We start from the raw sequence: 144,179 nt of genomic DNA, 5'->3' as shown, positions 1-144,179 counted from the left end.
TATAATTTATTACATATTATAGAAAATATAAAGGAACAGTTACGCTCAAGACAGAATGTTGGCATACAACATTGTGTGCTGTCAGGACAACACACAATCTCAAGAGTAATCAGCGCCTGGGTCGCACAGCACAACTCTAAACGTCACTGCATTCAATTCCCAATGAGGCTGCATACTTTATTACATATTATAGAAAATATAAAGGAACAGTTACGCTCAAGACAGAATGTTGGCATACAAAAAAACAAAGATATCATAAACCAAACCACTGGCTTAACAAAAAACATTACATGTAGAAAGAAACAGCACAAACAGAAATAGTGTGCCCTTCAAACAAATTATAATACAAAAAAACAAGAGCCACCCATATGTCCTTGCAAACTGGGTAAGTACAGTTGTACTGAAAAACAATGTTCACAAGGAACTCATTTAAACATTTCAATAACACATTTGTGGCAATTAGATAGTTTGCCCAACCTGATAGAAAAAAACAATTATACTGGTTTTATCTTATTTATGTATACTCTGACAAGCTCACTAGACATCCAATTGATTCTAGCCTATTTCACTAAAGTAGGCACTTTATTCCAACCAAGTAAACAGTTTATATACAATGCACATAAACATTTAAAAAGATGATTCCCCAAGTGTAGTGACCGTAACCATATTTACAGTGAAAATTGTGACATATTCAAAAAAAGGGGTTATCAGTACAAAAAATAAAGAACAACAAAGAACACATATAAAATGAGACAATTCTTATTTTTTGTGTGTGTCTCTTTATTCTAATTCGTCGACGGCGTTTCGACCCTCTCTAGGTACCGGGTCTCATCAGGACAGTTTATCTGGGGACGTATTGGTATGTGAAGCGATGTAAATCCAACGTTTTGGTGACTCGTCTTTATTTCAAGCCAGTGGGTATATTTACATCCACTTATACGATTGTTCAGCTTGAAAATGAAGTTTTGCGGCGTGAATCTTTTACTCGTGATGGTTTACGGGTGGGGCAGACAATGCTCGAAAACAAATCCCCTCGCCAAACAGCGTTGCAGCAACCGTGCTGATCGCGAGGGGCTTTGTTTTCCTGACTTGGTCCATTATCAAGTGGTCGAGTGTTACATTAATTTAACCGGCGAGATCGAGCATTGTCTGCCCCACCCGTAAACCATTACGAGTAAAAGATTCACGCCGCAAAACTTCATTTTCAAGCTGAACAATCGTATAAGTGGATGTAAATATACCCACTGGCTCGAAATAAAGACGAGTCACCAAAACGTTGGATTTCCATCGCTTCACACACCAATACGTCCCCAGATAAACTGTCCTGATGAGACCTGGTACCTAGAGAGGGTCGAAACGCCGTCGACGAATTAGAATAAAGAGACACACACAAAAAATAAGAATTGTCTAATTTTATATGTGTTCTTTGTTGTTCTTTATTTTTTGTACTGATAACCCCTTTTTTGAATATGTCACAATTTTCACTGTAAATATGGTTACGGTCACTACACTTGGGGAATCATCTTTTTAAATGTTTATGTGCATTGTATATAAACTGTTTACTTGGTTGGAATAAAGTGCCTACTTTAGTGAAATAGGCTAGAATCAATTGGATGTCTAGTGAGCTTGTCAGAGTATACATAACTAAGATAAAACCAGTATAATAGTTTTTTTCTATCAGGCTGGGCAAACTATCTAATTGCCACAAATGTGTTATTGAAATGTTTAAATGAGTTCCTTGTGAACATTGTTTTCCAGTACAACTTCAAACAAATTATGGCCACAAAAAGCGTTGACGGCGTTTCGACCGCTGTATTAATGTACGGTCATCATCAGGACTTGAATTTGCTTGAGCGTTAAAACACGGCTTGGACAACATAAAAGCAGAATTCGTTGCCAGACAGAAAACGCACCCTTGGTGGCACATTATCGAGAATTTAATCACGGCCCCGCTGACATGCGGTGGCAGGTCATTGAAGCAGTACAAGTTTCGGCACGAGGTGGTAGTATCTCTAACATTCTAAACAAAAGCGAATGTTGCTGGATGCTTCGTTGTGATGGCATCAACCTTGGGCTTAACTCCATGGAAGAATGCCACTCTATTATAACTAGCTGATTCAAAAATAAATATTTTTTGTCTATATACTACTCTATAGCATGCTACATTTGGTGTTTACATCTGAATTATTGAGATTGTACCATTAGAAATGGTCTTCACGTCTGAAATTGCCAATACTGTATTGTGGACTATGCTTAGTGTATATGATTCTATACTCTGTATACACTTTCTGAACCTTTGGCAATTTATGCATTGAATACACTGTACCATAACGTTCTCATTTATTTTGGTCCATTATATACTTGTGAATATTTATGCCTGTAACCAATCTTTGTGATTAGACTTGCTCAAAGGAAAATGCTTGTCTTCTGGAAATTCTTTGGTTTGGTTTATGATATCTTTGTTTTTTTGTATGCCAACATTCTGTCTTGAGCGAAACTGTTCCTTTATATTTTCTATAATATGTAATAAATTATAATGTTTTTTGAAATCTGTATAAATTTATTTTGAATACTAGCAGCCCGTCCCGACGGGACAATGAGGCTTCCAGGTAGCAGGAACTCCCTAACCTCGCGTCATCCTACTGTGTGCTTGTCGGCTCATAGACAACACGAACGGAAGGCCAAATATTTGTTCCTCACTCTCTCTGACACCACGATACGAGTTACCAATCCCCAATGAGGCTGCATCCTCCACTCTGGCCTGCAGCAGACGGCGACTTGGAGTATTAATAAACGTGCACCACACACAACAAACTGCCCTCGAATATGTGTACTCGGTTATTTATGGTCTCTGCTGTCGGGTTTGTGTAGCTCGGTCAAAATAGCCTTTTTACACGAGGGGCGTCGCTTACCTCGTGTCTTCCTCGGGGGCCGCTCTCTTCTGCGCTCCTCTCGCTGAACGCCGCGTTACTTTTCCTCCCCGAAATTTTTTTTAGCCCCCACCCGAAATTTGGCTCTAGTTGCGCCTCTGGATGGCAGCCTTTGAACCATCAACAGAAAGCAATGTGCACAGCATAACTGTCCCAAACAATGAAAAATACCAGAAACTGTAAATTATTACGCAGACGGAGCCCATGTTTTCACCTGGCGCACGTGAGTATTTCGGTCATTTTGTTAAAAGTTGTATTATGGGGGTTGTAGTTCCCATTCCCGTTTTACATTAGGACATGAAAAACCACAACTATAAGAGAGCCGGGAAACAAACAGAAATGGTAATCTACTCACCCCTGCCATGATACGGTACTGACACAACCAACAGAGCGGCATTTACGGACGCACGAGGTCACCGCTACTTCAGAGACAAACTATAACTTTCCACCTTGTAACAAAGGCAGCGGGACTGCTCTGCGTTAGCACTTCCTCTGTTCGGAAGGTTGGAAAGTTGCTCTTTCTTGCAAACATGTTTTCAAGGGAGCAACAGAACATCATGCTCCGAGCCCTGACTGCAGCCCGTGGGCTGTCATGGAAGACGTAAATAATAACCCCAGTCCTGTTAAGTATCACGCAACAGGTGTGACACGCACGCATTTCAGTGCGGTGATCCGCATCACCGCACTGAAATGCATTGTCACGCATTTTGCCACTGGCCAGCGCGCGCCACCAGCGGCACCTGTGCACCGGCTCTAGTGCTCAGAGAGACGTGCTGCCAGCAGCTTGCTTGCTGGGCTGCGTTAAATAAATAGTTAAAGATCCTTCTGCGCTCAGCTCTGGAGAGCGCTATAAAGTAACAAATCTTCCCAACCTGTGCGTGAGCCTGGCTGGCGCCGCTTTCCTTTGACTCACACTGCTGCCAATTACCGACAGGGGTGGGGGGGAGGCGGGTCCTGCCCTCTCAGTCCACGATGCTACTGGTTGTCAATCATTATGGCCTACCAGGGCGCCCAGGTTTATTAAATCCGGATGTGACCCCCAGTGCCCTCACGTCTGAGGAAGAGGAAGTGAGGCAGAACGGCAGGGGATTCAATCTGAATCAGTCGAATCCTCCTCGCCGAGTGTAAGAGCGACTGACCGACCGGACCCAGTGAAAAAGTGAATTAATTTCACTCACCGCCGACACAGGACAGTGAGTGACTCTCGTCATGGCCGCCCGCCATGCAAGAGGCATCGGTGATCATGGGTGGCGCAAATTACTGCGGCCAAGCGGGGGACGAGTGAGTCAGCAGCCTGCAGTGTCTGGGGGGAGAAAGAAAATGAAGACTGCAAGTGCGGCTGCAGAGTGCATCATGCAGCAGTGCAGTCACAGTGCTGCAGCGCTGTGCGGCAGGTCCCCGAGTCTCTGAACTCGTCTAGTAAGTGTTTTATTATACTACGATGAGTCATATGAAAAAAATGATTTAACACACAATAGCATCTGCAGGGCTGATCTGTCTCATTATCCTTCCTGAGTCAGCGAGCCTCCTGGTTTATCTGCAGTCTGATCACTGTGATTTATCACAGTAAATGCAGGCGGGCCGCAGGGCTACTCTGTCTGACTCACATCATTGATCTTAGGGCAGTAGTAAGGTATTATATTAAAGGCCGGGTCACTGCGTGGTCAGGGCTCTCTCTGCTCTGGGCACTGGGTGTAAAGTGTGTGCGGGCGTAAGTGATTATTTGTGGGTCAGGGTGTGGCTGCCCTTAAAGAACATTCTGCACCAAATGCTCAGTTTCACGTCCGAGCAGGAACTTAAACGCCGTTTTTAAGGGGGTTGTGCGTAAACAGAAACACGAATATGACAGTGGACGCCTACCGTAAAACTTTCCATCCAGTCAGGGGATCCAAGTCAGAGAGTACATCCATTGTAAAGCGCCGAGGGGGGTCAGCAAGCAGCGCCCAGCGCCCAGAGGAAACACAAAACAACAGCAATGGTAGTATCCTCCTCGCGCTCCTGATGATGTCAGCACGTTAGCGCACGCGGCCGGCGCTACTTCCAAGGGACTACTTTTTTTGTAAGGTATATTTTTTAACCAAACGTATATTTTTTGGGGGTATATAGCCTATGTCACTCTGCAGACACTGCCAATTCCAATGATGTATTGGGTGTTTGGATTGGCGCTGTGGTTCCCGAGTTTACCCGCCTCAAAGGTTCCCAGTTCTTACTTTATAATAGTAGTATAGATTAACATAACATAACATAACATCTGAGTCACACAGGGGTATGTGTTCAGAGAGTCAGAGTTGGGGAGTGATATCTGTTCAGGCAGGATGAGTCAGTTTCACATATCTGTTTATTCAGGATGAGTCGGGTAGAAGATATCACAGAAACAGAGTTGGCAGTGATATTTGTTCACACAGGATACGTTGGGTGCAGGTGTGTGTTCATGGAGCCGTAGTCTGTTAGAGATATCTGCTCATTGCACCTGGGTTGGGTAGTGATATCTATTCTCACAAGATGAGGCCGGTAAAGATATCCTTCACAGAGGATGGGTCGGGTACATGGATCTGTTCACAAAGGCTGACTGAGGTAGAGATATTTTTTCACAGAGGCTGAGTTGGGAGATGAGTAGCAATTCACTGAGTCGGGTAGAGATATCTATTCACATATGATGAGTCGGTACAGGTATCGGTTCAAAGAGCCAGAGTCGGGTAGAGATATCTATTCACATATGATGAGTCGGGTACAGGTATCTGTTCAAGAGCCAGAGTCGGGTAGAGATATCTATTCACATATGATGAGTCGGTACAGGTATCGGTTCAAAGAGCCAGAGTCGGGTAGAGATATCTGTTCACATATGATGAGTCGGGTACAGGTATCGGTTCAAAGAGCCAGAGTCGGGTAGAGATATCTATTCACATATGATGAGTCGGGTACAGGTATCTGTTCAAGAGCCAGAGTCGGGTAGAGATATCTATTCACATATGATGAGTCGGGTACAGGTATCTGTTCAAAGAGCCAGAGTCGGGTAGAGATGTCTATTCACATATGATGAGTCGGGTACAGGTATCTGTTCAAAGAGCCAGAGTCAGATAGAGATATCTATTCACATATGATGAGTCGGGTACAGGTATCGGTTCAAAGAGCCAGAGTCGGGTAGAGATATCTATTCACATATGATGAGTCGGGTACAGGTATCTGTTCAAGAGCCAGAGTCGGGTAGAGATATCTATTCACATATGATGAGTCGGGTACAGGTATCTGTTCAAAGAGCCAGAGTCAGGTAGAGATATCTATTCACATATGATGAGTCGGGTACAGGTATCTGTTCAAGAGCCAGAGCCGGGTAGAGATATCTATTCACATATGATGAGTCGGGTACAGGTATCTGTTCAAAGAGCCAGAGTCGGGTAGAGATATCTATTCACATATGATGAGTCGGGTACAGGTATCAGTTCAAAGAGCCAGAGTCGGGTAGAGATATCTATTCACATATGATGAGTCGGTACAGGTATCGGTTCAAAGAACCAGAGTCGGGTAGAGATATCTATTCACATATGATGAGTCGGGTACAGGTATCGGTTCAAAGAGCCAGAGTCGGGTAGAGATGTCTATTCACATATGATGAGTCGGGTACAGGTATCTGTTCAAGAGCCAGAGTCGGGTAGAGATATCTATTCACATATGATGAGTTGGTACAGGTATCGGTTCAAAGAGCCGGAGTCGGGTAGAGATATCTATTCACATATGATGAGTCGGGTACAGGTATCTGTTCAAAGAGCCAGAGTCGGGTAGAGATATCTATTCACATATGATGAGTCGGTACAGGTATCGGTTCAAAGAGCCAGAGTCGGGTAGAGATATCTGTTCACCCAGGCGGAGTCAGTAGAGGCATCTGTTCAAATAGGCAGTGTTGGGGAAAGGTATCTTTTCACAGAGCCAGAGTTGGGTGGTGATATCTGTTCACAAACGAGGAGTTATGGAGAAGTATCAGTTCGCTGTGTCGGGTAGCAGTTTCTGGTCACAGAGGTTGCATCAGGTGGCGGGATCTGTTCACAGGGTCTGTATTGTGTAGAGGCATCCGCCCATAGAGAGTGAATCGGGTAGCGGTATCTGTTCACTTAGGCTGAGTCTGTTGGAGATATCCATTCACACAGGTAGTTTTGGGTACGTAGGGCTAGTGGTAAACTCCGCTGCGCCGGCTGAGTTCACAGAGTTTTGCCACTCCGCACTCTGCTTGGAACGCGGAGTTCGGCAAAAACTTAAGCAACTTCAGCAAAGCGGAGTTTACAGGTGTGATCCACTCAAACATATGATATGGGTCTGGCTGCCTCCTGCTGTTTTCGTTCAGGTGAAGGTGCCATTCGTGGAAGAATATAATGGTTATCGTGAGCACATATGCGACTCACCTCAGTCTGTACCGTGGCCTCATGATGTTTACTGGCCATAGATGTCAAAGCCGGACTATCTGGAAATGCCCATAAACATAAATGAAAGACTAATCCCAGAGGCGAGCGAAAGCCCTGGCAGCAGAGATTGAATACAGACTTCAGTTATGAGAACAGAGGCGGAGGAGAGAGAGCGGCCCGATGCACAGTCACACCAGTCAAGAGACAGCAGGAAGTGGAGCAAGGATGCTGAGGAAGGCAGATTTATTTTTTCAATTTAGAAAGCGTGGACATTGCCCGAAGGCATCAGAGCTCTTTACAACATCCGAAGAAAGTCACTGGGACAAAGACCGAGCGGCCCAACAACGAGACAGAGAGAAAGCAGAGCTGAGGTCTCAGATGGCCACACCCGTCGCCTTGCCATGTCCCAGGAGGAGCAGGGCTGAGCCAGCCAGGTGCAGGGTCGATTCGATTGTAGTTTAGGTGAGGGAAGGGTGGGGAGGTATCAAGAGGGGAATATCCGGCCATTTCTATAAATTAGCAATCTGCTTTGCTGGAAGTTGACATCAACATGAAGCAAAACATCATATCATGCTCTGAGCTGGACTTTGTGGAACGTGCACCAAAGGGTGTTCGGTGTGTGTTAATTGCAGTGCCGCTCGCGCGGGAAAACTAGTAACATAACTAATGTAGAAGACAGTCCTGAAGTGTTAAGTGCGATATTTAACCACGGATTGTGTGATCATTTCAATGAAACTGGCAGAGTCTATACCAATTCTGTCTCTAATTGTTAGCTCACCCAATTGCATACATGTGCACAAAATTACTATAGTTCGCACAACGTTGTGCAGTGTGAGAAATAACTGTTGCGTTTTAAAATAGTAGAAAGCAGCACAGCACCATAGATTTACCTGCCTATGATGTCATCGGCTGCACTTGTAGTAAACGAGGGGGCAGATTTACAAGAAAGGGACTCAGTGCGTTCCGCGAGCCATTTGGCTGCGCCGCGCTGAGTCACTTTTAAAGCACAGGGATGCGACACATTTACCACAATATGTCGCATCGCTGTGCTTCCCCCTGCGCTGGCGCACAAACTGCTGCCATGCGCCGGGACGGGCACACTTGCACCATGGTGCAAGGATGCCTGCGTCGTGGGGAGATTGTTACTGTTCAGGAAGGGTTCCCTTCCTGCACAAAAACAATCTGGAAAATGCCTCTTTTCAACTTCTATGTGTGCTGCATTAGCACACATAAAAGTTGGAAAACGTCATTGTTTCAATGATTGTTTTTGTTCAGGAAGGGAACCCTTCCTGATCAAAAACAATCATTAGAGATGATTTCCTTTTTCATGTGAAAGAGGAAAAGAAAACAAGGAGAAATAAACACATTTCTCCTCTTTGCGCCTCCCTACGGCTCCCCTGGGGATGCGTAGCATTCACACGGACTTCCAGATTTAGGATTAATCATAAATCTGGAAATGTGTCCGGTTACATGGGTGTTGCGTGGGAACACCCACAGCAACGCCCATGGAACACCCCTTTCACGCAAAGTGCTGCGTGCAAAGGGGCCATATTTACAAGGACAGGAAAAGTCACGCAGTGTGGCTTTTCCTGTCCTTGTAAATATGGAGCAGTTAAATGCGCCACCGGTACGACTCAAAAAGTGACGCACCGGTGGCGCAAGGGGCTTGTAAATCTGCCCCATGGATGTTAGCCATAGAGTGCAGCCTAACACCATTGTGTAAAGTAGAGTCTTTTCAGTCTAAAACTCCAGAGGTATATGCTCCAGTACAAACTCATGTGAAGCCTACATAAGAAGGGTCATAAGTGTAAGATATATGCTTTGCTTCCAGCACACATGCTACATATTATGATTTTTTTTTCTTCTCATTCAAAACCAAGAGATCTGCTTCAAACCTGCCGGGCTATAGATAGATAAAGCTAAACCTGCCCTTTGCTGCAAATGTCGTGTACTGAAGAACTGGGGCTAAGCATAAAGCGAGTAAGGTATCTCTATACCTTACTCGCTGTTTATGATGTAATCAGAGGACACAGTTCAGCCGCCAGGTGTCTCAGCGATTCCAACGGGCCACATTTTCATTCGCTCCACTTTTCATTTCAAGTTCGGCCTAATGGAGAACTCTTGTGAACCGTCGCCTCAAGGTTGATGTAGATGGTTCGGTTCAGTATTTACATATCATAGTCCTGGCGTAAACCAGTAAAACAGCAAGCCTCTGTCCACTCTAGGGGTGGCCAAGCGATACTCGGCGCGGAACTCAGCGGAATGTGGCTGAGTTTTTTGGCAACTCCACTGAATTCTGCAGAGTAAAGCTCTGCCCGTCCCTTGTGATAGTTCACATAGGACGACTCAGGTAGAGATATCAATTCAATTCAATTCAATTCAATATTTGATTACTTTCAGGATAATCATAAAAGCAAATGATATCACACATTATCACAGTCAGGACAGCTTCAAGAACATCATTTAAAAATACAATGAAAACTTTGAATTAAAACACCGCCCTGTGGCTACCTATTATTAGTAAATAAGATGAAATTTCATATTATAAAAAACTCATAATAAAATAGTTTTCCTACATTTGACAACCAATTTTAAAAATGCAGATAGTGACCTTGTAAAATGTTTGTTCTCTAGAAATTGCAATGATAAAAATGCCGGTCGACAATGTCTGAGGCCGAGTAACTTTAGGATTTGTAAGATCCACCTTTTTCTTTGTACATGATACAATTTATAGAATAAAAGAACGTGTATTGTTGATTGTTAAGAAACATCGTCACATGGACACCGGCACATGTCTCTGGACCAGTCATTGGTAATAAGGAAGCTTGTTAATCTGTGGAAGATCCCAAATCTAAATCTGGTCAGTAAGAATATGTTGTATCCGCTGTGAGTATTCTTAAAATACGGCTGGATACTATAGGTGGTTTGGCACTCACATACCGTTGACTATTTTCCATATTCTAGAGGTATTAGACCAAATTACAACAATGTTTTATCCTGTATGTTCTTCTATGAAACTAAGAATGTTGTTATTTCTATGTCTTAAGTAATGGGTTATAACTGTACTGTTATTACGAGACACTGAATACCTAGAGCGGTCACATGAAATGAAATGATTACAAATCACAGTAAAGACAGATAGATAATACCATGCAATATATTATAACGTGAATACTGAAATTATAGACATGTGTCTGATTGTTATGAGTGATGTATTTAAAAGGTGGAACGTGTTAACCCCATGTGGACAATAGAAATGATTAGATTATTATAATGATTTAGCAACTTGAAGCATGTGCATGTGTTAGAATAATAATGTTGAGTTCTAGTTTATTGGCTTAAAGTTAGCATTAGCGATGGTTATTACAAATTAGTGAGCTAATTTATGTTTAGTAGCCCGTTCCAAGATGGCCGCCATCAAAAATTCGGCGATAATTACATAGACGAATACAGACATTGTTGTAAACTTAAGACATGGCGAAGATCCCGCTTTTCTAAATACACATAGAAAAAAGAAGGCGGCTCAATGTCTTACAAGAATAGGAAAATAATTGAGATTTTGCGGTGACCGAGGTCTTTGACTTCCGGGTCGATCATGCCCGGTTTTTTTCGAAACGAGATGAGAATCGCATTATATCAACGTACATTCACATCGAATAAAAGGGCAATATCAAAAATACGAATTGAATGATTAATTTGTAAGTATCAAACTGCGGCATTATAAATAACCGAATCTCTTCCGGGTCACCATGGGTTCTTGACACATAAAAATGCCGGTTTCGAGCATTTTCGGTACTCTTCGAATTTCCAGGAAGATGATAGCACGGAGGAGCAGGGAGGCCGAAATCCGAACACAAGGTGAGGTTTGGTCCCAGGACCTGCGCGTAATTACAAGACAAAACCCACTTTTGGTTGTTGTCGCTTACATGTCTTTAGTGTTTAAATTTTAATTTTTAAACTAAACGCCAACAAAATCCATTCGATAAAAATTGTGAGGTCAGCCCATTTTTCGAGGAGAACAGGTATAAAATGCTCAGGATTAATCCAGAGGATGATGTAGAAACCAGTGGTCATCATAATTTGTGTAACCGCTTTAAATCTCCGTTTATCTATACATTGAGAGTGACCCCTTCTTTTGAATTTTCCCATATGGCATATATATATTAAGGACATGCTCTAGCAGTACCATAGAATCCATCAACAAACCCCTTGTGGCATTTTCTGTCGTAGATTGATAGATCCCGGTTTTCACCTAACAAGGAGAACATTTGGACAAAGGGCAAGAGGCATACAAACTAACATGAATAGTGTCCATTAAAGAATTGGCCAAAATCTGAAACAGGTCAGTATACTGCATCCCTGGGATAATAAGATAATACATGCAAAGGCTGGATAGATGTTAGTATATATAAAAGATTTTTTATAAAGGTTTTTATATCCAGGCTTAAAGACTATAAGAAGTTCCTTTCATCACCGACGGTGGCTCCTCCGTGCAGTTAGAAGACCATATCTCTATAATGAGAGGTAAATCGATACTGCTTATAATTCTAAAAATGTAGAATATATCTGGACGGGTTACTGAATCGAGGTTTTGTGTTTATGATTTATATAGCTCAAGGATACATGAAATACCTGAGCAGCTCATAGTACGTGTAGCAACCATTTGAAACGAATCAATTTCAAAACACAGGTACGATTTATAAGCTGCATCCAAAATTTAACAAGCATTAGAAATGCAATCGGGCTCGGATTTATTTGAGTTTGAGCTAATGGCATTGTAAATGCCAATGTCTTTTTGCCATGTGTTATGGAGTGTGTGCATGTGGTGTGTAGTGGAATTATGTGGGTTAGATTGTAATTTTACCAATGGTTGCATGCTGTGCTTTAGATGAATATGTTTAAAAGTAAAGGGTATCATACAGCGATTGCTACAATAGTTAATTGTGGATGCGTTAACAATTGATGCGTGGACTGATGGCTGTTGGTGTGTGTGTTTGGTGGAAGAGTGCACTGGCGCCTGGAGGTGTGTGTGCCTGGTGGAAGGGTGCACTGACGGCTGGTGGGTGTGTGTTTGGTAAAAGCGTGCAGAGATGGCTGATGGTGTGTGTTTGGTGAAAGCGTGCACCGACGGTTGCTGCTGAGTGCGCCTTGTAAAAGCATGCACTGACGGCTGCCTGGTGTTGTACGCCTGATGGTGTTTGTGTTTGGTGAAAAAGTGCATTGATGCCTGGTGGTGTTTGGCCCTGGTGAAAGCATGTACTGACGGCTGGTGTTGTTGTGTGTGTGGTTGTGTTTGTAGTGGTGAGTCTGTGGGGGTGAGTCTGTGGGGGTGAGTGGTGATGAGTGTGGTGTGTATGAGTGGTGATGAGTGTGGTGTGTATGTGTGGTATGTGTGTGTCGTGTATGTGTGTGTGGTGTGTATATGGTGTGTGTGTGGTGTATGTGTGTGTGTGTGTGTGGTATGTGTGTGTGTGGTATGTGTGTGTGGTGTATGTGTGTGTATGGTGTGTGTGTCTTCTTGTGTGTGGTGGTATGTATGTGTGTGGTGGACTTACTTTGAGTGTTTGTTTCCTGCACACTCACACACTGCCCCTACACATTCACACACTGCTGACACTGCACACTCACACTGTTCACCCTGCATAGTCACACAATGTTCATCCTGCAGACTCATCTTGCACACTCACACAATGTGCACCCTGCACACTTACACACTGTTCACACTACTCACACTCTGCAATCAGTGTCACTCTGCTGTCACTCTGCAATCAGTGTCACTCTGCTGTCACTCTGCAATCAGTGTCACTCTGCTGTCACTCTGCAGTCAGTGTCACTCTAGTGTCACTCTGCAATCAGTGTCACTCTAGTGTCACTCTGCAATCAGTGTCACTCTAGTGTCACTCTGCAATCAGTGTCACTCTAGTGTCACTCTGCAATCAGTGTCACTCTAGTGTCACTCTGCAATCAGTGTCACTAGTGTCACTCTGCAATCAGTGTCACTCTAGTGTCACTCTGCAATCAGTGTCACTCTGCAATCAGTGTCACTCTGCTGTCACTCTGCAATCAGTGTCACTCTGCTGTCACTCTGCAATCAGTGTCACTCTGCTGTCACTCTGCAATCAGTGTCACTCTAGTGTCACTCTGCAATCAGTGTCACTCTAGTGTCACTCTGCAATCAGTGTCACTCTAGTGTCACTCTGCAATCAGTGTCACTCTGCAATCAGTGTCACTCTGTTGTCACTCTGCAATCAGTGTCACTCTGCTGTCACTCTGCAATCAGTGTCACTCTGCAATCACTGTCACTCTGCAATCACTGTCACTCTGCACTCACTGTCACTCTGCACTCACTGTCACTCTGCACTCACTGTCACTCACTGTCACTCTGCACTCACTGTCACTCTGCACTCACTGTCACTCTGCACTCACTGTCACTCTGCACTCACTGTCACTCTGCCCTCACTGTCACTCTGCCCTCACTGTCACTCAGCCCTCACTGTCACTCAGCCCTCACTGTCACTCAGCCCTCACTGTCACTCTGCACTCAGTCTGCAGTCACTGTCACTCTGCACTCAGTTTGCAGTCACTGTCACTCTGCTCTCACTGTCAATTGCTGTCACTCTGCACTCACTGTCACTTGCTGTCACTCTGCATTCACTGTCACTTGCTGTCACTCTGCATTCACTGTCACTTGCTGTCACTTTGCATTCATTGTCACTTGCTGTCACTCTGCACTCACTGTCAAAAGCCCTCCTACCCCAAATAAAGATCAAAAACTGATTTTAACAGTGGGTCAAATATGTGCAGCAGTGGCGTTCAGCATTTGTCCATAAGCCGGATTCATGGAAGTTTGTTAGTTTAACTGCTAACCAGGTAAAAGAGTTCGATTCTGATCAATTGCATATAAAATCATTTTACCTTTGTTGCCTTAAAATCTGGCGCGGTTTTGCCTCTTGGGCCTACTTTGGACACCCATGTTTAGAACGTGCTGCACAACTCGCACTCGTCGTGCACGGCTCGAAATTAAAATTAGGAACATAGAATAATTAGCCCAGAAGCCATGCCCACTACTCTAGTTAATCAACTTCTCGGTTTGGCACAAATGGCCATCTTTGCCTCCTTGCAAGGCATAAACTTAAGAATGTAAATGCTGCGTTTATGTAAATTTGTTTTTTTCTTCAACATTACTAATCCTTTCCCAGCCTTCACAAATAAATACGTCTAAAATGCCGTGGAATTATGTTGGTTTTAAGTACATTGTATGAGAGCAGGAGTTGTTCGTGTAGGTATTATAAATACAGAGCTGGGTGCCTGCCAGAACGTGTTGAAAAAGAACAGCTGAATTTAACCCTCAAACTGCCTGGATTGCGCCCAGAATAAGACAGTTCTGTATTTCAAAGGCAGCTGAAAGTTATTAATGCTCCTCCCTTCCAATAACACCATGGTGTGGATGGCTTCCAACTTGGGTATGGGGGGGGGTAGGGGCGGGGCACTTGGTATTTTCTCTTTGATGGTACGCAGAAACTGGTGGTTCTGTCTTTCGAGAGTGACCTGAGGCGCCCTTTTCAAAGTGAAGCTGGACTGCGCGTGCAGTAAATGGGGAATGTATACAGAATACCGGCCTGCTTCAAGGCGCTACAATAAAATGCCGCTGCCTGGAGGGAGGGTGGGGAGTCTCGCGGCGGCGGTTGCTCTCATCTGCGGGTGTGACAGCGGGTGGACAGGGGGCGGGTGGTCGGTGGAGGGCAGCGCCCAACTTTTGGCGGGAGAGGCTCAAGCGAGGGCGCTATACTCACCCTCAGGGGGGGAGGTCTAGGGCCCCTCGGCAGCCTTATCCTATAGACATATGTCCTGGGCCCTGGAAGCTCCTATATGAGGATGGCGAGGGGCTTCGAGGCGCTTAAACGTAGTCACTCGCGCATCCCACCATCAACGGGGCTCCTACTTCGTGGCGTCGAGGACGCATGGCGAGCCTCTGGTAGCCTCGGCCACACGTTGTGATCTTGGGCAAACCCCCGTCCGTTTATTTCAATTTGTAAAGGTGCGGAGAGAGCTTTAAAACCCCCCAGGATGCAAACTCGGGCCACAACATGACAAAATGTCGTCGCTTTCACATTGTCACGCAGCCGTGCTTTGTGTTCGCCGGTGCCCTTTGAGGTTTAAACGCACCCAGCCCAAATTAGGCGCTTTGTGTTTGTTTTTGGCTTCATACACGACGAGAAAACTTTAATTGTGCCCGAAGGCTGAGGTGCAGCTGCTCTGTTTGACACCAGTCAGTCAAAACTCTCACCCATTGGAAAAGAGGTAGGTGCTTGTGGGCTCAGTGCGCCTCAGACCACACAGTGGAGCCGCTGTACTCCGTGCCTTCAGCCGCTGCCACCTCTCATTGAGTACGTGACCTTTGCCCTCCTCGAATCTACACGACCCGCAGTCACTACATTCCTGACAGACATTCAGTCAAGGATTTGTAGTGGCACCACTCACCGGTGAGGATTTCTACGCGCTGACACAGTGTAGATGGAAATTGGTGAACGTGCACCACGCGTCATCAGCTACTCACAGTTTCACTAATATCTGCCAGTAGGGAGCGCAGCTGCGCTGTTCACCAGCGGCGTGGTCAGCTCCAGTCACAAGCGACAGAACGAATGAACAAACCATGCCAACTAACCACCAGGTGATTGTACGCCATGGAGCACACGAGGGGGCAGCTGCGCTGGTCGCCACAGCTGTAGCAAAGTTTCACTATTGCACAGTTCACGAGGGCGCAGTCTCACTAGTACCCAGCTCACGAGGGGGCAGCTGCGCTGTTCTGTCGCCATCAACTGCACCAAAGTAACGTCTGTATTTCGATAGCGCCCAGAAGCAGGAGGGTTGTCGTTCGATACTGGTGCTTTTCGTTTGCATGGCAAGTGGTAGGCAGGGTGGGCCGAGCTTCGCCGATACCGAGGAGGGAGGGGGGCGTGGGCCCCCGTGTCTTGCTGTCTCAGCGCCGGATGAGTGAGGCTAATGAAGCCCTTTCCCGGCCTGGCATGCAGCAGCAGCGCGCGGAGCGCTGCTGAATGGTGAACGCGCCCGGCCATCTGGATTCACTTACGGAGGCACCCTGACAGCTCCTAATTATAATTAATGTACTTCTTTGCGCGAGCACGCACGAAAAATGCCCAACATGGCGTCCGAAAACTACATTTACCCTATCACTTCAAGCCTATTAAAACGACACCACAACGAAGACGAATCACTGGCCAGATGACAGAACACGCTAAGGAATGTGTGGAATTTGTCTCGCCAAAGCCCTAGGAGAGACTTTTTTTTTCTCTTCTTTAACATTAGGATCTCGAAACTCCTCCCACTTACGTGGGCGGAGGCCTCGCCCTAAAAAGTGATGCATTGAGTAAAATAAAACAACGTACGTTTTTTTTACTTAAAATGAGAACCTCATGAAGGACCTCTATACTTGTTATTTGTTAATTGGTTTTCATGTACAAAAAAAGCTCTGGTCTTCCAGGCAAGTGGTCTAGCACGATTAAATATGCATAAGTAACAAGTAGTGTAAAACTAGGCAAATGAGATGAACCTACACAATAAATATAAATACTAAAATGCTCTCATTTACTTTTAGAGATATTGGAGTCAAATGTTTTAAGGTCCTGAAGAAGGTGTCAAAAGAAAAAAAGCACCAAAACGCTGCGTCGACTGTTTTTGTAACTTTGACTTGTTTATGGCATTTTCATTGTATGACCACGTTAGGTGGTGTTTTTAATTATATGTGTGTTATTCTTTTAGATTGTAACCCAATTGGGAGGTAAACAATAAATTTCATGATCATTTTTAACATGACAAAAATCGCTTGACTGTTATATTCAGCTGTGTGTTTAATTTAATTAAGTTGTGGTTCAGCAGTTTACTTTGCCTAGTGTGTATTTTAGTCCTTTGTATGATGATATAGGGAATTATCTCCCTGAAGCTAGACCATGTCTACAAATATTAAGTTAGCTATTTCCAATCTGCTACTCTAAGAGTCAGGGACGTTTAACTTTTTCTGCTGTAAACCTGGAGTAAACCAGTAAAACAGCAAGCCTCTGTCCACTCTAGGGGTGGCCAAGCGATACTTGGTGCGGAACTCAGCGGAATGTGGCTGAGTTTTTTGGCAACTCCACTGAATTCTGCAGAGTAAAGCTCTGCCCTTCCCTTTTGCTAGTTCACACAGGACGACTCAGGTAGAGATAGCCATTCAATTCAATTCAATTCAATTCAATAAAGCTTTATTCGATTACTTTCAGGATAATCATAAATGCAAATGATATCACACATTATCACAGTCAGGACAGCTTCAAGAACATCATTTAAAAATACAATGAAAACTTTGAATTAAAACACCGCCCTGTGGCTACCTATTATTAGTAAATAAGATGAAATTTCATATTATAAAAAACTCATAATAAAATAGTTTTCCTACATTTGACAACCAATTTTAAAAATGCAGATAGTGACCTTGTAAAATGTTGGTTATCTAGAAATTGCAATGATAAAAATGCCGGTCGACAATGTCTGAGGCCGAGTAACTTTAGGATTTGTAAGATCCACCTTTTTCTTTGTACATGATACAATTTATAGAATAAAAGAACGTGTAGTGTTGATTGTTAAGAAACATCGTCACATGGACACCGGCACATGTCTCTGGACCAGTCATTGGTAATAGGGAAACTTGTTAATCTGTGGAAGATCCCAAATCTAAATCTGGTCAGTAAGAATATGTTGTATCCGCTGTGAGTATTCTTAAAATACGGCTGGATACTATAGGTGGTTAATATCATTTGATTCGCCAATACCGTTGGCTTCACTTTTTCTGTGGGAAATCTAATTGTGTCCAAAAGCGCCATTCAGTTTCCTTCAAGAACTTTTCTAGAGACAGTAATCATGGTGCTGGGGTCATCATAATATTCAGGATGTCCAAGATCGTTCATAAAGTTTTTCACATATTTTAACAGTGGTATGATAGAGACCCGCGCTAGCTTAAGACTATCAGTGAAAATTTCCAGATTAAAAGTGGATTTTGTTGTGGTCCAAATCCTGTGCCACAGTAAAACAGGTTCTGTTTTTATAAGATCGGATATATGCGGCATCACTAGCTCAGAATGACAAATATAAAAAGATGTACTGCTTGGGGCTGCCAGGAGAAATTTTAAAAAGGCGCTCTCGACTAGCTGTAGGGGCTGTGAATCGGCATAGCCCCAGACGCCTGCACCGTACATAGCAGTAGAGATACATTTTGCCTGGTAAATGTATAATAACTCTAATGGAGGTCGTCTACCAAGCTTTCTAGAGAAACTAGCTAATGCAGAAGTGGCTTTCATAAATATTATTTTCCTAGCTTGGACCGCCTGGTACCATTTCCCCTTCTGATCAAAGAGAATGTCTGAATAAGAAAATATTTTTGTAAATTCAACTTTTTTATTGTCAATGCAAATATCTCTAGATTGTTTACTACCTCCCCGCATTTCATGATAAACGTTTTTGAGGTATTCACTCTGAGACCCACATTTTGCATAAACGTAGAAAAGCTGGTCAGTACCCTTTGAAGCCCCAATTGCGTACGTGACATTAATACAGCGCTGTCCGCGTACAGCAGGGCAGGTATAGGATGTTTGCTAATTTATAGCAAGTCCTGACACTGATTTACCAGGACTTGACCTAATTCATTAATATAAAGTGTAAATAAAAAGGGAGCCAAGACACAGCCTTGTCCTACACCTCTCTGTATTTTAAGCGTGCCGGTGCACTCCCTGCTAATCCTATGGCGCGTCCTTGCCTTTGCATTGCTGTATAATTGCCTCATAAAAAGTATACGTGAGGTTTCCACACCCAGGTCCTCCAAAATCTTCCATAACTTACTGTGTATGACACAAAGGCTGACGTAAGATCTACGAGTGCTAGGTATATCCTACCCTGTTTAGCGAAGGTGTACTTCCCTAGTAAAATGCTTAGGTTTAGACCCTGCTCGACTGTGCTTAGGCCCTGGCGGAAACCATATTGCAATTCTGATATAATACTATTATCTTCGGCCCAGTCCTGTAGCCTATTAAGTAAAACGCGCCCCACCACCTTGACCAGGGAGTCTGGCAATGATATGGGCCGGTAGCATGCAGGGTTCTGACAGTCACCTTGTTTGAAAATTGGGACCAGTATTGAATCAGACTAAGTTGTATTAAAATGAGAAGAGCAGCATGCTGTTATTACTTGTGTTAGAAGCAGGCCTCATAATAGCAGATAAGATTCATAAAGATCTACAGGGACACCGTCAGGCCCAGGGGCTTTCCCACCCATGCTTGCCATAATAGCGCAAGCAACCTCTTCTAATGTAAACGAAGCGTCTAATGGGCAGTTTACAGCTGGCAGTATTTTGTGTTGTGGTTGTTGTTTTTCCATGGATTACTCATGCGTGGTACAGTTATACATGTTAGTGTAATGCTCCACCGCTTGGTCTTCAGCAATGGTTATCTCAATAGTGGGTATGTCTTGAGTAACAAGGAAAGGGATATCCGTTCAAATAGGCAGAGTCGTGCAGAGGATTCTGTTCACAGAGGCTGAGTCTGGCAGAGGTATCTGTTCACCCAGTACAAGTCGGTAGAGGATTCTGTTCACAGAGGCGGGTAGAGGTATTTTTTCTTTATTTTCTTTATTTTAGGAGTTTTGTATAGCGCTTGCTGGACCCGAGGGTATCAGAGCGCTTCACAACAAGTAACTTATGTGCAAATGGGTAGTACAGAGAATACAGGGGAACATAGCGAAACGGACATATAAGTAGTAGCAGGTATCTAGGCATGGAGACAGCGAATACATAATACGTTCCTTTACAGAGACATAGAGCAATTGTCACCATACCGCTGTCGTAATGCACAGGAAGATAAAAGCCTAGTTTCAGCAAGGGTGACTTAGTAATGCACCCTTGTAAACCAGTCTTTGGGTGGAGAGTCTAGAGGGTTTATTGACACAACAATATGAGTCGCTGGGAGGTTTTCTAGATCGGCCTCAGTGACGTTGGTCACCTAGTTAGGGTTGGCGGGGGTGCCTGTTAAAGTACTTCCTCGTCTCCTTTCTGCTCGCTTGAGAACGATCCAGAAAGAGGATTTTGAGCAGGCTTTTGAATTTTGGAAACGAGGGTATCGTTCTGATGTGTGGGGGGATGGAGTTCCAGATTTTGGGAGCGTTTCCAGCAAACGATCTGGTCACTGGTTTTTGTTTGCGAGTTTTTAACAGGATGAGTAGAAGAGTATTGGTGCTTCTGAGGTTCCTAGACTGGCCGGCACTTTTGAGTTTGGTGGCTAGGTATTCTGGTTTGCCTGTGTGGACGGCTTTGTGCATGAGGCAGGCGGTTCTAAAGCTGACTCGTAACTCAATTGGGAGCCATTTGAGTTCTCTGAGTGCAGGGGAGATGTGTTCGAATTTGTTAGTTCCGGTAAACAATCTGGCTGCTGCATTCAATATTGTTGTCAAGGGGGCGAGGTGGGATTTTGCAGTGCCAGTCAGGGCTGCGATCCCGTAGTCGATTCTGGAGAGCACCAGTGCTTGGGTGGCTTGTTGAAGGTCCTTGGGAGGGAGGAAGGGTTTTATTTTGTACAGTAGTCTCAAGTTGAGAAAGGCGCTTGTAGCGGATCTAGAAATTTGATTTTTCATATCCAGTTTTGGGTCAAGGGTGATACCTAGAGATTTTACCGAGTACTCCAGTGAGATGTTGCCATTGAGGGCGTCGATAGCTTTGAGCCATTCTGCAATTTGGGGGTTTTCATGTTTGTTGGAGATGAGGAGTATTTCCGTTTTCTCTTGATTGAGTTTCAGGTGGTTACTTGAGAGACACTGTTGTACCTCTCTGAGCGTGGCGTTGAGTCTCTGGATGTCCTCAGTGGAGGTGGTTTCTAGATACAACTGTGTGTCCTCAGCATATAGGTGGAAAGGGATGTTGGATTTCCTGAGTAGAGAGGTGAGGGGTTCGATGTAAATGTTGAAAAGCTGAGGGGAGAGCACTGACCCTTGTGGAACACCCCTGGTAATGGGGTGGTGGTCGGATTCGAAATTTTTAAATTTTATTCTTTGTGATTGGTTGTGGAGGAAGGAGGAGAACCAGAGGAGGACTGTCTCTTCAATACCAGCCCTTTCTTGAAGAATCTAGAGGAGAAGCTTGTGATTGACTGTATTGAATGCAGCCGATAGGTCCAGGAGGATGAGAAGGCAGCATTGGTCCGAGTCAAGTGACTTGTGTAGGTCATCTATGACATTGAGGATTGCAGTTTCGGTGCTGCAGCCTTTGATGGGGATCTAGAAGGTTAATGTTGTCCAGTTGTTGGGTCACTTGGGGGAGCACACATCTTTCCATGAATTTGGACAGAGAGGTAAGTTCGAGATGGATCTGAAGTGGTTCAAATCCTCCGTATCGAATCCTGGATTTTTCAGCAGAGGTGTGACTTGACCAACTTTGAGGCAATCTGGTACGACCCCTGATCTCAGTGAGCTGTTAATGATCTTGCACCAAACTGGAGCTAGGACGAGCTTCAAGTCTTTGGTTAGTTGAGGGGGTAGGTGATCAAGGGCGTGGGATGAGGGTTTTGCGTTGGAGATTAGTTAAACTATCTCTTCTTCTTGAATGGGAGTGAAGGAAGACCAGTGTTTGGGGGGATTCAAGGGAGCGCTATTGATGGTTCCGGCTGCCTGGATTTCGGTGGAGGGAGTGAGGTTGGAGCCAGGTGAGAGATGGATCTTTGCGATTTTGTCGTTGAAAAAAGTGGCGAAGTTGTCACATCGTTCTTTGGATGCCTGAGTTGAGGCGGTCATTGGTTGAGAGGTTTGTTTCCTGATGATGTTGAAAAGCTCTTTGGGTCTGTTTTTAGCGTTGTCCAGCGCCAAGCTGAAGAAAGAAGTATTTTTGTTCTTAATGTGTTTTTTGTAGTTCCTGCGGGCTGTTTGGAGTTGCTCGCGGTGCAGGGTGGTGGGATTGTTCCTCCAGATTCTTTCTGAGGTATCTCTTCAGTGAATTAGATGCAGGATTCTGTTCACAGAGGTTGAGTCCCAAAATCCTTCTTTGAGGGCCTGACCTCTGGAGATGGATGAATTGAAGACCGGGAGAAAGTGGGGTTCAGGGGTCCAGGTCTTGTTGAAGTGGGTTGGGAGCCGCCTCTCCGGTGTAGAGTGAATACTGCCTGGAGTTCTCATTTGTTTGTCTTTGGACAGTAAATTTCCATGTTTTGTATCTGCTCCTTCTCTTTACTTGTTCCCAGTTCTTTGGTCCTATTACCCTTCTCACAAATGTTGGTTGCATGTTGAATATCGATATGTAATTTACTTGTGTGACATATTTTATTTGTGTCTCCATCAGAATTCACCAGGAGTAATATGATAATATCCTGTGGAATTCTTCGAAGACTTCTTAAGACTTGACTATTTACTCAAGCTTACAACTAATTCCTAGCTCATGACAGATCAATAAGGCTCCAGTATTTCTTAGAATAAGTGCCAATAAACCAATCGGTATGCGTGCGCTATACAAGTAATTTTAACATAACATAACAATTCAGGAAGGTCTCAGAGGTAAAAATCTGTTGAGAAGTGGTGTGGATTAAAGACCCTAGGTTGTGCCATGAAGGCCAGAAAGCCAGGTCCTGCTCCTGAGATTTCCAATTTCAAGTGTGCAGGTGTATTAGTTGCCCAGGGTCACAGGGTCCAGTATTAGAAATGTGGTTATTGCACCTGTAGCTGAGTAAACATTTCAACCACAGAATAATGCAATTGAAATGAGGATCCTTGTAATCTGAGTAACTTGTCTAAAGTTGCCCCTAATACCACGGATGCCGGTACTGGACCTGAGCCCGGATGTAGTGACGTCATGAGCACGGCGTTGTGTTGTAAGAGTATTTTAATCTATCCAAGAAATCTATTTAGAAATCCAAGCCATGAAGCAAAAAGGAAAAAAGAGGCATTGGTATACATGCCAACAGCCCCTATTCACGCAAGAGACTGCCAATTTTTGAGGCCTAAATGGCCTTATTTTAGGTTTCTTCCACCTAAAATCGCATCATCTTCAATGTACGTAAATGGGAAAAATCATTTCCCCCAAGTTTATTGTCAAATCTTCCCTTACCAGGTTCAAACTTTGGCATGTACGCATTTGCTTAGCACTTACAAAATTAGTATGGGATCGAAGCAACGTTACCATAGAGATGAGTGACCATTTAGGAGGAGCTTGAACCGCAGGTGTCCTGTGGAGAGGCTCGTGCAGACTGAGCTAGATTATCTACCGCCCTGTCAGAAATCTATTGTTCAAATCTGAACATCAAGACCACCGCTCCAATCTCAGTGTAAATACCAATAAATACCAATATGGATGAAACCCAGGGCCCTCCAATAGCACTGGACTGGGCCTTATGAGATAGTGGAGAGGATGGGGAGGCCACCTACCTGGTGGATATCAAGGCCCCCCAGACACCCCTTGAGTTCCTCCATATTAACAGTCTCAAGCCACCGAATGAGAGGTCTGAGGTCATTATGCTGTTGGTAACGGGTGATGGGGAGGAGGAGGAGAGTGACTGTCTCCCTGGCCTCCTGTCATCAAAACAGAAAGATGGGACAGTGGAGGGTGGCAACCTCTCCCCTACGCTAACCCGGGAGCAGCAGCGGGAATCTTGCCAGTTACTGGGAAGGGTCGCCTCTCTGTTTTCAATCACTTCTGTGCTCACACATCTGTGTACCCATGACATTGATACAAGAAACAGCCCCCCGTCAAAAACAAAATATACAGGCTGTCCGACAAAGTTAGGCCCAGCATCAAGGAGGAGGTCTCCAAGATGTTGGAGCTAGCCGTGATTGGGCACTCCAGTAGCCCCAGGTCCAGCCTAGTGGTACTGGTACCAAAGGCTGCCCACCGGGCACACCCCAGAATTCAGGTTCTGTGTGGACTACAGGGGGATCAAGTCAGTTATTAAAACTGATGCTCACCCAATCCCCAGAACTCATCTTATCAATACGATGGGGCAGCCAAGTTCCTGAGTACCTTTGACTTTACTTAAGGGAACTGTCAGATTGCTCTAACTAAAGGTGCTAAAAAAGTCAGCCTTTTCCACACCAGAGGGCCACTTTCAGTGTAAGGTGAGAGGATGTAGCCGTACGGCTAGAGCGGTCGATGTTGAAGCTGTAGACCCAGGTACGAGTCTCGGCAATGACGCCCAACATTCTGTGATTCTGGGCAAATCGCTTAATCTCCCCGTAAAAAATTAATGTGTCCTTGTGTAATGAAACTGGTGCTATGTAAAGTGCTCTGATACCCGATATCTTTGGGTCTAGTTTGCGCTATATAAAACTCTAAAAAATGTTTTTTTTCAAAGGTGTTGCCCTTTGGTCTGAGAAATGCAGCTGCCACCTTCCATAAGCTGGTGAACCAGGTCCTTGCTGGTATGGAGGCCTTCAATGCTGCTTACTTGGATGGCATAGCTGTCTTTAGTAGCATCTGGAAGGACAACCTCTTTCACCTGCAGGAAGTGCTTCAGGCCCTGTAAAATGCAGGCCTGACTATCAAAGCCAGTAAGTGGCAGATAGGGCCGGGGTCTGTTGTGTACTTGGGACACCTTGTGGGCGGGGGTAAGATGCATCCCCTCCAGGCCTAAATAGAGACCATTCTGGTCTGGGTGCGCACCCAAAACTCAAACTGAGGTAAGGTCCTTCCTGGGCCTCACAGGATATTGCAGGAGTGTTGTCAAAGGGTATGGCACCATTATTGCCCCCTTGAATTATCTGAGTTCCATGAAGCAGCCAAGGAAGGTGATCTGGACAGAGGCTTGTCAGAAAGCCTTTGAATTCCTCAACAAGGCCATGTGCACAGCCCCTGTGCTCAATGCCCCAGACTTTTCAAAAGAATTTATAGTTCAAACAGGTGCCTGAGAGCATGGCATAGAGGCAGTCTTATCACAGCGCAATGATGAAAGCCTAGACCAAGCTGTTGCTTTCACCTGTAGGTGACTTCCCAGGGATCAGATGTGAAGTACTATTGAAAGAGAAGTCTTTGCTGTGGTCTGGGCACTGAAGGCAATACGACCATATTTGTTTGGGACTCACTTTTGCGTTCAGACAGGCAACCAGCCCCTCAGGTGGCTAATGCAAATGAGGGTTGAACATCCAAAATTGTTGCGGTAGTCCATCTCCCTACAGGAAAAAGACTTTATGGTGAAACACAGACCTGAGTTAGACCACTCCATTGCTGATGCTGTCACCAGGTTCTTCCACCTCAGTGATTAGAACTCCCAGAAGGTTGGGTAGTTCTCTCCAATTTCAGCTGCGGGGGCCATGTGTTAGACCTGTCAGCCTCAGGGGGGTCTTCCCCAAAAACCTTTTGCCTACTTCCTTCCAATTTATACTAGACTAGCAGCCGTCCCGCCGTTGTCCGGGTATGAATTGCTGATGGCCAGTAGTATATTGTTTTGTAGGATTTCGTTTTGATAGCATTTCTTCTCTGTGACAGGCCTGTGAAACGCTCCGATTCACAGTGCACTGCTGATGCACTTAAGAGTGTGCGTTCAGTAATGTGTGAACTCGAGTTTCCCAACTTTATTTTCCCTTGCAATATTATATAGCGCGAACTCGACAACATGGCATGAGCACAATTTACATTACCGAGGAGGAGGGGAGATACCTAACTTACCGCCGCCACAGCCGAGAGTCTGCAGCAGGCACCAGCCGCCACCGCCAAGAGTCACCTTATCCACAAGGACCGCGCCGCCGCTCCGGGGACTACAATACCCAGCAGGCCACGCGGCGGCGCACAGCACGTGACCAAGGAGGCGGGGAGAACGCGCCAGGAGGCGCTACAAATCCCCGACACCCCGGCAGAGCGGGGGAGATACCTAACTTACCGCCGCCACCGCCGAGAGTCTGCAGCAGGCACCAGCCGCCACCGCCAAGAGTCACCTTATCCACAAGGACCGCGCCGCCGCTCCGGGGACTACAATACCCGGCAGGCCACGCGGCGGCGCACAGCACGTGACCAAGGAGGCGGGGAGAACGCGCCAGGAGGCGCTACAAATCCCTGACACCCCGGCAGAGCGGGGGAGATACCTAACTTACCGCCGCCACCGCCGAGAGTCTGCAGCAGGCACCAGCCGCCACCGCCAAGAGTCACCTTATCCACAAGGACCGCGCCTCCGCTCCGGGGACTACAATACCCGGCAGGCCACGCGGCGGCGCACAGCACGTGACCAAGGAGGCGGGGAGAACGCGCCAGGAGGCGCTACAAATCCCCGACACCCCGGCAGAGCGGGGGAGATACCTAACTTACCGCCGCCACCGCCGAGAGTCTGCAGCAGGCACCAGCCGCCACCGCCAAGAGTCACCTTATCCACAAGGACCGCGCCGCCGCTCCGGGGACTACAATACCCGGCAGGCCACGCGGCGGCGCACAGCACGTGACCACAGCACGTGACCAAGGAGGCGGGGAGAACGCGCCAGGAGGCGCTACAAATCCCCGACACCCCGGCAGAGCGGGGGAGATACCTAACTTACCGCCGCCACCGCCGAGAGTCTGCAGCAGGCACCAGCCGCCACCGCCAAGAGTCACATTATCCACAAGGACCGCGCCGCCGCTCCGGGGACTACAATACCCGGCAGGCCACGCGGCGGCGCACAGCACGTGACCAAGGAGGCGGGGAGAACGCGCCGGGAGGCGCTACAAATCCCTGACACCCCGGCAGAGCGGGGGAGATACCTAACTTACCGCCGCCACCACCGAGAGTCTGCAGCAGGCACCAGCCGCCACCGCCAAGAGTCACCTTATCCACAAGGACCGCGCCGCCACTCCGGGGACTACAATACCCGGCAGGCCACGCGGCGGCGCACAGCACGTGACCAAGGAGGCGGGGAGAACGCGCCAGGAGGCGCTACAAATCCCCGACACCCCGGCAGAGCGGGGGAGATACCTAACTTACCGCCGCCACCGCCGAGAGTCTGCAGCAGGCACCAGCCGCCACCACCAAGAGTCACCTTATCCACAAGGACCGCGCCGCCGCTCCGGGGACTACAATACCCGGCAGGCCACGCGGCGGCGCACAGCACGTGACCAAGGAGGCGGGGAGAACGCGCCAGGAGGCGCTACAAATCCCCGACACCCCGGCAGAGCGGGGGAGATACCTAACTTACCGCCGCCACCGCCGAGAGTCTGCAGCAGGCACCAGCCGCCACCGCCAAGAGTCACCTTATCCACAAGGACCGCGCCGCCGCTCCGGGGACTACAATACCCGGCAGGCCACGCGGCGGCGCACAGCACGTGACCAAGGAGGCGGGGAGAAAGCGCCAGGAGGCGCTACAAATCCCCGACACCCCGGCAGAGCGGGGGAGATACCTAACTTACCGCCGCCACCGCCGAGAGTCTGCAGCAGGCACCAGCCGCCACCGCCAAGAGTCACCTTATCCACAAGGACCGCGCCGCCGCTCCGGGGACTACAATACCCGGCAGGCCACGCGGCGGCGCACAGCACGTGACCAAGGAGGCGGGGAGAACGCGCCAGGAGGCGCTACAAATCCCCGACACCCCGGCAGAGCGGGGGAGATACCTAACTTACCGCCGCCACCGCCGAGAGTCTGCAGCAGGCACCAGCCGCCACCGCCAAGAGTCACCTTATCCACAAGGACCGCGCCGCCGCTCCGGGGACTACAATACCCGGCAGGCCACGCAGCGGCGCACAGCACGTGACCAAGGAGGCGGGGAGAACGCGCCAGGAGGCGCTACAAATCCCCGACACCCCGGCAGAGCGGGGGAGATACCTAACTTACCGCCGCCACCGCCGAGAGTCTGCAGCAGGCACCAGCCGCCACCGCCAAGAGTCACCTTATCCACAAGGACCGCGCCGCCGCTCCGGGGACTACAATACCCGGCAGGCCACGCGGCGGCGCACAGCACATGACCAAGGAGGCGGGGAGAACGCGCCAGGAGGCGCTACAAATCCCCGACACCCCAGCAGAGCGGGGGAGATACCTAACTTACCGCCGCCACCGCCGAGAGTCTGCAGCAGGCACCAGTCGCCACCGCCAAGAGTCACCTTATCCACAAGGACCGCGCCGCCGCTCCGGGGACTACAATACCCGGCAGGCCACGCGGCGGCGCACAGCACGTGACCAAGGAGGCGGGGAGAACGCGCCAGGAGGCGCTACAAATCCCCGACACCCCCGCGTCGCGGGACGCCCGGGGCGAAGCCCGGGCAAAGGGCGGGCCCTCTACGGCCCTCATCGGCACGAGGAGGCAGGGGCAGGGCCCAGAACCCTGCACAAATACCTAAAGTAAGTCTGATCCCACCACGTATAATCGTAAGAGTAAAAGATACCTCCATAGACTGCCAAAACTAAGTACCTGCTCCTACAGCATTCAAAAAACTAATTAACATGTCTAAATCGAAAGTGACTGTTCCCGTCAATACCATAGACAATTACATGGTACAAAAAGTTGTCCAAATTAATCATGACAGGCGATCATCTCTGGGGTTGAGCCATTCACCTGATTTGCACTTTGATAATACGCTACCACCCATCCCTACCCTTGATATCAGCAACGAGGTGTTCCAGACCCAGGATGACATCCCATTGACCCAACTCCCATTGACCCAACTCTTGGTGGTCATAGATGAACCAGCCTACGAGAGTATACAAGATCAAGAAATAATCTCCATAGAAGAGGAGGCCCCCGCACCTGTCCCAGCACCGAGAATAGTAAAGGGGGGGGGAGAAGAATATGCCCAAACGGGGTGGCCTACGGTCAAGTAAAAAACGCCCCAATGGGTCCCCTGAGAAAAATAGTGTAGAAGATAAAAGTGCTTTGATAGAAGGAAGGCACATATGGATGATGAGCAATTTAAAAAGTTATTAAATGCTATAGACTATAAAATTAAATCAATAACCAAACCACTCTTAAACAAAATTGACCATCTAACTGAAGAGGTGAATAGACTAGGGGACCTCTTGCAAAAATCAATAGAGGAGAACACAAAACACCCGCTATCGAAAGCACCTGCAGTTGATTCCAAATCTACCCAAACTGCCCCCAGACAAGAAGTATTAGTAGATATTCCCACAATCAATTTGGAGAGCTCTGATCATGGGAGGGGGGGGGTTAAGAGACTTGGACCCAGATACCAACATAGGAACAACGCAGGGTCAAGCCATACACATAGCATAGAAGATGCCAAGCTAGACAAAGGGGCTGTAGAATTAGTTGTGAGGCCTCTCCACTAATACTAGTCCTCGCAAACGTCCCTCAACTGGAGCGAGGGCAAGTAGAGAACATTCCCTCCCTAATAAATAAATCTCTTCACTGGTTATCAGGGATTATGGCTTTTTCGCAAGGAGGCAGGGACCAGTTGGCACAAGAAATAACTAAAGCTAGAAGAGTTGAATGGATTGGGGGCGGCACCAAAAAATTTAAGGGGGATTGTGTGGTGCTGCATCTCACCGATCCAGAAGTTCTGCCAAACATACTAGCTAATATATACCCCCCCCAGCGCAGAACAACGGAAATTGTGCCATTAACGTTGGACTTTTTCTATTCAAAGAAAAGCAACACCCTAAACCCAACCATGTTGAAAACCAAATGGAACCCTGTACTAAGGAAAGCCAAAATTAGTGGAAAAATAAATAATTGGGGAATACCGTTGGAAAACAAGTTCTCGTCCCTTTCTGGTCTAAGCGAATGTGATTGACTGAAAGAAAGGTCAAGCACAGAAGTGGTCAAGGCTATTGAATCCTATGAAGGAAAATACTGTATTTTAAATAACATAGAACTAAATTGCAGTGAGAGAACAACATCCATCCACAGGGAAGACACCCTTAGCATAGCTGAGCAAATCCCGCTAAATTCCCATACTAATACAAATGAAGTGGAAATTAATCCTTCACACCTTCTGTCCCCCCCTAACCAGTGTCCTTTGGTACAAAGGGGCATTGCTCAGACAGAAGGTAGCACAAAATTTATCTCCTGGAATATAGCAGGTATCTACCACAAATTGGAGACCCCGGAATGGTGCGAGTTTATCGATAGCTATGATATTATCATGATGCAGGAAACCTGGGCAGTGGCACCAGTCTTTCGCCAGGGGTATTTAAATTATCATATACCTGCGAAAAAGAACATTAAGGGACGGCCCTCAGGGGGTTTAATCATTTGGGTACGACAATCCTTACAATGCACCATCAAAAAGAGACCCATCAACAATAGTGACCTACTCTCGCTAGTGCTCACTAGGGCGGATGGCCAAAATATGGCTCTATATAACATTTATGCCAGGGGAATGCAAGGGGGCGTTGCCTCTGATGTGATAGGTGCATTAGATAATGATTTAGAGATCCTACCCGCAAATTATACTATTTGCGTGGGGGGAGATCTGAATACAACATTTGAACCGTTAGGTTGTGAGGATAATGATTTGACCCAAGAAGAAGATTCTAAATGGGGTATTCCGCAATTGGATCTGCCACTGGTAAAGAAGTGGACAGAAGTAGCTATACAGGTTAAGAGCTTATGCCTGTCCAGAGGTCTGAGGGCAGTAAATGGTCGCACCCCTTCTGACCCCCAGGGTAAACACACCTTTGACAATGGGAGGTCAAGCAGTAGGATAGATTACATTCTCATAGATGTTAGAGACTGTCCCAAAGTGGTAGACATGCAAGTGGTACCGAGATTGGAGAGCGACCACAATCCCTTGTGCTTGCTCATTAATTTGGTACCAGGTGAAAACACAACTAACCAGAAAAAGGGTGTTGCAACATTAGATGTTGTTTCATCCAATAATCTCCGTCATATTAAATGGGCAACATTGATGGATAATTTAGGAGACATGCAGGTCTTAGAGGAAATAGTTAATGTAGAGGTTACCAGATTACAATCTCTTACCAACGAGCTGAATTTTAACCAATTGATTGAAGAGTCACAGCAAAAGCTGTTTGCTAATATCCAGAAGTTATTCTTCAAAAAAACTAAACAGAAGAAAGGTTCTAGAATACCAATAAAAGGAGCATGGTATGATAACTCGTGTAGAGAAGCGCGACAGAAACTCAGTATAGCGCTGAGGACAAAAACTGATGTATTAAAAGCCAGGAATGACTATAGAAAAGCACAAAATAGGGCAAAAAGATTGTGGGATGAGAACACATGGCTAGATTTGAAGAAAGCTTGTGCTGCTAAGCATCAGAAGGAGTTCTGGGCTATATTAAAGTGGGGTAAAGGGGGAAATGCAGATTGCCCAAAAAACCATGTAGCGAAGAAGGACTGGGTGGAATTCTTCAAACCGCAATACGCAGACAATTTATCTCCCCCAACTGAAACTCCCCTACAAAGGGTATTTTATACCCAAGAACTATTTTCATTGAAAGATGCACAAGTGGCAATGGATGGAGTAACCAGAGGTAGGGCGCCAGGCATTGATGGAATACCAGCGGATGTGTTCCTAGCGGACAGGACTAACTGGTGTAAATACTTTGTATGGCTTGCTAACGCTATTGCACAAGGAGCCACGATCCCAGCAACATGGAAGGGCGCGGAGATAATACCGGTCTTTAAAAAAGGGGATAAGGCTTTACCAAGCAATTACAGGCCCATCAGCCTTATCGATGCTGTGCAAAAACTGATGGGCAGGATGTTACAAAACAAAATACAAGCCTGGATTGATGATAAGGACATCCTCTCCCCGTACCAAGCAGGCTTCCGCCCCCTAACTAGCTCTGTCGATCAGGTATTCCACTTTTTGACAATGTTCTGGAAAAATGTAACCCTGACAAACGGTCCATTATATGCTGTCTTCGTGGACCTGAAGTCAGCGTTTGACTTAGTACCCCGACACAAACTTTGGATTGTCTTGAGGGATCTTGGAATATGCCCAGAAATGTTGACCCTGCTTGTGAGATTGCACGAAGACAACTACGCCGGATTAGGTGAGGTGCCCAGGGAGATGTCACAGAATCCTTCCCGGTGGAGCGGGGGGTAAGGCAAGGCTGTGTCCTGGCCCCCACCTTATTCTCACTGTATATTAATGGTATAGTTGATTTCTTGAAACAATCCACGACAGATGCCCCAATATTAGGTGGGGAGCGAGTACCAGTATTGATGTTTGGCGATGATACCCTGCTGGTCTCGCAGACCCCCAGCGGGTTACAAAAGACACTCAACGCTTTTGGTGACTTCTGCCGGATCCGGGGCTTAGAACTAAATACAACAAAGACAAAGTTCATGAACTTGTGCCCGGTTAAGAAATTCAAGGGGAAAATGTATTTTAATGGCTCTGTATTGGAGGAAGTGAATGCTTTTACCTATCTAGGTATTTCATTACAGTCAAACATGAATTGGAAATCCCATATGGATAATGTGGTGCTAAAGTTTAATCAATTGGCAGGTTCAATAGCGCTAAAACATAAATCTTCATTTACAAAACCCACCCAGCCAATTATGGAGATTTACAGCATGAAAGTTCTGGGAGCCTGTTTGTATGGATCAGAGCTATGGGGCTTTTCAAACTTGAGTTCACTAGTCGTCGCAGAAAATAAGTTTCTTCGACGAACGATTGGTGTACCCCAGAGCACACCTACGATCCCGCTACAATACGACCTCGGGAGGAAAAAGATAGAGGACATGGCAAGACTGCGTCCCCTCCTATATTGGAGACGTGTAAAAACTACTCCCGAATTGAATCATTACGCAGCTGCCCTTATGGATGTTGCAAGCTCCGATCACTTTCATAAGATACTATGGCTCAATGAAGTAAGAACCTTGCTTCAAAAACTGCACCTAGATTACTTGTGGACAGCAGTAGATCCACAAGTTTTTCCATCCAAGACATGTTTGAAAAAAATTTACTGGGATATGATATTTAACATGGCATTGATCTCTAACCAACCATCGATGTTGACATCCCAGTTCTTGGATTTTAAACCCATACCTAAATATGAACAGTATTGGGACCTGATTTCCAAACCCCTAGATAGAAAGTTATATTTCCAGTTTAGTATTTGGTTCCCTACCCCTTAATGCTTTCACTGTCAAATGGTCCTCTGGTAGTGTGAATACTTGCTCTCATTGCAAAGTACATGTAGAAGACATCCCACATTTTTTGTTCGTTTGCCCACTATATGCTGCCCCAAGAAGTAGATGGCTAAAACCGGCATGCAGGAATTTGGGGACTAGGAATTACTCAGAGGCACTGAGAATACTAAGATCTAACTGTGTCCCGCAGCTTGCTATTGCTGTAGCCAAATATATGGGGTGGGCCTGGCTAATACGCACGCGCACTTTAAAACTGCAACTATAATTGTATATGTATGCAAGGCTTTATGCCGTGACTTGGATTTTATAACGCTTGACTTTTTATGAACTGAAATATTCGCCAGCACTATACATTATGTACGGTTTAATCTGCATTTTATCTTGTTCTTAAATTTTAGAATAGTATTTATTGTTATAGCTTAGGGAAACATACTTTTATGACAGTGTTGTCGAATAAAGTATTTAAACTTGAAAGATTACCGAAGAACACATTCATTTGTGGTAGGCACGGGGAGACAAAGCGATTTGCCTGGAATCACAGGATGTTGAGCTGATGCCGAGATTCGAACGTAGCTCCCCAGCTCTAAAGTTCGCAATTCTAGAACTTGTGGCGGGAGGTGTGTCTAAAAGTGTATGTCGGTGCTGGCCATCAATGAGAGAGACCTGTGCATTTTTCAAATCGGTGGTGAAAAAATATGAGTATGTTGCTGGAAATGTGGGCCGCCGTGCCACCAATGTACTTACCGGTGGAGGGTAAACACCCATTATTCTGCAACTTTCTTTCCGCATACCATCACTCCGCATACTTTCATTACGAAAGTACCATGACTCCGCAATGCCAATATAACGCATGGCATTACATTTTATATGCTTTTACCATGCATACATTTACAACGAAATTCGTTGTAAATGCATGAATGGTAAAAACATATATTTTTTTAATGTTTGGATAAGGTAAGTATGGGTATAGGGGTATATGTTTTGGGGTACTGAGGTATATGTTTTGAGGTGTTTGGGTATTTCAAGGGTTCAGATATAGTTTTGGGTTATGGGGTACAGGGGTAGTTTTAGGGTTTAGGGATAGGTATGGGTTTTGGGGTACAGGGGTATTTTTAGGGTTCAGGGCTAGCTTTGGGTTTTGGGGTTTAGGGGTATTTTTAGGGTTCAGGGGTAGGTTTGGGTTTTGGGGTGCATGGGTATTTTAGGGTTCAGGGGTAGGTTTGGGTTTTGGGGTACAGGGTTATTTTTATGGTTCAGGGCTAGGTTTAGGTTTTGGGGTACAGGGGTATTTTTAGGGTTCAGGGGTAGGTGTGGGTTTTGGGGTACAGGGGTATTTTAAGGGTTCAGGGCTAGGTTTGGGGTACAGGGGTATTTTTAGGGTTCAGGACTAGGTTTGGGTTTTGGGGTACAGGGGTATTTCTAGGGTTCAGTGGTAGGTTTGGGGTTTGAGGTACAGGGGTATTTATAGGGTTCAGGGCTAGGTTTGGGTTTTGGGGTACAGGGGTATTTTTAGGGTTTAGGGATAGGTTTGGGTTTTGGGGTACAGGGGTATTTCTAGGGTTCAGTGGTAGGTTTGGGGTACAGGGGTATTTTTAGGGTTCAGGACTAGGTTTGGGTTTTGGGGTACAGGGGTATTTCTAGGTTTCAGTGGTAGGTTTGGGGTTTGAGGTACAGGGGTATTTATAGGGTTCAGGGCTAGGTTTGGGTTTTGGGGTACAGGGGTATTTTTAGGGTTTAGGGATAGGTTTGGGCTTTGGGGTACAGGGTATATTTATAGGGTTAAGATGGGTTAGTGTTTTAGGGTGTTGTGGTATTTTAAGGAGTACGGGTGGGTTATGATTATGGGGTGCAGGGGTATTTAAAGGGAGCAGGTTGGACACCCGGAGCTGGAATGTACAGAACCTGGGAAGAAAAAACAATGAAATATTGGGCACAACGCTCGCTTTTTTTTCCGTAATCCCGCGCCCCGCACACGCCCACGTACCCAGCACACTCCCACAGCACACGATATGAGACATGGCATGAAGGGCGGAACGTACCACACGCCCCCAGCGTTTGTCACACCCCTCAGCACACGCCCACAGCACGGCGCAGACACGCCCACAAGGGACTACTTTGCTGGCACGGTTCTTTTACCTTTTAAATGTATATGGTGGGCGTTTGCATAGCCTATGTCCTTCTGCTTCAACTGCCCTTTCCAACGCTGTATTGGGTGTTGTGATTGGTGCTGTGGTTCCTGAGATTACCCGCCTCAAAGGTTTGAGCTCTCTCTTTATTATATTAGTATAGATAGATTTCGTTTTTGTTGGCCTTAGGACTGCTAACCAGTACTAAATTGCTTGTGCTCACTCCCCTAAACATGGTTTGATTGGCAGATACCTAATTGGCATATTTAATTTACTTATAGGTTCCTGATAGAGTGGTGTACCATATACCTAGGGCCTGTAAATTAAATGCTACCAGTGGGCCTGCAGCACTTAAGTAGCCCTCCAAAACATGTCCCAGGCCTGCCATTGGAGCTGAATGCAGTATCGTACTGCCATTTCTACTTATCATTTAAACCCCCTTGCTAAGCCTTAAACTCCCCTGTTATTACAATTATAACCCCAAAGGTAGACTCTAGGTAGTCCATAGGACAATGTGCTGTGTAAATAAAAGGTTGGATATGTAGTTTTAAAATGTCCATGTCTTGGTAATGAAAAACTCCCAAATTTGATTTTACACTACTGTGAGGCCTATTCTCCACTCATACAATAACATTGGGAATTCCTTATTACATTTAATAGGCAGATATTCTTAATTGGGAGCAGGTAGATATTTCATGTCTGGTAGCTATGACATTTTAATGCTAAACCTTCTTTAATGACAAAGTCGGATGTTTCATTACAATTTTTTAAATGCCATTTTTAGAAAGTTAAACGGAGAAATGGGCAACCCAATAAACCCTTGGAGGCTTAGATAACACAAATTCAATATCGAGTAACAGTGCCTGCAAGGGATTTTTTTTTATGTAGAAGTCATAGGTAGTCTCAGAAACAAATTAACTTAAGCCCTAATTAGTGGCATATTGCAAATGAATTTCAAAATTAAATATTTTACTTCAAAGCAAATCTATCGCAAAACAGAAAGAAGCACAACAGAAATAAACAATACCAAACAGGTGTATACTTTTAGAGTACACATTTATGTAAAAAAAACAGTGTTATACAAAAGGGTACAAAATACAATTCACATATAAACAAAAGCGACTGAGATGGGCATTCTTGACTGCAACTATTTTCTCATGAGCACTTTTGCCAAAACCCATTTCACATATTAAAAAAAAACAGGTAAATCATCATTGAGCCTTGTAGGCACTGTTACCCGACCTTTAGAAAGCTGGCATTTTCCTACCCTTTTGTGTCTGAAGCCTGACCTGGGTTACATGATTGGATGTAACTGACAGTTAGACTTTGTGAATTCCTCCCAAAAAGTCACACAATAGAGCAATTAGGTGTGCTTGAATGGGTTATCTGCTGGCAGGATGGGGGGCTGAGCACAGCCCAATTTACATCTGAATAGCCTCTGCTCTGCCTTCACATAAAGGCCTTAATGACCCTGTATTGTCGCTACAGCCAGCTTGGAGCCAGAGGAGTCAGGAAATTTCATGCACTAGAAAGAACCTTTTCAGAAACGTTTCCCACCATTCAGAAGATGGGCACCAGGGTATAACAAGCATTTGCAATGCAATAGGTCTTGCATTTACACAAGTTTAAGCTATTGGCATTGTAAATGACAATGCATTTTATTTTTATTTTAAAAACCATAACATACATAAAAGGCATTGTCATTTACAATGCCAATAGCTTAAATTCGCTTAAATGCGAGACCTATTGCATTGTAATGCAAGGCAACATGGACAACGGACGGGCGGAAGAAGGGCAGGCGGGGTGACGAGGAGGGAGAAGGCACAGACGACGGGAGAGGGCCACTTGGTAAACAAGGCACTTCAATGGGAGTGAGGGGGGAGGTAAAGAAGGCACCCTAAGTCGGCAGGGTATGCTCAGACGTGGGTCCTTTGCTCACTTTGCCACTGGATTCAAGCTAGCCTGGCTAATGAAGGGTGTTACTCAGAAACCGGTCCCAGAATGGTTGTTTCCAGTTCAGGGAACACCTGGCTTGGCAGTTCGGGCTGGACTGTTCCCATGAGGCACAGGGTCAAGACTGATTTTCAAATAGCTGGGTCTGAACTGAGGTGGCAAAGTGAGCTAAAGAATGATGATGGATTCAACTCAGATCTGTGACTGGGGGTGAGTGTTTGTATTGTTTCAGCGCTCCGTCGGTCATCTCCTTGTGTTTGCTTTGTTCACTCTAAATTGGCAGGGTATGCCCAGACATGGGCCCCTTGCTCACTTTGCCACTGGATTCAAGCTAGCCTGGCTGATGAAGGGTGTTACCCAGAAACCGGTCCCAGGATGATTGTTTCTGGTTCACGGAAGACCTGGCTTGGCAGTTCGGGCTGGACTGTTCCCTTGAGGCACAGGGTCAAGACTGATTTGCATATAGCTGGGTCTGAACTGAGGTGGCGAAATGAGCTAAGTAATGATGATGGATTAAACCCAGATCTGTGACTGGGTGTGAGTGTCTGCATTGTTTCAGCGCTCCGTCCATCATCTCCTTGTGTTTACAAAAGCACGTTGTGCCTGCAGTAAAAGAAACTGAATAAAGGAAATAGCGCTCACAGTCTAAATAACACATACCATGTAACAACTGAAGTAAAGGGGCCAGTCGCCATGGGAGGTGACAAATGAAACGGAGGAGGGACTAACAAACCTATTTTCAAATTAGAATCCAGCATTTAGGATAGATAATGACCCAAGCCAATGGCAAATAAGGGTGGAGAGTGGGCGGGGCTTCTATTCGCTACTCCACCACAACAAGCCTCACAGAGCATCGCTTGCGCGCCGGCTCAGGCTCGACCTAAAAAGCAGTAGTCACATAAACGAAAGGGCCGCTGCACCACTGCAAGGGCATAAATCAAACTTAGAACATGCATTTCTAGTCCTTCTGAAACTGTGGCTCGAAATAAAGGCAGAGCAAGAAAGTGGTATGTCTACAGACCGCAGCATATCTAAATGTGTCAGATTTGTCCAATCAGAAGTCAGGAATGAGAGAAGTATCCAAGTCACACACAATCAACGAGGCAGAGTTTTCAGATAATAGAGGGTACTCGGTGAGGTAAAACAAGCCAATGTATATGTATTGAACTGAAATAAATATCGGAAAAATATTTTCACATTTCATCTGTTGTGCACTTAACAAAATTGTGTCTCAATAGCTTGGCTTGACGCACGGACCGAGCTCGGATCTTTCTCTGACTTTAGACTACTCAATGTAAACGTCTCACTCTCCAGCCAATGGCATATGAAGCTGTAACTACAACTTAGGGATAAAGCAGTTTGTCCTTCTCGCTCCATGCCACCTCATCGGAGGATCACCAATACCTCACATCACCCTAAGACACACGTCATCAAGATAAGGGTGTATATTACCTGCCCCAAAGTGTCTAGCGATGGGGCACTCTGCATCCACAAGTAACCGACGAAGACACCTTCATCCATCTCCCCACAAACTTCTCTCTTCTATGGACCAATGAGAGTGAAAAGCAAGAGACTTCCTGGAGCCGTGGTGGGATGGGATCGCAACCATCCACTGGGGTAGTTTATTCCTAACGTCACTTTCAAGGGGCAGTAGTTCTTATTTTCCACTGTCCACACCGGCCTCTTGATATTTGAAAATAGTAAAAAGACTTTACAGATTTTTTAATTTTTGTAGTTTTATATAGCGCTAGCCTGACCCGAGGGTATCGGAGCGCTTTACAGAGGATACATTGCAAAGAATAACAAAGTAGACGGGAGAAAGAGACAAAAGAATGCATGGCGAAGTTGAGGGGTCAGCTTCGTAGTCGAGGGAACATCTGTTTCGAAGTCTCCCTGGCATGATGATGGAGCGGAAATGAAGAGTCTGTTCCCCACTCTGAGAGCTCCTACGACTCCCTGGAGCCCAGAAGCCACAGAATCCTACTGGTTATTTAGGAGAACTACTGCAGAATCCTGCTGTCCACTTGTATTCATTTTCAGAGTGGATTAGTGATCTAGGCTTCTAGATCCGAAATGAAAACCCTGCCAAAAATCCCAGTCATGGAGGTCTCTCGAAAACCCTACTCAGTTCCCTTTAAAGTGTCGCCCACTTCATCAAAGCTGCAGCTCTGAGGCAGACATTGCTCTGGCTCTGGAGGTCACCCTCAAGCTACTGATGCTTGGCCTTTCTGCTTGCCTCACAAGGGCAGCCATCTTTGTGCACAGGGGTCACTCGCCCTGTTGTATGTGAGCTGTACATATGAACATGAATCACACGTGTAGGACAAGCGCTTCAACTATTCACTCATGGAAAGCTGCACCGGGTTCCTTCAGTACCACTGATTTCACAACCTCAATGGTCAGTGAACGCTCATTATAAACATCTTGGGGCTTATTTACAATCCCCTTGCGCCACTTTTGCGTCACTTTTCCCATGTTAAAAGTGACGCAAAAGTGGTGCAAGGGGCTTGTAAATCTGCCCCCTTGAAAATAGTGACAAGCTACTACAATGCACCAGTCAGAGCTTCCCAAGATTGGTGCGACAAACAAGGAGGGTACATTTCGAGCCCTACGCACCCGCACAGTAGGTGGATGACGCGCTCATGTATATAAAGTGCATACACACCCCCTGCACACAGCAGTCTGCACTGAACCGGTCCACGCATCCTTCCAATGTCCACTCCTGACCACTGCTGCTGCCCCTAGCATTGCCATAATGCACCGCAGACTAGTCTAGATCCCTACCGGGAGGGCAAAGGTCGAGACGAGCCCCCTTCACATAGGACTGACAGCTCTCTCCTGAGGTTCGAGGTCGCCCCCGGTCTGGGATACCTCTGTATTCAAGTTGGAGAGGGAGGTCTGTAGTGGCAGCTTTTACAGTCCCTTGTCTCCACCCAACGGATCTCATTAGTAGGCACTAGGGGTTCACAGGGACAGAGATGAGCCCAACAGCCAGACTTCATTGGGGCCTCTGCTGTTTAGAAGGGACTGCTGCTTTTGGAAAAGTAAAATAAACTTAGTTTATTCTAGAGCCTCTACCTCTACCGGTGGGCGTTTTACATTGCGCATAGTCATTGATTTGATGTGTTCACAGCCCATTAAGACTGCTCAATAACAGAAGTCTTCCTTCCTAGGAAAGACTTTGAGAGGGAGGAAACCAAGTATCAGGACGAAGGTGAAGAGTCGGGCTCTGGAGGAAGATCTAAAGCCTGCTGAGCTAACAAGTGATGGAGCAGGGTTTTCACTAAATTAAACCTGCTCGGATTGAACACCTTATTGTGTGAATCATTAATCTAATGGTGCGACAATGAACAGGGAAAAACTAAAAAGGGGAAAGATAAAAACGGCACAAGCGTGTGCTGGGGGAGTTAGTATAGGCCGCATATGCACACGATTAATGCAGAAAATAACAGCCAAAGGCTGCAAGTTTCTTTTCATTAACTGTTTGAAAATAATGTGCAGTGCGTAATAAAATGCAAAAAACATTCATAGGGCATTTAATTGTGGAGCCTTATAAAATATCAATGATAATCATGCTTGTATTTGGGTTTTTAGAGCGTGTTTTTCTACTTTGCAGAGAAGGCCTCAAGAGTCTTTTTAGATTTCATTTGCTTATTAGAACGTAGAGAGGGGAAATGTGTAAACTGTCCTTCACAAGTTCCTGATGAATGGCCAAGGCTGTGTAGAGGAGACAATGATTATGAATGGAACATCCTTGCCGAGCGGAATATGTGGACACATGTGTAACAATATGGATACATTTGCGGGATGGAGAAATGTACAAGCCGCGCAAGAGTGGTATCACAATTTCCTCTGCTGAAGGTTGATGACATGAGCTGTTAGAAACCAAGGAATTGTTGACAAGTTAGACATGTCAAGAGTGGAGTGATTAGACACCTCTTTTTTTGAACCAATGAGAGTTAAGAATTCTATGTGTAATGATACATGAGGGTTGGACTTTTAGTAAATTCAGGGTATAACTATTAGTAGTAAGAGGGTGAGGGCTAGGCTCGTTTTCCTTACTTTGCGAGAGGAGAGAGCTGTGTTGCTGTTTCCTAATTCTATGGGCTGGCTGTTGTGATGATCCTGAGTCTTTTGACTTTGCTTCTCAATTCTTTTTGGGGCGCCCCACCTTCCTCTCATGGCCAGAGGGTAGCTTTTCAGATTCCTAGGCCCCTGAGAGAGGGTTGACGAGCTTTTCGGGCTGCTTCCTGGACAGGTGTCCTTGCCACTTAATTGATTTCCTCACCATCTCTTCACTCCACTCCTCGCGGCCCCCGCTGCGCGGGCGCCGCTCGAGGCCACGTCATCAGGGATCCACCACCAGCGTGAGGAGTTGCTGAAGACGCCCTCCGCCCTTGCGGGACTGCGAGGACCAGCGGGCGTAGCGTCTCTTGACTCGCCGCAGCTGGTCCTGTTCCCGCCCCCTGCTGTTATAATCAGGCAGTGTCTACCGCACACGCGGGACGCGCGCGGGGCCAAGCGCGGGGCTAAGCCCGGGCAAAGGGCGGGCCGTTTGAGGCCGTTCGAGGACGGCAGAGACCAGGACCGGGCCACCCCCCTTGGATTCCCACATTGCCGGCTCCAGTACACGGGATTCAAAATGTGCACCAGAGAAACAAGGAGCAAATCGACATTGGCAGCAGGCGGAGCACCTAAAGGTACACTTGATCAATATTTTGTTAAAGCGGGATCACTCCTGATAGAGGAAATTGCAGGGCTTGAAAGACGAATTTCCCAGGAAATTGATTGGGTACGGAGATCATCGTTAGGCCCACTGGCACTGGCCAAAACACCAGAGGGAGGGCCCCTGGCCAATGACCTTAATAATGGGGCTTCAGGGGCCAACCACTCAAACGCGAATTCTGACCTTGATGACATGAGCTTGCTAACCCTCCCAACGGGCCAAACAGCACATGTTGCAATCCCAACCCCCTGCCTCGAATCCGTTCCAATCACCATCGACACGATTGCCCCTGGCTCCACAAGGGGGGTAAAGGAAGGAGCCATCCAAAAAAGGAAGAGAGGAGAGTCTACTAAGGGAACCAAAGGAGGGAGAAACGCAAAAACCCCAAAAACTAATCGCGCAAGGAATACTCCAAGGGTAGGGGATGGGAGTGTGAGCAACCTATGTGATGTTAGATCAGAGGTTCCACCCAATGACATTGCTCATCCAGACCAATCACCAAATTTCAACATCACACTGCAATCCTCTTCTGAGGATATTACATTGGCAGATATAGGTGCACTCATGAGGTCTCTTCTAAGCCCCCTAGAAGCCCGCCTGATCAAAATCGAAGCCAGGCTGGTTAATATCGAAAAATCGACAGTGCAGTTGGCAGATAGTTTAAAACTCGAAACAAAGAGAGTTAATGGGGGGTCAAAACTAATTTTGAATCATCACCAGGGCAGAATACCCGCAAACACTACAAACGAAAAAGGCACGTTGACTAGCCAAAACATGAAACAAAAACCTAGTGAAACTAAGACTCCTCAGCCTCAGCTCAATGGAAAATCAACTAGCCAGCCTACACATACTCAATCGTCCCCACCCCCTGCACCAGATACAACCAACCATCCCAAAAATAATTCTAACCCCCCAAAAAAAAACCAGAGTGACCAGCAACCCCCAGGCAACAAGAAAAATAACATACATAGAACTGTGAACCTACCACCAGAGGCGTCCCTTTACACAGTAATTCTTGCGGGGGTACCTGAGTTAAAACCCACTATCATTGAGACGATGCCCTCTCTCAAAAACAAGGTTATTGATTGGCTATCCAAACATAGACCTTTGCCGCTTGGTACAACTAGTGACATACTTACGGTGAGAAGGGCCACCTGGGTTGGTAACATGAGGAAAACGATTGGCGGGGACTGTGTTCTGGTCAGCTTTCGAGATCCCTCGACAGTCTCATATATCTGTAGCTGGCCTCACCATGAACAAGGAAATAGCATCCAGCCCCTCTCCCTGTCATTTTTCTATCCCTCAAGCGCATACGCAATTGATGAACAGAGATGGGGGCACCACCAGGAAATAGGGGGGGAATGGGAGATCAAAAACGGAGGCAGGAGGGACCCCTATTATAACAGGAGAAGGGGGCAGGAATTTCCACCCACATACGATGAAGAAGAAGGCTGGGAATTTCCTAATAGGAGGGGGAGTAGATGGAGGGGAGAATTGAGAGAAGTCCCCAGGCCATATCGAAACTACCAGCCAGTCTATTTCCCCACTTTTAATAGGTATAGTAGCCTTGAGGCAGTCGATTGACAATCCAGGATGAATATCATAGAGCATGCTGAACTAGAATCTCTAGAGGGCAATGACAAGGAAAATAATATCCCTGGACACACTACGCTCCTGCGGGAAAATCCACCCCCAATGAAGGATCCCGCATATCCACAAGACCAAGTAGATCCTATAGCAGCCAGGTCCGATAGCAGTATGATTGCTGAGACAGGCGAGGGGGAAGCACCAGACCACTCTATGGTAAATTTGGCAACGAACGAGATGAACCATACCATCCAACAACCTATAATGCCACCCTCATTGACCTTGATCTCATGGACTGCGATGAGTGGGTCTCCTTTATTAATTCAAAAAACATCTGCCTGTTCCAGGAAACTTGGGCCAGAGAGGAGCACACTTGCCAGGGCTTCGCAGTATTCTCAAAACCTGCAAAATGGGGTGGCCGGGGCCGACCATCTGGAGGACTGTCTACTTGGGTAGCTTCCCATTTGGGTTGTAAGGCCAGCTCTCTAATTGTGGACTCGGATGATATACTGGCGGTTTTGTTGGAATGGCCAAACTCTAACAAAATGGTAATAATAAATGTTTATTCGAGACCAGTACCTATAACGAGGGAATCCACCACGATCGAGGAACTCTCCACTTTTATAAGCCAAATACCAAGGGAGTCCCACTATTTGGTTGGTGGGGATTTGAACTCACACTACGAGCCGCTGCCTGGGCTACTAGATGGACCCTCCCTAGAGGAGGACACAAGATGGTTGGTACCGGTTCTGGAGTCACCCCCACCTAGGGCATGGACTCCCCCTTGCCTTACAGATAACCGCCCTCACACTCAATCATGGCCTTAGGGCGTGTAATGGGTGCACCAAATCAGACAAACCAAGTAAATGCACCTTTAACAAGGTACGAAGCAAATCTCGACTGGACTATGTTCTAGTTCAATTGTCATCTTGGGCACGAATCATCGATTTTAAGATAATAGATAGAATGGACAGTGACCACAATGCCCTGGAGTTAGAATATGCCATGCCAGGCAATGTGGACATGGGACGGGAGGTACGAGGGACAAAATCAGGGCTACTTCTTGAGAATAACCGAAGGAGAGTGAAGTGGGGAAATTTTGTCTCAAGTGGTGATAAGTTACCTAGGCTCTATGCTAAAATAATCCCAGTCTTGGAAAAGGCCTTTGCCCTTGGAGAAGAAGCTAGCAATGGAGAAAATAGAAAACAGCTAGGACAAATACATGATGACCTAATTAACACTCTGGAATCGGATCTCTTCTCCAATGGAAATGGCAGAAACAACAGGACATGCAAAAAGACCTGGTATAATGCCACATGTCGAAATTCTAAACGAAATCTCTTGCTCGCTGTCAAGGCGGGCCGAAGCAAGGAGGAAATTCACGCCAGGAGAGGGGCATACAAGAAACTCCTGGTAAACGCCAAGGCTGAATGGGACCAACACTATTGGGAGAAACTCATGGGTGCACTAGCAACCAAAGACTCCCGCAAATTCTGGCGCATAGTTAACCATGGTTCGGAAGATCTTCCCTCGGCAATTGAGCCTAACATTGCCCCGAGCGTGTGGCAAAACCACTTTCAATCCTTATATGCACCTGAGGATGAGACCCCGGGATATATCCCCTTTGCCCTACCGAATGCCCTGAAGGCCGAACCCTTCACTGAAAAAGAAGTCCGGGCTGCCATTGGAGGGTTGGCAACGGGCAAAGCTCCTGGCCTCGACGGGGTACCAGGTGATCTTTATAAGCAGGAGCCAGGGATATGGGCCCCTTATCTCATGCTGGTATTCAATGCGGTTCTGGGTGGTATGGAGGTCCCGGGTACTTGGCTGGGGGCAGAGGTGGTCCCAATATTCAAAAAGGGATCCCCTCTGCTCCCAGCCAACTATCGTCCCATCAGCCTTATCAACGTTTCCCAGAAGCTCTTCGGTAGGCTGATGTTGGACCGGCTTCAGAATTGGCTAGAGGACAGGGATACCCTGAGCCCGTACCAGGCGGGATTCAGGAGGGGGGTCGCCACAGTGGATCAGATATTTAGACTGAACCTTATGTACTGGAGGACCGCACTGATCGTGGGCGGCGCGCTGTACACGGTTTTCGGAGTTGGGCGTCCCAGAGGACATTCTGGTAGTCCTGATGAAATTACATCACAACAATTTCGCACGTGTCAGGTGCGGGAGAAGTAGCCAATTAACCGAAAGATTCCCCGTTCGCAGGGGGGTTAGGCAGGGTTGTGTGCTCGCACCGACCCTGTTCTGCCTCTTCGTGAACGGGGTGATCGAGCACCTGACAAGGATAGCCAACATCGATGCCCCGAAGCTGCGCGGCAGCAGGGTGCCAGCAATAATGTTTGCAGATGACACCCTGCTGTTGTCCAGATCGCCAATGAGCATGCAGCGAGTATTAGATGGCTTTCTGGACTTCTGCGCAGCAAGGGGTCTTGAGGTAAACCCCCAGAAAACCAAATTTATGATTTTAAACCCCCTGCCCTCCAATCGCCCTAATCCCATGCTAGGTTCGACAACCTTGGAAAGGGTGTACACATTCGAGTACCTGGGGATGACACTGAATCAACATCTGACTTGGGGGGCACACCAAACAAAAGCTAACATAAAACTATCCCAGAAGGCGGGTTGCATTCTAAGAATGGCAAGCAAATCATTCTATCGTCCACTAGGCCCTGCATTACAGATTTATAAAGCCTAGGCAAGGGGGGCAGTAACCTATGGGGGTGAGCTCTGGGGCCACATACAATCACAAAACCTCCAAATTACAGAAAATAAATTCCTCAGGCAATTGACAGCTCTACCTCCAGGCACGCCATTACTACCCCTGAGACTGGACCTGGGCGTGAGGCCTATTACCGAGGAGCTTGGCCTCAAACCCCTAACCTTTTGGCGCCGCCTCTGGAGTAGTCAAGATCTTACCACTTATAGAACTGAGCTGCAGGAATTTTTAACATTACCCAATGCAGCCAATTTGCCCTGGCTAACTTTCATCAGGAGGATCTGTGAATCTCTTAGAATGCCAGAACTGTGGCTAGACCCGGAAAATGCCTGCACCAGAATCTCAAGGAAAACGCTGTCCAGCGCATACTATGACTATATGCTTGCACGGGCTCTGGAGGGCACTCGTGAGGGATCCTTATCATCTCAGTTCATTAAAAATAAGGATTCCTACAATCTGGAAGCTGTGTTGAATGATATAACTCCGCCCCTTACAAGAAAGTTATTCCTACAGTGGAGGTACGGGACTCTCCCCTTCAGGTCCTTTACAAAATCATGGTCCGGCGAGTCCGGAAAAAGGACATGCCCGGTATGTGCCCAGTCTGAGGAGAATGAGGTTCACGTAGTATTCATATGCGCTTACAGAAAAAGCTGAAAATACTGGCTTGTTCCTGTTCTTAAAAACTTGGGATTCAGAACATTGCTACCCGCATATAGAGTTTTAAAAACTGACTTATCCCCCTTGATTGTCTTTTCTATGGCTAAATTCTTAACTGGAATGTGGTATGTTCGTACTAGATTGGTAAAGGAAGGTGGAGTCCCCTAACTATATTTTCTCCCCTTGATTAATTGAAATTGTTCTTAAGGTTTGATTTTAACCATCAATGTATATTAGAATAATGATATGTTTATTACTGGGTTTTAATGGATGTGAGATAATTTGTACTTCTTTTATGATCAATCGATCGAAATAAAGATTTGAAACTGGAAACTGGAATCCTAGAACTTTGCGAGATTGGTTAGTATGATATTCTGAATTTGCATAAATCTTATTTGCAAATGACTTTATCCTTTTGTCTCTACGCCTATGCACTCTCTCATTGCGCTGATATTTGAGATGTGTAATATTGAGATGCTTTGCTATTGTTCTCCTGTGTGATGATCTATGATTCAAGCTGTATTGTACTTGCTGAGCAATCACATTATTTTAGATAAAGCATATTGATACATAAACAGAGTTCGTCTTTATTAGTGTTATTTGGTTATATCGAGTTAATATTCTTTCAAATTATACTTCTTTTAGATTTCTGATATTACTTTGCCAATCCCTGTCTACTAAATAAAGATTCATCACAAAAGGAGGAGAATAAATAAAATGATAAGCAAATTGGTAAGATTGGTTCAAACTCAGACAGCGTGAAAGAAACTGTTGGGTCCAGGTGATGAAAAATGTGCAAGTTTCCACAAGGCTGGATCACAAGTGAGCAGTGGAAAGCCACAACCTGGACAAGACAAGCCACGGATAAGAAGCGGGCAAATGAGCGACAGTGAAGCCAATCCATAGCAAACAGTAAGGAAGGTTGCAAGCCATTGGCTTCCAGGTAAACCACAATGCCTTTTGCAACCAGATCGCTGTGCTGTCCGGCAATCTCGATCTAAAATAAAAAAACTTAGATGAAATGTCTGAATTAATCTCAGCCTAGTAATTACTGTAGGCATCATTCTAGGGCATTGTTTTCTTAAAAAAAAAAAAAAAAACAATACAAAAAACCCCAAACACTACACCACTCCAGATGTGGAAATGGAAATCAGCCCTGGTCTGCTGATCAGCCATGCCACCTCCCTGCCGACCAGTAAAATAAACAACCCCAGACCAGCGGCACAATGAGATAAGATACAATGGCTGGCAACACTAGTAACACGCAGAAAACACAAGTAATGGCTGGAGCGTCTGCACTAGTCTTAGCCCCTGGTAACTACTCTGGGCTGCATTGAGGCAGGAGCACTACTCTAGGCTACTTTGACATCACTTTAAGTACAGGTGGGCAGCCGATAAATGGGCAGGGAGAGCAGAGCCAGAACCGAGCCAAGGGCCTGCCTCGGATCTTAGAGCCAATGTACGAGCCGAGCCCTGAAACTGTTTGCGATGTAAATCATGTAACACATCATGTAAAATATAATAAAGTCACTTCAAAATTCTAAGATATGTATTGCTATAGCAGTGAAGCTTTGGCATTAATAAGTCACATTATAGCAGTGCACAGAGTAGTACTTACAACAAGGGCACAAGCCAACCTAGCCTTCAGATACAGGGGCGCACGTAGACTTTGACTTCGGAGCAGAGTGCTCTGAGACCCGCCAAGAGACTGCTCAACTCGACAGCACACCGAGACTCCAGTACAGACATACACCTGGGGCCCGGGTCACTACACGTGTAACAGGCGGCAGAACCTCAGGCCAGAGCCGATCCTTCCATGGAGGCAGTCACCTACCTCTGCAGAGACCACCAGCTGTCCTCCCTCGGACCCTAGGCCATGCTTTGCCCGAACAGTGGCAACTCTCCTGCCCCGTCCCTCACCCTGCCCGCCGTCTGCTCACCTCTCCTGCACACAATAACCAGGAAAAACATGACCCTCTGCGGTGGGTTTGAGCGAAGGAAGAGGCCAGGCTGTGACGGGGGCAGAGGGAACCCCCAGCCGGGGCCGGACGGGCGCCATCACAGCCCAGTTCACAGAGGTAGAGAGAGGCGAGGCCATGGAGGACAGACAGGATAACTGGATAGGAGGAGGGAGGGACAACGGAAAGGGGCAGTCACACAGAGGGCACCAAGAACCAAACGATAAGAGGGATAGAGGAGGGCCAAGGGAGTGGAGGGTGGAGCAAGGAACCTTCAAGTGTGCGTGCGGTAAAAGTGGCTCAATGAAGAAATAGTTCACATACTGTGTAACAACCAAGTAAAGGGGCCAGTAACCATGGGAGTATACAAATGACGACATGGCTCTACTAAGGAGGGACTAACAAGCCTATTAAGGAATCAAACGCCAGCATTTACGAAGGACAAAGAAACAAGCCAATGAAAAATTTGGGCGGTGCTTCTCCTCGGCACAGTACCAACAACAGATCCCCAGAGCAGCGCTTGTGCATTAGCTCAGGCTCGACCTAAAAATAGGACCTTCAGACCCACTCTTCAGTTCACTACTGGATCTGCGCGAGGACTCTCCGAGGACTGCCTGCTACTGTGCACTATGCCAGACTGCTGCTGTAGCTGAAAAGACTGCTTGGCTGCCTGGAGCCTGCGTCAAAAACTCACAGGTCAGTCCTGTTGGTCAGCCCTGCATCTTCACTTGCACCCAGGACTATGAGAAGTGACTCCAAGGGCTAGTTTACTAATCTCCTGTTCAGAGCCACAGGGACATAAAAGGCACCCACCATCTTTAACCTGCACCTGGGCCCAGCCTAAGTGAGCCCTAAACCCCCAAGTGGTGTCCCACCAGTCCTGGGCCCTTGGTTATGGTGTGAAAGGTGCCCAGAAAGCCAATCGTCAAAACTGAGGACTTGTACAAAATGTGGCCAAAGAGTGATCTGACAACTAGGAGGAGACCGGGACCAAACTGCTTGCCTATCCACCGAGGTGCATCGCCGGTCGGATATACTTAGCGGCTTCTCCCACTGCCTTCTTCTCCGCAGCAGCAAATTCATGTCAGCGATCTGGCTCCACAGGGGTATCCATGTAACTGCCTTTGGCTGCGGCCATTCGTCACACTAGAAATGTTTCACTTCCATTTCGGCGACCAAGTCCGAATGTAGACATTTTCATTGCAGCCTCAACCTAAGGCTATCTGACGATGACGCTTCCTCCTCAAACACCTCCTGCAGCCTTGCCCTGCTGAAATGTACCTTCTCAGGCATTTTTCTTCAAGAAGTTTTTAAAGTCAAAAGGTAAGCACTGACCAGGCCAATCCAATTGTTTTATCTGAGCAACACTGCATCACAGTCGGCCTTAACTTTCGACTTTGATTCGGTCTCGCGCGGCTGTAAGTCCACAGTTGGCCCTTTGATCTTTTAGGCGCTATTTTGAACCTTAAACATTAAAAATTAATAGCTCTGGTTCCACGGACTGGATTTTGTCATTTTGGTGTCAAATCATTTTTTTAAATATTTTCTATGTTAATAAACTGGTTTAGGACTTTTCTTCGGTTGGGTTTTCACTTTAATATTGTTTGTGTGCAACATAAATATTTTCCACATTGCCTCTAAGTAAAGCCTGACTGCTTTTTGTGCCAAGCTACCCAGAGTTAAGCACAGCTTACTTTAGTGACTTTTTGTGCTTCACCCAGCAAGGGACTGTGGCTATTGCTTGACCAGGGCTCCCACCCCAGTCAACCAACATCCACGTTTCTCAACAAGGAGGTTTTCACTGTTGTTGCCCCATCTTATAAATACCAGGATATGTTGAATGCCCTTGCCTAACATGCTCCAATCAGCCAGAGCCTTTTATATGACCCTCGGCAAAACTATCTGTGGGGCCGTGACCCAGAGACAATGGCTTAAATCACATCTTCCCAGCTTGGCCAAACTTTGTGACCTTGAGTAATTACTTTTCTTCCATCTGCCTCCTTTTGAATGATCATATTCTTAAGAGCACCTTGAAATAATTCAGTACAAGAACTGCACTGTACTAAATCCTTTCTCATATATGGTTTATCAGACAATAAAGTTGCTCCGTATATAGCAGTAATAAAGGCCTTTCATAGGAGACATAAGACAACAGATTTGTTTCCGCGAGTCACTGATAAAATCAGTATTCCGAAAGTGTAATGGGTTTGTGCCAGAGGTAAGTACTTGAAATGGTAAGGCAAGGAAATCCCAAATTCTGGATTGGCGTTGTGGATACAGGAAATGGAGTACTGTGTTTATAGTATTATCTTCTTTATTCAAATGCAAGTTAACACAAGAACAGCCGATATGTGTTTCCCCCAAAAGGCCAGCGGGCCAAGGGCTTTTTCAAGGCAAGCTACGACACTGTAATACAGTACTCCATTTCCTGTATCCACGCCAATCCAGAATTTAGGATTTTCTTACCCTAGGATTTTAAGTACTTGCCTCTGGCACAAACCTATTAGACTTTCAGAATACTTATCTTACACCAGGTGGCCCCTGGGTGAAACCATCTGATGGGTATGTGCTATACAAATGATTGGGTCCGGTCCCATAGTGTGTGAACCCTGGCAGCACCCACAACCTGAATGCCCTAACTAATACAATCAGGGCTGAAGGGGAAAGAAGTTGATATCCACCCAGAATATGGATTGCACATTGTCTTATCAGGAAACCTGAGGCCATATCATCCTGGGGCCAGATTATCGACATCAAACCTGGGCTTCTATTGGAATTCTATAGGGTATATTATCAAGCCCCTTATTGCCGCTTTAACGGCAGTTTCCTGCAACTAAAGCGGCGATAATGTTATCGCCCGTTCTTGATAATATGGCCCTAGTTTCAATCCCAGCTTCCCAGCTTAACCAAACAGTGTGTTGCTGGCAATTACTTTTCTTCACAGTGCCTCCTTTTGATTGAACGGTCTTTAAGCATCTCTCGTTCCCTCTTTAATGTGTTAGATGTCTGTGTTGTGCTTGTCCTGTATGGGTGACAGATTCATGTGATGTTCCTTCTCCTACTGCCTCTTGCCTGTAACGTATTATTTGTGTTTTGCGAAGGTTGTGCTGTGACTGTCTATGTTGTACCTTTCTTGTGAAGTGAAGCTCGGCATTGAACCTTCAACTTAATATAGGAGAAAACATTGCACATTACTAATGCTTGTTTTAGTGTATGATGTGAGTGAAACATTGAACATATATGTGCAGTGTTTACTTTTGGTTTTAGATATAAAGCAGTGATTTTTAAAAAGGACTGCATGACTTTGTAAAGTTTTAAAACATAGTTGACATATAGCCAATTCTGTCATTTTAGCCAACAGCACCCTGAGTGCGGGGTTTGAGTCCATAATGAAACTTCTAAAAGCAAAACTACAAGACCCACAATGCAACATTCTGTTGACTAAAAAGCCAGGGATGGCATCATGTTTCTTAGTGCCACTTGGTAGACTTGTGAAATGCAAAATAAGCCTTAACTCCTTCCTGTCTGCCTTTCTTCCTGCAGGCAATAATGGGTTAACCAGCCCAGAGATTGAGAGGGCACAGACCTCTTTTACATGTAAACAGCACCACCACCTCCGGCTAATGGGCAAACATTACTCCTCCTTGGGAAATAGACAGGAGACCTCGTTTGCCAGAACCAAGCGAGAAGCAGCAGTTAGAAGTGTCTGTGACACAGAGAGAAACAGTAATGGCCTCTCACTGCCCCTTCATGGGCCCTCTTCGGGGGTTCGTGTTTTTAAGGGGGTGTGCACTGAAAACAGCCTTGTGATGTGCCCTGTGTTGAACAGGTGCAGCACGTGCTGTCCCGCGAGAGCCGCTGGTGGTAGTAAGTATATTGTGAGTGGTGAGGAAAGTGACACACCGCACTCTATCCTAACTTGGTCAACCCAAACAACTCTGGCCCCTTCTTTTTAAGAACTCCCCCTCTTTGTGCAGCACGTGGCCCAGTCCACTTCCAGTCTAACTTCGGTCTGCTTTAGTGCCTCGCTGGCTGTCCGAAGCGCTATATTAATGCAATCTGAATACAATGTACTGTTTGGCAGTGACCATTCCTTGCAGAAAAGACTGGCCTAGTGCCGGAACTCTCTCTCGTCCACGCCCAGCACCTCGCCAGCTGCGTTAGTGGGTATTGTGCTGTGGCATTGATACCAAGGAGAAAGAGGGCAAAGCACTGGCTTTCTACCTCTGTGTTTACTTCTCTGCAGCTAATCTTAAAGCTGCAACGCTGTAGAGGCAGGCACTTCTGTTCATTTGTTTCAAGTTGACCTGGAGATGGAGTCCACTCAAGCTTTTTGTGTCCTGTCTTGGCTTTTCCAATGCTTGTTTTGCTAATGTTGTCTTCATACTCTGGAGGCCAAAACAGATTTTTCACGCTTAACTATGGGACATTTTATACCTTTTTCCTGTTCTTCCTCCTTCCCTTTAATGTTTCCATCTTTTAGTCTTTCTTTCTTTTGTTTATTCCCCATTTTGAATGAGTTTCTCCTTGTATAACTGGCGCAGATACACCTCCTTCTCCTCACTCTTTCTCTCATTACTTCTCACCCTGTTTTGGTCTCCGTTCCTCTCCCCCCCCCTTAATTGCTGTTCTGCTCCCATTGTGGGTGTGCAATGCATATAGTTCACGCCTCTGTCCTCTGCCTGGGGTGTCCATGTTTGTTGTTTCTGTTGAGACCTTATTATTTGGCACCGACCCTACAGGCCTTTGATCACCAGCTTTCTTCTTCTATCGCAAGACGCTGCCTCTTTCGATTAAATCCGATCCATCCGGATCCCCTCTGGATCCCCTCTGGATCCCCTCTGGACCCCCTCCGGATCCCCTCTGGATCCCCTCTTGATCCCCTCCAGATCCCCTCCGGATCCCCTCGCCTCCTTCATTTTGTTGTCAAGAGAACAAGTAATCACCGGCAGTGGTTACAATCTTCCCTCAAACATAAAACAGTTCCTGTAAAGGCCTCGGCAAGTGAACCTTTACACGGCCAGGTCATTGACTGGCCTGGCTAGTATTTGTTTGCAGGGCTGGAACACATGTTAGAAATGCAGCAATAAAAGGTATTTGACAGGCTTTGAAACATACACCTAAAATAGCAAATGCAGTGAGAAATTGCCCAAAACGTTTAAAGCTGTCTGTGCAATTCTTAAACAATTATTATAATCAACATTTTTAGGTCTCGCCTAGACGAAAGCAAAAAGCAAAGCTTTTTGCTGTCTAGGGAGACTACTTATGTCGCCACTTTCCAGGGATTCCGGGGAATGTGGACAGCATGTGGAGATTCGACCTCGTGAGCGCGCACGTCGTCACTCACGCATGCGCACAAACAAAGGCATCCACACACTGCATATACACACATGCACCCCCCCTTAAACATACACACGCGCACACAGACAGACAGACGCACGCACAAACACACTCAAACAGACACACACACACGCACGCGTACACCCCACCCCCACTCACCCCTCCTCTCACTCAACTTACCTGTTCTGGCGGTGCACGGCGGCGGCTCCTTCTCCCGGGTGGCGGTAGCGCTTTGCGGGGCTCTCTGACCACATGAGAGCCCCGCCTTCCCCATGCGCCCGGCCGCTCTTCACCCGGTCCCCCATCTCGGGACCGGGACTCAATGCGGAGCCTTCGTGGCTCCTCGGGCAGCTCTCTCTGTCTGTCGGCGCGATGGGGCGGGACTTCCGGTTGGGGCCGCGCTGGCATTGGCCGGCTTCCCAACCGCTTCCGGGTCGTCGCGGGCAGCGCGGCGGCCCGGCACAGCCATGATGCGTATTGTTTTCGAGCCCTACCCTTAACATTTATTTCTTTTTTCCTATGTCGTAGTTGCGGCTCCGCCATATTGTTACTGGCCAGAGGCTTTGAGCCGTGCTGCACAAATGACGTGTTAATACTGCGCTGTCATTTTTCTCACTTTCGGTTCAGTGTGGGCAGAGTGTTTGCCATGTGGTCGGTAGCTGCCCATTCCCGGTCCTTTTTGCCCTAACTGGCTGCCACCTCGCCTGCCGTAGCAGGTCCGCTGAAGCCGCTGGTCACCGGAGTTCCGGTGGTGGCTGAGAAGTTGTATTTCCTGGAAGCGAGGAAGTTCTGCCTGACCCGCGATTCGCTTCTCGGGCGGGCCCCGGCTAGTGGGCCTAAGGCTATCGTAGGCATCAACGGTGAGAGGATTATACTGTTAGAGAGTGTGCTACAAATGGGACCCGAAGCAATCGAGAGACAGTAGAGGAGAGGAAATGATAAAAAATAAAACAAGCATTAAAAATGCCATAGGTCTGACCTTTTATTAACTTAAAGCCATTTGCGAAATAGACCGATTATCCTTTTAGGGCCCAACATTTGTGAGAGGGTGACGCGTAAGCCGGTTTTCTTCGTGACTGAAGCATGGGAGCTATCTTTGATTTAATATGTTTGGCTCTATGACGTCCATGAGGGTCATTGAGGGGAAGGTCACGGTTGTGTTACTTGAGCCTTTAGCTCCTGGTCTCAGCGGGGACTCCATGTAGTATATCTATGTTCTACAAATCACCACAGTCTGGTGCAGTGCTCTGTTATGACTATTCGAGTAGCTCTGTAATCCATCTCAGGCAGTTTTTGTGGGGTTTTATTCATTCTCCTCCTTGTGTTTTTTAAAGTTTGCCCGATACATAACTGCCAGGTGCACGCGTGTCTTGTCCGTGAGACAAAAAGTGAAGAATAAGAATGATTGACTTACTCGTAACCACTGGAAATTGTTCGGGGAGCATTCAATTCCATCTGCTTTTTTGCTCACTGTGCCACCCAGGGATAGTCTTCTTGCCTGAGCGGCGGGATTGTGTCCCTCTTCTTACGCATGTGTTCGTGATGCATTTAATAACGGATGTGAAATATGTGAGAAGCTTATTTAGAAGGCTGTCTATAATGCATGGCCTGTGGAAGGCGGCGATCCTCAAGGTTTTACAAACAGGCATGCTCTTTTTCATATGAAACAAGCACTTGCAATGCAATAGGTCCCGCATTACTGAATGTTTGAGCTATTGGTGTTGCATTATTAGTAGCAATGCCAATAGCTCAAACTTTAATAATGCGAGACCTATTGCATTGCAAATGCTTGTTTAAAAAGGATTTTACAGAAAATCGTATTTAGGTGACAGCTTATGGCACTTACAGAATCCCAAAACAAAGCAAAGTTGACTTTATTTTAGCTGAGAAAGTGTCGAACCTTTAAATAAAGCACAGGCAGCAGAGGAGTCAGTTCTCTGCCATGTGACTGTAACATGAACCCGGAAGTCCCAGCGCAGCCAGAGAGGGGCAGACGCACAGACAAACCCACTGCACACAGAGAGGGACAGACGCACAGACACACCCTCTGCACACAGAGAGGGGCAGACGCACAGACACACCCACTGCACACGGAGAGGGGCAGGCGCACAGACACACCCACTGCACGCAGAGAGGGACAGACGCACAGACACACCCACTGCACACAGAGAGGGACAGACGCACAGACACACCCACTGCACACAGAGAGGGACAGACGCACAGACACACCCACTGCACACAGAGAGGGGCAGACGCACAGACACACCCACTGCACACAGAGAGGGACAGACGCACAGACACACCCACTGCACACAGAGAGGGGCAGGCGCACAGACACACCCACTGCACACAGAGAGAGACAGACGCACAGACACACCCACTGCACACAGAGAGAAACTGAAACTTACCTTCACTTCCTGCATTTCTGCATCATGGCGGCAGCAGCTCAGCTCGGGAACCTCCAGGAAGAGGCCACTTGTTCCATCTGTTTGGAATATTTTAAGGATCCGGTGATGATCGATTGTGGACACAACTTCTGCCGCTCCTGCATCACTCAGAGCTGGGAGGGAAGGGATGGAAACTTCCCCTGTCCTCAGTGCAGGGAAATATCTTCAGGGAAAAGCCTCCGACCCAACAGGCAGCTGGGGAACGTGGCGGAAATGTTAAAACAGCTTCATCTGCCCCCCGTGAAGCCCCCGGAGGAGAATCTGTGTGAGAAACATGAAGAGAAGCTGAGGCTGTTCTGTGCAGAGGATCAGAGGATGATATGTTTGGTGTGCCAGGACTCAAACGACCATAAAACTCACCCAGCAAGTCCTATAGAGGAGGCTGCACAGGAGCACAAGGTATGTGTGTGGTTTGTTTGCAACTACAAGTGAAGATCACAGGGTTTGTCTGTGGAAAGTCAGGGATCACAAAGCCCTCTGTGAACCCCCTCAAGGAGGCAGCCTGAGAGCACGAGCTATGTGTGCACGTAAATGTGGCGGCAGTGGTATATTTAAGATGGCCAGCACCTCAGCTATGTTTGCAAGGGAGTCAATTCGAATCTCTTCTCTTTGTCTGTGTGCTCAATGTCTTTATACTGTGCCACCCAACAGTAATCACTTATATATAGCGAGAACACCCCTATATATTAATCAATTTTAACATTTAGACAGAGCACAACAACAGATGTTTTAAAGACTGGTTGAGCCCAACCAGTTAAAGTTTTTAATACAAAAATTCTTCCAGTGAAATCTGTTCAGCCAACAATGTTCTTGACAGATGTTTCTTAGTCCCAATATTGACGCAGCCACAGCCGACACGTGTTTCGTCGCGTCCAAACGGCGGGACAAAATTTCAGTTCCGGCCCATGTTTCAAGTTCAGTCCTGGGCTCCAGTGTTAGTGGTAGTTCGGTCCACGCTGGTTCCCTTTCTGCTAGTAGCAGTCCCGCCGTTTGGACATCGATATAACGTTGAGCAAAACCTGTGTAGATTCCCTTCGACTTATTAAGGAGCATAACCGAAGATATACGCTGTGACATTGTATTTGTTATACTCTCCCCTGAGGCGGAAAGCCGGGGGTTCTTCTCTATCACTGATTTGGAAAAAGCGCGCAGACACAGTCTGCTAATTTTAACAACTGTAAATATTTTAGCCTGTTATTTTTTAAATCACTGTGTCATAACTGCTGCCTCGCGTGCAAGACTTACTTTGCACCGAGGCGTGCTTTACCTACCCCTTATCCCGGCGGGGCCGATTGCGGGCTCACGACGCGGGTGCCATCTTGGAGGGAGGAAGGGTTGGCGGTCCAGTGGCAGGACGCCTCCCGCCCTCCAGGGTACTTAAGGAGCTCAAAAAAAGGGCTCGCTGTATTTGTTATACTCTCCCCTGAGGCGGAAAGCCGGGGGTTCTTCTCTATCACTGATTTGGAAAAAGCGCGCAGACACAGTCTGCTAATTTTAACAACTGTAAATATTTTAGCCTGTTATTTTTTAAATCACTGTGTCATAACTGCTGCCTCGCGTGCAAGACTTACTTTGCACCGAGGCGTGCTTTACCTACCCCTTATCCCGGCGGGGCCGATTGCGGGCTCACGACGCGGGCGCCATCTTGGAGGGAGGAAGGGTTGGCGGTCCAGTGGCAGGACGCCTCCCGCCCTCCAGGGTACTTAAGGAGCTCAAAAAAAGGGCTCGCTGTATTTGTTATACTCTCCCCTGAGGCGGAAAGCCGGGGGTTCTTCTCTATCACTGATTTGGAAAAAGCGCGCAGACACAGTCTGCTAATTTTAACAACTGTAAATATTTTAGCCTGTTATTTTTTAAATCACTGTGTCATAACTGCTGCCTCGCGTGCAAGACTTACTTTGCACCGAGGCGTGCTTTACCTACCCCTTATCCCGGCGGGGCCGATTGCGGGCTCACGACGCGGGCGCCATCTTGGAGGGAGGAAGGGTTGGCGGTCCAGTGGCAGGACGCCTCCCACCCTCCTCCTCGGGATATAAAATGAAGGGACTATTCCGTCCGCGCAGCGGGCGGGCGCAGCGGGCGCGCCGGCGGCGCGCCAAAGGCGCGCCCGTCTGCGCCCGTCCGCGCCAGTCACGGGCCTAGGGCCATTCCCCCTGGCCAAAATGACTACACAAGCCCTATCTCTTACCCACGATCGGCTTTGATAGATCTATGTCCGCAAATTGTGCAACATTGTACAAGGTACAGCCTTGATTCCCTGTCAACGGAGACCGATCTGTACTGCACACACTGTCAAGCGTCAACTCCTCTACTAAATACAAAAGTAGGTGGCGAAAACGGGAACAAAACAAATCAAAGATTTAAATTAGCCTTGATTAATGTCCGCTCTCTACCCAAACACAGGCAAGAGGTAGCTGATTTACTTACTGATAGAAACATAGATATTATGTTCCTGACAGAGACCTGGCTGGATAAAGCCTCGGATCCAGACCTAGTGATAGCCGTCCCATCTGGATACAAATGTTACAGACAAGATAGAATTGGCAAACGAGGTGGTGGGGTTGCAATAATTGCCCGTGACTATATTAAAATCCGCACCACCGCCCCACCTCTGAAGGCATGTGAGGCACTTCAATTTGATATTTACCTTTCCCCGTCATATAACTTCAAAGGTACTTTACTGTACAGAAGACCAGAAACGAGGGCAGACTTCTTGACAGAAATACTTACCATTTTAGAAACCTCTGGCACAGATAATTCGACAACCCTGTTAGGTGACTTTAATTTCCACTTGGAATGTGCCGAAGACAAGGACACCATGTCACTGCAATCTGAAATGGAGGTCTTTGGTCTATCTCAGCTGGTGGAAGGACCTACTCATAATGCAGGCCATACCTTAGATGGTATTTTTACTAATTTGGAAAATATATCAGTGTCTGATATTTTACCTATGACGTGGTCTGATCATCATTTGGTTTTAGCAACCATTCAAATTAACAAAGTCACAACGCCCGTTACAAATTCTCCGCAAGAACTGTTTAAGGTCTGGAAGGACATCAACATCCCCGCCTTTAAGGAAGCGTTATTGAATTCCACCCCCAAATGGGCGGATGACCCAGATACCGCGGTTGAACAATATCATGTTTGGGTAGGCCAGGCGGCCAACAAATTGGTACCGGAGAAAAAAATGTCCAGAAATAGAAGCACTCCTTCAGCCCCTTGGTATACTGAAGAGCTTAAAAAATTGAAACAGCACTGCCGAAATAAAGAAAGAAAATGGAGGAAAAAATATGATTGTCAGGATAAGATAGCCTACAAAGAACTCTTAACTCAATATAAACATCTAATAATAGAGACCAAAAAGAAGTATTACACAGAGCAAATCGAAAGCGCAAAAAACTCGAACAAAAAGTTGTTCGAAATAACTAAACATCTAGCGGGATGCGCCCCAGATCTTAATCCTCCTTGCTCGCAAGAGTTCTGTGATTCATTAGCAACATTTTTCTTCACCAAAGTAAATGACATATTTTCAGTATTTAACCAAGGTGAAGATCAATGGATCAGGAAAATAAAAACCTCTCTTCCAAGCAATACCCTTTCTTGCTTCACAGAGGTAACAGAGGCCAATATCCAAGACATTGTGAAATCAATTAAATCTGGATCAGCCTTGGATCCCTGCCCCTTAAACACTTTAAGGTCATTAATAGACACCATAATCCCAGTCATCACCCAAATAACCAACCTCATGTTCCGCACAGGAATCTTTCCTAACCAGTTGAAAAAAACTCTTCTTAAACCACTCCTGAAGAAACCTGGCTTGGACAAAACAGAACTAAAAAACTATAGGCCTATAGCTAACCTGCCCTTGATTGCTAAGGTCGTGGAAAAAGCCATGAATATTCAACTTGCGGGATTCATCGAGCAATACCATCTGCTTGATGAAACACAATTTGGGTTCCGTAGGTATCATGGGACGGAAACAGCCCTTATAAAGGCAGCTGACGACATCCGCTTAATTAGAGACCAAGGTGGAACTGCCTTGCTGGTGCTATTAGACTTATCGGCTGCCTTCGACACGGTTGACCACAAGATTCTAGTCAACCGTGTCGAAAGGATGGGAGTGCAAGGCCTAGCAAAAGACTTAATATCGTCTTTTCTAGCAGAAAGATCCCAGGCAGTCATACTGGGCCAGTATGAATCGGCTGAACTGTCACTGCCGTGTGGGGTACCACAAGGTTCATCCCTTAGTCCGACACTTTTTAACATCTATGTGTCGGACCTCGCTAATACCATCAAAGCGCATGGGATGAACCTTACCTCATATGCAGATGACACTCAGCTGATATTGGCTGTCAGAAATGACGGGGAAACAGTGGCGGAAAATTTCAAGACAGGTATGCTGGCCATCGGTAAATGGATGTCGGATAACTGCTTGAAATTAAATTCCGATAAAACTGAGGTGGTCACGTTCGGCCACCTCAGCCCAAGCTGGTCCCCCACTTGGTGGCCATCATCTTTCGGAGCTGTACCTGAACCAGTCACGAAAGTGAGAAATTTGGGTGTCATCTTTGATGATAACCTAAACTTCATGGCTCATGCCAACCAGACAGCCTCCAATGCCTTCTACAAGTTACGATTGGTGAGGAAGATTCTTCCGTTTCTCCCTACCAATGTGGGAAAGACATTGGTTAGCGCAATGGTCCTTTCAGCGCTGGATTATTGTAATGGCTTGTTTGCAAACGCCCAAGTTAAGACAATCAAAAAATTGCAAACAATCCAAAATGCAGCAGCAAGACTTCTCCTCAACATCCCTAAATTCAAACCTATATCGGAATCATTGAGGAGTCTTCACTGGCTACCTGTTAGGAACCGAATTAAGTTTAAGACACTATGTATCGTCTATAAGGCACTACATCATCAAGCGCCTCAGTTCCTCTGTGATCATCTTGTTCTGTACATTCCCACTCGAATGTTACGGTCGGCAGGACAAAATGACCTGATAGTGCCTCGAACCAGACGGGTCAACTGGGGAGACAGACGTTTTTTAGCTGCCGCCCCAAGATTATGGAACACACTCCCACAAAATATAAGAACGAGTTCAAATCTACTGTCCTTCAGGAAGAAACTCAAAACGTGGCTATTTAACCTCTGAATAACAGTTTAGATCTTACAGGAGGTATAACAGTACAGCGCCGAGACGCCTGCGGGCAATTGTTCGCGCTTAATAAATGCCAAAAAATAAATAAATAAATTGTATTAAAATCTGAGTTCCTCGTACCTGGAACCAGTAACTACTTCATTTTTTCGAACTTCATCAAAGATTTAAGAGTAATCCTTCACGGACGTGAAAACACCAGATCGGTTCGTCTGGACTATTATATCCAGCTACATCGTGTTGGACGAAACATTCTGGACACATGATTTTGACATTAAAATTACAGATTTCTTTTGAAGCCTTTAGAAAGTTGCGGAGCGCGACGAAACACGTGTCGGCTGTGGCTGCGTCAATATTGGAACTATGTGTGCACGTGTTCAAAGGTGACAAGTCATTCTGTGTAGAGGAGGAGGAGCCTGCAGAAGAGCTCAAGGTATGTGGGTGGGAGTTCAGAGTTCACTAATGAAGACACAATGAGTCCCACAAGGGAATGAAAGGTATTCAAGTCGGATTTTAGGGATTACCGGTTGTTCAAGCCTCATAGAAGGGGCTGGAAAAGAGGACAAAGTGTGTCTGTGGGCATTCAGGGTTCACAAACTCACACAGTGAGCACCACTGAGAAACCTGCAGAGGAGCACATGGTGGGTGGGTGGGTGTTCTGGAACCGCAAGCGAAGTGCACAAGGTATGTCTGTGAAAATGGAGACATTTCAAATTCACTTGATGAGCCACATCATAGGGCAGTGGAAGGGTACACGCTATGTTCGTGAGGGTTTAGGCATCACAAGTCACCCTTTTTATATGGTGACAAGATCGCTCCATGTCACTGGGAGACCGCTTTTCCATTCCCGGACTTTGCCTTCACATATCACAGGTGACCACAACTCCCAGAATGCACTGATATGTTAAATCAAAAGCAGAGAATTGGAATAGTTGTGTCCACGTGGCATGGAGTCAGTCATCTGGTCACCCTACCTGTGTCAGGAGGCTGCAGAAGAGAACAGGGTGTGTCTGTGGATGTTCAGGGAATCAAAAGGCAAACCACGGAGAGTCCATAGACGCGGCTGATAATGAGTTCCAGGTATGTGTGAGGCCTTTATAAGGAGTGTATGTGTGCAGGTTCCACAGAGGAAGAATCCACAGAGGGGCGTTTCGGGACCACACGTGAATTCCTTTGTGAAATCTTTAGGAGGATACAAACTATGCTTTTGGGCGTTATGGGATCAAACGTCACCCTGTGCATCCCATAGAGAAGCGTGCCCAAGAGCACATGGTGTTTATGTGGGTGTCCAGGGTTTTCAAGAAAAGATACTCTGTGAGTCTCACAGAGGAATACAAGGTACATATGTCCACTTTCAGGGATCACAGGTTGCGCACTATGGGCCTCATGGAAGAGGCTGCAGAAGAGCACAAGATATGTCTGTGGGTATTCAGGGATCACAATGTAAACTGTGGACCCACAAGATATGTGTGCGGGAGACCACTATGCAACCTGTGGATCCAACCCAAAAATAACAAGGTAAGTTTCTGGATGTTTAGGGATTAGAAGGACTTTTAAATCTCCTGAGGCGGAAGCCGGGAGAAACTTTGATTGTTTTAAACTTTGTGTGTAATATCGTGTGCTTTTAAACCTACCTGCCACTCTCCCCGTGCACTCCCATGCAGCGGACTCTAGCGCTGACGTGGGCTACTATCTTCAATTGCCGCCATTTCCTCGGAAGACTGAGGCCACGCCCACTACCCTCATGCCACGCCCCCCGCATCAAAGTACTTAAGGCGCGCTGACTGCGAGCGCGACCAGAGGACTTTTAAATCTCCTGAGGCGGAAGCCGGGAGAAACGCTGATTGTTTTAAACTTTGTGTGTAATATCGTGTGCTTTTAAACCTACCTGCCACTCTCCCCGTGCACTCCCGCGCATCGGACTCTAGCGCTGACGTGGGCTACTATCTTCAATTGCCGCCATTTCCTCGGAAGACTGAGGCCACGCCCACTACCCTCAGGCCACACCCCCCATACACTATAAAAATGTGTATCTCCCAGATGCGCAGCAAGCCTGTCTGCGCCCGTCCACGACCGACCGGGGCCAGGGGCACGCCATTATGCACAATCCCTCACTTACTCTCCCGCACAACTCCTCGCCCTTAACAACCATTGGCCACTAAATCCCGTGACACTCTCCTATGCCCAACATCTTAGCATTGCCTCATCTAAGCCCGCCACACCGGTCCCTCCTCCCCCTCCCATTACCGCCCTCCTCCTGAACACGAGGTCAGCTGTTAAGCATCAGATTGAAATATTTGATCTCCTGGACTCCAAATCTCCGGATTTATTGTTTTTAACTGAAACCTGGTACAGACCCGATTCCATTCCAAGCATCCTGGCAGCCCTCCCCCCCCTTTACTCTATGCTCCACGTAGACCGACCGGAGGAGAGAGTGGGCGGCGGGGTAGCCCTGATTGCCCGTAAGGGACTCCATTTCCAGACACTCATGTCGCCCATGATACCCGCAGCGTATAGGACCCAGGCGAAGGCAGCAGCCACCTACGGCAGTGAGCTGTGGGGACATAAAGCTGGGAAGGTCATGGCAGGGGTGGAAAATTGTTTTCTCAGACGCTTACTTGCCCTCCCGCAAGGCACACCACTCCTCCCCCTAAGACTCGACCTGGGCCTTCCGTCAATTGCAGAGGACCTACGGTCGAAACCTGTGAAGTTCTGGCACCGGATATGGACCACCGAGGAACTGTATCACTATAGGCAGGACCTTATACACGTCATGAGGCTGGATGTTAACGGCAAGATCCCTTGGCTGGCATTTATTAGGTCGGAACTGTCTAGCCTGAATTTGCCGGATTTATGGGATGATCCAGCTCAGGGCTGCCGAAAGATTTCGCGTAAAACCCTCGCACAGCTCTATAAGAACAAAAGCCTTGCTGATATGGACAATGCTTATGATAGTGGCACCTTGACGGGACGTTTCATAGTATCCAAAAATTCCTATGTGTTCGAACCTTTTATGGATTTTATTTATCCTCTTTTGGCGAGGAAACTGTTCCTGCAATGGAGGTTTGGCACGCTCCCTACTAAAGTTTTTACCTATAAATGGTCGCTAGGGGGTGACAAGCTCTGCCCATGCTGTAAAGCTAATGATGAAGACGATTTGCACATAATGTTCTGTTGCCATGCCTATCGGAGCCCGAGGAGGCGCTGGTTAGCTCCTCTATGTCGGAACCTGGGCTTCAGGAAGTATTTACAGGCCTACAGGGTTATGAAAACCAACACCCTGGGCCACATTGTGTTTGCGGTTTCCAAATTCTTAATGGCAGCATGGTTAATAAGGAAGAAAATGTCTGGTTAATTCATATTACCTTGTATTTTCTAACACTGCAGGTCCAGTAGGATTTTATTGTATATATTGTGTTTTATTTATATGTATTTTTATTGCATCTTTTATGGCCCATGTGGCCGAAATAAAGAATTTTTGGAATTGGAATTGGATACCCGCAGCCGATTGCCTTGTAGTTCGCTCCACCTCTTTTAACATCCCAATTACTTGTGTATTAATTTATCGGCCGCCTCAATCATCCTCAGGCTTCCTCTCTGCCCATTCAGGACTCACTCGCCACCCTTGTAGTTAATAGCGCCTCTGTTCTCGTGCTGGGAGACTTCAATTTCTGGCCCACCGACCCCGCCGAGGACATGAAATCCAAGGACTTCACGCAATTGTTACTTGGCCTCAATTTTACCCAGCATGTTCAAGGTCCCACCCATATCCGGGGCCATATTCTTGACCAGATCTGGACTTTAAACATCCCGATTTCCACTCCAACCATCTCCCCCTGTTCATGGTCCGATCACTCCATCCTCGCCTTTTCCTTCGATCGGAATACAAAAATTACAGTCTCTTGCCCTAAGAACACCCGGGCAAGAAATTGGAACCGAGTCGATATTCCATCCCTATGCAACTCGTTCGCTGCCACCTCCCCGGATCTATCGGGGCTGACCCCACACTCCCAGGCTGCTACCCTAGATCGCTGGCTTACCAAAGCCTGCGACCCAGTGGCTCCCCTGAAGCGGATCACCATCAACCGCACTCATAATGCCAACAAGTGGTTCAGCCCTGCTCTCAAAGCTAAGAAACTGGAACTACGGCAAGCTGAGCGAGCGTGGCGAAGAGCCTATTGCCCAACCCGGAAACAACACTATATCTCCACCCTTAGCGAATATAAACAAGCCATCCTGGTAACTAAGACAGATTACTTTTCGTAGCGCATTCTGGCCGCAGAAAGTCAGCCGCGCGAGATCTTTGCCACCGTCCATGAACTGGCATCCTCGGACAGAACTCAGCCTAAGATCCCCCCCTCTCAGGCTTTATGCGACTCACTCAATGAATTTTTCACTGACAAAATAGCTTGTATCAAAGCTAACATTCCCCCTCCTTCGCTCACCTTTTCCTACCCCCAGCCTCCCGTTAATAATGCGTCCCTCACTTCCATCCCTGCACTCACTAGGGAATCCTTGCCCCCTTTACTTAGTCGCGTCAAGTCGGGCTCCCCAGCTGACATCTGCCCGGCACGCATTCTTCGTCAGATCTTTCTTGAATGTCTACCCCCTGCTCTCACCCTTCTCAATGATTGTTTTACACACAGCTCTGTCCCTGTCACTTTTAAGACTGCCATAATTCTCCCCATTCTAAAAAAACCGGGGGTTGATTCCTCCTCCCCGGCAAACTATTGCCCGATCTCCCTTCTTCCCTACCTGGGTAAGGTAGCTGAGTCTCATGCCACTCAGGCACTCAACGCCTTTATTGAGGACAGCAACTACCTTGCGCCCTGCCAGGCGAGCTTTCGCCCCCGCCACTCCACCGAGAAGGTGGTCATTTCGGTCATGGACCAACTTAGAGAGGGGCTCGATACTAATACCCCCCAGGCCCTTGTCCTCCTAGACTTGTCCGTCGCTTTTGACACGGTGGACCATTCCATCCTTTTGTCCCGTGTGAAGGCGGCGGGCATAGGAGGGCAAGCATTGACCTGGATAGGCTCCTTCGTAGCAGACCGCACCCAGGCTGTCCATCTGCCCGAATTTACTGCCCCGCCGCGCAGGGTGCAATGCGGTGTTCCCCAGGGCTCCTCTCTTTCCCCCCTTTTATTCAACCTTTATATCTTCCCTCTTATTTTCGCTCTACAGCAAATGGAGGTCACAGTCTATAATTATGCTGATGACCTCCAACTAATCTTTAATTTCTCCTCCCCCTCATCCGGTGTCACTGCCTTCCAGTCGGTCATGCTGTTTATCCGGGATTGGATGAATGCCAACCATCTGAAAGTCAACGCGGATAAAACTGAGCTGATTTTGACTGGAGGCAGTGGCAACCCCTGGTCCCCCTCATTCTGCCCCCCCCCCCTGGCCTACCTCCCACCCCATCCTACTCCGTCAAGACCCTTGGCATCACACTCAATCACCACTTGACTCTGCACTCCCACATTAGTTCTGTAGTATCTTCCTGCTTCTTTACCCTTCGCACCATTAGGAAAGTATCTCGGTTTTTCTCCCCTTCTGCACTTAAATTAATTGTTATGGCCATGGTCTTATCGAAAATCGACTACGGGAACATTATTTATAATGGCGCCCCCGCCTATGCACTCCAACGCCTCCAGCTAGTGCAGAACGAGGCTGCCCGCCTGGTACACGGCCTTTCCAAATTTCATCACTCGTCACCCCTCCTCATCTCCCTCCATTGGCTTCCCATCAAGCAACGGGCCATTTTCAAACTTGGCTGCCTCACTTTTCAAGCCCGGATGGGCACGGCCCCCGCATTTATCAATTCTGCCATCATTAACTATTGCCCTTCTAGACATCTTCGCTCCTCTACCAAATCCCTACTTGTCATTCCCCGTTTCAAGAAATCCAGATCGGGTGGCCAGAAATTCATGGTCCTCGCGCCCACTTTCTGGAACACCCTCCCGCTCCATATTAGACTCTCTTCCTCCTACATGGAGTTTCGTAGGGCCCTCAAGACTTTCTTGTTCCAGCAGGCGTTCGGCCTATAACCCTCCCCTCTCTTCATGCCCAGGATTTTTTCTTCCTCTAGCGCCATGAAACTGCACTGTGAACGTGCTCTTTATAAATTTTTAAAAATTCAAATTCAAATTCAAGTGAATACACTCTGTGAGACCTATATAAGTATCTGCAAAAGAGCACAACGTGTGTCTGTCAGAGCGCTGAGATCACAAGCCACATGATCCTGTTACACCACAGAAGAGGTGCATTAATGAAGGGTGCAGCACACGGGCTCATCAGACACAAAAGGAGACTTGTAGCAATGCAGGATGTAGCCCACGGGATAAGACGGTCCTCTGATGCAAAAAAAAAGCGGTGCAGTAATGCAGGGTGTAGCACACAGGCTCACATGGTCATCAAACACAGCAGAGGAGGTGCAGCAATGCAGGGTGTAGCACACAGGCTCACATGCTCTTCAACACAGCAGACGCGGTGCAGTAATGCAGGGTGTAGCACACAGGCTCACATGCTCTTCAACACAGCAGACGCAGTGCAGTAATGCAGGGTGTAGCACACAGGGTCACATGCTCTTCAACACAGCAGACGCAGTGCAGTAATGCAGGGTTTGGCACACAGGCTCACATGCTCTTCAACGCAGCAGAAGAGGTGCAGTAATGCAGGGTGTAGCACACGGGCTCACATGGTCATCAAACACAGCAGAAGAGGTGCAGCAATGCAGGGTGTAGCACACAGGCTCACATGCTCTTCAACACAGCAGACGCAGTGCAGTAATGCAGGGTGTAGCACACAGGCTCACATGCTCTTCAACACAGCAGACGCAGTGCAGTAATGCAGGGTGTAGCACACAGGCTCACATGCTCTTCAACACAGCAGACGCAGTGCAGTAATGCAGGGTTTGGCACACAGGCTCACATGCTCTTCAACGCAGCAGACGCAGTGCAGTAATGCAGGGTTTGGCACACAGGCTCACATGCTCTTCAACGCAGCAGACGCAGTGCAGTAATGCAGGGTTTGGCACACAGGCTCACATGCTCTTCAACGCAGCAGACGCAGTGCAGTAATGCAGGGTGTAGCACACAGGCTCAGATGCTCATTGAAGACAGTAGAAGGTGTTGCAGAAGAGCTGGATTGGTGCATTGTGGAGCACACGGGGTCACGAGGGGTTTGATGCTGATGACTCACCAGCAATGCAGGGTTTATCAGCTACAGAGGGAAGTGCAGGGTCCAGGCATGGCAGGCTTGCATCTTTATTAGGCCCAAAGTGCATTTCTCCTATAGCATTTGTTGCATGAAGTACACAGGCTTTGGGGATCCCTCAAAGGATGAAAGAACGTCAGGCTGGCTTAAGATCACAGGCTCAGAGTCTTCGGCCTCCTCACCTCGCTAGCGCCAAGAAACCGTTGGGTGTTAGAGAGCTTAATAAATCCTTTCAACTTCAACTTCAGCTTCACCTCAAGTTGCTGAACACTGAACCCTCTACTTGCATTCAGTCCACCTCCTGGGACCTTCAGTAGAGGTCCTTCCTCGGTCGTGGGGGTCCAGCGCCTCCTGTATAAGGGAGACGGCCATCATTCCCATCTCTGGTCTTAAGCGTTCTCTTCAGTAGCGGTCCTTCCTCGGTCCTGGGGGTCTAGCGCCTCCTGTAGAAGGGAGACGGCCATCATTCCCGCCTCTGGTCTTCAGCGTTCTCTTCAGTAGAGTTCCTTCCTGGGTCCTGGGGTCTAGCGCCTCCTGTAGAAGGGAGACGGCCATCATTCCCGCCTCTGGTCTTCAGCGTTCTCTTCAGTAGAGGTCCTTCCTGGGTCCTGGGGTCCAAGGCCTCCTGTAGAAGGGAGACGGCCATCATTCCCGTCTCTGGTCTTCATCGTTCTCTTCAGTAGAGGTCCTTCCTCGGTCCTGGGGGTCCAGCACCTCCTGTAGAAGGGTGACGGCCATCATTCCCGTCTCTGGTCTTCAGTTTTCTCTTCAGTAGAGGTCCTTCCTCAGTCCTGGGGGTCTAGCGCCTCCTGTAGAAGGGAGACGGCATCATTCTCGTTTCTGGTCTGCAGCGTTCTCTTCAGTAGAGGTCCTTCCTCGGTCCTGGGGGTCCAGTGCCTCCTGTAGAAGGGAGACGGCCATCATTCCCGTCTCTGGTCTTCAGTGTCTCTTCAGTAGCGGTCCTTCCTCGGTCCTGGGGGTCCAGCGCCTCCTGTAGAAGGGAGGCGGCCATCATTCCCGTCTCTGGTCTTCAGCGTTCTCTTCAGTAGAGGTCCTTCCTCTGTCCAGGGGGTCTAGCGCCTCCTGTAGAAGGGAGACGGCCATCATTCCCGCCTCTGGCCTTCAGCGTTCTCTTCAGTGCTGTGCAGAGCTCCATAAAGGTAAAAGGGGACAGTTTACATCCTGTCCTAGTATAGTTTGCTCCAATCCAACTGTCCGGCCAGAGTCATAGTTAGCCCCAGACTTTTGGAGGGAACCAGTGAACTTGAGAGTGAACCACAAACCATCGCTCCTTCCATCAGGATAGATATGAAATCCAGACTGTTCACTTGACCTTAAAATATTCTAATGGAGGGCGGGGGGTGTGAGGAGCAGTGAAGGGGGACTGTAGGCACTGACTACAACTTAGACTGATTCACTCTACAATAGAAAGCGTTTCACTCACGCCGAGGCCCCCATCACTGCACTTGGGAACCTCACCTCACATGTTCCTAAGCACTGCATCCTATAGACCTGGGCCTGAGGGTACCTGAGCCTGACAGCATTGTGATGCCCTGATAATTGTAATACAGCGCTACACACATTGTGCCAAAACATGCATCCTGCACATACAGTCAGATGGAGCCCAGATATGACATACTACACCGAGTCAGAAGGTAGTGTCAGTAGGCGCTCTCCTCTCTGGGTTTATAAGTGATGCAAATGATCTTAAAGGTCATCTGGGCTGGAAGAGGGAGCCAGTGTGGGTCCTTTAATGCGCAGGTGATATGATTTCTTCAAGCCCTTGATGAGCTGCGCCGGTTCATGTATGCTCCCTTTCAGGGGTGCTAGGGTGGTGTTGGGGAGACCAGGGCCTTGTCTTTGCCCCGAGGGAGATGGCTTGTACGTTTGTTCTGAAGTCGTCTTCCAGGAGAAACATCTTCACTTTCTTCAAGAGAACTGGAACCAGGCGTTCTTGGTCCTCTTAGCAATGTGTTGCTTGAAGGAGAGGTCTGTGTCGCGGGTCGGGGTAAACAGTCTTGACTCTGGTTTTTAGGTCTCGGCTAGCCGCGCGTCTCCGCCGAGAACCTTTTGTCGGCGTGTGTGCTTCCCAGGAGACAATCCTGGCCGCGCGCATCGCCTTGGAGGCGATTTCAAACTGACACGCGCACGCGAACGAGCGATGTGGCCAGGCACTGTCTCCTGGGAAGCACACACGCATGCGCATACACACACACACACACAAGCGGACACGCACATACATACAGAGAGACTCACCCCCCCGCACACATACACACACACGCGCGCACACACACGAGTGCACCCCCCCTCTCCCCTGCCGTCGCACACATGCATACACACACAAGCACACAAACACACACACACACACAACGAGGGAACCGAGTCCCCCCCCCCCAGCCCTTTTCAACTTACCAGGTCAATTCTGAGGGACTCTGCTCTCCTTCTGGCGTCGCAAGATGCTTTCACTCCGCCTTCTCTTCCGGTCCGGACGCAGCCCCGCCCCCGTCACAGGCGACTTTGCCTGACTTCCGGTGAGGCTGCTACAAAATAATGCTGGGCTCGTGAGTAACAGTGACTTCCTTGTTTTGTTTTGTTATGTTACCGTACTTTGTATTTTATTGAAACGCATATCTGCCGTTGCTATGACTGGGTGTCTCTGTCGGATTGCTGAAGTGTGAGTTTTCGCTGATACATGCCGTTTTCTTCTTCTGCAGTATCGTTTAGCAGGATTGTGCGTCTGTTTCCCTTCGATTTCTTCGTGTGTTCCCTTGTCTCCCAGTGTCCTAGTTTCTCTGTGTATGCACATTCCTGTACTGCTCCCTTACTTCTCTCCATGTCCACTTTGCATCCCTGTAACCTTGTACCTCTTGTTCCTCATTGTGTGTACGTTGATCTCAGCCTCTGGCACTTTTGAGGGGCCACATTCCCGTCCATTGTGTTTTTTTGTCCCGCTGTCAGTCAGAGATCAGACACATGCATTCCAGATACGTTCCTTCTCCAATAGGAAACTTACAGCAGAAACTGTCATGCCCGGTCCCTTCTGCAAATTGGGACACAATAAACTTCAGTCTGGTGGTGGCCTATTTTTGATTTCCACAGTGAGGTTCAACTTGAGACCAAGGCACTTTGTCAGTGGTAGTCGCCATAATGACAGCAGGGCTAAATATTATGCATGTGATTGCCATTACTATGACAGAGATGACCACTAAAGTGACAAGAATGCATACAGTAAGTGCAGAATGCCTGCAATGTACAGGGCCACCTTTATGCCAGAGCTGGAAAGAAACTATTATGCCAGGTCTAACCACCATTATGCCAAGAACGATCATTAGTATTTTAGGGACGTGCACCACAATTCATAAAATGGCCATCACTCGGCCATGGAGGTATGGTATCAGAATATCATCTGACAAAGTAGAATTCCCTAAGTAGTGTTTACAAAAAATAACTTCTTTGAAGTTCGTAATATAAAATCTACACTCTGTGAAGTAATATTTTTTTAAATTATATTTATGCCAGACAATATTTGTTGTTATTGTTGTTCTAAAACACAACTGACATGGATGATCACAATATGCCAGTGTTATTATTCCAGGGGTGGTCACCATGCTGGCAAAATGTGTCAGAAAATATCACGGTAACCAATAGACAGATACACACCCACAGACCTAGGCCGACATGCATGCTGACACATACTTACATTCTCCTAGACACACAGCAAATATGGCCGCTAAATGTGGATTTGCCTTTCTATCCCTACACGGCTGTACTGCCATATCGCCTGCTCCAGACTGAGGATGGGATCCAGAGAAAGACAGAGGTGGGGACGTAGTAGATCACAGGACATACACTAGATGAATGTCTGTCTGGATTCCTATTGGATATATCCAGGGCCCCTGGAATTATGTGGCAGGGAAGCACCAAATTATGCAGCATGGTTTACTACATTTTGCAGCAAGTAAAGGCAAATTATGCAGCATAATGGGGCACATTTTCTTATACTAGTACTTCATTTTTTTGTAGTTTTCACACCTGGAAATACTGAGATTTCCTCTCATTAGTACACGTTTAACAACCAAATCATGAAAAAAGGAACAGAAAGAGGACTGGTTAACCTTTGCAAGGGGCTTTCCACTGTGCACAAACCCATGTCGCAGCGTTTTTAGTAACTTTTGAACTGTTTGAGCTAGAAACAATTTTTGTGTTAAAATCTGCAGATTATACAGTAGATGATGTATTATGTGGCAAATGCGGAAATTCATAATTATGCGGAAAAATGACGTGGCCGCGGAACGCATAATTCCAGTGGCCCTGGATATATCCCATTCTGAAATCCACAGTGTTTTTGTGTGCGTGTTGCTTTGCTGCCTGTCTACTGCCACTCTTGATTGTGGGCCTGCGGCAGGGGAGTCTGTTAGTCTCCTCTTCTTCCCTCGTTTGTCTGCCCCTGTGACGTCATCTCATTTGCCCAGGTCGAGCAACCGCCTCTGACTCTTTATGAATCTTTAAAACATCAGCAATATATTCACTTATCAGGCACTAATTTATCTAAATTCTGATGGTGCATAATTATTAATATATACTGTATACTTTTTAGAAAAGAACAACATTATAAAAAAGTATATCATTTACAATACTAATAGCTCTAAACATTGAGACCTATTGCATTGTAAATGCTTGTTTTTTTTAACTGTTGGCATACAGGAAGTATTCAGTTTGTGGGGTTTAACTTTAGTAAATTAGTTGACAAGATTGCAGGATGTTGTTGATGAAAATGTTTTGGTAGAGTTGAGCATCATCTGCATATTGATGGATCTTGATGCTGCTGTCTGTGAGGATGGATCTGAGAGGTCCCTTGGAGAGGTTAAAGATGATTAGAGGAAGGAAGGAGCCCTGAAGTACTCTGCAGGAGACGGGGAATGCTTGTGATTGTATACAACCTATTTGCATGAACTGGTGTCAGCTGGTGAGGTTGGATGTGATCCATTTCAAGACAGTGTCTTTGAATTCCATCGTGTTTTTTGTGCGTTGATCAGGGCCAGCTGGTCGCCTGTGTCGAAGGCTGCAGAGAGAACCAGGGGGTCAGGGGTCATTCTTGTAGTTAAGGAGGAGGGTGTTGTCGACTAGTTGGAGTGTGGCTGTGTTAGGCTCATACACAGTTATTGTGTTTATAAAATGTGTTAGCTTTGATATTTCCACTTGGTTTCGTGTTGTTTTGGAATGTTTGATATTGTCTCTAGGATAACGTTTCTTCTTTAGTGTCAAGTCTATCTGTTTCCATGCTTTGGGCATAATGTGTGCACAATGTCCAGTTGCAGTAAGTGCCAGTGATGAAGCTTGTCTCCATGGACCAGGGATTCTGATCCTTCTAGGCAAGAACCGGTACAAACAAGCATTGGCATAGCCAATAGGTCTCGCCTCTGGGACCTTAAAGGTGTTTTGCCAGAGGTGTTTGGAAGTTTGGAAAGAGATGCAATTTAACATGAAGGGATCCCACATCTCATTGATACATTCAGTACCTGCAGTTTAATCAAACGAGAAGAGGGAATGTGGGAACCTCTTATAATATCTCAATCACTGGAGAAGGCACGCTTTACTGCAACTTGTGCTTGCTTTCACCTTATAAAAATTTAACACATGATCCGAGGCAGTTGAATGCGAGAAGCGAGAAGTGAGGGAGAGAGAAAGAGACGGAGAGGAGAAGGGAAGGAGAGAGTGAGAGAGGAAGGGACAGAGAGGTAGGGACACAGAGAGGGAGGGAGGGAGAGAGGGAGTAGGAAAGAAGGGAGAGAGGAAGGGATGGAGGGAGGGAGAGGGGAAGGGCCGGAGGGAGGGAGAGAGAGTGAGTGAAAAAAAGAAAGAATGAGAAATAGCAATGAAGAGAGGGGTGAGAACGAGAAAGTAGACAAGAGTTAAAGAGAGAATAGAGAAAGCAGAAGAGAAGAAAGATGAGAGGAAGAGAGACACACATGACACACATGTAGCTCAGGATCAAGACTATGTGAAAGAGAGAACGAGTGACCGAAAGAGAGGGAGTACGAGAGAGCGAGCGGGAAACAGGGTGAATAAGAGAGATGAATAGCTAGAGAGGGAGAGAGAGATGGGCAGAGACTGTGTGAGAGAGGCAGGTAGATGTCACCGGCAGCAGAGCTGTCGCTGTCCCCTTGGGTCAGTAAGTACTCACACAGGTCAGTGTGAGGGGCGCAGCCCTTCAAGCGCTATGTTACACAGTCTAACTAAATACAAACAGAACTGTTTTTAAGCAAAACAAATCAGACTTTAAAATGAAGCGTAAATAAGAGAAACGAATGCTAATCCGAAATGCAGTTTTAGCAGGACCCCCTTGAAGCACTGACATTTTACTGTAGCGCGGACTGTGGCGCTGGTGTTTCGACCTCCTATGTACAAATTGGCATGGTCATGATCTGCACTATAGAGCAGTTTGTAGCAGTGGCGTAATGAAACTTGAGGGCGTACCCCCCTGCAAAATACTTTGAGAGGCCCCCCTCCGGACTCACTCAAGCTCTCAAACCTGGGTACCGGGCTGAGAGGGCTTCTGGCGCTTGGAGCCCCCATCCCCCGCGCTGCGGGGGCTTTGTAGCCACCATTCAGAAGTTAACATAATAGGCTGAAAACATCCCAAATACGCCTTTGTATCGAACCGGCAATTCAAAGCAGTAAAGATTTCACAACTAAGTAGCAGCAGCCACAGATTAGCAATATTTTCGCTAACATCATGTTAACAAATCCATGGACATACACATACATACATACATACATACATTCCTAAATCCAGTGTAGCATTTGCCGTTTATACTGAAGGTGGAAGCAAAGAGGGACCCGTTTATTAAAAGTTTGTAAATGTAAAAAAACACTAAACATTTTATCAATAGGAACAGTACAGATTTCCAGTATTTTTTTGATTCACACAAAAAAACAACAACCCAAGAGTACGCAAGCGCATCTATGATTGCAGTTTTCCATTTATACTCCTCGGAATGAGTGCGTGTGCACGTGGTTTGCCCATTGCTGGTTAGCTACATATTTTTCAGACTTATAGACAGTCCATATGAGAAACTTTGGCAAATGTACACAAATTGTTCCCCATGGAAAAATCCCATCCACTACACCCAATGACATAGGGGAGGTGTTCAATCCCAACAAAGCATATCACTTTCGTGAACCAGTAGTCATGTGCTTTGCAGGATGTAAAACTGTGCACACAATAGATTAGACTACTAGCAAGATTTCAAGTTTGTGGGTGTTTTTGCACGTCCTTTGGTTACTCCTAGCCATAACTTTAAACACAGTCCACAGTACGAGTAGACTCTGCAGCCCAATGTAATCTACAAAAGTAACTGTCTGCAAAACTTGAATCCATGGATCGAGTAATTTGTGTACACAGGAAAGCGGAGATGCAGAAGGGCGAAAAAGCAAACCAAAGGCAAGAGAAAAAAGTGAAAAGAGGTTCAGAGGGGATAGAAAAACGTAGAAAAAGAGCAGATGAGAGGCAAGAGTAACAAGCAGGAAGTGGGATAAGAGAGGGGGTGGCAAATGGTGAGCACTTTCGCGGCCTCTTTGATGTTCTCAGTGGCCACGCGGCTCACTGAGAACTTCAAAGCGGCCGCGAAAGTGCTCTTCAGAGGCTGCAGGCTGACAAATGGTGCGCGCGCCGGGCGCACATGCACTGTACCTCATCGGCTTGCAGCCTTTGGGAGCACTTTTGAAAGCCCCTTACTTAACTCTCGCAGAGCAACGCATGCGCGTTGGCTCAGCGAGACCTAAAAAGGGACATCATTGTCTGTGATACTTGGGGCTGTGCTCACAAAGCAGGAATACTTATTTTTTAAATTATGATTCAGTCGTCTGTAAAACGGACAGGGGCTTTAGTTTACAGACCCCAAGGCCAAAAAAGCTAATTTTGTAAACCTTCTACTGGAACTCATTGCGCCTTATGTTCTAGGCGCAAATAATTTCATTCTCGTAGGAGATTTTATTTCAACGTCTGTTTTTATTTTACCCCCAGAAGGGGGCACGCAGGAGAAAAAGGTGACAGTTACACAGCGATAAGCCTACAACCCCCAGTGGGCCGGCCGCGTCCAAAAAAAACAAAAACTTTTTGCAATAATAACCTGTGTGTACGTGGTCAATAAGCACTTCAGGCCATACACAACAGTCCGCTCGAACCCTTAGCGGGCCGGGTGCGTTCAAGAGTAGTGTGTGCCGCCCACCATGCCTGAGTATCACCACTCTTAGGCAGGGCCGGACTGGGAATCGAAACCGGCCCTGGCAAACTGCTGAGGAGGCCCTCCCTGGGGTGAGGGGGGGTGCTGCCGAGCAGTTTGCACGGCCCAGTTTCGGCCGATTTTGTTACAGGGTGCCGATATTGCCGGCCCACGGTAACAAAAACTACACCTCAGGGGCCCAAAACCGGCCCCCACCCTAGCAGCCCACCGGGGAAACGCCCGGTGCCCACCACGGCCAGTCCGGCCCTGCTCTTAGGAGCAGGCCCGCAAGAGCGGGCATCCACCCGAGGACAAACCGAAACAATTAGCAGACCAGAACGATCCAACACACAACCAGAACCCTAAAGGAAGGCAACAGAATAATAAGAATAGTGCGAGGAGGGAGTAGAGGGAAAGACAGAAAAGAGAAAGTCAGGAGAGGGGAAACCAGAGGGCCCGGGGAGGACCTGTCTTCGTGGCACACCTCAGGGAGCACAGTCCGGTCTCCATGGTCGTCATCTCGTGGGACTACGTGGGGTAAAGGGGATCACAGCGTCATCTACTAAACGCAGCACCATCAGCCTAGGAGGCATGCTCCTTGCGTGTTCAGTTTTGCACAGATAGGTCACCAAGGGCTGCCACACTTTCTCAAAGCGCGTAGTGCGAGACTGCAATCTCGCGGTGAGTAATTCCATAGTGATGACTTGCCAAAGTCTCCCAAACCATGCAGCAATGGGGGGGGGCTTCCGCCTTCTTCCAATACAGGGCAATGAGTTGTCTGGCAGCACCTAGCATTTGTAATGATATAGTCCATTCACATCGGGTCAGGGCGAGCAGATCGGCAGGTTTGATTCCCAACAACACTGTACTAGCGGCATCAGGCAAAGGGAACCCCAGGACCCGTCTTATGTGGCTCAGGACCTCTTTCCAAAAGATGACAATCAGGGGGCAGGTCCACCAGATGTGCAAGAAATCCCCAGGCACATGATGGCACCTCCAGCAGCCGGCAGAGGAGGAGGAGAACATTTTATGCAAGCGCTGAGGCGTGTAATACCACTGTGTCATTACCTTGTATGCGTTTTCTTGTTGCGGGATGCTGCGATACACTTTGGGGATATCTCTCCATAAGCGAGTCCACTGTGTCGGCGTGACAGCGGCTCCCAGCGTCGTGTGCCATCTTTGTTGGTACGGTTGTGAGGGCGGGGTCTGAGGGTGTTGTAATATCTGGTAAATCTGGGAAATTAGTCGTAGGAGATTTTAATTATCATGCGGATTTATCACAGGACTTCGATACCGACCAATTGGTAACTTCACTACAGACATTAGGACTGGAGCAATTGGTAGTAGGTCAGGACAGACTTACCTTGGATTTACTGTTCACCAACTCCACTAAACTCACAGTTGAGCAACCCCTACTTCTACTTTGGTCGGATTATCATCTGCTAAAATGTGGCTTTCATTTGGATGCTCCAATAACTAGCCAGGATAATAACTGTGCCTTAATTAGGCCCTGGCGAAAAGTCACCCCTACATCCTTTTCTACCCACTTTAATGCGTAAGCCTTACTACATACAGATAATGTACATCAAGCAACAAAGGCCTTTGAAGAGGCCATACCTCTTGCTTTGAACACAGTAGCACCCATGTCAAGGGTCAAAACTAAAGGCAAAGCATCTCCATGGTTTACATTTGCATTAAAAAGCGAGAAATTGTCCAGTAGAACTGCCGAACGGCATTGGAGGAAAACCAAAACTACTATAGATCGAACCAAATATAAAGAAATCCACCGTACCTATTTAAATAATATTAAACAGGCTAAAAAGTCTTATTTAACAGAGAGGATTAATAATGCTGCTAATTCCAGCAAAGAGCTATATAAAATTCTGAAGGAGTTTACCACTCCTCAGGCCAACTAGCGCACCCTTCCCCCCCACACAAGAATGGGTCGATAGAGTAGCCTCCTTTTTTGACGAAAAGGTTAAAGCTATTTATTGATCTTTTCCCCAGGACAATGCCAACAATATTGATGTGCACTCAGCTGCGAAGAGTCAACCATTGTTGCCTCTGCTGGTTGAATTTAAAACTGTGACCTGCGAACAGGTGTCAGAAGCTATTGCTAAGATCAAATCAGGCTCCCCAGCTGATCCTCTTTCCCCTCGCTTTTTCATGCAATTAGCAACCCTGTCGATAACAAAATTGACAGAGATTTGTAATATGTCATTAGACCAAGCGATGGTGCAGATAAGATGGAAAACAGCTCACATCAGACCTATCCTTTTTAATCTTTATGTAACACCGCTGGCCAGGATAATCGGGTCTTATGGATTCGAGATAGTGTCATATGCTGATGACACTCAGCTGTTGATCATATTTGGTCCTGACCCTACAGATACAATGATCCGGTTTAAAAACTGTCTGACCCACATTAATAGCTGAATGGGCGACAACAAATTACAGCTAAACAGCAGTAAAACCGAGATTATTCTGTTTGGCAGGGCCGAAGAGTATTGGTCTAGCAGCTGGTGGCCTCAGGCATTGGGCCCATGCCCGTCCCCAAAACAAGCAGTCTGCAACCTTGGAATAACGATTGACATGATTTTTCATGGATAGCTTGATGTCAATCTTGTGCTGGGTACTTTGTATGGAATCATGCCGAAGCTACGTAAGATTTTTAAATGGCTACCTATTGAAGCCAGAAAGCCACTGGTCCAGGGCTTAATTGTAAGCCGCATGGATTATGGGAATGCCTTATTAGCCTCCCTAAATGAAGACCTCTTTTCTAAACTGCAAATCTTGCAGAATACTGCAGCCAGATTGATCCTAAATCTACCTCCAGGATCTCCCTCAGTCCCTAGTCTGAGGTTTCTCCACTGGCTTCAAGAGGTCATTTTAAAATCTTGTGCCTAACTCATAGAAGTATCTATGGCACTCGGCCTGGTTATTTAGCGAACAAAACTCAGAAGATATCAACCAAAAAGAACACTAAGGTCCAGTTCAAAATCTCTTCTTACCCCACTACGAGTCCGCACCGTACGCAATGGTCGATCTTTTTCTTTCCTCGCCCCTCATCTCTGGAACAAGCTGCTGTTTCATCTTCTGTCTATTGCGGATAACCAGCGTTTCCGCAAATAATTGAAAACGTGGTTGCTTGATCAGAAATAACGGAATTGGATATGACCCTCAGTCACTGGAATCTCCGCATGCGCCACGAGACCTACCGGTGATATGTGCGCTATATAAGATTCTCTGACTTGACAATCCCGATATGTGTGGCTGGTACTTACAATACTAATGATGACTGGTAAGTACAGTCTGGACATGTGTGGCAGGTACTGTAGTGACTCCTTTTTTTGTAATTAAGACCACACTCTACATATCTTTATTTGTTGCACTCTCATCCCTACAGGTGAAACTTCAAGAGTGGCTGCTTGTCCTGAAGAAAGAGGAGGTATATTTTCTGGAGTCTAAACTCAAGGAAGAGGATCAATATAAAACCATGAGGGTGAGTGGCTGCAGTGAGTGCTGTGTCTGTATATGTCTGTGCCAATGTCTTTGTGTGGCCTCTTCAAGTTCAAGACACACAGAGGCTGATGAGTCGCCCTACAGACTGGGTCATGGGCCCCACCAGATAAATATACTGACCGGAGTCACTGCACCTGGATATTGGGGCTGAAATCTGACAAGGGCTCGTCCTAAAAAAACATTAAATCAAGTATTACTCTTCTGACCTTAAGGTAGTACTTGCATACTCACATGTGCATGGTGTGTGTTAGAGTATGTGTGCAGTGGTGTGGCAATATCTGTCTGTGAGTATGTGAGCCTCTTCACGCTTAGGTGTACGTGTCTAAATATGTGTTCATGTATGGATGGTCCTGGAGGTATCTTTGGGAGTACATGCATGTTTGCGCGTCCCTATATCTGTCTGTTTATTCTGCATGGACTACTGCATGTGTGTGTGTCTGCATATTCATATCTAGATTTTGAGCCCGAGAGTATACAAATATATGTGCTTCTCTTTATGAATGCGTGTTTGAGGGTTGTGTATGCTTTAGTCTGTATTTATTGGCTGTGAGTTTGTACCTACATATGTGAATGCCTGCCTATGGGCTTGTATATCACAAGATCTAGTGGCATTTGTGAGTGTGCAAATACATGTGTGCATAAGTCTGAAGTTATACATCCGTGAGATTTTATATGCATCTGTGTGTTAGTATATATGTATGGATGTGTGTCTCTATGGGTCTGTGCATGCATGGACTGAAGATATCCATCTGTGAGTTTGTACAAGGTTTGTGTGTGAGTCTGCACATCAATGTGTGCATCTGTATGAGTGTGTACTTCTGTGGATGTGTGTATGCATTGATCTGGAGTTCTCTATCTATCCATCCATCAGACTGAGCAAGCCTGGTGTAAAGCCCTTCCTAAACCAATGTTTTAGCAGTGTAATCATTCTACAGTATTGTATATATATCATCACACCACAGAACATTCAACAGAGTTCATCTAAGTGATAAAGCGAGCATGGAAGCTCCAGCATTGTGTGGATGCGTTTTAGCCCACGAATAATTCATATAAACCAAATGCCCTCTAATCTTTACACGTTTCAGGACATGTACAGTCCCTCTTTCAGAAAAAATACATTTCTAATTCTAGAGATTACATGGGCACAGCTGAGCATCAGCCACTGACCTTGGGCATTCTTTGTTCTGCTCAAGCCTCGTTGCAAGGTTTCCCTGGAACAGTCTAATTAATCATCAGTAACTAGTGCAATTTTATTGTTTTAATATCATTTATTGATTTTTCAGAGGTTTGTACATAGATCCTTGACAATAGTGAGTGTACATAATATCTTTCATACGGGTATATATAGAACGTTGATGGGGTACAAGTATATAATAATAGCATTACACATACTATAGAATTGTGGTTCGATGTCAATGTCCCAATGGGAACTCAAGATCATATTAATTGTGCAAATATATCACCATACGTATTGTTACCAATAACAAAAACAACTGTCTGTAATTTACCATTCATATTTGACGATTATAAATCTTGTGCGCAGGTCTGATCATGATCAGGTGTGTACGCGTACCTAGCGACATGAGGTTTAGGTTAAGTCTGCAGTGTGTGCGCCACAGTGTGCGACCTCATGAGTTGGGCCTGGAGATTCCTATTACCACACATGTGCTGCACATCCACCGTACCTACATGCAATGGGCATGCACACGGAAGGTTAGTGCAAGGGTCTGGGGCTCACAACATAGCAGTACAGTAGACTGTACTCTCATCGGACACAGGAAAGAGGTCTGGTCATAACTAATGTTCCACAAAACTGGGTACACTGCCTCCACCACTTTAGGTGGCTAACTAAGGACACAGGAAGTAGTGTCATCTGGGTTATGAGGGCATGCTTGGCACGCCTTTGTAGGTTACCAAACAGGTACTGTTCTGGGCTTCAGGGAGCTATAACATTACAGTTTTGCACAACACAGGAACACATTCCTTATTAGCACTGGCAATACAAGGACACAAACCTCTACCAAGGAGTGAGCTAAGAGGTGCAACCCTCTGCCAGGACTAGTGACACAATACAAGAGCACAACACGACCAGGACTGGTGTCACATCACAGGAGCACAACGCTCTACCTGTAAACTAGTGACACGTACAGTAGCACAACCCCCAACCAGCAGTGGAGACATACCCGACTCCACAAAATGTGTGACACCAGTCATTTTTGGTGACGCAAGAGAAACGCCACTCCCTCCACTGCTGAAACCTCCTATTCCTACTGGGACGAGACATGCCTCGCCTGATAACACACAGGATCCTGCTCTAAGCTACAGTGTGACATACCACCTGACAACACACAGGCTCCTGATCTAAGCTACAGTGTGACATACCTCACCTGATAACACACAGGATCCTGCTCTAAGCTACAGTGTGACATACCTCACCTGATAAATCACAGCCTCATATCTTTGGATAGGACAAGATGTCTAACCAATCTCATCACTCATCTTTTACAGAAATGCCAGAATTACCTTCAGAAACATTGATTTGTCTGGTAATGAATGATTTTGAATGTAAAATTCCCACATCAGTGATTCTCCTTCACACTGAATGAGGGCCATTGTAGGACACCCCCTCAGCGCCTCCTTCTGGACAAACACATCCATTGTGCTGGCAGAACAGGGGCAGCCAGCACTCCCCAAATCTTATGTCTTCCATCCAAATGGGCTGAAACTTCCTGGCCCACCTTTTACATCATCTTTTGACTTCAGCCCGTGTCTGGGTCTTTGAGTGTCTCTGCCTGTGGTGGGTTCTCTTCCTTGCACTCGCTCCATGGATCGGGCGTCCCTGCCTGCAGTAGTTTCTTTTCCTTGCACTCGCTCCATGGATCGAGCGTTCCTGCCTGCAGTGGGTTCTCTTCATTGCACTCACTCCATGGATCGAGCGTCCCTGCCTGCAGTGGGTTCTCTTCTTGCACTCGCTCCATGGATCAAGCGTCCCTGCTTGCAGTGGGTTCTCTTCCTTGCACTCGCTCCATGGATCGAGCGTCCCTGCCTGCAATGGGTTCTCTTCCTTGCACTCGCTCCATGGATCGAGCATCTCTGCCTGCAGTGGGTTCGCTTCCTTGCACTCTCCATGGAACGAGCTTCTCTGCAGCTTTACGAATTCTGACCTCTCTACAGTTCATGAGGTGCCTCAGGGAAGGGGCAGGGCAGGAATGTTAGAAGGACAGAAGATGGTAGAAGGGAAGGTAGTAAGAGGCTGCAGTTCAGAAATTAGGAAAAGCACATTCGTGGTATGATTTTTGAAGGATCTATCAACCTCACCACCTTCTTCCTGAACTCCAACTCTAAAGATGGCTTGTAGAAAGCTTTTTATTATCTAAACAGCTTTTCTTTGCTTCTGACAGAACAAGCTAAGAACTGAGAAAAATAAAATTGAATCGGAGTTTGAAAAGCTGCAGCAGCTTCTGAAAGAAAATGAGCAAGCACTGAACAGAAGACTGGAGGAGATGGAGAAGAAAATGACACTGATAGAAAATGCAAATATCACCAAACTGTCCAATCAAATCACCGCTCTCAAGGCCCTGATAACGGAGATAGAAAAGAAGTGTGAGGCGCCGGCGTGGGAACTCCTGAAGGTGAGATACTGTTTGGGAAATAAAACAGAAGAAGGAAGTGAAATATTCATATTTTGTGTGCAGCATTAAATGTTTGAGTGGAACACATATGATCTCCTGGCTGGGTCAATGCACAGTGACCCCACGCACTCTGAGAGACGCACACAATATACAGACATGGATAATTTACATTGTCCCACTTGATGCTATGAGCCCAACTCAATATACAGACTGTGAAATGTACAGTGACCATTAACGGTGTGATATACAAGTTAATAACCCATCTATATACAAATTATTTATGTATTTTATCTATTAGGGAGAATGCAAAACACCAAGCAATTCCAGTGACAGTAAATAATATATGAAGACCAAGGAGCAAAATGTGTTAAAAGTTAGATAGAAATGGAAAGCTTAATGAGAGACAACACCTGAGAGAATGGGAAAGAAACCAAATTTCTCCTTTTCTAAGAAATTGGAAAACATTTCTCTTCTAATGCGGTTACTTTTCTCCTGATATAGGTGGTCACCAAACCTCTTGTTTGGGTGAACAGCTATATAACTAGGAATCTGGAATAGGTATTGGCAGCTCACTGTTTTTTTGTCACCCCAGGTAAAGATAGAGATTGCCACAGAAAACTCTTTCGTTTGAAGACTAGTGACAATTTAATATGACTGGTAACCCTTGGTTATATTAAAGAGTGTGCGAAATGAATGTCCGCAAATTGCTGCCCGGCAGCAAAAGAAATGTGATTTATGACTGTATTATCTTGACACCCTGAACGGCAACCAAATTCCTCACCAATATGGTTTAGGGTGGGATTAGAGGTATAAACCTCCTTATTGTGGTCATACGCTGTCACTTTAACAGTGATGCTCTGCTCAGATAGGTTGATTCGTTTACAGCCAAGAAGCTTCCAGAGAAGTAGCTCCATGTAAAGGGCACTAGATGATGGTGACAGAGAACATACAGGACATCCCTCCCAGGGTGACAGAGAGCATCCCTCAGAGGGTGACAGAGAGCATCCCTCCCAGGGTGACAGAGAGCATCCCACCCAGGGTGACAGAGAGCATCCCTCCCAGCGTGACAGAGAGCATCCCTCCCAGGGTGACAGAGAGCATCCCTCGGAGGGTGACAGAGAGCATCCCTCGGAGGGTGACAGAGAGCATCCCTCCCAGGGTGACAGAGAGCATCCCTCCCAGCATGACAGAGAGCATACCTCCCAGGGTGACAGAGAGCATCCCTCGGAGGGCGACAGAGAGCATCCCTCGGAGGGCGACAGAGAGCATCCCTCCCAGGGTGACAGAGAGCATCCCTCCCAGGGTGACAGAGAGCATCCCTCGGAGGGCGACAGAGAGCATCCCTCGGAGGGCGACAGAGAGCATCCCTCCCAGGGTGACAGAGAGCATCCCTCCATATCAGCCCCTTCAATCCACCAGCTCACCCCATGTTGGGATGAATGAATCCAGTAACTGGCCGGAGCTTCAAACAAGCAGATGCTTTAAATGTCCAGAACAGCACAAGAGGTGGTCACAGTTCTTTGTCCTTCCTGGGCAGCTGTGATCTCATTTCTTAGATCGCTTCCACTTATACAGACTCCTCTAGTACTCCTTCTGCCGGTACCTCCTTCCCCTGCAGGGCACGTTCTAGCCTCCCTTCTGCTCGTACCTCCTCCTGCAGCACACACTTCTAGGACCCCTTCTTCTTCTCCCTCCTCCTGCAGGACACTCTTCTATCCCTTCTGCTCATACCTCCTCCTGCGGGGCACTCTTCTAGTACCCCTTCCTTGTACCTCCTCCTGCGGGGCACTCTTCTAGTACCCCTTCCTTGTACCTCCTCCTGCAGGCCCTCTACTGGTACCCCTTCCTTGTACCTCCTCCTGTGGGGCCCTCTTCTAGTACCCCTTCTTCTTGTACCTCCTCCTGCGGGGCACTCTTCTAGTACCCCTTCCTTGTACCTCCTCCTGTGGGGCCCTCTTCTAGTACCCCTTCCTTGTACCTCCTCCTGCGGGGCCCTCTTCTAGTACCCCTTCTTCTTGTACCTCTTCCTGCGGGGCACTCTTCTAGTACCCCTTCTTCTTGTACCTCCTCCTGCGGGGCACTCTTCTAGTACCCCTTCCTTGTACCTCTTCCTGCGGGGCACTCTTCTAGTACCCCTTCTTCTTGTACCTCCTCCTGCGGGGCACTCTTCTAGTACCCCTTCCTTGTACCTCCTCCTGTGGGGCACTCTTCTAGTACCCCTTCTGCTCATACCTCCTCCTGCAGGGGATTCTTCTAGTACCCCTTCCTTGTACCTCCTCCTGCAGGCCCTCTACTGGTACCCCTACCTTGTACCTCCTCCTGTGGGGCCCTCTTCTAGTACCCCTTCCTTGTACCTCCTCCTGTGGGGCACTCTTCTAGTACCCCTTCTGCTCATACCTCCTCCTGCAGGGGATTCTTCTAGTACCCCTTCCTTGTACCTCCTCCTGCAGGCACTCTACTGGTACCCCTACCTTGTACCTCCTCCTGTGGGGCCCTCTTCTAGTACCCCTTCCTTGTACCTCCTCCTGTGGGGCACTCTTCTAGTACCCCTTCCTTGTACCTCCTCCTGCAGGGGATTCTTCTAGTACCCCTTCCTTGTACCTCCTCCTGCAGGCCCTCTACTGGTACCCCTACCTTGTACCTCCTCCTGTGGGGCCCTCTTCTAGTACCTCTTCTTCTTGTACCTCCTCCTGTGGGGCCCTCTTCTAGTACCCCTTCCTTGTACCTCCTCCTGTGGGGCCCTCTTCTAGTACCCCTTCTCCTTGTACCTCCTCCTTCAGGGCACTCTTCTAGTACCCCTTCCTTGTACCTCCTCCTGTGGGGCCCTCTTCTAGTACCCCTTCCTTGTACCTCCTCCTGCAGGCCCTCTTCTAGTACCCCTACCTTGTACCTCCTCCTGTGGGGCCCTCTTCTAGTACCCCTTCCTTGTACCTCCTCCTGTGGGGCACTCTTCTAGTACCCCTTCTGCTCATACCTCCTCCTGCAGGGGATTCTTCTAGTACCCCTTCCTTGTACCTCCTCCTGCAGGCCCTCTACTGGTACCCCTACCTTGTATCTCCTCCTGTGGGGCCCTCTTCTAGTACCCCTTCCTTGTACCTCCTCCTGTGGGGCACTCTTCTAGTACCCCTTCTGCTCATACCTCCTCCTGCAGGGGATTCTTCTAGTACCCCTTCCTTGTACCTCCTCCTGCAGGCCCTCTACTGGTACCCCTACCTTGTACCTCCTCCTGTGGGGCCCTCTTCTAGTACCCCTTCTTCTTGTACCTCCTCCTGTGGGGCCCTCTTCTAGTACCCCTTCCTTGTACCTCCTCCTGTGGGGCCCTCTTCTAGTACCCCTTCTCCTTGTACCTCCTCCTGCAGGGCACTCTTCTAGTACCCCTTCCTTGTACCTCCTCCTGTGGGGCCCTCTTCTAGTACCCCTTCTTCTTGTACCTCCTCCTGTGGGGCCCTCTTCTAGGACCCCTTCTTCTTGTACCTCCTCCTGTGGGGCCCTCTTCTAGTACCCCTTCTTCTTGTACCTCCTCCTGCGGGGCACTCTTCTAGTACCCCTTCCTTGTACCTCCTCCTGTGGGGCCCTCTTCTAGTACCCCTTCCTTGTACCTCCTCCTGCGGGGCACTCTTCTAGTACCCCTTCCTTGTACCTCCTCCTGCGGGGCACTCTTCTAGTACCCCTTCCTTGTACCTCCTCCTGCAGGGGATTCATCATCATCAATAAAACTTTATTTCGGTTTTTGTTCAAAACCACAAAAGTGCAGGTTCAATAATACAATAAATTCATAATTCTTTAAAATACATATCATAACAGGATACAGAGGTGCAAGAGTATAATTTCATCATTTCATTAAAACCAGAAAAATACATAATTTATCCATATTGTGCCAACAAATTCATAAAGAAATTTCATTGAGTAAAGACCATTACAAATCCATGCATTTTCTGTATTTAAGAGTTGATTTTAGGAATTCAAGGACATGGAGAATACTGTCATTGTGCAAAAGTTGTAAATACATCAGGGCTGGTCTGATCTGGGTAAAATTAAGATTCCTTAAAAGTGTCACCAGATAGCGTTTCGGGGGTATTCATAAAAGCTACATAAAAATATAAAATGCAGCATATCCTGCAGAGAATTTCCGTTGCAGCCGCAGGGAGCTGCAACTGTACTAAAAATAGTAGTTCTTGGCTTAATAAGCAAATGATGAAAAAGGTTCACCCTGAATCTAGTCAATAAAATTTTTCGTGAGAGGTCAGAGAGCCCATTAAATAAGGCTCAATAGATGCAGATGTTTTCAGCATAACATATTTTCTGACACTCAGATTCTGGATTTCTATGGCTTCCCTCTGGGTCTTCCTATCCATGAGGTAGGCCAATTTCGTTGCCTCCAGGTCCCCCTTAACAATGCTACTAGGATTTTCAAACAGTTCGGCACGCCCCAATTTGAAAAAACTAGACTTCAAGTATTTCACCCATGGGATAGCCAATGCCTTATCCTGAGACAAACAATCTTTCACGATCAAGTGTGTCAGTGGAATATCAGGATTCAGCCAAAGTTTTATCCAACAGGTCAGTGGACGTAGGGAGAAAATATCGCTTATATATTGTGTCCCTTATTTTTCATAGACTGCTAGATTGGACGTGCCCGAGGGGACACACAGGAGACGCTGCATGAAGGAGTTTTCCGCAATCTGGAGCTGTTCTCCTGCGACATACCCCCATATTTCACTGCCATACACAGCCGTGGCCACTGATTTGGCATTATATAATTGCAGCATGGCGCCGGTTGGTTTTTTCCCCAATTTGGATGCAAAATTAAAAATAGATGCATTCACCCTGACCAGTTCTCCTTTCTTTTTAAGAAGATGCGGGCCCCAATTTAATTTACTATCAAAAAGGACCCAGAGATAGGAGAACGTCTTTGATGTGGGGATAACTGCTTCATCTACTTTAAATAAAAAGTTCTTCTGGGTTGTTGACCTACTTGCATGACAAATAATTTGGAATTATTAATCATTAAATCCCTATCTGTCATGAAAGACTTAAAAGCATTTAAAAGAGCTTGGAGGCCCCTTTCAGTTCTCGATATGAGTACTGCATCATCTGCATATAATGGATGTATGACATTACAACGCATGCTTTTACCACGCATGCTTTTACATCGCAAGTTTTACAACGCATACCATTACAACGCATAGTGCTTTGGGGCGCTGGATAGTGAATAGTTTAATTTACTATTCCAACTCCAGTCCCCGTGGATAGTAGGGAAGGTGTTGGATAGTACATTAAACCTATTCCCTATCGTAGAGCGCCCCCCAGCGCAATGCGTTGTAATGGTTTGCGTTGTAAAAGTTGCGTCGTAAAGGCACTGCGTGGTAAAAGTTGCGTTGTAAAGGATGTTTCCCGCATATAATAGGACTGGAATACCCCGACGACCGACTCTAGGACAGTCAGCCGACACCTCCTGTAAAACTCTATCCAGGTCATTAATATAAAAGTTAAAAAGGAAAGGAGCCAAATTGCATCCTTGTCGGACTCCTTTTCTGATATTAAAATTGTTTGTCACGCTCAGATCTTGAGAAAATCTAACATTAGCTCTAGTATTGCTGTGAAGGTCAACTAGGAAGTCAACAATACCACTGTCCATCCCCTTCGCCCTCATGGACTGCCACAGCTTCCGCCTGTTCACACAGTCAAAAGCTGAGGACAGGTCCATGAAGGCGAGGTGGATGGTGCCCCTGTGAGCCACTGTGTATTTACCTAAAATTAAAAAAAGGTTAAGGCATTGGGTAGTTGTTGAACAACCACTGCAGAATCCATACTGGGAGATGGACATGATGTTATTTTCCTCCACCCAGGATGAAAATCTCTGCAGTAGTATCCTTCCTATTATTTTCACCATGGAATCAATAAGTGAAATGGGTCTATAGCAATGTGGGCTACCTTTGTCCCCTTTTTAAAAACCGGTACAATTGTGGAGACCCCCCAAGATTCGGGACATCCACATTGCACTGCAGGGTTAAAAATAGACTCCAAGATGGGTGACCAAAAAGAGGGCTCAGACTTAAATAAATCCGGGGGGATCCCTTCTGGTGCGGGTGCTTACCCGGCTGTTAGTCCCAGGATACCCTCAAGGATTTCACTCCTGTCAATTCTAATTATCTTCCCATTATCGACAGGTGCTGGGCCGGCAGTTTCTTCCAGAGGGCAGTCATACAATTGCTCGAAGTGTGCTTCCCAATCCCCATTGGGTATATGGCATTCAAGACCGTCACCGGTCTCCTGGACAAGAACAGGCTTTTTCATTACACCCCAAAATTTAGAACTATTCTTTAGAGTTTTGGGGTCCAATAACTCATTCCAAGCCTCTACCCTTAGGGATTCCTTACGTTTAGCTAATATTGATTTATATTCCTTCCGACACAATTGTACATTAGCCTGTTCCCTGGGTTTGGCTGCTAAAGCCACCCTTAGATTGCTGGCTGCTTTGGAGCAATCATGATTAAACCACTTCGGGCCCACATTAGCTTGATTTTTGGCTGGTGCAGATAACAACTTCTTGACCTTGTCTGAGAGTGACTGAAATGCCCCAAGCACCTTCATGTGCTGTAAGCCTCCTTGGGTGCAAGTAGTAATTTCGTCTGCACACATTACTTTAATATCTTAGACCATTTCAGTCTGCGCCTGCCATCGGTTGTGGTTAGTCTTCCCTGACTAGGGTTCGGCCCTTCCCTAGCTATCCATGGTCCTAGCAGTCACAAAGTAAGAGGATTATGATCGCTAAATTCACTCTCCTCAATTTAAAAAGAATCTACGAAAGTCTGCATAGATAGTGAAATTAACACATAATCAATAAATGTTCCTTTCCCATGACCCTTAAAAGTAGGTGTCTCAAATCGTTTGGAAGGGTCCACCAATGCCCTGGTGGGTGTCACATCCAGATCATTCAACATATCATTAAAAAACTCCCCCTCAATCAAGTCTTGAAAATGTAAACCATGAGATCGTGAAAAGTTTAGATCTAGGATACATTTAGTTTGGGTGTCACCACATGAATGTACATTAAAATCACCCATGACCATGAGATTATGCAGGCTATGATTCATTGACAAGCTAATAAAAACATTCAAAGCAGATAGATGACTAGAATCTGAGCATGAATTAACTGAGTTATAAAAATTTACCAGACCAACTAAACAGTTTTCTCCTTGTAAAGTTAAACCAAGAATGCCAGGGTTGGCAGATGGTACTCTACGCACTTTACAAGTTAGCGCTACAGAGATAAATATAACCAGCCCCCCCATGGGTCTTCCCCTGATGGTTGCAGTTGCTGGAACATAATATGTCTTATACCCTTCTAAAAAATAGTTACGTTCAACCGACCAAGTTTCCTGTAGACAAATTATCAGGAACTGCCTAATATAAGTGATCCAATTATAATCCTGCATCTTGGTAGCTAAACCTGCAATATTCCAGGAAATGACATTGTTAGAACTTCTCTTACCCAGGCTAACTTCTTTAACTCCCAGGTCATTAGGTCTCCCCCCTCCCTGATCTTCAGGGGCCTTAAGTCAGTCACAGGCCTCTACACCCGATAGAGGTTCAATTCTATTTTGGATTGGGAGTCCGAACCCATTCATACCTTGGTTACTGAAATTATTATATTGTAACCTAGGAGGCGGATAATTAGTGAGGAATCTTGCCCTTGAATTATCTCTCATACGCCAATTGCCTCCCTGGTTGAGTCGTGCCAGGCCCCTCCCATAGGCGGGCCTGTAAAAGAAACCCAATGGGAGTAATTCAATTGCCGTTCCAGTAATTCGCTGGTGGCATTGACCATTAGTCCGTAATTGGCCAGCAGTAGAGGGGTTATCAAAGTTAACAATAATGCAGTCACCACTCCCTATTTTGTTTGTACTGCCAGCCAGCTAACCCTCCGTACCATTAATATGTTACTGGCAACACTCATCCTTCCTAGAGTATTTTGATTAAGCCAATATGTTGTTTTGTTCAATAACTGTTCATAGCTCTCTGTCTCCCCAAGAGGGAGAACAGGAGCATGCCCCAGTACGACCACATATGGGGTCACTTCCGGAGGTAAATCAATGACTACGGGACGAGGGGCCGCACTGATACCCTCGCCCAGTCTTGGTTGAGAGTCAGATATAGGCATTTCCCTCCTTGTACTTGGCTGTAATGAAGTGGTTTGAGTGGCACCATCAAGGACTGGGGGACTTAATGTATTTATTGCTGGAACAATCAGGTTGGGGCTAATACTAGGTGGCTTAGTCTTCCCACTAGTAGAAGGTGGATTTACTTTATTGGTAGTAGCTGTAACCGATGTTTGCTTGCCATTCATCATGGAAGATTCCAGGAGCGAGAGCCTGGATTCTACCCCAGTAAGTTTCAGCATGATCGGTTCCAGCAACGTTTGCATCATGCTTTATAGTTTCCCCCAGAAGTCTCCCCCGACCAAACTACAACTCAGTGTTGCTCCATCTCACTGAACGTTGTGGGTTATACCACTATCAGCCTTTTCCCCGGTGTCGTGTATGTCTGCAACAGTCACAGTCTTACTAACCATAACTACACAATTCTGTTTGGGAACCCTAGACTTTTTTGGGTTAGTGTTTTTTTTTCGGGCGAATCAGGACTGGCTTTACTTTTTGACCTCTCGCCCTTAACACCTTGAACGCTATGGGGATTTTTCCCCTGTGCTGGAAAATCTGCAGATGCACTTTACATGACGAGCTGGGCTCGTCATGAGCGTAGCAGGAGGCTACTGCATGACGAGCCCAGCTCGTCATGAGCGTCGAAGGGGTTAATCTAGATGTTACCGGGCTAGGAGCCAGTTCTGGTGATCCAGGGATTAGGCTATCATTTAATGAGGAAATATCCCCCTCTGACTGCGTCACCACTAGTACATCCACCTGCAGGGTACTCTTCTAGTACTCCTTCTGCTTGTACCTCCTCCTGCGGGGCACTCTTCTTGTACCTCCTTCTCTGCACTCCTCTAGTACCCCTTCCTCTCATACCTCCTCCTGCAGGGGGTTCTTTTAGTACCCCTTCCTCGTACCTCCTCCTGCAGGGCACTCTTCTAGTACCCCCCGTGTACCTCCTCTTGCAGGGCACGCTTCTAGCCCCCCCATACCTCATCCTGCAGGGCACTGTTCTCCCCCTTCGGCTCTTAACTACTCCTTCATGGCACTCTTTCAGTAATGCTTCTGCTCGTTCCTTACTCTTCTGAAGAACACTCTTCTAGTCTCCCTGCTGTTCATACTTCCTCCTGCAACGCCTGTTACCTGTAACACTATTAGTATAATAAAACATGGCGCACCAGGATCAACAACGAGGACTTCTGGCAGATTATTCACTGTTAATTTAATAAAAAAAGTGGCAGAAAATGAAGGTGGAGCTCCACTCTCATAAGGGCGAGCTGCCTCGGTCTTCTTGGCACTGATTTTACTACCTCTGAAGCCAGGGGTCGCACAAGCAGTGACAGGGCTGATTTGCATATGGCCATGTCTGAACTGGGGTGGGATGGAGTGCAAACAAACAATGGATTTAGGCCCAGATCCTTGTACTAGGGTGAATGTATGACATTGTTCTGCATTCTGTCCATCAAATGTTGTTTTTGCATCTGTCACCCCGAGTGGGATGGGTATGCTCAGACGTGAGTCCCGTGCTCACTAAGCCACTGGAGTCAGGCTATCCTGGCTGAAGACGGCTGGAATGCCAGAAACCGGTCCTAGGATGCTTGATTCCGGTCCAGGAAAGACATGGCTTGGCAGTTCGGGATGAACTGTTCCCATGAGGCACAGGGTCAAGGCTGATTTGCATACGGCCATGTCTGAACTGGGGTGGTGTGGAGTGCTAACAAAACGATGGATTTAGGCCCAGATCTCTGTACTGGGGTGAATGTATGGCATTGTTCTGCATTCTGTCCATCAACTGTTGTTTTTGCAGGGGTCACAAGGGGCAATCCAGGAGTCGCCGCTGCGTCCCCTGTCAATCCCTAAATGATGTCCATGCATGAGACCCTGTTGAGAACATGATACAATGTGTCAAGTGACTCCATTCAGAATATCAGAATGTGCTTTGTTTTGTGACTCCATTCAGAATGACTCTGTGCTGTGTCATTACCATTCAGAATATCAGTTTCTGCTATGTGATTTGACGTTATTCAGAATGTCACATTTTGTGCTTGGTCATGCGATGCCACAGAATGTGCTGTTAAGTGGCCCCAGACACTGTTTTCTGATTGTATATAGATCGAAGTTTGTCACTCCTAAAAATACTGCCATAACTTTAACATCTTCTCTGGAAACTGATTTCACTTTGATTGTTTCTCTGTTTTGCAGGATGTCAGGAGCACCCTGAGCAGGTAAGGCTGGTTTATTATCCTCCTCTCAGTGTGTAAGGCGCAGGTCTCACTGCTGCAGTGTGTAAATGTCACTACTGAGCTCACACAAAGTGCTAAGAAACTTTCAGATCCTCATAAAATCACTTTGTTTCCTCAAAAAAAAAACTTAAGTCCTCAGAAAATACCTTTGATTCCCCTGAAAACTTAAGTCCCTTGAAAACTCCCTTGTATCATCAAGAAATGCTCTTAAATGTTCCTAAATCCCTGTGAGTCATCAGAAAACTCCTTTGAGTCTTGAAATAATTGCTACAGAAATGAGCTGCTGTCCTCACAAAACATATTTTTATCTATAAAACCTACCTGAAGTCCTCAGAAGAATTCCCTGAACACACAGAAAACTAATACACATTCTGGAATCTTCCCCTCCGGTTTCTTCAATTAGGAGTTGTAGAAAAACTAATTCTAAGTTTCCTAACTACGATGCCAGTCTTCAAAACATCCCTTCAGTGCTTCCAAACAGCATTGAAATGTAATTGAAGTCATGTTCAAACCTCTGCCCAGGTCACTGACCACTCATTCCAGGTACCAAATCCTTCTTCAAGTACTCCGAGACTTGGGGAGGAGCCAAGATGGCGACCGGAGCAGACCTGTAGGCTCCCGGCTCCGCCAGCCTTCCAGCGCCGCACCGACATCCTGAAACGGATCCTGATGGAAATGGGTGGCAGATTGCGTGCGGCGCCGCGCTGATCTCGGCGATGTTTCCCCGGACTCCCGACCTGCCCGGCGACCGGAGATAGCCGCGGAGCAGCCTGTAGCCCTGGACCCCGCCTGCGCGATCCCTTCCTGCCGTGCCCTGGAGAGCCGCTGACGGCCGGAGTACCCGGTCAGCGCCGGCTGCTGGACCATTGGTGAGGTCCCCGCGATGCGCCCCCAGCTGCAGGCCACCTGACGCAACTTGAAGCGGGCGGGGAGAAGGGAGCGTTTCCAACGCTGCAGCACCCCTCCGGACCGGCTCCTTTGTTGGCGGCAGACGGTGCGGGGAGAGGCTTGCTCGGCCATATTTGTTTGACCAGGATTGCCTGCCCTATGCCTCTCCGCCCGGGTCTGCCGCGGAGCGCCTGGCCTGCGTTGTGTGCCTCACTGGCGCGGTATACAGTGTTCCTCCACCATTGACTGGGCAAACTTTGGTATCTCGACTATCCTGGTATTACTCCGGAGCCCCGTTGTAATGGCTTTGTTTGGTGCTTTGTGTGGTGGAGGAGAGCGCCCGATCCCGCCTGTGACCCGTGCTGCCCCGCCTGGGGTGGGGTCCGAGTTTCCGGAGACCCAGGGCGGCGAGAGGCAGGGGCTGCAGCCCGCGCTTTCCCTTGACACCGTTCTGTCCGCCCTGTGTGACCTCCGTGCGGAGATGTGCCATAGCTACGGAAGATTGGGAGACAAGCTGGACGACATGGCGTCTGCGCTACGGCGGGAGTGTGCCGCGCTGATCCCGCAGGGTTGCCACTTGTTTCCACCCACGTCCCACGAAGATACAGCGCTCCCACCTGCCTGCTGGTCACCTGTGCCCGCCTCCGACCTTCTTGGTGTTCAATACCACCCGCCTGACGACTCCGCCCGGGATACTTTGTTTCCCCCTTTCATGGAGAGCGCTACATTGTTGTTAGACTTACGATCGAGGGCGCTCCGGGACCTATCTACGGCATTATCGATTGCCCCTGTGTTGTGTTTTTTGACTTTGTTGCCTGAAAACTCATACTCTCCTGATGCCGTGGCGGATCTCCATGCTACAGTCGACGGAATTCCTGGTGACTTTCGACGGCCAATTTGTGGTCTCACTTCACTTTCGTTTTTTCTCTCGCCATGTTGCTTCTTTGTTCTACAGTGGGCGAGCTTCTTTCGGGGAGCATGTCCGAGGGTTTATCCACGTTTGGGTCAGGGCTAGGCTGATTTCCTTAGTATTTGCTTCTTGGCTGGTTGGGCCGGGTTTGGGATTGTTTTTATGTCCAGTTTCATCGACCGCTGCTAGTTGATCGAGGGCTGGGATCGGGGGGGCTCCTGAGATCGGGACAGGGTTGGGCGGGTTCCTGGTTGTGTCACTGTCTTGCCGGGTGGGGATTGGGGTTAGAATGTGGTACGTACTGGCTGCATGGCTCATATTTACGATGTTGATTGTTTTCCCCCGTCTGTCCCTATTATAGCTAGTGGTTGTTTTGCTTTCCAATCAAGGCATCCTTCGGGTGTTGCGACCTTTGTCAATGGCACAGTCGGCATCATACACTGGCTACCCTGCTTAATTGCTGGCTATCGGCTCCGCCACGTTCTCTTTGGTTCCTGTTTGCTGGTCCTGGAAGCTTATTGTGACATGGGGGTTATTTGTTTAGGGTAGCGTCCATCTTGCTCTCCTTTGTCTGCATTCTCATTACGGCGGCCATCTTGTCCCTTTGTCCTGACTGGGGAGGGCTTTTGCTGGGCGTCATGGTATAGTGGTCGCTCGCGACCTGATTAGAGCTGGAGGTCTCCGGGGCTTCACTCTTGTTGGACTAGCTGTTATGTTTCGGACTGTGCCGCCTCTCTGGCGAATGTAGTGGTCGTAGCTCCCCACATCTGTTCTGCTACTGTTGCTCATCCTGGTGATTTCGCACGTGGGGTAGAACTGGGTGTATCCTGCTATTGCCCATATGGACGGGGTGATCATTCAAGTACTGGCTCGGGGTCCCGGGTGCATCTGATTCAATTCTTCATTTGGTGGTGTACTTTTAGATATTATTGCTTCACTCGGTGCAGGGGGCTATACATGGCTGGGGGACCGGGAGTTTTGTTAGTGTTAGGGCTCCTCCCCCGTTTCCTTTCTTTTTCGGGAGTGGTAGACTAGCTTGTTCTTTTCTTCCTCCCGATGCTTCAAGTGTGACAACTTTCTTTTCTTATCTTTTCTTCTTTCTTTTCTATTCTTCCTCTGTATTTCGGGTTTCTTTACTGGGCGACAGGCACTTTGCCGGGGGGGGGTAGGCCGTAGCCTCCGGATTGTTGTAGGGTGGGGGGGTAGATTTATTTTTCCTTTTTAGTTTCTATGGGCCTTATTTTTCTAATTTCTGCGCTTTCTTGTTCTGGTTTCTGTTCTGGGTCTGCATTAGGGGTTAGTAGGGAGTGGGTGGCGCTGAGGGTAGTACGTAAATGTGGACTGCAGCTCTTATTGTTTTGTATGGTACTGCCATATTAACGGGGTGTTCTTACTAATGTTGTTCTAATTGATGCTGCCTGCTCATGTTGTGAAGCTAATGTCCGGACTCAGTTCTTCTTGATTTTATTCTTCACTGATTTATATTTCTTCAAAACTTTAAAAATGTAACCTTCAATACTCCTTCTCCTTGGCGACATGACTCCATTCAGTGTAACTGCTACTAATTGCTGCTATCTTGCCTGATACCGCTGTGGAACCGCGTTGCTCGCACCTGTGCTTGAAGTTTCGTGGCCGGCCTGCTGGTTGTAGGCCCGTATTTGTTCTCTTTTTTGTGCACAATAAAGGTTTTAAAAAAAAAAAAAAAAAAAAAAAAAAAAAAGTACTCCGAGACTTCCTTGTGTATCTTCCAAAGCCTCATTTAAATCATCCTTTTCTTTTACGGTCTTTATGTATCATTTTTGGTAGCAATACAGATTCAAACAATAAACATCAGCGGCTCAGCGTCGTGTCGTATTTCATTGAAAACATGGGGTGTGGTTCGGGGGCATCAGATCATTGTCATTTTTCATTTCTGAAATAAAATAAGAGACAATTGTTTACAACTATAGCACCGTGGTCACACCATTGGCGAGGATGTCACTCCACACGTCTCCGTTCCTGTGGGATGAGGGGAGGGAGGCTGACCCTAGCCCTCTCAGCCACCTTCCCTCACATGCAGAGACTGCCCCCACATCTAAATTTCCTGTGGAGTGTCTCCATTCCATTTCTGTGCCCTGCAAGAGTCCTTCCAGTTCTGACACATTGGGCTTTTGAACAGATGAATCCAGAATAAACAAGAACAACCAAAACAACGACCTGCCCGTAGTAACTTATCTCTCCATCTTCGGGCATGTTTGCGAATGTTTCCTTGCTGCTGTGTTACTCAACGTTTACTTTGCGTAGTGTCCATGCCTATTCACATTCTTAAGTGGTCTGCGGACACCCATGGAATATCATGGTACGCCCGTTCGCTACATCTATTCGCCCACGTCTCGACCAGGCGAATCCTCAGGGTCACCACCCTCTATCTGTTGCTGCTCATTTAGGAGGTTGTCCCAACATGCTGCTATGGGTTCTCGACACAGTCCTAACGTTTCTTCATGCTTGATGGAGATGCTTTGTGCCTTGGCCCATGCTAATAATGAGTGACGCCATGCCCGTACATGTGGTGGGTCCATCACTTTCCACCGTCTAGCTAGGAGCCTTTTAGCTACTATTATCCCATGTCTAGGAACCTAGACACTACTTTGGTGGGAGGCGTCCTCCTGAATTGATGCAGGAGGTATATGGACCATTCAAAAGGTAGTGCTCGACCTGTGCATGTGTGTAATATCCTGGTTATCGTATTCCAGTACACCCCTATTCGGGGGCAGCTCCATAGCATGTGTACTAGTGCAGCTCCTGGGGGTGTTGTGTTTGTTTCTTGGGGTTGGTAGGATTTCTCAGAGTGACTTCATTAGCGCTTGCTGTGATCCATTTAGTGAAGTTGTCCACTGCTTGTTCCGTGTCCTTGTGGAGGTGGGTAGGTGAAAGTTGAGGGTGTTGATCCAGCGTTGTTCTGATGCTTTGGACCAGCTGCAACATGTTTCGCTGGCAGTGGAGGCGAGGGTTTTGAGCGGCTCTGAGAAGATGAAGTGGACGCAGGGGTGGTCTGTCCAGGTGAGCTCTTCAGTGTGGGTGTAAAGATAGGGTCAAGCGTGTCTCCTGCGATGTGAGTGGGGTCGGTGACTAATTGCTCGAGTTTGAGGTTGGCCATACTTCCTGGGATATCAGCCGTGTTGGTGTTCTCAATGTTTTCAAGGTGAAAGTTGAGGTCTCCTAGGAAGATAGTTTCACCTCAATAGGGATAGGAACGATGTAGTCGGAGATGGGGTTGCAGAAGGGAGGGCAGAGTCCCGGGGGTCTGTAGGCGAGGGTTTCTCCGATCGTGGGTTTGCTGTTTGTTTGGAGTTGGAAGTTGAGGTGCTCCATGAAGGGGGTGGTGTTGTCTATGGTGGTTGCACATTTGAGAGTATCTTTGTGAATTATGGCTGTGCCGCTGCTGTTTCTATTGGTCCGGTCTCGGTGCGTGATCTTGCATCCGTTTGGTATGGCTGTGGCAATACTGGGTGCTGATGCGGTGTTCAGCCAGGCCTCTGTGGTGAAGATGGTGTCTGGGGTGGTGATGGTTTTCCAGGTTTCTGTGGCGTCTTTTCCAAGAGATTGTGCGTTGTTCAGCAGGCAGTTGATCTCTCTGAATGGGTTGGCCACGGACCTGCTGTTAAGTGTGAGTGGCTTGTTGTGGCTGATAAACGTGCTGTCAGTTGTTTCTCTTCTGGTACAGATAAATCGGCAGTTCCGGCAGGAGAGAAGGCCATTTGTGGTCCTGGATGAGGCCTGGGCGCAGCAGTTGTTCTGGCATCCGGAGTCCAGGGCTCTAAGTGCGTCTGATGTGAAGCACAGGCAGTCCGTGGTGGGTGGAGACCTAGTGCAGAGCGAGGTCCATGCACGGCATACCCACTGTGAGCGTCAGCTGCGTGGGTGCCCTGTGGTCGCCATGCCAGAGGACTGGATTACTGGTGGAGGGTGCCAATGGTGCCCATAGGGGAAGACAGCAGGCACGACGGGGAGCAACACAGGAGGCGAGGTGTAGGGAGTCACAGGGCTGCAGGCAGCAGAAGGGAGGTCCCAGCAGAGCCTGGGGGCAAGGGATCGGTCGGGCAGGCAGGGAGAAAGGGAAAGGGAAGAAGCCAGACTGCAAGGTCAAGTGCAGCTGGCCCAGGCTACCAGGGTCAAGAGGGGTGCAGCTGGACAGTAACTACTGGGAGTCTGGTGCAGGTTGGGCTGAGGGGAGGGCGTCGGGCACGTGTCATGGGGGACAATGCCACAGAGCACTGTAACTGAAACTGTGTGCGTAAGAGGGATGGCCCAGCCGCCTCCTGTTTCTGACGGGCATGGACGGGCTCACCCATTGTCTAGGCTTTGCTCGGGCACTGATCGCACAGCTCCCGCGAGGCGGTAGACGCAGAAGGAATTAATCTGCTGCAGAGGTGCGAAAACTGGCCAGGCCCGCCTCCCGCTGGCTGCTGGGAACTTTAGTTCCCTGAGGCTGATGGCGGCGCTGGCTCTGGCTCCTGAGTGGAGCTGGGAGAGTCGTGAGGCAGGAGTCCGGGGCCTGGAGAAGCGGGTGAGGGAGCGGCAGATACTGCGGTGTCCCATCCTTGGTCTGTTGAAACACTATCTACCCTCTATGACCATTGCTTGACATCAGTCTTTGTAAGTGCCTGGGTTAGATCCGTAAAGGCTGTCAAGTTATTTGCGAACCTACCACAGTATGTCATCATGCCTAGGAAACGTCTTACTCCTGTCATGAAAGTTGGTGTGAGTGCAGATTTCTTGTCTTTGACTTCGTTGGGATTCGGAGTCACCATTTCTGCTGAAAATTATTTCTGTTTGAAGAAACTGATATGTTGCTTTAGAAAGTCAAACTTGCAGGGTTTAGCCTGAGGCCGTTGAAGGCACTGTAGGGCTTTTTGGACTCAATAATGACTGTCACATTGTGTGCCTACACCAAGATGTCATCACAGATGTTAATTATTCCAGTCAATCCATATAGAACTTCTGGGATGGTGTTCTCATAAACATCAGCGACACTGGAGATTCTGAAGTTTAATCATTTGTATAGTCTCAGACCCAGGTGTGTGGAGAAGGTTGTGATAAATCAAAAAGTGGGGTCGAGCATCAGCAGGCGATACCCTGACTTAAGATCTGTTTTGGAGAACAAGCTAGCTCCTTTGATCTCATTTATTAGTCCATCCTTCGTAGGCGTGATATGTCGTTGTCTTTGGCATGCCTGATTTAGGAGGTGCATGGCCACACACAGCCACACGTCTCCTGGCTGTTTGGGCTTCTGGGTGACAACAGTTGAGAAAACCCAAGGAGTGGCCCATAATCTTGCCCGATGATGTCAGCCTCTTCCAGCCTTCATAGCTCCTCTTCCACTTTTGCCTGAAGATGAGTTGCTTAAACAAAAAACATATTCAGGCCTAAATGCTTCAACATAGCTCTCTAAAATTAACCCATGTAAGAATTATCTAGCTCTCCAGCCAAGAGCCGGGAATTCTTGAACTGGAAAGCATATTAATAGGTTTAAAAATCCAGCGGAGCCAGTCCCCCTTGCTTCAGTCACCTCCAGATCTTGTTTCATGAGATCCCGGCTCCCCTGGATACCCATATAAAGCTTCCGACCCTCCCTTGCGATTTCTACAAATGCTTTTGGGGGAAAGGAAGTGGTTTAGTGTTAAACAAGATGATCACCTTGGGAATAACCAGCATCTTAATGATGTTCACCCTCCCACCGATACCGAGGGGCAGATTTCCCCACCTTTGAAGGAAAGCATCTATATCACGGTGTTGTTTGAACATGAAAGATCTTTTGGAAACAAGAGACAAGAGGCGTTCGGCAAAATATGAATGGTGAGGAATATAAGTTGCTGCCTCTAGAGTCATAAATTAGTTTGAATGGATAGTACAGGTGGGCCTCGACCTTACATGGACACAATGAGGTCAGTGGGTGACGTGTCCAGATGTCTGGCATGAGGAGCACCTGATTGCTGTGTTCTGATTGGCTATATGTTCCTAACTAATGTGGCATCTGAATTTATGGTGTTTTAGGAGCACTCGTACCGCCTCCAGCCATGCGTGTTTTATTGGGGCCAATCTCCCTTGACCATTGTAGTGTCGCTGCTCCTATCTGTGGGATTGATCTACAGTTTCCTGTCCATGCATTTGTCTGCCGGCTACGTGCCATCCCACCTGTCAATCAATAACCTCAGGCCTATGTCTCAGTTCTTGCCTGACTACGTATTTGCGAGTCGGGTTGATGTGGAGTTCACAACGGGCAAATTCGTTAAAAAGGACGCAGTTTTGTTGGCATAAATGAATGTATTGTTTCTCACATCATCATTGATTTTTTCCATGGACAAGCAAAATTAGGTAACAGGTGATAGGGCGCACAGCAAAGAGTTTGGCTAAAAGTAGATTTCACAGGTACCACAGGGTTGCTTCTAGGCAGAATAGGAAGGTTACCTAACTTCCCAACTAGTTCCCTGAATTCCAGGGAGCTTAAATTGATTCAGAATTCTTGCCGAGCAATCATTAAGTATACATCATATTTGCGACTTCATTAATTGTAATCAAAAAGGTCCATATATTGTCCAATAACCATTTAGACACCAGAGTCCTAATGCACGTTGATCCGTGTTTATTTCCAGCATCAAAGTTCAAAATTAATCTCTGTATCCATTCAAAACATTCTTTGTAGCCAGATTCAATACTTTCTATGTTGCCAGCCAACGTGTTTCGTTGTCAAAACAACTTCATCAGGGCTGCAAGCCAAAAGTAAAAAAGAAGAAACATTTGTATATCCATAAACAGCTATCATTATTAAGAAAAGTTTAATATTAATTAATCTGTCACCACCTAAGTGAGAGTGAAAGCACATAGTTCCCAACATCTTAGTGACACTAGTTAATAGGTTTCAACAATTTCTATGTGACTCCCGGTGTCATTAAATACTTCACAACAAAACATTCAGGTATTTCGCCATACATAATAAACTTAAATATGTTTTACCTAAATTAAGTGATTTATCCTTCGTTATTTTCGGGCTTTTATTTTGTCCTCATAAAAGAGTTATTTTTCATCATTGAGTAACAGTTTCTGGAATGATATAAGGATACTCTTAGCTCTGACTCCACAAGTTACAACCAGTCAAACTAAATAAAGAATTTAAAGTTTGTCTAGTAAATAGTTCAAGTTGTTACTATATTGCACTAGTCTAAAGGTACTCTACCAGTGCAAGTTTGTTAAGCTCTTAACACTAATAAAATCAACTGAGCATATACACTTGAGACCATACTTAAACTCATGAGTCATTATTTCTAGAATAGTACAGATACTACTGTATTACCTCTCCAGTATTCACGCCGGTCTGTCAGTACTTTTCTACGTCTTAATGTTTTGCAGATTCTATTAAAATAAATAAACAGGATCTATCGGTCTGTGTCCTGAATATTATGTATCTATTACAATCTTTATTTACATTTCGCTTACCATTCCCAGCTCTAAATTCTGTGTATCTTTCATTCAGTCCTTAGCTCGTATATCACTATTATCAGCGTCTCAAGTAGTTTCACAGTTGCGAAATCTATTTAGAAAAGAAAAAAGGTCTATAGATCCGTATCCTACGTTAGTTTTTAACATTTGCTGCTTCAAATAGGTTAGCGCTCACCTTTCTCAACAGTTAGTTCAGTATATCTTCGGTTACATCCTACCGTGTTCGGTTTCACCGGCGTCTGTCATCAGCGCCATCTTCCTTAAGTATTCTACGATCTGGTTAATTCAATATAGTAGTTTTAAGGCCGCCATTTTATTTAGGTTTTCCGCGTTTTATACAAAAACAGTATGAGTCACTATTAGGAGAACTGCTGTAACGATTATTTTGCCCAGTCTACGTTAACAAAATGATACCTTGCATATAGTATAGCAGTTGTCTCTCATTTTGAGAAATTATCGACTTTCTTAATTTATCGCGTGTAATGATAACATTAAAAATATTATAAAGATATAGCAAAATATACCCATTAGTTACATAGGTATAGCGGCAAGTACGGCATATTCTATTGCCGTCTGCACTGGTTGATTTTACCTGGATGTCCGAAAGCTATAGGCAAAAACGAGTGTTCTGGCTCCGCCATGTTGGAAAGGTGAATCTACCAATATTACCTTATAGTCTATTCGCCATGCTGTATATTTATGTAACATATTTAAGCAACTAAAGGATACATAGGAATAAATTATCAGGATTCCTGTAAATATCAAAATTAGAGAAGATTTAGGAAGTGTAAAGTTTTTTTGGAAGTAATTGTCAGTGACAGAGTATCAAGCGCCTCACATCATTCCACTATAAGTTCTAATTCACAACATCTGAAGGGGTCATGATATTAGCATTCGAAGCACCCTAGCATCATATAAAGATATATAGATGTTATACAAATAGTACATAGCAAATTCTTGGCTTGAAGAGCCAGTTCACATCTAGAGATACATAGTATACATTATGATTCATATTCTTAATGTTCACCCAAGTAATATTGAAGCTCTGAATCCATATTTAGTCCATCTTCAACTGCTCGGAGGACCATGATCCATCTTGCCTCTTTACGTCTGAGTTTTAGTAGCCTGTTTCCTCCTCGTCTGTCTGACACCACTTGTTCAATGTGATATAATCAAAAGGAGACTAGCTCATATTTATTTTAGTTTACAAAAAACAAGAAAGGAGAAGACTCTGGTTTGTTTTCGTCATGGAGTGGGAACACCTGGTGAGTGTGTTCATAAAGCCCTCACCCACCAACCTAGTTGGTGGCATGCTTCATCATCGGGCCCACCCAGTAGCACCTAGCGTGCCCCGGGTGTGCTTCAACGCCTGACTACAGCGGAGCTGGTATTTTGCTGAGTGTGCAGTGAAGATAGTTAAGATAGTGATGTTAAAACGGCTAGGCGGGGGTCCCAGTACCCGAGGGTAAAATTAGACTTTAATACCTGGGCCTCCGTCAGCAGTTAAAAATAAGGCAGGAAGATGTAAGGGGCGAGTTACGACCTCTCACATCCAATGGGTCAACATGTTTCAGCCAGTGCCTTATGACTAAGCTGGCATTCTTCAGGACCTAAATAAAAAGGGGTGAGTGTAAGCAAACTAGTGGGAGTGTGGTTTAGACTATGTGTCTACACGCCCTAAAGTGTATCTATGTGTGAGAGGGGGATTCCCTTCTCAAGACCACCTGTACATGTAACATTTATGGACAAAAGACAAAACATACAAGGGAAGAATAGAGCCATTCGGATGTACAGAGTTGTACACAACTGATTGCCGTCACTATAGCGGGTTCATGTGGGCTATAGGTGACTAAAGTGTAATGGTATTGGTGGTACCATCACGGTGAGAATCGCACTTGTAACTCGAGGGTGAAGTGATTAAAAGACGGAGAAAAACATTGTGCATGAGTGTAGAGCGGCGCATGAGGGCACTCTTACGCTAGTTTTTGCTCAGTCTGACCTCAAGGTTGAGAGGTGGCAAGGGCTTGACCCTGGGGGGACAAACGTTTACCACAATGATTAGGGAGACCTGTGTGGGAGAAAAGAGCGCTTACCAGGAGTCGTGGTGGTTGTTTCTCATACTCACAGCTTTTCTGGGCCGAGCCTGCTCTGGACCTGTAGTGCCTCCTTCGCATACCGGTGAGGAGTGGCCGTTTCCCGGGTCTTAAATAGTCCGGCTAATTGAATAATCAAATGCACCTGCAGTTTGGGAGGCAATGGTAAACAGACTCGGGTGTCATGCCTGAGGTGCATCATCAGAGCTTTGTGAATAATAACTGCGTCAGCCCTGTGGTGAGGTGCAGCATTAGAGCTGTGTGAATAACAGCTGTGAGCAACAGCATACTCTTGCACACACTCAAACTGCTCACCAATTCAAAGTTTGCTAAAAATGTTATGCAACGCATTGTCATACACAATGCCAATAACTCAAACTTTAATGCTGCGAGACCTATTGCATTGCAAATGCTTGTTATTTAGGTCCTGAAGAAAGCCAGCTTAGTCATAAAGCACTGGCTGAAACATGTTGACCCATTGGATGTGAGAGGTCGTAACTGGCCCCTTACATCTTCCTGCCTTATTTTTAACCGCTGACGGAGGCCCAGGTATTAAAGTCTAATTTTACCCTCGGGTACTGGGAGCCCCGCCTAGCCGTTTTAACATCACTATCTTAACTATCTTCACTGCACACTCAGCAAAATACCAGCTCCGCTGTAGTCAGGCGTTGAAGCACACCCGGGGCACGCTAGGTGCTACTGGGTGGGCCCGATGATGAAGCATGCCACCAACTAGGTTGGTGGGTGAGGGCTTTATGAACACACTCACCAGGTGTTCCCACTCCATGACGAAAACATACCAGAGTCTTCTCCTTTCTTGTTTTTTGTAAACTAAAATAAATATGAGCTAGTCTCCTTTTGATTATATCACATATTACCCCGGGGATAAGGACTAGCTTTCTGGTCCTCTCTCTCCCTCTTGATCACGCACCACTTGTTCAATACCATGACACAAGAATTTATGTTTATCAGAATCATTCCCATTTTGAATATAATGTGAAGCAATAGGATACCTTGTATCCCCATTTTTGAGTGCACGATAGTGTTCAATCATACGGTCTTTGAGTCTCCTTACTGTACTTCCTACATAGATTTTACCACAAAGACAGGCAATAACATAAATTACAAATGATGTTTCACAGTTAATGAAAGAATCAATAGAGAATGTACCAGTATTATTATATTCAAATGTCTGTACTTTCCTCATTGCCCACCGACATGAGCTACAATTACCACAATGAAAAAAGCCATTCCGGCGAGTTCGAAGCCAGTCACTCTGGCTTATTTGTGTAATAGGTTTTGGATAACTTGGGCTCACAATATTAGCTAGAGACATTCCTTTTCTGTACGTAATGCTCGGTCGCTCCGTTAGAAAGGGCTTCAGATCTTTATCGGAACTGAGCATATGCCAATGTTTGTTCATAATATTGAAAAGTTTATGGCTCCCTCTACCAAAGTTGGTAATCATTCTGATTTTCTGATTATTTTGAGATACTTCAGGTTTACTCTTAGATCTCAATGTATCATCTCTCTGTAATTTCTGGACTCTTCTAGCCGCCTTGTTAATTAGAGTATCCGAGTATCCTCTGTTTTTAAATCTTTTAACCATTGATTTTTTCCATATTAACAATGGCATACCTTAGTTAGGTTTACGTCTGGTATTTCCTCCAAACTCTGAGTTACCTTGATTCCTAGATACCTAATCTGGGTTCCAGTTTGAAGCCCTACCTTCTCTTTAGCCTATGTCATAATCTCGGTCTTCCCCTTATAGATTAAATACCCTGAAAGACTCCCAAAATCTCCTGCATGCATCTCAAGCTGTGGAACAGAGAGCTCTGGGTTCGATGTATACAGAACTATGTCTTCAGCATACAGTGCTATTTTGGTTGGTAACCCTGCAGCTTCAAAGGGAAGAATGGTCTTATCCCACTGATCATCTGGGAAAAGGGCTCAATATATATATACAGGACAGAATTGGCGACAAAGTACACCCCTGCCTAGTTCCTGTGGATACCTGAAAAGAAGCTGTAAATTGGCTGCCGGCACCTTATATAACATTTTGTACAACTCCAGTAACTTTACTGCTGAAACCAAAATTCTGCAATACCTTCCAAAGATAGACCCAAATAACCCTATCAAATGCTTTAGCAGCATCAAGTCTTACGATTGTAAACAGGAGATTAAATTCCTCGGCCGTATCATTTGCAGCGATAATTCAATCGATTATTCATACAGCTGTCTGTTAGGCACAGACCCCTTTTGATCGAAATGGTTTGAAGGATATCTGACAACCTCTTAGCCAAGATTCCTATGATCATTTTGTAATCACAGTTCGACAACCATATAGGTGTTTAGGAATCCGCTAACCTAGCATCTTTAGGATCATAACTACACTTGCCTCATACCAGGTGGGTGCAATTTAACAGCCCTCCAGAGAGATCTCATTAAAATAAAATACTCAGAAGGGGACCAACGAGGTAATCAATTTTATACAGAATTCAGATGGGATCCCGTCTGGGCCTGCTGCTTTCCCATTACTGAGCCTCCAGACCTGTTCCCTTATCTCTCCCTCTGTGATCCTTCCCCTAAGACCTAAAATCTGCTGTTCTTTAGGACGTGGGAGTTTTTGTTTTGGAACCAACCTTTCATTACTAAGGGGTCTGGGTTCAAATCTTCCTTATATATCCCACTAAGGCTAACCCAACATCTTGATTGTAGAGGATAGTAACAAGGTTTACACTGGCAGGCGTTGGGTGTGGCAGTGTTGTGTTGTGGGTGCTGGCAGGAATGCACGTGCACTCCAGTTAAAGAAGTATTTATTAAGTATATACGCAAGACTCCACCAGGAGCAGATGTAACCTGTGAGTCACCCCTCTCACTGAGCTAACCGCCGCTCCTAGAAGACTCGCGTGTGGCACTCCATAGCATCACACGAAGCACGCTTCTCTCACTGAGCTATCTGCCTTAGAACACCCGCATCCTGTCATAATGTATTAGAGGTACTTTTAAACTTCATTCAAGCTTTGACTGTTTTGTATGAACAGTAACTCACACTAAGCACTAGTCCGCAGGTGCTGCTCTTAATACTGAATATTATTTCAAATACAAGTCTTATGTGATGTTCATCCTCTGTCATTGCTCTTTAATAAAAAGATGTGTGTGTTATTACAGGTGTAATAATGTGAAGATTCAGAGCCCAGAGATGATGAAGATTTATAAAGGTAAATATCAATGTGATGATTAGCGCTGTATGTTACTGTTCATGAAAAGCATGTGGTATGATATGGAATGTTCTATTCCTATGGATTGGGATAGGAAGGGATGGGATAGTGTGTATGTGATGGTATTGTATGGTTTTGAACGTTATGATTGGATGGGAGGGTGGGGTGCTATGGGTTGGGATCGTGGTATAATATGGTATGATGGGATGGTGTGGTTCGGAATGGGATGTGATGAGATGGGATGGTACTAATTGGTAATTTGAATTCAATGGGATGGCATGGATTGGTGTGGTGTGGTGTGCTATGGAATGGTATGGCATGAAATGTTCAGGTGGTATGGTATGGGGTAGGAAGGGATTAGATGCAATTGCATAGTATGGTATCGAATTTTATGGAATGGTATGTTATGGCGATATTGTATGGAACGTTATGATGGAATGGGCTGGCGTGATGTTCTATGGTGCGGGATCATAGTATATAATGGGATGGATTTGCACCTCAGAATTTGGTATTTACTGTATAACACATTCTGTGCTCCAGAGTTCTAGCTCCAACAGTCACCAAACACATGCTTCTACACTGACCCAGCACATACACCTACACTGACCCAGCACATACACCTACACTGACCCAGCGCATGCCCCTACCCTGACCCAGCGCATGCACCTACACTGACCCAGCGGATGCACTTACACTGACCTAGCACATGCACCTACACTGAGCCAGCGCATGCACCTACACTGACCTAGGGCATGCACCTACACAGACCTAAACACATGCACCTACACTGACCCAGCGCATGCATCTACACTGCCCTAGAGCATGCACTTAAACTGACCTAGCACATGCACCTACACTGACCCAGCTCATGCACCTACACTGGCCCAGCGCATGCACCTACACTGACCCAGCGCATGCACCTACACTGACCCAGCTCATGCACCTACACTGACCCAGCGCATGCCCCTACACTGACCCAGCGCATGCACCTACACTGACCTAGCGCATGCACCTACACTGACCCAGCGCATGCACCTACACTGACCTAGCGCATGCCCCTACACTGACCCAGCGCATGCACCTACACTGACCTAAACACATGCACCTACACTGACCCAGCGCATGCATCTACACTGCCCTAGAGCATGCACTTAAACTGACCTAGCACATGCACCTACACTGACCCAGCTCATGCACCTACACTGGCCCAGCGCATGCACCTACACTGACCCAGCGCATGCCCCTACACTGACCCAGCGCATGCACCTACACTGACCTAGCGCATGCACCTACACTGACCCAGCTCATGCACCTACACTGGCCCAGCTCATGCACCTACACTGACCCAGCTCATGCACCTACACTGACCCAGCGCATGCACCTACACTGACCCAGCGCATGCCCCTACACTGACCTAACACATGCACCTACACTGACCCAGCGCATGCACCTACACTGACCCAGCGCATGCACCTACACTGACCTAGCGCATGCACCTACACTGACCCAGCTCATGCACCTACACTGACCCAGCTCATGCACCTACACTGACCCAGCGCATGCATCTACACTGACCTAGCGCATGCACCTACACTGACCCAGCTCATGCACCTACACTGACCCAGCGCATGCATCTACACTGACCTAGCGCATGCACCTACACTGACCCAGCGCATGCACCTACACTGACCTAGCGCATGCACCTACACTGACCCAGCTCATGCACCTACACTGACCCAGCGCATGCACCTACACTGACCCAGCTCATGCACCTACACTGACCCAGCGCATGCATCTACACTGACCTAGCGCATGCACCTACACTGACCCAGCTCATGCACCTACACTGACCCAGCGCATGCATCTACACTGACCCAGTGCATGCACCTACACTGACCCAGCGCATGCACCTACACTGACCTAGCGCATGCACCTACACTGACCCAGCGCATGCACCTACACTGACCCAGCTCATGCACCTACACTGACCCAGCTCATGCACCTACACTGACCCAGCGCATGCATCTACACTGACCCAGTGCATGCACCTACACTGACCCAGCGCATGCACCTACACTGACCTAGGGCATGCACCTACACAGACCTAAACACATGCACCTACACTGACCCAGCGCATGCACCTACACCGACCCAGCGCATGCATCTACACTGACCCAGTGCATGCACCTACACTGACCCAGCGCATGCATCTACACTGCCCTAGAGCATGCACTTAAACTGACCTAGCACATGCACCTACACTGGCCCAGCTCATGCACCTACACTGACCTAGTGTATGCACCTACACTGACCCAGCTCATGCACCTACACTGACCCAGCTCATGCACCTACACTGACCCAGCTCATGCACCTACACTGGCCCAGCTCATGCACCTACACTGACCCAGCGCATGCACCTACACTGACCCAGCGCATGCATCTACACTGACCCAGTGCATGCACCTACACTGACCCAGCGCATGCACCTACACTGACCTAGCGCATGCACCTACACTGACCCAGCTCATGCACCTCCACTGACCCAGCGCATGCATCTACACTGACCCAGTGCATGCACCTACACTGACCTAACACATGCACCTACACTGACCTAGGGCATGCACCTACACAGACCCAGCTCATGCACCTACACTGACCCAGCGCATGCATCTACACTGACCCAGCGCATGCATCTACACTGCCCTAGAGCATGCACTTAAACTGACCTAGCACTTGCACCTACACTGACCCAGCTCATGCACCTACACTGGCCCAGCGCATGCACCTACACTGACCCAGCTCATGCACCTACACTGACCTAGTGTATGCACCTACACTGACCCAGCTCATGCACCTACACTGACCCAGCTCATGCACCTACACAGACCCAGCTCATGCACCTACACTGACCCAGCGCATGCATCTACACTGACCCAGCGCATGCATCTACATTGCCCTAGAGCATGCACTTAAACTGACCTAGCACATGCACCTACACTGACCCAGCTCATGCACCTACACTGGCCCAGCTCATGCACCTACACTGACCTAGTGTATGCACCTACACTGACCCAGCTCATGCACCTACACTGACCCAGCTCATGCACCTACACTGACCCAGCTCATGCACCTACACTGACCCAGCTCATGCACCTACACTGAACCGCAGGGGCTAAGATCACGATATGCGTGTCAATATTATCCCCTGACTTGTGAGCCCAGATCCTGCTAGGCTGCCCCCATCGGAGTGGGCAATATAATGCCACTCACGAAGCCTGATTTTGTTTCCGCCCCTAGTGTAACATCCCCTATGATAGATCCCGCCCGCTTGAGGGTACTCGCGTGGAATGTACAAGGTGTTGGGACCAAGGGGGGATGACGCTCTTTGGTGTAGGACATTCCAAGGCCACCAAATAATTGCACTACAAGAGACATGGGATACAGCTGAAGGCTTTCACTTGGATGGTTTTACCTCCTACGTTAAGCATGAAGTCCCCTCCACGTCAGGGCGCGCAAGGGGAGGTCTTCTCCTATTGGTTTCTCTCGACTTGGGCTACAGAGTGAGCCACTTTGTGTCATTCTCCCCTTATTGTGGCAGTAGATCTGATTTTTAAGGATCACCACCAGCTATTAGTAATAAACTTCTATAATTCTTTTACTAGACTTTTTGCAAATGAACATTTAGTTGCCTTCGAAGGTATCCTTTGATACATATAAAAAAAACTGAAACATTCTTATTCTGAGATCTTAATTCTGGGCAATTTTAATACACATTTATGCAAGTTGGACTGTATTTTAAATAAGGCCCCTGGGGACTGTCTATTTTTTACCCATTTTGAACATACAGAGTCGGGCATACTCTTAGAGGGGCTTCTTGCTGCAAATAAATTGTATTGTTTAGAGCAAACGGGGGTTTATACTCCTATTCCCATTTTTAGCCATCGAGGATGCTCCAGTATTATTGATTTTATAATGATTTCTGCATCTTTAGCTCCTACAGTCTGTAGTATGAATGATCTGGAGCCCTTATAGTGATCATAATCCCCTTACACTTGACTTGTTATACTCATCTGCCTTTTATAAGGTTGAGAGTAGAGGTGGCTCTAAGCATGATATTCGCACTAAGGACCAGTCACGTAGACTGAAATGGATGAAAGTGGTGCCTGAACAGTTTTTAGATAAGTTGTACGTGGAGTGCACAGCCAAGGTTTTAGTATGTATGGACAGCACTGGGTCGGATGGAGCGGTATTAGACGCCTTTGAAATACCGACCAATCAGATAGCCACTAACTTAACTATCCCATGCAGGGTAACGGATCCAAAACCACCCATAATAACTTAGCACTGGCCCTTAAACAAAAACCCATAAATGTGAGTAAGATCAGGGCATGCAGGGCAGACTATAAGAAGGCCACTCAGGAGAGGAAGAAAGCTATCAGGGAAAGGGCATGGGGGGATCTTGGTCAAGCAAGCACCTACTCGGATAGTAAGATGTTCTGGGCGGTGATGAACAGCCCGTTGTATTCGGAGACTGGAAACACTAATGCAGACTGTATAGTGATGGTGAGTTGGAGAGGTTGGGACCTGAGGGGGAGCCTATCCTGCCGTTAGAGCCACTTCATTTTAATGTTGTTGAGTCCTGGCAGCTATTCTTGGCAGAGCTGGGGAAAGGCCCCTGTATAAGGCAGACCCTCTGGAATGGGCTGCAATATTGGTTCGGGTTTGTAATGCTGCTCGTACCTGTGGCTTTCCCCCATCATGGGCAAAGGCTATTATCATTCCAATTTTTTAAAAGGGACCTAGGGACGGCCCTGCCTGTTACAGACCTATCTCACTTTTGGATTCCGCTGCCAAAATTATGGGAAAGGTGATTTTGAAGCGGCTATCACTACGGCTAGAAACTTTTAATGTCATTAGCGGTTTGCAGTATGGGTTCAGGTAAGGGAGAGGCACATTGGATCAATGTATAAACTTGAGCCTGGTGAATGGGAAGTATACCAGAGCAAGAGGGGCACCACTGCACGTGGGATTCATGGATCTAACGTCGGCCTTTGATCGAGTAAATCAATTAAAACTGTGGCGGATTCTGGGGAAATTGGGCATAGAACCGAGTCTGGTATCCTTTTTACACTATGCCTATAATAACAATGACGGCGGTAAGATTTAAATATGATGGTAGTTTAACGGATTGCTGGAAGGTTAAGCGAGGGGTACGACAGGGGTGCATTATGACACCTTTATTGTTCACACTTTACATAAATAAACTAAGAGACCACCTCACAGGCAGTACTCAAGACATCCCAGGAGCTGGGTCCAAATTGGTCCCAGCATTACTGTACGCACATGACGTAGAATTGTTCGCAAGGACAGCCATAGGTCTCCAAAATCGTTTAAATACTTTTATTGATTTTATGGAGTCACTTGATTTAGCGACCAATTTTACCAAATCACACACAATGAGAATGGGCAGTAAAAAGGCCACTGCGACAACGTTTTTTTGTAAGGGGTGGAATTGTCGAAAGAGCCCACTTTTCCGTATTTTGGGATGTTATTTGACAATAATGGGTCCTGGGCTGCGCAAAGGCAATTAAAAAAAGAACACTTTGGTCAGAGCAGTTGGGCCATTTGGTATTTTGCCAAATAACTGGGGTTGAAACCAATACTTGCCCTACTCAAGGTTTATAAAGAGAAATGTATCCCTATGGTGACATATGGGTGCGATGTATGGGGTCATAAGGATGTGAGGGACATCCAGGGGGTCCAAAACAAATGTACGCGCGGCCTCCTCGCTCTCCCCTCTAGTACCCCTGCCTTTATTTTACATGAGGAGCTTGAGGAGCTTGGCTTGGGGTACATCTCGGATTACATTGCTTTGCACCCCTGATGTGTTGGTTGAGGATTTGGTCAAGTGTTTCTCCCGCTCTGAATCAGATGGTCACCATGGGTTGCATTGCCCTTAAAGGGGCCCTACTAATTCCGTGGCTAAAATACATCCGGGAGCAATTGACGCTGCTGGGCTGTCCAGATATGTATAGTAAACCAAAATCTTTAGGACCGGCAGCGATCAAGGATATTAAAATGAAGTTCTTGGTTAGGCATCAGATGACTAGGGAGGGTTTGAACCTGCCAAGCCCATGGTGAGAAGGTATGTCATCCTCAGTTCACAGCCACAGTCCTAACTGTCACTAGTAAGAAACGTACAACATTGTTTTGGTTTAACTAGATTCCAGCTGAATCACGTGTCCTGGTCTTTAGCCTTCCCAAGGGGTTTTCACGGCCAGGTACCTTAAAGCCGTGCCCTTGTGATATTTTTTCGGAACAGGAAACTTTACATTTTATCTTTTTCTGTGAATTTTATACCCTACTTCGTAAGAAATTGATAGTGCCGCTATTGAGAGAGGCAAACTTTGTTCAAGTAAAGCCTGCTCTGTTATTTTTACAAATGCTACCCTCCCCTGTGGTGGGCTTTGGGGTTGCAAGTTTTCTGCTAGGGGCAATGAGATCTAGGACGAAGATGTCCCTGCAGTAGTTGCATAACAACCGTTTTAAATAAGTTTATGACATTATATACTCTTTTTTAGCATTTTTTAAATACTTAATCATGATCAGTTTCGCTTCAGTCGAGTCGTGCTAGACTGAGCAGCCAGAGGGCAGCAGAGAGCCGAGAGCCGTACGCCAGATGCCAGAGAGCCAGGAGCGGAAAGCGTCAGCAAGCGCCATAGGCACCACGCTTCACCGCAGCACACCACGCCGGGCCAAGCGCTGAAAACCCCCCCCACTGGAGGAGGAGGAGGAGGTAAGGAGACCGGGGTGTGCCGCGTACGGTGGTGGATAAACCCGTGAGCCCCACTGTGGGCCCCTGTGAGCCCCCTGTGGGCCCCTGCGAGTCGGGAGCCGTGAAAGCTGTGAAGGGCCGCGTGCAAAGCGCAGAGGACTGCCATGGGCCGCGGCACGGCTTGGCTGAGGCGGGGACCCAGAGGCGACCCGGTGAAAGACTCTATCTGCTCTCAGGGCTGAGGCTGCGGGACATGGCAAGACTGCGGTTCTGGTTTGGAAAAAATACAGAGAAACGGGATCTTTTTTTTTTAAGAATGGCAGCAATGGATTGATTGATTGTAGAGACCACGAACACTTTGGAGCAGAAGAGGGCAGCAGAGAGATGTACGCCAGACCAGGTGACTCGGCTCTTTGGCTCTGGCTCTAGCTGTGGGTTGCAGGACGTGGGCTGTAGTCCGTAGGCGGCGGATCTCAAGCCAGGGTGTGTGCTCAGTCGTGTTCTAGCCTGTCCAAGTCCTGGTCAGGATCGGCCGCGAGCCCGGAGGCCCTGAGTGGCGGGGCCACTGGAGGTCTTTCTTTGCACTGTTGCTGGCAACTCTGACGTGCTATTCCTGGGCTGTCGCAGGCCTATCATCTGGTGGCTTGTGGTGCCTGCAGCTCTGGTCTCTTCACTCTTGAGCCACTGTCCCCAGAGGGCCCCAGGAGGGCACCAGGGAGTAGTAATACTCACGGGATTGCAATGGAGAACTCCAAGCCGCTTAGGAAATTACCCAAGAGAAAGGGCACAGTCTTACGAGTTGTCTCCCCTGAGGCCAACCAGCAGCAGTTGCCGCCACACCAGGTCAAATCCCCTCAAACTGGTGGCTCATTGTCGCAACTTCGAATTAGTGACTTTTTCGACACTGCTCCTCAAAAAAGCTCTCAAACAGGCTCTCCCTCCACCGCAACATCCCAGCATGGTATGGAAACAAACGCGGACACCCTGGGCCATGACAAACACTCTGACTCCAGTCCTGTTCACCCCAAAAGTTTACTTTCGGATAATTCTCATTCATCATCGTCTAAAGCTCTGGAATCATTTGAGCACCACCAGTTACGTCCGCTTCCCCAGGATGCTGCAATAACGACACAGGTCACCACCACTGTTTCATCAAGTGTATCTCCTACTGGCCTGGGGAGCCTAACAGACTTAGTCTTGGACTCAGACTCTACTACTCTCACCACAAACACCACTATAATAAACACGGAGGCCAAGCTACAAGTCCAAGCACAAGTTTACGGCAGAGTGCCATCTACCCCTCCAAAATTTGATGATAACCGCAATGCGGTAGATATGACTCCTAAGCCTTCACCACAATACAGCCGAGGTCCGGATCCTCTCCAAATCATTCAGAAGGATTTTCAATCGTTAAAAAAGAGCCTAAAGTTTGAAAGCCCCCTGTCATCTAAGCGATTCTTGGCCTCTTTAGAAGCACGTATCGAGGACTCCCTTGCTCATACACCGGGCCTCGGCTCGCATCCCAACTCCTCTAGTATTACGCAAGATGATCAAGAACTACCGGTGTTTGTCTCCCAGGGATTTATAAATTCTATTTCGGTCTCGGTGACATCACTCCACGTAAAGCAAGACGCAATTGCTACAGCTATGCTTTGGCAATCTCAGAAAATGGAACTGCAGGTTGACCTAATTCAAACTTTGGCTTCAACACTGTCTGACCTGGGCTCCAGATTAAGCTCTCTTGAAAGGTCTGCAGGGCTACAGGATAACACGAACATCTGTCCCTGCTTGCCAATAATAAATAAACTTTCCGCTCTCCCAGAAATCTTGGGAGCACTATTGGACAGCGTGAAAAATAACACCGACGGAAATGGATTAGTGAATCTCCCTCAAGAACTCCAAACTTCAGTCTCTCTCGAGGAGTCCTCAGAGCACTGACACATTGGTTGGCTCCCCATCTGGGAGAAAGCCGACCTCTCCGTCTCTTGAATCAGATCCTAATAGCTTGGCTCGCTCTTCTCTGGGGATCAGCCCAGGCAATCTCCAAGCGGGCCCGAAACGCCTCGACCTGAGCAGCCCCGCACTGATGAAATCAGCGATGCAGCAGCCTACTCTCACTAATACAATCCAGAAAAATACGGCTCCCACCTCTTTGAATCTCCCAATGAAACCTCCTTTGTCAAGGAGAGAGAGAACGAAATTGAAAAAACAATCCAAGAAACAACGCTTAGCAAAAAGGAGAGTGGGTTTCGACGGACCAGTAGCTCCTAGTATCCCAGATATCAAACCTAAAGACCTTCCTTATTTCCCAACTAGCAGCCCGGCCCGACGTTGTCTGGGTATGAATTGCTGCCAGCCAGTAGTATATTGTGTTGTAGGATTTCGTTTTGATAGCATTTCTTATCTGTGACAGGCCTGTGAAACGCTCCGATTCACAGTGCACTGCTGATGCACTTATAGTGCGCGTTCAGTAGTGTGTGAACTCGAGTTTCCCTACTTTATTTTTCCTTACAATATTATATAGCGCAAACTCGACAACATGGCATGAGCACAATTTACATTACAGAAGAACACATTCATTTGTGGTAGGCACGGGGAGACAAAGCGATTTGCCTGGAATCACAGGATGTTGAGCTGATGCCGAGATTCGAACGTAGCTCCCCAGCTCTAAAGTTCGTAATTCTAGAACTTGTGGCGGGAGGTGTGTCTAAAAGTGTATGTCGGTGCTGGCCATCAATGAGAGAGACCTGTTCATTTTTCAAATCGGTGGTGAAAAAATATGAGTATGTTGCTGGAGATGTGGGCCGCCGTGCCACCAATGTACTTACCGGGGAGGGTAAACACCCATTATTCTTTCTTTCCGCATACCATCACTCCGCATACTTTCATTACGAAAGTACCATGACTCCGCAATGCCATTATAACGCATGGCATTACATTTTATATGCTTTTACCACGCATTATGTTATAAAATCTTGTATAGCGCGCGGCTGCCCCACCTAAGGGGCGTCCCGGCGCTTTAATAGACAGGAGAGTTGGCTGCCGTAGAGATGGACATTCGGCTATAACATAACAGTGCAGTTAACAAAAAAGGTAGGTTTTCATAGCCCTTCTAAACCTCAGAAGGTCCTTGAGGCCACGGATCTGGGGTGGTAAAGCGTTCCACATTTTCGATGCCAAGTAGCGGAAAGAACGTCCTCATTTATAACAGATTTCGTTGTAAATGCATGAATGGTAAAAGCATGTTTTTTTAAATGTTTGGATAAGGTAAGTATGGGTATAGGGGTATATGTTTTGGGGTACTGAGGTATATGTTTTGGGGTGTTTTGGTATTTTAAGGGTTTAGATATAGTTTTGGGTAATGGGGTACAGGGGTAGTTTTAGGGTTTAGGGATCGGTATGGGTTTTGGGGTACAGGGGTATTTTTAGGGTTCAGGGCTAGGTTTGGGTTTTGGGGTATAGGGGTATTTATAGGGATCAGGGGTAGGTTTGGGTTTTGGGGTACAGGGGTATTTTAGCGTTCAGGGGTAGGTTTGGGTTTTGGGGTACAGGGTTATATGTATGGTTCAGGGCTAGGTTTGGGTTTTGGGGTACAGGGGTATTTTTAGGGTTCAGGGGTAGGTTTGGGTTTTGGGGTACAGGGGTATTTTAAGGGTTCAGGGCTATGTTTGGGTTTTGGGGTACAAGGGTATTTTAGGGTTCAGGGGTAGGTTTGGGTTTTGGGGTACAGGGGTATTTTTAGGGTTCAGGGCTAGGTTTGGGTTTTGGGGTACAGGGGTATTTTTAGGGTTCAGGGGTAGGTTTGGGTTTTGAGGTACAGGGGTATTTATAGGGTTCAGGGCTAGGTTTGGGTTTTGGGGTACATGGGTATTTTTAGGGTTTAGGGATAGGTTTGGGTTTTGGGGTACAGGGTATATTTATAGGGTTAAGATGGGTTAGTGTTTAAGTGTGTGGGTATTTTAAGGAGTAAGAGTGGGTTATGATTATGGGGTGCAGGGGTATTTAAAAGGAGCAGGGTGGACACCCGGAGCTGGAATGTACAGAACCTGGGAAGAAAAAACAATGAAATATTGGGCACAACGCTCGCTTTTTTTCCCCGTCATTCCGCGCCCCGCCCACGCCCCCAGCACAAGCTCCCAGCACACGATATGAGACATGGCGTGAAGGGCGGAACGTACCACACTCCCCCAGCGTTTGTCACGCTCCCAGCACATGCCCACAGCACAACGCAGACACGCCCACAAGGGACTACTTTGCTGGCACGGTTCCTTTACCTTTTAAATGTATCTGGTGGGCGTCTGCATAGCCTATGTCCTTCTGCTGCAACTGCCCTTTCCAACGCTGTATTGGATGTTATGATTGGTGCTGTGTTTCCTGAGATTACCTCCCTTAAAGGTTTGGGCTCTCTCTTTATTATATTAGTATAGATTTTCAATCTGGCTTCAAAACCCAAGATGAAAACCATCGGGACAAGCACGACTCAGGTGTGCAACAAGGATACCATAGAAAATACAGGACCACCGATACATGATCCACCCGTGGGAATACCTCCAGCTTTGGGAGCGACCGAACTTCACACTACAAGGGCAATGTTCGGTTCCCTACCATATAAAATCAACAGAACACCTTCCTATGACCTAGGCCTTGGGAGCGTGAACAACACTGCACAGCCAGCGGCAGCTATGCAAGAAGCTCGGAGCAGCCAAATTAATGGCCAGGATCTGGTAAAAGCTTTTACAGGAGATCCTCAAACTGCATTAGAGGGAGTAGTGAAGGGCTGCTCCATGTGCCACCTACCTGAGGCTCCAACCAATGTCTGCGGGGACTCTTCTATACAAATGCAGAGGCCCCACCAGCCCCAATTTATCTATGCCCCGGGAGCACAAAATCTTCACGAGGGGAATAATCATTCATCAGGAGCACAACCTCAACAACTGGAGGTGCTTGTATCTTCAAGCAAACTAGTCAGGAGTCTGAACCATCAAAGCCCGGAAAATGATGCTGAACTTGTCATTTTTCCTCATTATGCCCATAAGGGCGCACACGACATCCTTAACAGAAATAATCTTCTTCCGCTATTCAATAACATTCCAGCATTGTCTGGGGTCAATTCTTCGGACCTTACTTTAGTCAAGTTCTCCTCAATACCAGGCAAAGGGGGCTCAGAGGCAACCGTGACAACGTGGTCCCGGGAGTCCATAAGGGATGCAATCCTAGGCAAAGCAGGCACATTTGAAAACTGGGGGATTGAATTATGGGTGCCAACACAACAAAAATATCCTCACGTCCTCCTTCCATCGTTCCCTGCAAGGAAATATATTAGCGTCCTAAAGGGGTCCCGGGGTGCAACCCATGCCTGGCTCCCAGAAGCGACGAAAGCGGACAACTTTATAAACATCTCATGCAACAGCAATCATCGCATGGTGAGCTGCAAAACGAGTCACCATGCCCGCGCTTCCGATGAATATCACGGGCCCCCTCACCCAGAGCCTGCAAGTACATCTGCCCGGCAGTGTTCCTCCTAACGGGGAAGTCAACTGGTCGAATCATAATCTGACTATCACGTCCTGGAATGTGGCTGGGCTAAAGTCAACTTTTGCCTCCAAATCAGCCGTGGAATACCTGAATAAAAGCGATATCATCTGCTTACAGGAGACTTGGTCCCTAGCTCCAACACTTTGAACTCTTTCAACCAGCTACTCAGGCCAAATCACACGGAAGACCCTCAGGGGGCCTCTCTATTTACATTAAGCACAGATGCAAGATAACGGTGACCCCTATTCTTCGGAACTCAATGACAGAGCAGACAGTATTAATTAACGGCCTATCATCTTCATGCAGGGCCTTACCCATGCTTCTAATCAACTGCTATCATAACTCAATGAAAACACAAAAACAACTGCTACAGAGCGATCGATTAAGCATTTGGCAGATCTGTTACTGGAATTTGCAGCAGCAGAAGTTCTGCTAAAAGGGGATTTTAACATCAAAGGTCTGGCTACCAATGTGGGTCCGGCCATCAGAAGTAAAGAACAAGAAGCCATGATTACATTCTTAACCAATCACAATCTATGATCCGCAAAACAAATTAGACTAGAACAGAATCCCGGGACTTATTTTCCTCCAACCTTCAAAAACATCTCTACAATTGACTATATTTTCCTCTCACCGTTTTTAGGAAACAAACTAACTAAGATGGAAATCCCTTACCGTCACGAGAGTGACCACAACCCCTTAACGGTAACAATTGAATTGTTAGTGCCAGCCGCCACGGAAATAACAGCTGTGGGGCACACAACGCAAGCTGAATTACACACTTTAGTCAGAATAATCAAATGGGATTCATCAGGTTCTACCAAGGCACAGCTCTTCCACGGACTTACATCATCGGTGGGACAGCGCTATCAGAAAATTGCATAAATCTCTTAACGGGATCCGAGGCCCAACAAAAGTCTTACGAGCTACGCCCGAAGCGGATCTATGACCCAGAGCTAACCACCAAAAGAAAAGCCCTTAGGAGGGCTGTGTGTCTGCACAAATTGAATGGCACGGCGCGCTCGGCCTATAATATGGCATTACTGCGCAAGTCCTTCAGAAAATCAGTATGGGCTGCGAATAGATTAAAAGAACAAAAAGAGTGGATAAAAATATTCGCACTGTTACAGGGCAAGAACCTATCCCAGTTCTGGAATTATATGAACAAGCTTCGCTCGTCGAATAACAACAGAGGGAACGCAGTTTGCGAAGAAGTCTGGGCCCAGCATGTAACTCAATTATATGGCAGTGACACGTCGGACTCCGTGGTGACCGATTTAAGAGACAATGTCGATCCAACGCTGACTGAACTCCATGAGCTGACCTCTGCAGCCGAAGTCTCCAAATTTCTGAAGGTAATGAAAAACGACGGGCCCCTGGGCCTAATGGCCTTCCTGCAGGGGTTTTTAAATGTGCGTTGGCGGAGTGGGTCGAACTTCTTGCCTCATTATTCAACAACGTGTTTATGACTCGCCAGCTACCAGACTCTTGGCTCGGCACGATTTTATGCCCCATCTTCAAGAAAGGAAACCCCATGCTCCCAGCAAACTACCGACTTATTGCCCTACTAGATCTTGAGGCGAAGGCATATGCCCGGTGTCTTCTTAAGCTCTTAGAAGATTGGGTAGCTGAAAACAATATTCTACCTTACTTTCAAACAGGGTTTCGCTCCTCAGCCTCCACCATACACAACATCACAACTTTGGCTTTCCTGAGTCAGCAGGCGGCACAAAAAAATCATCTTCCACTATACTGCTGCTTCATTGACTACAGCGCAGCCTTCAATAAAGTGTCTCGCGACATTCTATGGAGGAAACTGGACAAATTGGGGATTCCACAGAACCTGCTAGGAGCCCTTATCTCCCTGCACAAGAACACCTGGGTGCGAATTAAAACTGTCCCCAAGACAGTCTCCAGAAAAATTGCCATCGGAGACGGTTTGAAGCAGGGCTGTGTTCTCGCCCCGCTTGTGTTCAATCTCTATACGGCCGATCTGGGAACATATCTGAAGAAAAGCAATTTACTCCCGCCAAAGCTGGGTCCTGCAAAACTGGATCTGCATATTTTACAATATGCTGACGATATTGTCATAATGGACCAGACAAAAACGGGGCTCCAACGAGCATTAAGTAAGCTTCATACATATAATACGGCCAACGTGCTAAAAATCAACCAAGAAAAGACCAAGGTGATGATATTCGGCCGCTGTAACAACAAGAGAAGTTTAAGGTGGCACATTGGGCCCGCAACGATCAACTCAACAGCATAATATAATTACTTGGGAGTATGGTTCTGCGAGACTTCAAGATCAACAGCTCATTTAGCTGCAATGAAAAAAAGAGCAGGTGCAATAACATACTCCCTGACTCGTCTGAATCAGTCTCTGAGCAGCCCCTCTGCAGAACCTATCTTGAAAGTGATCAAAGCCACACTACTCCCCGCCTTAAACTATGGGCATCAGGCCTTTCCCGGTGCATGCTGTGTCAGTCTTGACCACGCCCAGGTTTCCATTTACAAAAAAATCTTCCATCTCCCGAAATTCATTCAGAGGACAAGACTACGTCTGGATCTGGGACTACAAAGGCAGTCCATCTACTGCGAGGCAGATACTTTGAAATATTTTATAAGGTCATTAAAAGAAGCAGATACCACCCTAAAATTCTGCCTAAAAGAGATGTTTACCAGCCCTGGAAACCCATGGAATCGTCAGATTACAAAGGCCATTAAATCATTAGAGATTGACAGCTCCCTGCTAATCTCAGACACAATTCCATACTCAGTGTGGAAAAAAGTAATCAACAAGCAGGCGAAACTAATTTCCCATCGGATGGACCTACAGGCTTTAAACACACCAACTGTCTTGCTTCCCTTGAATGTCTCATACCAGCCTGGGGTACCGCAATTTTATCTACTGGAAAACCTGAACGCAGTGGCACGGAAGAACATATTGTTTATGCGCCTTCTAGGCCTGTGTTCTACGGCCTCCTACAGATGGGCTCCTTCAAAGGAGGGGTGGGCCTGCAGACTGTGCTCATACCATAAAGAATCATGGCCGCACCTTCTGTGTTGTTGCCCCGCTATGGATGGCGCTAGAAAGCATTTATTAAAACCTTTATTTTTAAAATGGGGCACTAGGGCATGCTGGGAGGCGACGGCTCTGTGTTTTACCTCCACAGACATTCAAGCGCTTGCTAGGGTTGGAACGTTTGTGAGACTCTTGGTTAATTTCTTTTCACCCTCCGTGGCTCCTACGCTTGCTGCCCCCCCCCCCCAAAAAAAAACTTATTACTGACTTTTTTCGTCTCCTGGTCTAGCACCTCTTGTTCTAATCTTTTCATTTTTGGATTTCAATAGCAGCTTAACACTGGTAGTTTTAAGATTTTTAAGATTGTTTTTAAATGTATACATTTTTTTTTAAAATGACAGTGTATTTCTTCAGTTTTGTTTCTTGATGCGATAATTGTGTTAATAAGGGATATTTCACAGCAACAGTTTTAATTAACTGTGCTAAACAAATAAAGTAAACTTAATCATGGGGATATTTCTTAAGCAGTTATTGCTATGGTATTTTATTTCTTTTGTTTTAAAATGCACTGATATTTGAATGATTGTTTTACAATGTGTTTTACTTCAATTTGAACAAGTAATTAATTGATGTATATGTAATAAGTGTATGATGGGGATCCTTGTATCGGACATGTATACCATTTCCTTCTTTTTAATGTATTGATAGTCTTTCCAAGGTCTTTGTTTTAATTGTGTGGTTTTGTGGCTTTTGGTAGCCGAATAAAGTATTTTTGACGTGGGGTAGCCCATAATAAATTATGGGTAATATGGGTTACTGGTTGTAAAAGATCTATACTAGTTTTGTGAGGTGGACACATCCGAGGGACAACACAGATTTCAGTTCTCATGTGGTACCTTCTACTTAACCACCTTTCGCCTCCACGACGCTGCTGTTTCAAAATCACTTCACTCGGCTCCACTGTAACCTTTCCTAATTGTGATTTATTTTGACAAGGAACTTTATTATTTGGAGCACAATTGTCGGAATTGGTTGGCGTGGTAATGTCCACTGCTCTTGGAGTTGTCTTTAACTGCAGCTTAATGTCGTCCAAAACAGATTCTACAATTCCAGGGAGCGATGCCAGTTTATCTAAAACTGGACTGCAGACACAAGCAGGAACATATTGTGTGTCAACTTGTGCCCTCTGGACCAGTGCATTCAATGCCCCAATATTCTAATTGATTGCAGTAATGTAGAGAGCCATTGTATTCAATAAGTCCACCTAGATGTCTGACTTACTAGACTGGTATGTTAAGGCTTCGATGACAGTTTGAAAGGAACTAAGCAAAATATCCCACGTATTGTTGTCGTTTCCTCCCTGACAAGGGGAGTGGCGGTCCAATACTTCAGCTTGTAGGTAGATGTCTGGAGACAGTGATAAGGGGGGGCAGCCAGAGGTATTCCTTCTCCCTCCACCTGTGAGTGGAAAGGTCTCATCCAATTGAGTCTTCCCCCCGAACTCAAATGGAATTAGGCACACCTATTAGAGAAATGCCATTGGTAATTTACTGTTTTGTTCCCTGGACAGGATCCTTGCCGTCCAAGCCTGAAAGTTGAGGCTTAAAGCTGTTATCGTGCGAATTAAATGGTTGGTGCACCTCAACTATCACTTATCTAACCTTGCCCTTTGTCAGGACAGTGTTTGGCTCTATTACATGTTTTGCCGCCAGTGGCCATTGGAATTAAGATCCAGTCCCTCAGGAACTTTATCCAGCTCAGACTGCAAAATCCCCAAGTCATTATGACTTCAATGAGCTCAACACCTGAGTTTGCCTTCTCTCCACGGCTTGGAAGCTCCTTTTCATCCAGACCTCCCACTGGAAGGCAGGTTTTTTAGTTTACATTTCTGCTGAGGTAACAGCCTTTAGAGCTATCTTCTGAGTTGTGGGTGTGATTTCGGAAAACCCAGGTTAAAACGCATGTTGCGGGCTTGTAATCGACTTGCCTCTTTGTGATATGTAAGTAAAGCAGTCACTGGATTCTTTAAAGAAACAAATTTCCCCCATACTATTTGGCTGGTAGTTGGAACCTCTGGTATAATTGGAGGAAATCCCCTTCTTGTTCAATCAAGCAATCAATCAACCAAATAAACTTTATTCGGTTTCACAAAAGTAAACCATAGAATGTGCCCTCCTTCTTGTTCTGTTGTAGCCTCTGCTTGCGTGGGTTTCATTTTTTTTATATCAACCGATTGGAACACTTTTGTCTAATCCGAGCAGTTATTGGCTCCCCTCCTGTTCTTCCTGAGAGCGTAGTGGGACTACCAACCACTCTATATAGAGTATCTAAATTGGCAGAGTAAATATAATAGCCGTCGTGTGGTGTGTACCTTCGCAAGTTTTCCACTTTCTGAGCTGTCAGGGGCTTAAAGATTACACTGCACACCCCACGTAATCAAAAGATTGTTACTTGAACGCGCAAAGTCACACACAAGTCTTTGCCCAGCAAGGCTATTGGTAGGAATGTTTTTTGTTCACTGGGCCACTGGCGTGTTGAACGGACAACTACAGGTGCGGACCTCTGAAGGAGCATTTGGCACTGGCCTTGTGCCAGCTGCTTCCGCGCCTCTTGGAGATTACCGCAGCACTGGCCATACCTGCAACCAGTGGTGTAACGAAAGTTGAGGGTGCCCCCCTACAAGGTACATGGAGGGGCCCCATTCCACATTTAATCTGGAGCTCTCAGGCCTGAGTATTGGTCAAGCAGCTGGTGGCCCCAGACACTCGGCCCTTGTCCATCTCCAAAACAAACCGTCTGCAATTTGAGAATTACCATCGACAATAAGCTTTCCATGAAAGCCCATATCAACCGAGTATTGGGCACCTGCTACGGCATCTTACAGAAACTACTAAAAATCTTCAAATGGTTACCAATGGAAACCCAGAAGCCACTGGTGCAGGGCCTAATTGTAAGTCGCATGGACTACGGAAATGACTTACTGGCCTCTATAAATGAAGACCTTTTCTCCAAATTACAGATTCTGCAGAACACATCAGCAACAAGATTAATTTTGGACCTGCCTCCTGGATCGCCATCCTGTCCCAACTTATAACTCCTTCATTGGCTTCCAGTTAGGAAGAGAGGGCAGTATAAAATCCTGTGCTTAACACACAAAAGCATCTATGGCACTGGCCCTGGTTATCTTGAAAAAAAACTGAAAAAATACCAGCCCGCCAGAGCCCTGAGATCTAGCTCCAAACTTCTCTTAACTCCTCTGTGGGTTTGCACTGTGCGAAACGGAGGCTGCCCCTTTTCATATCTTGCCCCCCACCTTTGAAATAAGCTTCCATCCCACCTCACATCTATCCTAGACAACCCGCGCTTTCGTAGAGAATTAAAAACATGGCTGTTCTCTAAATGAAACGAGATAGAACCCAGGTAGTGGAATCGTCTGCGAGCGCCTTGAGACCTAACTGTGATTTGTGCTCTATACAAGATTCTTTGACTTTGACTTGGAGTACTGTGCTGAGGGGCCCCCTACAGCCCAGGTTCCCCCTGCACCACAGGGGCTGCGTGGGCCTTTGTTATGCCACTGCCTGCAGCCACCTGCCTCCTGGGTTGTTGAGTATAATCCCCAGCTCTAGATGCTTCCAGTGTCACTACCTTCTCATTGCCCCTGTGTCCTCACCGGCTCACCAGCGGCACTCCTTGACTTAGACTGAATATCCCAGCCGAAGAGGGGCAGATGCTGAACAGAGCGTACAAGCTCTGAGCTCTAGCGATGCAACCAGGCTGGAGCAAGGGCCGGAGCCTCGCAGGAGCGGAGCCTCTCTGTTCCGCTCCTAGGATTGCGGTGCGTCCTCGCATCACTCGCGTCACTTCCGTTTCCCTCGTGATTGAATCGCTAGTAACACTCCGGGTAGCTCTGTCACTCATTACCATCTAATACAATGCACTGACTAGTATTCTTCTAGTCGCTCTCCTACTCTGCACCATACCTTTGGAGCAGCTCTTTTACTCTGTGACATACAACGCAGTGTACTGAGTAGTAAAGTATACCTTGGAGTAGCTCTGTCACTCTTCGCCATCTGATGCAGAGTACTGACTAGTACTGTATACCTTCTAGTAGCTCTCTTGCTCTGTACCATCCAATGCAGTGTACAGACTAGTACCGTTTACTTTGGAGTGGCTCTGTTGCTCTGTACTATCCAAATTAATGTACTGACTGCAACAGTTTCATTTCTAATAGCTTGGTACTCTGTAACATTTTTATGCAGTGTACCGACTAATACAGTTTACCTTCCAGTAGCTCTCCTACTCTGTACCATATATTATATAGTACTGACTAGTACAGTGCGCCTTGGAGTAGCTCTGTCACATCTAATGCAGTGTGCTAACTGGTACTGTATACCTTGGAGTAGCTCTGTTGCTCTGCACCAACTAATCTGGTGTGCTGACTACTACAGTTTACCTTCCAGGAGCTCTATCACTCAGTACCATCTAATGCAGTGCACAGATAAGTACTGTATTCCTTTTAGCAGCTCTCCTACTCTGCACATTCCAACACAGTGTACTGGCTATTACTGTATACCTTTGGAGTAGCTCTATTAATGTGTGTCATATAACGCAGTGTACTAAGTAATCCTGTATACCTTGGAGTAGCACCGTTACTCTGTGCCATCTAATGCACTGTACTGACTAGCAGTGGCGGCTGGGGCCATTTGAAATTGGTGGGTGTAAAAGTTGTGGATGGGAGGTTGCGAACGAGTTGCTACAGAAGCTCAGTTAAAAACATATAAAGGGATTTGTAAGTGCACTGCCACTGCCAGACATTTTATCTTCAGATTGGAAATCAATCTCATTGGCATCACAGCGCTTTACATGAACACCAGTTAGAATTACACTTGGTCACGTTAATTTATTTAGGCATGGGACGATTAAGTGATTGGCCCAGAATCACAGGAGGTTGAGCTGACGCCGGGACGCCGTGTTCAGTTCTACATAACTGTAACTCCAGCACACTGAGCGCAGATAATGTTCACCCTAAAAACGTAACAGAGAGAACTTACTATGTCACTTGGTGGGTCACTTACTTGGGACCAGGACTGGATGACGTGGAGAGCTCGAAGTTACTCTCAATCACGCAGCGCTTAACCCTCGTTTTTTCCACTCCTTCCCTGGGCACTATGAGGCGGGAACCATAGCAACTGAAGGAAAGGCAGCAAGGGATAGAAAATGACCAATCACTGAATGACTTTATAATAAAACCATACTGTGATTGGCCATGTTCTTCTGTAAAGCCAAACCTGCTGCCTCCAAGACCAGGACTACTCCGCGCCTCTCTTGAAGCAATCCATTCACTGCTCCTCTGCTGTATATCGATTCATAAAAGGGGGTGGTAATGGACAGAGTATCTGAATTAAGCAGAACACTCCTACCCAGTCAAAAGATCAGGGCTTGATCCATCACCGTTTTTTAGCTCACTGCACCATCCCAGTTCAGAACCTGGCTACATGCAAATTAGTCTGTCCCTGGCCCAGTGCATCATGGGAACAGGGCAGACCAAACTACCAAGCCAATTCTTTACTGGAAAGGAAACAAGCTTCCGGGGACCGGTTTCTGGCATTACAGCCGTCTTCGGCCCGGCTTGCTTGAATCCTGATGGTGCAGTGAGCAAGGGACTCACATCTGAGTATACCCTACCACACTTGTGGTGGCCAAAATGATTCATAAAAGGGGGTGGTGATGGACAGAGTATCTGAATTAAGCAGAACACTCCTACCCAGTCAAAAGATCAGGGCTTGATCCATCACCGTTTTTTAGCTCACTGCACCATCCCAGTTCAGAACCTGGCTACATGCAAATTAGTCTGTCCCTGGCCCAGTGCATCATGGGAACAGGGCAGACCAAACTACCAAGCCAATTCTTTACTGGAAAGGAAACAAGCTTCCGGGGACCGGTTTCTGGCATTACAGCCGTCTTCGGCCCGGCTTGCTTGAATCCTGATGGTGCAGTGAGCAAGGGACTCACATCTGAGTATACCCTACCACACTTGTGGTGGCCAAAACGATTCATAAAAGGGGGTGGTGATGGACAGAGTATCTGAATTAAGCAGAACACTCCTACCCAGTCAAAAGATCAGGGCTTGATCCATCACCGTTTTTTAGCTCACTGCACCATCCCAGTTCAGAACCTGGCTACATGCAAATTAGTCTGTCCCTGGCCCAGTGCATCATGGGAACAGGGCAGACCAAACTACTAAGCCAATTCTTTACTGGAAAGGAAACAAGCTTCCGGGGACCGGTTTCTGGCATTACAGCCGTCTTCGGCCCGGCTTGCTTGAATCCTGATGGTGCAGTGAGCAAGGGACTCACATCTGAGTATACCCTACCACACTTGTGGTGGCCAAAACGATTCATAAAAGGGGGTGGTGTTGGACAGAGTATCTGAATTAAGCAGAACACTCCTACCCAGTCAGACATGAGTCCCTTTCTCACTGCTCCATCAGGATTCAAGCAAGCCGGGCCGAAGAGGCTGAAATGCCAGAAACCGGTCCCCGGTAGCTTGTCTCCTTTCTGGTGAAGAATTGGCTTGGTAGTTTGGTCTGCCCTGTTCCCATGATGCACTGGGCCAGGGACAGACTAATTTGCATATAGCCAGGTTCTGAGCTGGGATGGGGCAGTGAGATAAATAACAGTGATGGATCAAGCCCTGATCTTTGGACTGGGTAAGAGTGGTCTGCTTAATTCAGACACTCTGTTCATCACCACCACCTTTTCTGTATCGTTTTTGGCCACTATAGGTGTGGCAGGGTATACTCAGACATGAGTCCCTTTCTCACTGCTCCATCAGGATTCAAGCAAGCCGGGCCGAAGAGGCTGAAATGCCAGAAACCGGTCCCCGGTAGCTTGACTCCTTTCTGGTGAAGAATTGGCTTGGTAGTTTGGTCTGCCCTGTTCCCATGATGCACTGGGCCAGGGACAGACTAATTTGCATATAGCCAGGTTCTGAGCTGGGATGGGGCAGTGAGATAAATAACGGTGATGGATCAAGCCCTGATCTTTGGACTGGGTAAGAGTGGTCTGCTTAATTCAGACACTCTGTTCATCACCACCCCCTTTTCTGTATCGTTTTTGGCCACTATAGGTGTGGCAGGGTATACTCAGACATGAGTCCCTTTCTCACTGCTCTATCAGGATTCAAGCAAGCCGGGCCGAAGAGGCTGAAATGCCAGAAACCGGTCCCCGGTAGCTTGTCTCCTTTCTGGTGAAGAATTGGCTTGGTAGTTTGGTCTGCCCTGTTCCCATGATGCACTGGGCCAGGGACAGACTAATTTGCATATAGCCAGGTTCTGAGCTGGGATGGGGCAGTGAGATAAATAACGGTGATGGATCAAGCCCTGATCTTTGGACTGGGTAAGAGTGGTCTGCTTAATTCAGACACTCTGTTCATCACCACCCCCTTTTCTGTATCGTTTTTGGCCACTATAGGTGTGGCAGGGTATACTCAGACATGAGTCCCTTTCTCACTGCTCCATCAGGATTCAAGCAAGCCGGGCCGAAGAGGCTGAAATGCCAGAAACCGGTCCCCGGTAGCTTGTCTCCTTTCTGGTGAAGAATTGGCTTGGTAGTTTGGTCTGCCCTGTTCCCATGATGCACTGGGCCAGGGACAGACTAATTTGCATATAGCCAGGTTCTGAGCTGGGATGGGGCAGTGAGATAAATAACGGTGATGGATCAAGCCCTGATCTTTGGACTGGATAAGAGTGGTCTGCTTAATTCAGACACTCTGTTCATCACCACCCCCTTTTCCCCCCTCTGCTGTATATCAGCAAACAGCATAAGAGAGGTTCCAGGATTGGCTGGAGCAGCCAAAGTCAGTGCTCCTTTGCATACCGGAGGAGGCTGCAGCTGTGATTCCCGGCTCACTAACGTAGTGCTGGTGGAGAGAACTCACGTGCACATGTCGGGTTGCAACCCGACATGTGCACTTAAACTTCAGGCCCAGCCAGTCTGAGTCTCTCTCGTGCTGTTTATAAGATGCCCCGCCCCCTCACATGATTGGAAGACTAGGCATCTGCCTGCAATGGGCACTACACTCGGATGTGGCCGAAATAAAAACAGTGTGACACAGCCAGGAATATAAACATTTATAATTGTTGTTAGCATAACATTTTTAATCCGGCAACACATACAGGGGGGCAACATCAATATGCCCCCATGGAGAAACTGCCACTGTTGACTAGTACTGTATACACCTTCTAGTAGATTTCTTCCTCTGTACCATCTAATGCAGTATACTGACTAGTACTGTATGCCTTGGAGTAGCTTTGTCCCACTGTACCATCCAATGCAATGCACTAGCTAGTACAGTATACATTGGAGTAGAAATGTTGCTCTGTACCCTCTAATGTACTGCACTAACTAGTGCAGTTTACCTTCTAGTAGCTCTGTCACTCTACACCATCTAATGCATTGGACTGACTAGTACAGTATACCTTCTAGTAGCTCCTTTACTCCGTACCATCTAATGCAGTGTACTGACTAGTACTGTATATCTTCGAGTAGCTCTATCACTCTGTACCCTCGAATGTACTGTACTGACTAGTACTGTATACCTTCTAGTAGCTCTCCTACTCTGTACCATATATGATATACTACCATCCAATGCAATGCAATAGGTAGTACTGAAGACTGTGGAATGTGCATTTCATTCTTGGCCATCTAATGCAGTGTACTGACTAGTGCGGTATCTTTTTGAGTAACTCTGTGCTATCTAATGAAATGTACTACCTGGTACAGTACGCCTTATAGTGGCTCTGTTTCTCTGTACCATCTACTGCAGTCTACTGACTACTACAGTATACCTTGAAGTAGCTCTATTACTCTGTACCATCTAAAACAGTGTTCTAATTAGGACTGTATACCTTCTAGTATCTCTCTCACTCGGTACAATGTAATGCAGTGTACTGACTAGTACAGTATACCTTCCAATAGCTCATTCACTCATTACCATCCTGTGCAGTTTACTGACTTGTACAGAACACCTTGGAGTAGCGGTCTCTCTGTCCAATCTAATGCAGTGTACTGCCTTGTACAGTACACTTTTAGTATTTCTGTTATTAAGTACTATCTAATGCAGGGTACTGACAAGTACTCTATACCTTCTAGTGGCTCTCTCACTCGGCACCATCTAATACAGTGTTCTGACTAGTACTGTATAGCTTTGAGTAGCTATGTAACTCTGTGCATATAACGCAGTGTACTGAGTAGTACTCTATATCTCTGTCACTCTGTGCTATCTAATGCACTTTACTGACTAGTACTGTATTCCTTCTAGTAGCTCTCTTCCTCTGTACCATGTAATATAGAGTACTGACTAGTACAGTACTCTTACTCTTCTTGTATATGTTACTGTGTGGTAGTGTGGTGTAGTATGTGCTGCGTGGTGCAGCGTAGTGTGTAGTAGAATGCTGTGTCTATGTAGTGCAGCGTGATGTTCGGTGTAGTGTGTGTGCTCTAGGTGAATGTGTGCTTTAGTGTGAGCAGTCTAGTGCTGCGCTCTTTAGTGTAGTGAGCGGTCTAGTGCCGCGCTCTCTAGCGCTGCGTGCTCCTTCCATGTGTGATGTAAATTAATCATATGTAAAACAGAAGCAGTAATTACAGCCTTTATTTGTGTCATTAAATCTCTAATTCTGAATCTCTTCTCTGCAGTGATGGTGACTCTGGATCCTGACACGGCTCATCCTGAGCTCCTCCTGTCTGAGGGGGGGAGACGAGTGAGAGAGACGGACACAGCACAGCCCCTGCCGGACACCCCCAAGAGATTCACCTCCTTCTGGCCCTGTGTGCTGGGGAGCGAGGGGTTCACCTCCGGCAGACATTACTGGGAGGTGCAGCTGCTGCAGGAGGGAGGGTGGCATGTTGGGGTCGCAGCAGAGACTGTGGACAGGAAGGCAAAGATCACATGGTCACCTGAGGGGGGAGTCTGGGCTGTGGAGCGGTGGAAGGGTCAGTACTCGGCTCTCACCTCTCCTGAGACCCCTCTGTCCCCTCGTGAGAAGCCCCTGAAGCTGGTGGTGTATCTGGACTACGAGGGGGGGCGTCTGTCCCTGTACAATGCTGACTCCATGGAGCTTCTCTACTCCTTCCCGCAGGCCCCCTTCACACAGAGGCTCTTCCCGTACTTCTGGCTCGGTGGAGGAGCGGAGCTGAGGCTGGTGTGAGAGCTGCAGGGAGCTTCAGCCCCTCATCCTCCCCCCCCCCCCTCTACAGGGCAGGAGCAGAGCTGAGGCTGGTGTGAGAGCTGCGGAGAACTTCAGCCCCTCATCCTTCCCTCTCACCCCCCTACAGGGGAGGAGCGGAGCTGATGCTGGTGTGAGAGCTGCAGGGAGCTTCAGACCCTCATCCTTCCCTCGCACCCCCCTGAAGGGGAGGAGCGGAGCTGAGGCTGGTGTGAGAGCTGCAGGGAGCTTCAGCCCCTCATCCTTCCCTCCCACCCCCCTACAGGGGAGGAGCAGAGCTGAGGCTGGTGTGAGAGTTGCAGGGAGCTTCATCCCCTCATCCTTCCCTCGCACCCCCTACAGGGGAGGAGCAGAGCTGAGGCTAGTGTGAGAGTTGCAGGGAGCTTCAGCCCCTCATCCTTCCCTCCTACCCCCCTACAGGGAAGGAGCGGAGCTGAGGCTGGTGTGAGCGCTGCAGGGAGCTTCAGCCCCTCATCCTTCCCTCTCACCCCCTACAGGAGAAGAGCAGAGCTGAGGCTGGTGTGAGAGCTGCAGGGAGCTTCAGACCCTCATCCTTCCCTCGCACCCCCCTACGGGGGAGGAGCGGAGCTGAGGCTCGTGTGAGAGCTGCAGGGAGCTTCAGACCCTCATCCTTCCCTTCCACCACCCTACAGGGGAGGCGCAGAGCTGAGGCTGGTGTGAGAGCTGCGGGGAGCTTCAGACCCTCATCCTTCCCTCTCACCCCCTACAGGAGAAAAGCAGAGCTGAGGCTGGTGTGAGAGCTGCAGGGAGCTTCAGACCCTCATCCTTCATTCCCACCCCCCTACGGGGGAGGAGCGGAGCTGAGGCTCGTGTGAGAGCTGCAGGGAGCTTCAGACCCTCATCCTTCCCTTCCACCACCCTACAGGGGAGGCGCAGAGCTGAGGCTGGTGTGAGAGCTGCGAGGAGCTTCTGGCCCTCATCCTTCCCTCGCATCCCCCTACAGGGGAGGCGCAGAGCTGAGGCTGGTGTGAGAGCTGCAGGGAGCTTCAGACCCTCATCCTTCCCTCCCACCACCCTACAGGGGAGGCGCAGAGCTGAGGCTGGTGTGAGAGCTGCAGGGAGCTTCAGACCCTCATCCTTCCCTCCCACCACCCTACAGGGGAGGCGCAGAGCTGAGGCTGGTGTGAGAGCTGCAGGGAGCTTCAGACCCTCATCCTTCCCTCCCACCACCCTACAGGGGAGGCGCAGAGCTGAGGCTGGTGTGAGAGCTGCAGGGAGCTTCAGCCCCTCATCCTTCCCTCCCACCACCCTACAGGGGAGGCGCAGAGCTGAGGCTGGTGTGAGAGCTGCAGGGAGCTTCAGCCCCTCATCCTTCCCTCTCTCCCCCGCACAGTGATAATGTGACCAGGAGCACAAGCAGAGACTCTTTTAAATAATAAAACTCTCCCTTTGGGGATAAACCCCTTGTGGGAGGCCGTAACTCCAGTGACTGGAAAATAAGGTTTCTTTCATGTAGATTTATTGTTGTATAGATGTCAGGCAACCCCATGTGCAAACCCCCCTCAACTGTCATCCACAGTTTAAACACCAACATTCCAAAGAATCTTCTTCACAACATCCCTCCCACATGTTGCCATGGCAACCAGAAGACTCACAACTATGTATCTCTTTTCTTTGTACAATTTTAAAACAAGGGCAGGAAACGTTCGCTGTGTGAATCATACACCAGACATCATGTAACATATAATAAAGTCTCTGTAAAATAAAAAAATTGTATTTCTTTCACACGTGGCTCTTTGACATTAATATGCACATTATAGCGCTGCGCTGAGAAGAACTTATTGAAAGTGATTGTTTTTTTACATGACCTTAGAAACCATTCCTGCCCCCGCCCAGCAACAGCGCTAATATTAGTGACCTCAGACGTAAAACAGTTGTCACGTGAACCCTGTATGTAACCCAAATTCAGGGCGGCTTTAGAACAGTGCGACCGGTGCAGCTGCACCTGCCCTAACCTGTGAGCGGTGATGTGTGCAGAAATAACTTTAGGTTTTAAAAGCACCTGCTACTTCCTTGTGTGTCCAGCATGTTTCAGGCAACAATAAAAATGTCAAGATAACACAGGTGATTATTGTTTCTGCTGGAGAGAGATCACAGTTTTGTCTTGTCACAGTTTCAACTCATCTTTAAGTAGCGCAGAGGGTTAATATGCCAGCTGCAAAGAACGTGTACATGCAGAACACAGAACGGTAATCCTCATTGGTTTGGGTAACATTTCCTATAGACTGATTTACACATATGAGATTCATTGCCTCTGTTAATGTGTGTTTGGTGTAAAGTGCTCTGACACCCACGAGTTGGCATGAGTAGTGCTATAAAACAAAAGACATGCATGGGAGGGAGGAGCTGTGTAGAGATGAGTGCCACTGTTGGAAGGTGGGAGTGAGGGAATATTTGGAAATGGCGGTCATGGCGGAGGGGCGCGAAAAAATATTGGCACACCTGGCGCCTCTATTCTAAAGCCGGCCCTGCCCTGCCCAGATTCTTTTAGGTCCGTTAATTCAAACACAATCGTTTTTTGTAGCGCTGGTATTCTAAACTCGCGGTTTTGAAGGTGCTTTTATATGTGATAGGGAAGAAAATGGACCATCGGTGAAGTCAAATATTTGTTTAGGATCACAAAATTTGGTTACGCGGCAAAGCCGCAATTAATCCAGGTGTTCTAGTTTACTTTCGGACAAATTACCTACTAAATAGGTATATATGTGTCTCTCTTTTTTACCTTAAATTTTAACGATTTTGTGATCCATCACCTGTGAATCAAGCCGATATTTCTTTGCCAGGTTTTTAAAACTTCTTTCTGTGGACAGTGTTTTTGTAAAGTGAGCATGGCGAGGCCAGTGAAGATATATCACAATACAGAACTATTTTTATTTTTTTAGTTGAAAAAGCTTTATTGAAATATATATAGAAAATACATTACAGAAATATAATAAAGACTAACCCCAATGATAACAATAGATGCAAATACCTAATACTTCATAAATTACAAATAAAACTATATAAACGGAAAACAGAATCAGAGAGTACTATAATAAAAATAGCATTTCTGTTTTTTTTTTTGTTTAGCAATAATCACATGTTAAATACCGGTAGCACTGTCCAATAACAATATAATAACAAAATGAAATAAACAGTATAATAATTCTATAATAAATACGTAATAGTAAGGTATTAACAAAGCAATCATGGCAGTTGAAAAACAAAATTAATATCCTTGTTATGTAATACAGAGGAAGAAATGTAGTTAGTGGGAGGAGACTAGAAGGCCTCTTTACGAATACGTTGCCTGGAGGTGGTTACAAAGGCTCGGTCTAGCCTGTGATGATGACATAGAAAATTCCACCAGGCAGAAAAGGAGACTTTGGAGGCATCTTTCCAGTTCGATGTTATAACTTGAAATGCAATGGCAATAGATAAATCTATAAATGAGCCTATTTTGCGAGCACCTAACCAACGCATAGAGGAACTACCCAAAAATATAGAGGGAATATCAAAAGGGAAAGAGGTTGAACATATAGTGGCAATAGTCTTACATACTTTGGTCCAAAAAATGAAAATATTAGGGCAAAGAAAAAAGGAATGAAGATATGTACCGGGAGTATTTTTGCAAGACCAGCAGTTAGGGGAGAGGGAAGGGCTACATTTAAAAATAGCCAGTGAAGTTAAAAATAATCTAGGATACAAATAGTAAAGATTTTGGGTAGTGCTGGCATTTCATGAAATGTGGTGAATCCGAACCCAAATAGAGTCCCAGGTGTGTATAGAGAAAGTGGGCTGCAGATCTGATTCCCATAAAAGTTCAATCTTGCTTTTGGGACGAATAGATAGAGGGAAAAATAGGTATTTGTAAATATGAGAAGCTCAAACAGAGGAAGAAGAAGGTAACGGTTGAATAGAGGAATCAGGAAGAGAAGAAGAAGTGTCCGAGAGAAGAGAAAGTTGCATATTTACAATCCGTCTTAAAGAATCAAACTTAGAAAAAGAAGAAGTTGTATCTAGACTGGAATTCCTTGAAAGAAAGAAATTGCTTATTGTGTATTAGGTGTTTAACCTGGAAAACACCTTTTAAAATACAGTCTTTCCAGAAAAGAGTGTGGTTGGAAAGCTTGATGAATTTATTATGCCAAATAGAGGAATCCTAAAATAGCTGCAGAGGAGAACGTGATTTGGTAAGAATTGAATAGAGAGTAGATATAAGATATGAAATCGTAGGAGATTTAAAAGAATGGGGAGGATGAGCAAGGTACTCTAGCGAAGAGAAGGGAAATGGATGAATAATCGATTCTTCTAATTTATGCCATACTGATAAAGGAGGTTCATCCGATGAGGAATGATAGGGTAAGGCTTGTCGAAGTAGAAATGAGGAGTGATATTGGCGAAAGTTGGGAAAGTTAACCCCACCTCTGTACTTAGGAGCAGAAAGAAAAATATGAGCCTTTTGATTGTTCCAGAGGAATTTACTCAATACACTATCAAGGGTCTTACATTTTTTTTAAGGGATCATTATCGGTAACATAAAAAGGTAAAAACTAACTACCGTAAGCATTATCATCTTGGAGGTATCCAGCCTACGCCACCAGGACAGATATAAAGGGGACCCTTTCTCTGCCATGGCAGAGATTTTTTTTATTTTTTTAATCTTTTTATTGAAACAAAAAAAAACAGAGAAAGTGGTCTACATACTCGGACAGTAAGATTACGTGGCGTACAAGGGGTCACACAGGAAATATAACATTACATCAGTTGCATGGCATTACATTACGTTTGAAGTCTCTCTCGGGTTATGCCTCCAGCTGTGAACTGTGAGCCTGGGGTGGTTCACAGATATTTCCTCTGTGTTCATTCCATTTGTCCATATCTCCCCCCATTTTTTGGGGCATCCCCGGGAAGTGTACACGGTCTTTTCTTGAACCATGCACCAGTCCATGTCTCGCTTCCACTCAGTAATTTTTGGAGGCGTCACTGCTCCCCAGCACCTAGTGATGTTACGCTTTGCCACCATCTGCCCAAGCGTCACCCAGATCTTCCCTCTCTCCGAAAGGTCTGTTGGCTCCCATATGTTCAGTATGCACCGTTTAACCTCTGGACGCAGTTCCATTCCCCAAACATCTTTCATACATCGGACCACTTTCACTCAGTACGACTGTAGTATTGGGCATTCCCATATCATGTGGAAGAAGGAGCCAGCCATTCCACAGCCCCTTCGGCACCTATCATCCTCGCACCTACCCATCTTCTTCAGCCTGGTGCTAGAAATGTATGCCCTATGGAGAATTTTAAGTTGGATGAGTCTCAGTCTGGACGAGATAGCTACTTCCATGGCAGAGATTTTAGATAAAAGCTCATCCAGGTTCAAATGAACAGTTGTAGCAATTGAAGCAGAATATTTTATCCCTGAACACGTAATGCAGTTAGTATTCCATTTAAAGTCCATCCCTTCAAACATACTACTAAGACAATATTTATTAAGCTGAAGGATCTCGGACTTGAAAAAATTCAACTTATATCCAGAAATGGCAGCTTATGAAGACAAAAGATCAACAAAAGCAGGCAAGGATGTAGAAGGATTAGAAATAAATAACAAAATATCATCGCATAAGCAGTGAACTCCATTTCAATAGCTTTATGAGTAAAACCACGAAAGGAAGGAGAATTCCGCAGAAAATGAAGAAAAGGCTCAAGGGAAGAATACAAATGAAAGGAGACAAGGGGCAACCTTGACGAGTACCTTGTTGGAGAGTAAAATATTGAGATTGAAGGCCATTAATAACAAGCATTTACAATGCAATGGTCTCGTCTTTGTTAAAGTTAGAGCTATTGGTATTGTAAACGTTATTGTTTTCATTTATTGTTTTTTTTAAACCAATAAATATATGATATTGTCATTTACAATGGCAATAGGTAAGCATTAGAGAGTAGTAGAGAGTGTTAGCAGTTATTAGTAGTTAGTAGAGAGTGACTAGTTGATTAATAGAGAGTGTACTTGTATAGAGTAGAGTAGGAGTGAGTTGTAGGCAATAGTAGTTAGTGAGTAGTGTAGATTAGTGGAGAGTAGTATAGAGTAAGTAGTAGATAGTGTGTAGAGAGCGTGTAGGATTTAGTGAGTAGTAGACAGAGTAGTAGTGAGTAATGAAAAGTACTAGATAGAAATAGATGTAGTGTAGTGAGTTATAGATAGTATATGGAGTAGTATATCCATTTAGTAGAGTGAGTAGCAAATGACTTTTAAAATAGAGTATATATTAGAGAGCTTTTTAGTATTAGAGTGTAGTAGAGAGTAGTAGAGAGTGAGTGTTATAATGAGTAGTAATGAGAGAGTAGTATTTTGTAGATATAGTTATTAGAATAGTTTGAGTAGGGTATTATAAACTGAGTATTAGAGAGTTAGTAGTAGAGAGTGAGTTGTAGAGTGAGTAATAGTGAGTAGTAGATAGTTTTATATAGTGTGTAGTAGAGTAGTAGTGAGTACTATAGAGTAATAGGTATTAATATTGTAGAAAGTTAGTAGTATAATTATTTTGAGTTGTAGAGACAGTTGTAGATGACAGAGCCACACAAACACACACAGAGCCACACACACACAGAGCCACACACACACACAGAGCCACACACACACAGCGCCACACACACACAGCCTACGCTAGCCGAGACCTAAAAAAATAAAAAACACTGAGCCTGGCAGATCGTGTGTTGGTTGCACTGTATTCACTAGAGCACAGACTTCTTGAGGCATCCAAAGGGACTGGGCTTCTTGTGAACATAAACAGCTCGACGGTAGGTAGATATGGCCTGTTCATCAGGAAGGCGTCTGTCTCTTGTGTGTCTACTCCTCAAGGCACGGCTGTCTCCATCTTGGGGCACCATCTGTAATCCGGCCTTCACCCCTTATCCCCCCCTTATCCCTCCACACATCTAAACCATAACAGCCCAGTGTTTGCACTTCTTTCTTTGGGGATAAACAGGCTTAGTTTAAATCACAAATCTATAACCTGCATCCGCTTCCTACCTCGCTAAATGCCTATCATTGTGTTTTCCCGCCTCCTCCGCTGTTACTGGACATGAGCAGACAAACTGACTCCGGTGCAGAGAAACAAAACTGATTGCACACCAAAAAAGCAACAGAAACACACAGCAGGTACAGGGTGAAGACAGTGTATGGAGGGAGATCGAGAGATGTGCCAGGCACTTTCTGCTCACAGAGAGGTGTATGTAGAGAGACAGAGGGCGAAAGAGGTGCCAGGAATGGTGTGCATGCGCGGAGACCTAGGGGAGGAAATGCGCATACCAGCGAACAGTGTGTCCAACAAGAGGGGCATGGGGAAGGGGAGCCTGGACAGTTACCACATACTGAGTGGGTGCACGCTAAAGGTCAAAGGTAGGAGAACCGAGAGGTGCCCGGCTGTGTTTGCGTGCATGGCATGACCTCCGACAACATAATTTATGATAAAATGAGGATATGCGGGATCCGTTACAACATCCTTCATTGCCACCCCTCCCCCCCCCGCCCCTAATCATTTAGGCCTAGATGTAGGTAAATGTGATTTACTGATTCATAAATACTGAATTTTACCGATTCGGTATTCATGAATCGGTAAATCAAATGTAGGTAGAAATTCAGTAAAAAATACCGAATCGGTATGATTCGGTATTTACCGATTCTGTAATTACAGAATCGGTATTTGCCATTGATTCCTATGGGCTTTGAAACCCATAGGAATCAATGGCAAATACCGATTCGGTAATTACAGAATCGGTAAAAATACCGAATTTGCAAGGGGAACAGGGTGTCACTTTGACATCCTGTTGCACCCCTGTTTCTTGTTTGTGTGCCATGTGACACACATACATCCCCTCAGGGCATGTCTGTGTGCCACATGGCACAGGTGTACATGCACAGATGTGCATGTACACTGGAATTCGTTATTTACCATGTAATAGTATTACATGGTAAATAACGAATCGGTATTGGCCTGTGGCACTGTTTTCAGTGCCACCTACATCTGTATTTACCGATTCGGTAAATTTACCGATTCAGTATTTTACAGAATCGGATATTTACCGAATCAGTAAATATACCGATTCTTTAAATTAAATGCCACCTACATGTCAATTCCCAAATTACGGTCGGTAACGGTCGAAATCGGCCGTTACCGACCGGAAATTGGCGACCTACATCGGGCCCTGAGTTAGTAAGGAAAATGCTCAGGGATAAGGTTAGGGATGAGAAATTGATGATCATAATAATGTACCATTCACTATTACTAAGTGCATTAGACACTCTAGTGGGCATGAATTGTCATAATAAAGGGAAGCATGCTCTGCCAGAAAGATTTTGGATTGTGCACATTTTGTTAGGAAATGTTAACATTTGCTGCCAGTACATGACAGTACTGAAAGGACTAAACTGCTGCGGATGTGATAGCTCAAGGAGACGCGTTTAGAATACTTTCCAGTAAATGTTGCACTTGAGAAACTACACATATATGCCCTTCCACACCATAGAGAGATGCATACACATATATCTGTCAGGTTGCATCATCTACATTGTATGCACTCACGTATTTATGTTCTAGTATTTATGCATTATTAGCTGACACGTACTTCAGATTCTGATTTCTACATGCTACTGTGTGTTGAAAAGGAAACCTGAAACATATGCTTTCGTGTTTCTCTCAACACCACTCTATTGCTTGCACAGTGCACACTGTTACAAATATTCTCTATTCCTTATGAATAAAAATAACAAATGGCATTCCACATATTTCCTGACCGAAAACAAAACTGTTAAATGTGTGCAGAAAACGTGCATGAAATATGCGAGCAATTACACATCTCTTTGCATGACTTAAAGATGCAAACATTTTCCAATCTTTTTACATACTTTTATATGTGAGCTCATCACTTCCTCAATCACGGCTTTGGCAATACCAAGTCAAATGCCTAATGTGAATGGCAGGTGGAATCGTCACCAAGTG

At 46.7% G+C, this 144,179-nt stretch overlaps 1 protein-coding gene across 1 annotated transcript; it reads left to right on the top strand.

Moving 5' to 3' along the window:
* Positions 1 to 56,458: 56,458 nt before the first annotated feature.
* Positions 56,459 to 136,926, top strand: LOC144754157 (E3 ubiquitin-protein ligase TRIM39-like). The gene is made up of 6 exons (XM_078641739.1): positions 56,459 to 57,289; positions 80,892 to 80,987; positions 84,409 to 84,639; positions 94,992 to 95,014; positions 109,571 to 109,620; positions 134,651 to 136,926. Exons 1-6 carry the CDS (start codon positions 56,876 to 56,878, stop codon positions 135,160 to 135,162), a joined length of 1,326 nt encoding a protein of 441 aa, XP_078497865.1. The 5' UTR covers positions 56,459 to 56,875; the 3' UTR covers positions 135,163 to 136,926.
* The last annotated feature ends 7,253 nt before the right edge of the window (positions 136,927 to 144,179 follow it).

The sequence above is a fragment of the Lissotriton helveticus genome, chromosome 5_1, assembly GCF_964261635.1.
Source record: "Lissotriton helveticus chromosome 5_1, aLisHel1.1, whole genome shotgun sequence".
NCBI lineage: Eukaryota > Metazoa > Chordata > Amphibia > Caudata > Salamandridae > Lissotriton > Lissotriton helveticus.
This window is presented reverse-complemented; position numbering and strand designations above follow the sequence as displayed.

Bases quoted from the DNA above. Each gene is read 5' to 3' on its own strand.
- LOC144754157 (XM_078641739.1), top strand. From the start codon at position 56,876: ATGGCGGCAGCAGCTCAGCTCGGGAACCTCCAGGAAGAGGCCACTTGT. The intron at 80,988-84,408 runs GTGAGTGGCTGC...TGCTTCTGACAG, and splicing joins ATCAATATAAAACCATGAGG to AACAAGCTAAGAACTGAGAA. The intron at 95,015-109,570 runs GTAAGGCTGGTT...GTGTTATTACAG, and splicing joins GTCAGGAGCACCCTGAGCAG to GTGTAATAATGTGAAGATTC.